General features: G+C 42.8%; 1 protein-coding gene across 1 annotated transcript; it reads right to left on the reverse strand.

The window, feature by feature from the left end:
- Positions 1 to 19,787: 19,787 nt before the first annotated feature.
- On the reverse strand, positions 19,788 to 67,018 carry mex3c (mex-3 RNA binding family member C). Its single transcript, XM_080208337.1, has 2 exons — positions 66,391 to 67,018; positions 19,788 to 26,266 (listed from the first exon to the last, which is right to left on the reverse strand). Exons 1-2 carry the CDS (start codon positions 66,836 to 66,838, stop codon positions 25,008 to 25,010), a joined length of 1,707 nt encoding a protein of 568 aa, XP_080064463.1. The 5' UTR covers positions 66,839 to 67,018; the 3' UTR covers positions 19,788 to 25,007.
- Between the last annotated feature and the right edge of the window lie 77,161 nt (positions 67,019 to 144,179).

A 144,179-nucleotide genomic window follows, 5' to 3' on the forward strand; every position in this document is an offset into this window, starting at 1 on the left:
GGAACACCCTTCCTCAGTCTGCTCTATCTAGTCCTGTTAGAATTTTAAAGTCTCTATGAGATCCCCTCTCATTCATCTAAATTCTGGCAAAAACAATCCTTACCTTGTCAATCTCTCCTCATACATCAGTCCTGCCATCCCCGGAATCAGCCTGGAGAACCTTCACTGCATTCCGAAGAGAGCATAAACATCCTAGATGACTAACTCACCATTTACTAAGTCATGGTTCCCTTCTGCACTATTTTCTCTAGGAGTAGCGGTAACAAAATTGAACCATTTTTGTTCATGTTGGTCTGCTATTCCTATAGGACTTGGGATGTAGATACTATGATTTTACAAGCTGCATAGAATGCACATAATCAGGATGCAAAAAGATAATTTCATATGCATTGTACTTGACACGTTCCTCCTCTTCTACATGATTATTTTAGTGCTTTAGTACAGAAAGACTTGGTAATGTCTTTGACCTTTGGAAGTGGCGCATGTATTTATGTGGACAAATATGCTTTGTGATTAATGTAATTAATTCATAGTGAGAGGAATTGATTATAGGATTATGACTGTTCTCCTGCAATTGTATAGGGCACACCTAGAGTATTGTATGCAGCTTTGGTGTCCTTGTCTGAGGAAGGATGTCCTTGTTATAGAGGAAGTGCAGCAAAGGTTTACCAGGCTGATTTCTGGGATGGTAATACTAATATGTGAGGAAAGATTAAGTCAGCTAGAATTATATTCATTGGAGTTTAGAAAAATGAGAGGGGAGTCTCATAGAAACGTATAAAATGCTAAAAGGCTTAGACAGGGTAGATTCAGAAAAAATGTTCCCGATGGTGGGGGAGTCCAGAACTAGGGTTCATAGTTTGAATATAAGGGGTAAACGTTTTAGAACTGAGGTAGGGAGAAATTTCTTCCTCCAGAGAGTGGTGAATCTAAGGAATTCATTACCACAGATTGAGGCCAAAATGTATGCCTCAAGAAGGAATTAGATATAGCTCTTGGGGCTAAAGGGATCAAGGGATATGGGAGATTGGGGGAATCAGGGTATTGAATTCGATGATCAGTATTGATCATAATGAATGATGGAGCAGGCTTGAAGGGCTGAAATGATTTGATTTATTATTGTCACACATATTAACATACACAGTGAAAAGTATTGTTTCTTATGTGCTATACAGACAAAACATTCCATTCATAGAGGAAAAAAGAGTGCAGAATGTAGTGTTATAGTCATAACTGGGGTGTAGAGAAAGATCAACTTAGTGCAAGCCAGGTCCATGCAAAAATCTGACCGCAGCAGAGAAGAAACTGTTCTTGAGTCAGTTGGTACGTGATCTCAGACCTTTGTATCTTTTTCCCGAAGGAAGATGGTAAAAGAGAGAATGTCTGGGGTGCATGGGGTCCTTAATTATGCTGGCTGCTTTGCTGAAGCAGTGGGAAGTGTAGACAGCGTGGATGGATGGGAGGCTGATTTGTGTGATGGATTGGGCTACATTCATAATGTTTTGTAGTTCCTTGTGGACTTGGGCAGAGCAGAAGTCATACCAAGCTGTGATACAACCAGAAAGAATGCTTTCTATGGTGCGTCTGTAAAAGTTGGTGGGAGTCTACACACCTGGTTACCGCCTCATAAAATTCAATCAAATTTGTTAGGCATGACCTCCCTCAGACGGAGCCATGCTAACTATCCCTGATCAAGCTTTGCTTCTCCAAGTGAAGATAGATGTTCTCCTTCAGAAGTTTCTCTAATAGTTTCCCAACCACTGAAGTGAGATTCACTGGTCTGTCGTTCCCTGGTTTATCTCTACAACCTTTTTTAAATAGCAGAATCACATTAGCTGTTCTCCAGTCATTTGGCACAAAGAACAAAAGCAGCCCGGGAAACAGGCCCTTTGGCCCAACGAGCCCACGCCGCCATTTTAACATTACCAGTCCCCCCTCCACCTATGACCCTTATCTATGATTATGGCATTCCACATTGAGGGAAACTAATTTAGGGACAGTTTATTACCTCCAATCAGCCTAATAGCACAGCTTTGGGATGTGGGAGGAAACCGGAGCACCCGGAGAAAACCCACACAAGCATGGGGAGAATGTGCAAACTCCCACAGACACTGGCCCAAATCCATGTGTCTGCACAGCAAACAGTGATAGTCACTGAGCTGTCATGTTGCCCAGCATCTGGTCCAATTTAAGCGCACACTAACGACATGAAGCACTAGGCTACTCTCGAACATCCAAGAGCAGCCGTAGTACGACCTATTGCGTGTATGCCCCTCGTTGGACAACAAGGCGGACCGACTTAAAACCTGTGAATGAAAAGAGAAAAACATTAGTATTATTCCACATCCTTATACATTCCCAGGGACGTCCCAATGCTAATGAACCTTATTTAAAACAATCTCCTATATCCTCCCATCTCCAACCCACTCATGTGCCTGTCTAAGTAACTCTTAAACAACTCCAGTGTGCCTGCCTCCACCACCTTGCATGGCAGAGCCTTCCATACCCCCACTACCCTCTGTGTGAAAAACCTCCCTCTAGTATCCATGTTATACCTCTCCCCCCTCACCCTAAGCCCGTGGCCCCTCGTACTGTGTATCTCTAACATAGGAAATAGCTTACCACTGTTTACTCTATACCTTTCATAATCTTACATACCTCTATTAGATCCCCCCTCAGTCGCCGTCTTTCAAGGGAAAACGGCCCCAGTTTGCTCAATCTTTCCTCATAACCCAGTCCTTCCATACCAGGCAACATCCTGGTAAACCTCCTCTGCACTCTCTCCAGAGTCTCCACGTCCTTCCGGTAGTAAGGCGACCAGAACTGGACGCAGTACTCTAAATGCGGCCTAACCAACGTTCTATACAACTGCAACATTAGACTCCAGCTCTTATACTCTATACCCCTTCCTATAAAGGCTAACATACCATAAGCTTTCTTCACAACCTTCTCCACTTGTACTGCCACCTTCAAAGACTTGTGCACTTGCACCCCCAGGTCCCGCTGCATTTCTATACTCTGTATAGGTTTACCCTTTATTATATAACTCCCCCCTACATTATTCTGGCCAAAATGCATCACCACATTTATCCGGATTAAACTCCATTTGTCATATATCTGCCCAATATACCAGCCTATCAATATCCCGTTGTATTGCCAGACACTGCTCCTCACTGCCCGCCAATCCAGCCATCTTGGTGTCATCAGCAAATTTGCTGATCACACCACTTACTCCCTCTTCCAAATCATTTATATATGCTACAAAAAGAAGAGGTCCCAGTACTGAGCCCTGCGGCACACCACTAGTGACAGACCTCCAGCTACAAAAGGACCCTTCCACTGCTACTCTGTCTCCTTTTAGCAAGCCAGTTCTCAACCCATCTAGATACCTGGCCTTGTATCCCATGAGCAACCAACCTACCATGAGGGACTTTGTCAAACACCTTACTGAAATCCATATAGACGACATCAACGGCTCGTCCTTCGTCGACCATTTTTGTCACCTCCTCAAAAAATTCTACCAGATTCGTAAGGCAAGACTTCTCCTTTATAAAGCCATGCTGCGTATCCCTAATCAGATCGCAACGCTCTAAGTGCTCATACATCCTATCCCTAAGAATCCACTCCATCAACTTGCCTACCACTGACATCAAACTCACTGGCCTATAGTTACTAGGGTTATCCCTCCTACCCTTTTTAAACAACGGCACCACGTTTGCTATCCTCCAGTCCTCTGGGACCTCACCTGTGTCCAAAGAAGAGACAAAGATTTGCATCAGAGGCCCAGCAATTTCATCTCTCGCCTCCCTAAGCAGCCTAGGCACCTATCCGGTGGCCAGAGAGTTGAAAATTTGGGTCAGAACCTCTTCAATCTCCTCCCTTGCCTCCCACAGCCAAGGGCACAATTCATCTGGACCTGAGGGTAGTTAGGATCTGAAATGGAATGCCTAAGTATGGAGGAGGCAATCTAATTTAATTGTGGCTTTCAAAAGAGAATTGGATAATTACCTGAAGATAGAAGATTTGCAGGACTATGGAGAAAAGGTAGGGTTGTGGGACCAGGTGAGTTGCTCTTATAGAGAGCTGACACTGACACAACAGGCTGAATGGCTTTGTTCTGTGCTGTAACAGAACAGTGGATTATGCTAGCAATGATTTGATATTGGAGGAGATCGGAAGGACTGGAGCTGTTTTCCTTAGACCAGAGAAGATTGAGGGGCGATATGATTGAGATGTGTAATATGAGGGGCAGAGATCGGAAGGGAAGAAACTTTTCCCCTTGGTGGAGAAATCAATGGACAGGGGGCATAGATTTAAGGTAAGGGGCAGGATTGGGTGGTATGGTAGCACAGTGGTTAGTGCTGCTGCTTCACAACTTCAGAGGCCTGGGTTCGATTCCTGGCTTGGGTCACTGTCTGTTTGGAGTTTGCACATTCTCCTTGTGTCTGCATGGGTTTCCTCTGGATGCTCTGGATTCCTCCCACAGTCCAAATATTTGCAGGTTAAGTTGATTGGCCATGCTAAAAAATTGTCCCTTAGTGTCCTGACCTGCATAGGTCAGAGCAATTAGTGGGTAAATACGTAGGGATATGGGGGGTTGGGCCTGGGTGGGATTGTAGTTAGTGCAGACTTGATGGGCCAAATGGCCTCTTTCTGCACTGTGGGGCTTCAATGGTTTAGAGGGGATGTGAGGAAAAGTGTTTTCACACAAGAAGGGTGGTGGGGGTCTGGAACTTACTACCTGAGAAGGTGGTGGAGGCAGAGACTCTCGTAACATTTAAGAAGTATTTAGATGTGCACTTGCAACACTAAGGCATTAAAGGCTATGGGCCAAGTGCTGGAAAATGGGATTAGAATAGTTCAATGGCTTGTCTTTGACCGGCGCAGACAGGATGAACCTTTTTCTGTGCTGTATATCTCTATGACTCTGAATATAGGGCATGCCAATTCTACTTCCATAGCATGACCAACTTAACTCTCTTAGCAATATTGTTATATATTTGAGTTATTGTTGTGCTGTTGCAGACCATGTGTAAGAATGTAATCATGTAATCACTCTGTGACGTTAACAGGTATTTTGCAGGCTTTGCCTTAGTTAAGATCCAGCCCTTGTGTAGAGAACAGCTCCAAACAAACTGGCTTGTTGTTTTCTACAAAACCCACATGTATCAACTTCGCATTCTTTTTGATCAACATTTAAAGCAGCATGTACAACAAGATAAAAAGAAACTTGGCTATGGGTACAAATTAAAATTAAGAAGAAAATCAAAGCTGCACTTACCTTGAACTATGATGTTTTTGAGGATCGACTGGGGGGGAAATCAACTGCAGGTCAAGGGTCACACCTGGCCCCAGTCTGATATCTGGTAAGGTAAGGGAGCAAAAAGGAAGGTTCCTACTGAGAAAGTAATCAAGGAATTCAGAAAGTTCAGACTGCAGTGCTTGCCACACGCTCGGTTGCAAAGAATGGCAGAGTGCAAAGAGTCCATGCATTCATCCATGAATCGTATTGAAAGCAAGGGTTAGTTCTTATTGTTACAGTAAACTCAATTTAAAAATACATTAATCTAGCTTAACATTGAGGGAAGCTCTGTAAGAAAGGCACTGCAAAAATCTCAGAGTCTTTGCAAAATGGCAGGTCAGTTTGGCACAATTAACCCGTTTGGTGAAAGAACAGAAAACTGGAATTCTTATGCCGAAAGGTTCCAATATTATGTTCAAGCAAACAAGATTCCTGAGGATATCACAGTCCCTGCTTTTCTCTGCACCATAAAAACCTCCGATTTACAGGTGGCCCAATGATTCGCACTACTGCCCCACAGAGCCAGGTGCCCAGGTTCGATTCCCAGCACATTCTGCCCGAGTCTGCATGGGTTCCTTCAGGTTCTCCTGTTTCCGCCCACAGTCCAAAAACATGCTGGTTGGATGCATTGGCCATGTTAAATTCTCCCTCAGTGTACCCAAACAAGCACCGGAGTGTGGCGACCAGGGGATTTTCACAGTAACTTCATTGCAGTGTTAATGTAAGTTTACTTGTGAGACTAATAAATAAAAAACTTACTCTGCAGTTTGGATCAGTCTGAGAAGCCCTGTACCAGATCCATGAAGCATTAACGGAAGTACTTGAAGAAAAGCCACTGCCTATTGCAGAACATTTCAGCTTCTATAAAATAAATCAATTAGAAGGTGAAAGCACTGCAGAGCTTGTAGCAGCTTTAATTTTGGTGAGACCTTGGATGACATACTTCGAGATTGTTCGTTTTGTGGTTTAAGAAATGAGGCTATCCAGCGGTATTTGCTAACTGAATGGAATTTGGGTCTGAAACAGCTTTGGCGAGCGGTGTTTTGATGGAGCTCGCTGCAAAGGAGGCTTCTCAACTCTCAGCAGGCACAGGGATCCATTACATGGCTTTGATTTGATTTATTGTCACATGTATTAACATATAGTGAAAAGTATTGTTTCTTGCGCGCTATATAGACAAAACATACCATTCATCGAGAAGGAAATGAAAGAGTGCAGAACGTAATGTTACATCATATCTAGGGTATACAGAAAGGTCAACTTAATGCAAGCTAGGTCCATTCAAAAATCTGACAGCAGCAGGGAAGAAACTGTTCTTGAGTCAGCTGGTACGTGATCTCAGACTTTTGTATCTTTCTCCCAAAGGAAGAAGGTGGAAGAGAGAATGTCCGGGGTGCATGGGATCCTTAATTATGCTGGCTGCTTTGCCAAGGCAGCGGGAAATGTAGACAGGGTCAGTGGATGGGAGGCTGGTTTGCATGAAGGATTAGGGTACATTTATGACTTTTTGTAGTTCCTTGCAATCTTGAGCAGAGCAGGAACCATACCAAGCTGTGATACAACCAGAAAGAATGCTTTCTATGGTGCATCTGTAAAAGTTGGTGAGAGTCATGAGGAGAGGCTGAATAAATTAGGCTTGTACTCGTTAGAGTTTAGAAGAATGAGGGGAGATCTCATTGAGATGTATAAGATGATGAATGGGATGGATAGGATAGAGGTGGAGAGACTCTTCCCGCTCAGAAAGGATAGTAGGACTAGGGGGCACAGCCTCAAGATAAAGGGGGGGGCGGTTTAGAACGGAGTTGAGGAAGAACTTCTTCACTCAAAGGGTGGTGAATCTCTGGAATTCTCTGCCCGTTGAAGTGGTGGAGGCTACCTCGCTAAATATTTTTAAGACGCGGGTTGATGGGTTTTTGATAAGAGATGGGATTAAGGGTTATGGGGAGAGGGCGGGAATGTGGAACTGAGCCACGACAGATCAGCCATGATCTTATTGAATGGCGGAGCAGGCTCGAAGGGCTAGTTGGCTTACTCCTGCTCCTATTTCTTATGTTCTTATCTTCTTATGTTGTAGCTGACATGCCAAATTTCCTTAGTCTTCTGAGAAAGTAGAGGCGTTGATGGGCTTTCTTAATTACAGTATCAGCATGGGGGGGAACTAGGACAGATTGTTGGTGCTGGACACGTAAAAACTTAAAGCTTTTGACCTTTTTTACTTCATCCCTGTTGATATAGACAAGGGCATGTTCTCCTCTACGCTTCCTGAAGTCGATGACAATCTCCTTCGTTTTGTTGCCATTCAGGGAAAGATTATTGTTGCTGCACCAGTTCACCAGATTCTATAACTCATTCCTGTACTCTGTCTCATCATTGTTTCAGATCTGACCCACTACGCTGGTGAGGTCAGTAAACTTGAAAATTGAGATGGAGGGAAATTTGGCCACACAGTCACTGTGTATAAGGAGTATAGTAGGGGCTGAGAATGCAGCCCCCTATTGATGGGGCACTGGTGTTGAGGATGATTGTAGAGGAGGTGTTTTTCCTTATCCTTACTGATTGATTGTGCTGTGTTAGAAAGTTCAGGATCCAGTGAGCGAAGTGCCAAGGCCCAGGCTACAGAGTTTGGAGATGAGTTTCATTGGAATAATGGTGCTGAAGACTGAGCTGTAGTCAAATAGGAGTCTGACTTAGGTGTCTTTGTTTTATATAAGTGTTCTACGGTGATGGTGTCTGCTGTGGACCTGTTACAGCGATAGGCAAACTAGTGGATCCAGGTAGTCCGAGAAGCTGGAATTGATTCGTGCCATGACTAACCTTTCAAAACACTTCATAATGATGGATGTCAGAGCTACTGGATGATAGTCATTAAGGCACTACGCTTGGCTTTTCTTTGATATTGGGTTGATGGTTGTCTTCTTGATGCAGAATTTTATTTACAATGTGACAGAGGAAAATAATAAAAACAATGTAGAGCGGCACATAAATCTGATGAGGAATTGAAACTAAATGTACTTCCAGTGCAAGGTGAATCATATTGGTTCTGGGTAGTTCCAAAATTAAAATGGGCAGCCTATCAGAACGAGGTCAGCATGGGGGATTCCATCTCCCTAATTCCCGAGGCCACCTCTAAACAAAAAAAAAATCACCTACCATTAAAGCCAGCAGATATCATCCTGAAGACCTACACTGAGGGAACAGTGCCTCGCAGAGGATTAAATCATAGTCAAAGTAGAGGTAAGTGGGCAAAAGGCAGAGCTTTGTTGAATATGTTGCCTGAGGACGTTTTTCAGCTCTCTTCAGCTGCTCTTGGTTAGAAGAGATAAAGTTGAATTGGAATGTTGTGAACAGGTTCTAAAACAGATCTACAGAGACATTCAGCAACGTATTTGGAGGCACTGATTTAGACAAGGGAACTAAATGCAATATCTCCAAATTTGCAGATGACACAAAGCTAAGTGGGTGGGTGAGCTGTGAGGAAGATGCAGAAATCTTCAGGTGTGACTTGGATAGGTTGAGTGTGGGCAAATTCATGGCAGATGCAGTATAATGTGGATAAATGGGAGGTTGTCCACTTCAGTAGCAAAAACAGGAAGGCACTCTGCACTCTCTCCAGGGTCTCCACGTCCTTCTGGTAGTAAGGTGACCAGAACTGGATGCAGTACTCCAAATGTGGCCTAACCAACGTTCTGTACAACTGAAGCATTAGACGCCAGCTCTTATACTCTATAACCCTTCCTATAAAAGCTAGCATTCCATAAGCTTTCTTTGCAACCTTCTCCACCTGGGTTGCCACCTTCAGAGACTTGTGCACTTGCACTCCCAAGTCCCTCTGCATTTCTATACTCTTAATTGGTCTACCTTTTATCACGTAACTCCTCCCTGCATTATTCCTTCCAAAATGCATCACCTCGCATTTGTCAGGATTAAATGGCATCTGCCATCTATCTGCCCAGCATACTAGCCTATCTATATCCTGCTGTGTCACCTGACAATTTTCCTCACTATCCGCCAATCCTGCCATCTTGGTGTCATCTGCAAATTTGCTGATCACAGCACGTACACCCTCTTCCAAGTCATTTATATATATTACGAAGAGAAAAGGTCCCAGTACTGAGCCCTGCGGTACACCACTGGTGATAGACCTCCAGCTTGAAAAGGACTACTACTCTCTGTCTCCTGTTGCCTAGCCAGTTTGCAATCCATCTGGATACCTGTCCCTGTATCCCATGTGCCTTAACCTTTTCTACCAGCCTACCATGAGGGACTTTGTCAAACGCCTTACTGAAATCCATATAGATGACATCAACGGCTCTCCCATCGTCAACCGTTTTTGTCACCTCCTCAAAAAATTCTACCAGACTTGTAAGGCAAGACCTCCCCTGAACAAAGCCATATTGTGTATCCCTAATCAGATCGCAACGCCCCAAATACTTATACATCCTATCCCTAACAATTTTCTCCAACAATTTTCCTACCACCGATGTCAAACTCACCGGCCTATAATTACCAGGATTATCCCTACTGCCCTTTTTAAACAGCTGTACCACATTAGCTATCCTCCAATCCTCTGGGACCTCACCTATGTCCAAAGATGAGACAAAGATTTGCGTCAGAGGCCCAGCAATTTCATCTTTCACCTCCCTAAGCAGCCTGGGATAAATGCCATCAGGCCCCAGAGCTTTATCAGTTTTTATGCTACCTAAAAACCCTAATACTTCCTCCCCCGTAATGGATATCTCCTTCAACTATCTACAGCTCCCGCCAAGACATTACAAGACAACAAGCCCCTCTCCTTCGTGAATACCGACGCAAAGTATTCATTCAGGATCTCCCCCATTCCCTCAGACTCAATGCATAGTTCCCCTCCTATGTCACACACAAATTAAAATCTGTATCTTTATGCAAGTCAGGAATGGTTTTGTCTGTGTGTAGGTCTAACAATAGCCATTTAATTCTGGTGTGATGCACCAGACACTGTATGGGATACCCACGATATTCTTTGGTCTACTTGAAAAGATGATTAAAAATCACAGCCAAAGATTCATTTAGAAATGTACACACTAAGAGTAAGAATAAATAACAAATTACTGATGGTACAAGTTAGAGGCTAATGAACAGTGAATTACTCAAAAATTCAAAATAGTTTAGGGGAAAAAAAAGTCCCTTGCACAATCTCACAATTTGATAATCTCCAAGGCTCTTGAAAAAAATCATGATCCATTTTAATCCCATGAGATTTGGGATACAGGATAGGATCTGTAGAGGGGGGCAGGGAGTGGCGAGAGGACATTTGCCATCATGAGGGAATCTAGTTTCAAAATAAGGGGTCTTCCATTTAAGACCAAATTGTGGAGGAATTTCTTCACTTGAGAATGCCATAAGCATAGACAAGGGTGGAGAGGGGACTTGCAATGTTGAAATGGCAGCGTGGGCTCGTTGGGCCGAAGGGCCTATTTCCTGTGCTGTGTTGTTCTTTGTCTTTGAGAGTGTTGTTAATCTTTGGAATTCTCTGCCCCAGGAAGCACTGGATGCTGGATCAGTGAATATACTCAGGACTGAGTTCTCTCCTTTCCTTCTCCATGAATGGTGTGCTTTGTCTGTACAGCATGCAAGAAACAATACTTTCCACTGTATACCAATACATTTTACTTAGTAAATCAAATTATTGATCCACAAGTGAGCCAAGGGTAATAGGGGAACATATAGGAAAGTGGAGTTAATGCCACAATCAGATCAGCTATGATGGCTCAATGGGCCGAACGTCCTGCTCCTATTTCTTATGTCTTTAAAAACAGACCCAGAATCATGATTTACAGCGTACAGGGTGGCCATTTGGCCCGTGGTGTCCATGCTGGCTCTTCAAAAGAGCAGCACAACAGTCCCGCTCTCCCTACTCCCTCCCTTTATCTCACCTGTGTTAGATCCTTTGGTGAAATTGGTTTCCCACGAACATTGTCTGCCACCAGTCCACCAGTCTTTACATTCTGAAACAGAAAATCTGCTCAAAAAACCCATCCATTCAGATAGGTTGTGTGAGCCATAAAGAAGTTAGCCAAGTATGGCCAAAACCTAACTTGGGAACGTAGCACAGATGGGAATCTCTCCGACAGGTTTTTCCTCGAGCTATAATTTAGATTAACAGCCAGACTCTGACTTAAAACTTTAAAACTGTAACAGATATTGCCAGACAATGGCACTTACCTGTCAATCAATCAGAAGTAAATCAGTGTCACCGAATCACTGGAATAGAAAGTTGATTTAACAGTTGTAACTTGTGTTGAGTCACCGGCACTCCATAAAAGTAAGGTTTAAAGTTTATTTATTAGTGTCTCAAGTAGGCTTACATTAACTCTGCAATGAAATTACTGTGAAAATCTCCTAGTCACCACACTCCGGCACCTGTTCAGGTACACCGAGGGAGAATTTAGCATGGTCAATGCACCCGACCAGCATGTCTTTGGATTGTGGGAGGAAGCCAGATTACCTGGAGGATACCCAGACATGAAGAGGATGTGCAGAATCCGCACAGACAGTGCCCCAAGCCAGGAATTGAACACCGGTCCCTGGCATTGTGAGGCAGGAGTGCAGACCACTGTGCCACCCACAATATTTTTGTCCCAAATGGGAGTAGACAGATTTTGATTTCACACAGTGATGAGGTGTGAATGTAAACTCGGGAATGTGGTGCAAGTGGGAAAGCTGTTGTTTTCAACGTTTCAGCCTCCAGAAGCTGGTGTTCAAATTTCAGTTAGATGAGCAAGGAGGTGATTGGTGAGCTTTGAAGATTTATCCCTCGAAACACAGACAGTAGTTTAAATGGATACTGGCGAGGTATTAGTGCTAAATTAAATTTATAGCTTAACGAGTTGGACTACTTTGTATAACAAGATAACCATTGAGCGATATTTTTAAACTTAAGACCTAATTAGTCACTCTATAAAGATGGTAGGACAGGTGATGTTACAACATATTAAAGCCCAGCAACCCCATCTGTGAAACAACTGCGGTGAAAGCAAATTATTGCAGATGCTAGAATCTGAAACCAAAAGAGAAAACGCTGGAAAATCTCAGCAGGTCTGGCAGCATCTGTAAGGACAGAAAAGAGATGATGTTGAGTCCAGATGTCTCTTTTGTCAAAGTTGTAATTGGTGTCTGCAGCTCAAGGTTCTTCGGCTCTGAGTTGCTGAGCTGCAGCCTAAGTTTTAGGCACTGCAATGCAGCTGGAAAGGGAAACGTTACCTGGACACTTCATTTCAGGAGACAGCCATACCCTTCTGGTGAGGTACTTCAGATTCGATTCATAATCAGGAAGGTTGTGACAATGACTGAAGTAGCTGTGGGCATCCAAAAGGTAACAAGTGGGGTGTCTATTCTTTTGCAATTGTCCAATGGATTGGAGGTGCTTGCAACCTGGTTTGGTCCTGGCATTTCCTTCTGTACTCTTCATTAAATCAGGATTGATCCCCTAGCTTGATGGTGACAGTAGAGTGGGGAAATGCAGGGCCTTGAGGTTGCAGATTGTGTTTGAGTACAATTCTGCTGCTGACACACAGCACTTCATGGATGCCTAGCCTTGAGTTGCAAGATCTATTCAAAATCTATCCCATTTAGCATGGTGCTAGTGCCACTCACAATAGAAAGTATCCTGAATGTGAAGCTGAGACTTCGTCTCCAAAAGGACTGTGCGGTGGGCACTCCTACCAATACGGTCATGCACAGATGCGTATGCAATAGGCAGATTGGTGAGGATACTGGTCTGAGGTGGTACTACCATCAGTGATGGACATTGAAGTTCCCACCCAGGAGTACCTTATGTGCCCTTGCCACCCTCAGTACTGCTGCCAAATGATGTTCAACGTACAGTACTGATTTATGGGTTGAGGGGAAACCCCAGGATTGGCAGAGTGGTGAGCTGTGATGGTACATGGTAATTAGTAGGTTTCTTTGTCCATGTCTGAACTAAATACCATAAGACTTCATGACTGCCAGAATTGATTTCCAGGACTCCCAAAGCAATTCCTTCCCAATTGTATACCATTGTGTTGCCATTTTATAATTCATGTGTCATTAACTCAATGATAAGGCACACACAAGCCTGGGTGCCAAATTGATTTTTGAAAAAATTTATTCATGGGATGCAGACATCGCTGGCTGGGCCAGCATTTACTACCCATCCCTAATTGCCCTTGAACTGAGTGGCTTTCTAGACCATTTCAGAGTCCTCACACTGTTGTGGGTCTAGGAGTCATGATATGGAGTTACCGGTGTTGAACTGGGGTGGGCACAGTAAGAAGTCTCGCAACACCAAGTCCAACAGGTTTATTTGGTAGCACAGGCTTTCAGAGGTGAGTGGCTTGATGAAGGAGCAGTACTCCAAAAGCTCGTGCTACTAAATAAACCTGTTGGACTTTAACCTGGTGTTGTGGGGCTACTTATTGGGTCTAGAGTCACACAAGTTAAACTAGGTAAGGGTGGCAGACAGTGCCGGATTTAGGCGTAAGCTAAACAAGCTACAGCTTAGGGCCTCAAAACTTCAGAAGGTTTACAATGAAGAGAACATTTAAGAGTGGATACCGGAAAAGAAAAAGAAAGCACCAGCTTGAAGAGCAACTCAAAAAATTACCAAGAGTTGACAGTACTTTACTCCAGAAACAGAAAGATTCACAAACCCAAGGTGATCAAAGTCCAAAACAACCACAGCCTAGTGCCTCTGCTACTGAGACAAGAGTCTGGAATCTCAGCTGAGGAAAACACCGGAAGTGATGCAAATGTGAGCTTTGCAGAGCCAACATCCACATTCAAACAACAAAATTCATGAAACTCAATGGATGTAGGCCAATGGGGTGTCTTAACCAAGGATGAACTCTCATACTGGATCCTTACGGGTCCTTCAGAGTGTCAACATGGAACAGCCCATTTGAAAACTCAAAGCGGTCATTCAAAAATCAAGATAGATATTGTGCAAAAGGTCCAGAAAAGTTAATGGTGAAATACACGATCAGGAATGGCTAGTGTACCCTCCAACAACTGGCTATGTTTACTGCTTTGTCTCAAAGTTCTTTCCAACATCAACTGCAGCACTAATTTCTGGTGGGTTTTCTGACTGGTGAAATCCCAGGAGAAAGGTCATTTTCACAGCTAAAGAAAATCAAAAATGAACTGAGAGCAACCATGTCTCAAGACAAACTGTCTGCACTTAGGAAGCAATAAGCTGCGTAGCATATCATTTGAGGACATAATTCATGATTTTGCTTCTGAGAAATCAAGGAAACAATTTAAGTTGAATCTGATATCAGTTTTCTGATTTTGCAAATGATTTCATTATTACTCATTAGTAAAAGTGATCCTGATTATTTTGTCAGCATTTTGTACATATGTTAATGGATCTTAAAATTATTTTAAAAATTACATTGTTTCCAGGGTATACTATATTATAATCTGAGAGATCAAACCAGCCAAATGATAAATATGTAATCAGTAAATGCATTCATTTGAAAATAGTTTATATTTTCACTTTAAATACATTACTATTAATTAAAAAGGCACAATTATGATTTCAATTTCTTCGTGGCAACCCAAGGTCCTGTTTTGGTATGCACCTTTGTGAGATCTTTTGGTGTAACTTTTTAAACAAGAGGCCTTCAAGCTTTATGTAGCTTCCGCCCTCACCAAGTCTAAATCCGGCACTGGTGGCAGATTTGCTTCTCTTAAAGGAGCCAGATGGATTTTTAATGACAATGGCTTTCTTTGAATACAAATTTTAACATAGAGCATAACAGCGCAGAACAGGCCCTTCGGCCCACGATGTTGCGCCAACCAATTAAAGCAATGACCCTCTAACCTAAACCAATCCCTTTCCATCCATAAACCTATCCACGGATCTCTTAAACGCCCCCAGACTAGGCGCATCTACAACTGCAGCAGGCAGGGCATTGCAATCCCTCACCACCCTCTGGGTAAAGAACCTACCTCTGACATCCATCCTATAACTACCACCCCTTAATTTAAAGCTATGCCCCCTCGTGCTACCTTTCTCCATCCGAGGAAAAAGGCTATCACTGTCCACCCTATCTAAACCTCTAATCAAATTGACACTATTTCTTCCCTGAATCTGACTGAGTAGGGTCCCATTCGTAGACATGCAGGGTAGAATAGGTGTAGGGCGATGCGGCGGCGCGGGCTCGTTGGGCCGAAGGGCCTGTTTCCCATGCTGGGTTGTTCTTTGTTCTTTTTATCTTGTATGCTTCAATAAGGTCCCCTCTTAGCCGCCTTCTTTCTAACAAAAACAACCCCAAATCCCTCAGTCTCTCCTCATAGGACCTTCCCTCCATACCAGGCAACATCCTGGTAAACCTCCTCTGCACCCTCTCCAATGCCTCCACATCCTTCCTATAATGTGGGGACCAGAACTGCACACAATACTCCAAGTGCGGACGCACCAGAGTTTTGTACAGTTGCAACATGACGTTGCGGCTCCTACATTCAATCCCCCTACCAATAAACGCCAAGACACCGTATGCCTTCCTAACAACCTTATCTACTTGATTCCCAACTTTCAGGGATCTATGTACACATACACCTAGATAGCTCTGTTCATCAACACTATTCAGAGTCCTACCGTTAGCCCTATACTCTACACATCTGTTATTCCTGCCAAAGTAAATTACCTCACACTTTTCCGCATTAAACTCCATCTCCCACCTCTCGGCCCAGCTCTGCAACTTGTCCAGGTCTCTCTGTAAACTATGACACCCCTCTTCACTATCCACCACTCCTCCGACTTTGGTGTCATCAGCAAATTTACTGATCCACCCAACTATACCCTCATCCAGATCATTTATAAAAATTACAAACAGCAGTGGCACCAAAACAGATCCCTGAGGCACACCATGGTGGGAGTCCAGGTCCCAAGAACATTAGCCTGGGTTTCTGGATTACCAGTCGTGACAAAACCACTCTGCCACCATCTCCCTGACCCAGAGATGTTAATCTTGGGGTGCTCCCTCTGCAGAAGAGAATGGAGACAGGCTGTGTGGCTGAGATCCCTATGGTTGTTATACTTGGTACTGCACTGTGATAATGTAGGTGCAGTCTCTGCCACAGAGCCCTCCTGCATGGATGGTGCCTCATATTTGCCAGATAATGCCTGGGCCCCCTTCTCTCACTCCTGTTCCCTATCTCAGCCCTTTCATGGCCAGTTCAATGCCTGCACCATTGTCACTGACCAATCAATGCTACATAAGCTGGCAAATCTGTCTTCTGTCAATGTGCTGCTCCCTCATCCACTTAGCATGATCCACATAAATCTCAGGTTTCCCACTCTCTCAATAGTTGACCTCGTGCTTTTATGCCTGAGATGGGGCACATATCATGAACTCAATTCTCCATCTTTTTTTGCGCACAGGCTCAGGTACTTCTGACATTTGGGCACACATCTTCCAACACTACTGTAACAGCTAAAGCCTTGCACCTCTGTTAGCTGAGTTCGTGGCCTTGCCATATTCACACTGACAGGGGAGACGATGGCCTAGTGCTATTATCACTACCCTATTAATCAAGAAACTCAGCTACATCTGGCTCTATGTTTGTCAAGGATGTGGTTAGGCTACTTCTGGAACACAAGGCAAAGAGAATGGGAACTGACCTGACAATGTCATCCAAATGGAACTGGTGGGATGGATAAAAGGAATAGATTGAAACTCAGCATCAACAGGGTTAGTACCTGATCGAAGCTATAACAGCTGAACTGTAAGTAGAAAAGAACTGCAAATGGAGAATAACTCTTCTGTTCGCTGGACAGGAAAGAAAGTACAGGTAAAAAACATTTGGGATTAATTGCTCAACAAGAAACAGGGTGGTGCATTGGAATATCAAACTACTAAAAGCTTCTGGCTAATAATCAGCTTGAGCAACAGGCTGGGTACTGTTCAAGGGGAGTCACTGTTGTTCAAGGCATGAGCAAAGTATAGAGTAACTGTAATATAGTGTACATTTCAAGGACAGGAGGTAAGATAATTTTCTGCATCCACATGGCCCAACAACTTGGAAAGACAGAAAAGATGTAGGATTACAATGATTCAGCTGAGCACAAAGAAATAGTTAAGGTTCCCTCAATTCTTTATCAAACAATAGTATGATTACTTTTGCCTCAGAGCTATGCTCCCTAGAGAAGATTGCATTTTGAATCAATTAAATTAGGAAAACATTAAAAATTACTGATCCTTGACGCTTGAACCCAAGAAAACCCAATAAGGAAAAACAGAAAATGACTCTCCAACATTCGCGATTGAATGTGTGGGAGAGATTCCTGGTCAGACATGTGACAGAAAGGACATTGGAGCGTTGATCATTATCCATACTTCCAGACTATGAGGTGCATTTAAAAGCAGATATTGCCACAGCAACTCAGAAGACACCACCACCTCCAATGTTTTTAGCTGCTGAAATTGCTACTTATGCCCATGCATGGTGTGAGATGATGCATTTTAGAGAATTAAATTTAAGTACAAATTATACTGAAAATGGCAGAATCCATAGGAACATTAACAGAGGGATCTGGACGTTCATGTCCACAGTTCCCTAAAAGTGGCAACACAGGTGGCCAAGATGATTAGGAAAGCATATGGCATGCTTGCCTTCATTAGCTGAGGCGTTAAGGACAAGAGTTGGAAAATCATGTTGTAGCTATATAAAACCTTGGTTAGGCCGCATTTGTAATAGTGTGTACAGTTCTGGTCACCACATTACCGGAAGGATGTGGAAGCTTTGGAGAGTACAAAGGCTCATCAGGATGTTGCCTGGTCTCAAGGAAGTTGGCTGTGAGGAGGTTGAATAAACTGTTTTCACTGGAAAGACGAGAGGCTGAGAGGAAATCTGATAGAGGTCTACAAAACTATGAGGGGCACAGACAGGGTGGATAGTCAGAGGCTTTTTCCCAGGTTGGAAGTGTCAATTATAAAGGGCACCCAGGTTCATAAGAACATAAGAAATAGGAGCAGGAGTAGGCCATCTAGCCCTTCGAGCCCGCCCCGCCATCCAACAAGATCATGGCTGATCTGTTGTGGCTCAGTTCCACTTTCCCGCCCTCTCCCCATAACCCTTAATCCCCTCTCTTATCAAGAACCCATCAACCCGCTTCTTAAAAATATTTAGCGAGGCAGCCTCCACCACTTCAACGGGCAGAGAATTCCAGAGATTCACCACCCTTTGAGTGAAGAAGTTCCTCCTCAACTCCGTTCTAAACCGCCTCCCCTTTATCTTGAGGCTGTGCCCCCTAGTCCTAGTGTCTTTTTTGAGCGGGAAGAGTCTCTCCACCTCTATCCTATCCATCCCATTCATCATCTTATACGTCTCAATGAGATCTCCCCTCATTCTTCTAAACTCTAACGAGTACAAGCCTAGTTTATTCAGCCTCTCCTCATAGCTCAATCCCCTCAACTCCGGTATCAGCCTAGTAAACCTCCTCTGCACTCCCTCCAGGGCCAAAATATCCTTGCGCAGGTGCGGCGCCCAAAACTGCACACAGTACTCCAGCTGCGGCCTCACCAATGCCCTATACAGCTGCAGCAAGACCTCCCTACTTTTATATTCAATCCCCCTCGCTATGAAGGCCCAAGGTGGGGCACAGAGTGGTGGGTGCCTGCAACGTGCTGCCAGAGGTAGTAATGAAAGCAGGCACATTAGCAACATTTAAGAGGCATCTGGATGGGTAAATAAAGAGGAAGAAATAGAGGGATACGAACCAAGAGCAGGTGGTTTATTTTTTAAGTTTAGTTAGGGCAACAGATGAGTGTGTATGTTGTGGGCAGAAGGAAAAACAGGATGTGGAACATAGCTGCAATATTTAGGGTGTGGGTGGTGAAAGATACATATATAGGAAGCATGCTCTCCCCCACCATCCCATCCAACATCTCTGCCATAAAACAATGCTTCTACTTTCAGGCTTTCACATACTTAAAGAACATTAGATGTACCTTTAGTTTCAAACCTACACTCCATTGCTGTAATTAAAATACATTTATTAGTCATAAGTAGGCTTACATTCACACTGAAATGAAGTTACTGTGAAAATCCCTTTTCTGTCTTTTGGTGAAGTGATACAGAAGAAGCTGACAATTGAATTAGGCCATTTAGGAATGAAATCAGGGAGCATTTCATCCCCCACAAAAAATAACGATGGAGGAAATTTGGAACCTGTCAAGAGTCCAGGTGTACTAGCTGAAATTGGAGGAGGAGGGAAACAGGTTTTTGCTAGGCAAGGGCATGCATAGCAAAAGCATATGTATGGAGTTGGCAGAGAGATCAATGATTTGACTGAATGATAACAGGCTTTAATTCGCATGCTCCCCAAGCTCTCCTGTTTTAGAATGCAGTCCAAACCACAGCTTCTGCTTGCAACCAGATACTAATTGCATGCAGTCATTGTACAGGAGCTCAAAAAAAAACCACCAGATCAAAACTATTAAATCAGACAAGTCAATTTTAATGGAAACCGTCTTTATTAAGTAACTTTTAATATCAGAAAAATAAAACTCTTATAATTCTCTTTACAGCAAATATATATCAGTGCTTTGGCCACATTAAGTTAAAGGCCCTTTATAAAATATATGGTTTTAAACTTTACTCAATAAATTGAATTTATATCCCTATCACTTCCCTACATATACATAACAAACGAGGTGTAGTAAAATTAGCAAATACTAAATTCTATTGGTATGTTTTTGCCATTCTCGGTTTGTGTTTTTAATAGAAATAGTACACGTTATTTCCTTGGCTTGTCAATCATAGTGTACAATGCAATTTAAAGGTTTATAGATACAAAATACATGCTCAGTGAACATTCGTTCATTATCTATTCCAAGATGGCAACTAGTGTTAATCTTAATACTGACATCAACTAGTCTACAAGCAAAAATTAGCAGTGAAGTTACGCATTACATCATAGATGCCATCAAGGCAATTCTCATACTGAAAAAATCTCGAAATAAAAACCTTTATTTTTGTAAACTTTGAATACGAAATGTAACTTTTCAAGTGGAAATAAAAATAAAATTGTATATCTACTAGATGAATATATTTATATTTACAAATACAGAAGTTAAACTTGCCCTTGTTGAGTGGAGAACAAAAACCATTTTTGTACTGAAATAATGCTGTTGTATGGCAGTAGGAAAAATCAAATCTACTGGACCCTCTTTTCTCCCATTTCAAACAATTTCCCCACTGCCAATTTTCTTGCTTTCCATTATCTGAAGGGATTGGCTATTTGCCAGGGTTTGGATTCACGGATGCAGATTACTTCCTGACATTTCATTCAAGCAGCCATCAATTGTGTGCAAGCCTCAACCGAGTGTTAGCAGGGTATTCAATTTCAGGAAATTGTGGTTACGTAACTGTAATCAGGTGCCAACAGTTCTGTCAAATTGGGGGGGGGGGGTTTGCCAATCTAATGTCTAATGTCTCAAATGCCACTCCCACAGTTAACTCAACACAAATATGGATCCTCCCGCTCTGTATGGCACAGAATCACTAAGACATGGAACCTCCTCATGGCTTTGTTTCATCTACATCATTAAGTACACAAGGGTCATTTATTCAAGTCAAATAAAATTTTAAGTGATTTGTTATCCACGCCTTTAATTTTCTTCTTGCTGTTACACATCTTGCTCCAGGCAGGAGGTGGGATGATCTGAGTTACAAAACTTACCCCACCCTCTACTCAAAGTGCAGTGGTACACATTACTTCATATTGAATTTAAGCTACTAGTCTGGTTGAAGAACACAAGTTCATCAAACTGATGCAGTCACTAAGTAGTCCTGGGACAAAGTTACAAGATTCTGATTAGGACCAGACTACATTATTCTCCATAAGGTTAATATTTCCAAGTTATTTTCAATCAATTTAATACCAGAAGCTGTAAGCCACCAGTCCACTTATTTGAAATTTAATTTTTTTGTCAGCTAAAAATAGCAAAGAGGACTTGCAGAGCTTGCAGTCACTTTTAATTTTAAATTTACTTTCATGGTAATCATATAGAATGATCACCCTGACAACACAATTAAAATGAGATTTGGAAATTGGAGAACAACAGCCTCGCACATTGGTTTCAGGAACAGGAATGCAAAACAAACCTCTGCTGGGGGGGAGAGTGTAAAGTGCTAACCTACATTTCACAGTTTAACAGACCAGCCCCTCCAATAAACTATATGAAATAAATCCATCATCACTTAAATCTTGTGGAGCAGATACTTCTGGTTGATTATGAACAGAGGTAAAGGCCTAAATAACCATGGAACTTCACTGAACTTGGAAACCAAGTTCTTTCTATTTTGCAGGAGGAAGAGGAAAAAATTCAAAGGCTACTAAACCTGACAAATAAAAATGTAGCTAGTGATGATCAGACTTAAGAGTCTTTTGTAAAGACAACTTACTACAGGGACAGTTTTGCAAGACATTTGGAGAATACAAGATTGGTGGGGGAGGAAGCATGCACAGTTTGATCCAAAAAGTTACCACATCATTCCTTCACTTGGAGTAACATTTATGCAAGAGATTACAGAATCTTAAATGAGTCTATATTGCAGCTGGGAAAAATTTTTTAAATGATAGAAGGGGAAAAAAAACTTAAAATGAATACATCACATCATTTATTATGTCTGCTGCAGAGTGCTCCTACCAGGGTTTAGAAAGCACATTCTCCTGGGCTGTCCCATACTATACACCAGTTGGCTGGTGTCTTGATTTTTAAAGCTATGGTGAATCTCCAAACTACCCGCTCCCAACAGCAGATAGAAGACATTTCCTTGTTGGTTTTGTAGTGGAATGGATTTCAGACACAGATGTTTGGAATCTTCCAAGGACATATTTAGAATCTAACATGAAGCACTGTGCATTTTACCTGTGCTGCCAAAGTGAAAAATCTCATTAATCATATAATCCATAGCACCACATGCAAAACCCATTTCATTTTCAAGCAAGCTAGAGAGATGACTGGTGAGTGTTTTGCTGCTGGGAAATCCACTATGAATCAGACAAGTGCCCACGTGACATTTAGCTGCCAAAGGACAAGGTGCAAAACAACCTTGCCCACAAAGCAAATAGGACGGTGACCCCCTGGTCAACCATCTGGCAGTCCACACATACTGAGAGAAAAGCAAATTTGCAGGTTTAATTAGTCTGCTTTAAACAAACTGCAGAGATTTCATCAACCAATCTATAGAAAGAATAGTGACCAAATCCATGTGATTCTCCCAATACTAATACAATTTAAAACAAAGATAATTCTTAATATTGGTCCTTCGGTGACCTCTCACCCCAAATCCAGCATCTTCATGCGTCATAATGCGCACTGAATTTAAACAACTTACTTAATTCTTGAGAATCCAACAACATGGACAATGTGGAAATCAAACTCCAAGTTATTTGATATTTTAAAGGAATCAAATGAAAAACAATGATAATGTTTTCCACAGATTACACAATAAAACCAGTACAGCCAAAATGCAATTAAAACAGAAGCGGTCCAATTAACTAATTGTTTTCCCCTCACAGCTGCTCAGTGGAGTTACCATGCAGAGAAACACTACTGCAAGTACTACTGTCAAATTAAGCAGTAGTTCCACGTAAACTAATTTGACACCCAACGTGCGTGTTTTACGTACTTCCTAAGCTACGCTCAGAGACCCGTAGGCTCAGGAGGATCAGCATACCAGTTGCCTCGAATCAGTTATCAGTGCTACAGTTTAAGGAAGGTAAACGTGACAAAAATCTTGATAATGATTAGGCGTGGGCTTTTGACAATCATGAGCCTTAAATGAGCATCACAAACCCCTAAAAACTTCAAGTTTCCTTGATAATGCAAAAATGAAAAATCTAAACTATGCTACAAGATGGACCCAGGGTTGTACAGTATAGATCAATAACTCTATAACTTGAATTGCCTTCATCCAACCAGTTAGTGGTCTTGGATGGTTCATAGTAAGACGACACCATGGTGTTCCTCAAAGAGGTTACCAATACTCGATGCTTCTGAACACCTTGTAATAAAGCAGAGAAAAAAGTGGCACTGTCACCAAAGTATGCATCAGGCTGGGTCCACAGATGAGAACAGAAAGACAAAGATAATGGGCTGAGAAAGGAAGTGGCACTGTGTATTGATCCACAAGTTAAAGGAAACAGTACAGTTAGAGGCTGAACCTGAGTCATTCCTGGACAAATGACAGAGGTTGTTGAAGGTTTCAAAGTCAGGGCACTGCAGCTACCAGAGGGGCAATAATTGGTCAAGACCCATAATTTACCATGTGTTGAAAATCACAAATGTTCCATAAGCCAGTGGTTCCCCCCCACCCCCAAGAAACTAGCCAAAAATCTCGAAGGAATCACACTCTGGAAGCACTGACAAACGACTCAAGCAGCCTGAATGGAAATTACTTATCAAAGTGGCTGCAGATGAAGGCCCCAAAAAAGGAAAGGATGATTCAAGAGTTTACTTTTCCTCCTCCTCTCCCTCTGAAAACTAAATGTCTTGTTCCCCCTCCCCAACCATATTATGGGGTATTTCTTGATTTTACCCCACCGCTAAACTCGGTTATGCATCCTACAACTGGGGTGCTTTTAGTTAAAGACATGTGGTCTTGTGTGTCTGTAACACATACAAGTACAGCACAAGGCTGTAAACTGCCTAGTCAATTTGGTTCAAAAATGTGTGATAGTCACATTTCCCATCACAAGCACAACTTGTTCAACATTTTTAAAAATGTTATGTAATAAAACAACAGGGGAGAGGGGAGGACGAGAATGAGGGGAAAAGGGTGAACCTTTCATAACTCAGTAATGAGTTAGCAGTTCTTCGTCCATAATTACAAATCTCTAGTGTAAATTTTACTCAATATTTCATGTTCATTACACTAATTCAATCCTTTCTCCTTCACTTCAACTTAAGTCTTTTTGCTTACCCTCTTTCACTGCTTGATTTAAAGCTCTGGGGTAGAGTTCCATGGGTGCCAGCATCCCTCTGGTACCTCAAATGTGGATGCTTTCTATATTCAAACCAAATTGGATTGGGGGATGTGTGTGTGTGTGTGTGTGTGTGTGTGTGTGTGTGTGTGTGTGTGTGTGTGGGGAGGGTGGGGGAGAGAAAGAGAAGGAAAAAAGAAAAAGTCAACAGGCTATTACATTGCTTGTTAGAGGTATCACAATTTCATTCAATTGCTTCCTCAAACCAAATAGTTACACATTTCCCAGCAGTAATAATTGGATAAAGTCAGATAGGGGATCAGTTTTGCTTTTGTTAGCATCTTTACTACAGGACTGCTAGAGATCAGCTAACTTGGCAGAGAATGGTAAATCAGACTTGAGGGCCTATATTCAGAACATGCATCCCTCTATATAAAAAGGGATGAGTGTGGCAAAGATTTTTTTTTAAGCAGCTCAAGGGCCACTTTCACACAGTCAATTACGTTCTCAAATCCTGCATGTATATTCTCAAATAATCTAATCCATCTTGTATTGTGATCCATGAAATGGGTCTGCCTCAGCAAAAAGATATTACCCAACTTATTTAAAATTTACAGAGAACTCTCAACCTAATCCTAAGAATCCAGCTACATAACAGTCACATTTTAGCAGTAGGAAGTTTTCAGACAAGTACCAACATACGTTCTCCCCTCTTTACTCAATTACCACCCTCCTAAGTAGTCTACTGAGTTAAGAGTAGATGCGAATGGCCTGAGTAACAGGTGTGTTGCACACTGGACACTTTGGCTCTCCCTTGTCACAGATTCGGTTGGCACACTCCATACAGAAATGATTGTGGCCACACGGCACCAGGGCTGCGATCACTTCACTTTCAAAGCAGACCACACAATCACGTTTTCCCCGGGCCATTCCAGAGCCGGATGAGTCGCTGGGTGAACCGGAAGTGGTGCTACCATTGGAAGAGGAGTAGCTTGTACCATTCGAGAAGGCCGATATGTATACTGGAAGCTCAACTTGACTTGCCATGTTCAAGGGGTCGCTGCACGGTCTTCTGGCAAGAGGGAACTCTATGTTTTCTATGAAGGTTGGTGATAGACGAGGGGTAGTTGGTTGACTATCACGGGCTATTGTGCCAGTTGTCGATTCATTACCAAAGCCAATAGGGTTTGCCTGTTCAAACGGACACCAGATTACAGATGGAGCTGTGGCTGGAAGGGGGTCAAAAGCAGGCGATTCAAACCCCTGATCTTCAGAACTCATCGTTGCAAATGATTCTCCAAACCAGAAACCACCTGCACTGAATGGGCTTGTTGGGCTGAAATCAGTCATCTGGTTACTTCCAAAGTAGGAATCAGTCGATCCACTGCCGAGGGAGCTCGAGCTATCATTTCTGTAGCTGGAGAGAAGTCTATTGCGGGCAGGAGGAATGGAATTCATTTTCCCCCATGTGGTCTCAAATCCACTGCTGTCAAAACTCACATCTGTGCCATTGGAATGAAAGTCATTTTCTTCATTGATTTCAATGTAATTGCCTGTACGAACAGCAATGTGCGCTTCTATTTCTTCCCTGGCCCGATCAACATTTTCAGGCATGCCAGTCACTTCGAACACTGGCTCTTTATCACGGCTCGGAGTGACGATGTATGTATGGGTTTGTTGCTGAATTCGCTTGATTGTGGCACCCTTGGGCCCTACCACCAGACCTACCACACGGTAGGGCACTCGTACCTGAATGGTGGTTTGCCCAGGTAGATTGGGGGTGCCAGGTACAGAGAGGCCAGCTATCCCAGGTGCTGCCCCAGGCACTGCTCCATTTTTATTTCTTGACGCTCGTATCATTGAAAAGTGTTCTGCTGCTGAAATGATCTCTCTTTTCGCCATAGCCACGTCCTCCTTCCTCCCAGTGACCACAAAAATAGGCTCCTCTCCTCTAACTGGAGTCTTGATGTACGTGTTGGTTTTTGCTCTTAGTGCCTTGATTTTGCAACCTTCAGATATTAAAAGAACGGAGGTGCAGGAAAGGGGAAGAAAAGAAAAAACATTAGTTAAACAAAACATTCAATAAAAGATAATGCTTTCTGCATTTGCAACACAAACATATCAGAATCATAATGAGCTTTCCTCAAACATTTCTGGAAAAAATTAGATTTTCTACTGGAAAAATGTAGCGCGTGCAAGATTTCAAACCAAAACATGGCACGACTCATTTTTCCCTTTAAAAAATTAATGCAACTTTCATTTCCATACAGGACATAAAGTCCATTTAACATCATACGAGAGGGTAACATTCAAGTGAGGGGAAATATAAGATTGGAAATCAGGTGTTAGTGGGGGGAGGGGGTGGAGGAAAGGTGGTAGAAAGAGGCAAGGAAATTTAAGAAATGAGTAAGTGCAGTGTTGGGACCAACAATGAAAGGGTTGAAAAGCAGATTCAATAGTAAGAGTGTATTGGATACATTCTTGTAAAAAGGAGAAATCTGCAAGTCTATGGGGAAATGCAAAGTGGGTCTAAAATGGGACATTTTTTAAAAAGGTGGCACAGACATGATGACTGAATGATCTCTTCCAGTGCTGCCCCATTCTGTAAATGGCTATTGCTTTTACATCAAGTGTGGTAATTGCCAGTAACAGACACGTCATAGCAAGATATCAGAGCAGAAAACAAATGGAGGACCAGTTGCCATTTCATCCTTCACTGCCACTAGGTTTCAAACTGATTGCCCACTTGCATCACCAAAACTGAGGCCCACAGACAAAGAGAAGGCGATTGGGTCATTTGAATATTTAAAGAAAAATGAAAGACATTTCAGAGATGGATCATCTTTAGGTTTATTTACTGGGCAGCACAGTGGCACAGTGGTTAGCACTGCTGCTTCACAGCGCCAGAAACCCGGGTTCAATTCCGGCCTTAGGTCACTGTGTGGAGTTTGCACGTTCTCTCCGTGTTTTCTCCCACACTCCAAAGATGTGGTTAGGTTAATTGGTCATGCTAAATTGCCCCTAGTGTCGGGATTGGCAGGATCATTTTTTGGGTTTACAAGAATAGGGCCTGGGTGGGATTGTAGTCAGCACATACTTGATGGGCCGAATGGCCTCCTCCTGTACTATAGGAATTCTATTAGTGTCTTAAGTAGACTTACATTAATTACCACGAAAACCCCCTAGTCGCCACACTCTGGTGCCTGTTCGAGTACCGAGGGAGAGTTTAGCACAGCCAATGCACCTAACCAGCACACATTTCAGATTTTGGGAGGAAACTGAAGCACCTGGAGAAAACTCACGCAGGTACAAGGAGAACGTACAGATTCTGCATAGATAGTGACCCAAGCTGGGGCCCCTGGTGCTGAGAGGCAGCAGTGCTAAACACTGTACAGCAAGAACAAAATATTCAGAAATCCATAGAGGGATTCAACAGGGCAGTGAGAATCCTTGATAACTTCCAAATATCCTTCTGTGGAAATTTAGATTTGCAGGAGTGACGTTCATTGGAATCTGAAAGCTTGATAGGGAGTTCTGCTGGTGCTGCTTATCGTGTACCATTGTACAGCGCTGGATTGGCCGTGCAATGGATGCACCAACATTTCCCCAATGCTTTCCATGGTTAGGAAAATCCAATCAGCATACCTCTAGGAGCATAGATCAGAAAGCAATATTCATTACCAGCCCTGGCTCAACTAAATAAAGCACTATGTGGTCTTGCGCTCTTCCACCAAAACCACTCATTATTCCAGGATGATCCTGGAATGCAAACATAACCCTGGCGTCTTTTGTCTGATTTGTCATACAAAGATAATATTTGATCAGCTGTTGACATCTGTCTCTCTTTCCTTAGCCCTCCCAGTAACCCCTCTGCACCTCCTCGGCTCTGAATTCTGAGCTCATCTGCACATAAGCCTGCTCCAAGTTCATCTTGTCCACGAGACCCATCTCTTGATCTCGACCCTATTCTCGCTAAACGACTGACCACCGAACTTGACTTTTTGCCTCTTATTGTTAGCAGTTTTCCCTTCCCGTGCTCCTCTCACCTTCAAGTGGGCTGTCATCAAAAAGAAAACCCTTGCCTTTTCCTCAAGTCCTCAAACATGTTTTCATCTTTTAAATCTTTCCCCAGAACACCATGTTTGAATCTCTCCAAATCAGGTTTCCAATCCTGCCACAGTACTGAAATCATAAGGCCGTGAACAAGATTCTGTGACTAAGCTATTACACCTCATCCTTCAACTTGTCTGCAGCCTTGGACAAGGTTGACCACACCATCTTCCTACAACACCTCTTCAGGGTTACCACTGGACTGCTCACAATGCTCCACTCTCACCTAACTGCAGCCAGAGTCATCTGCAATGACTTTTCTCCCTGCTCCCTCATCATTACACCACGTATTCTCTTAATGATCCCATTTCTTATTTATATGTTGCCCCTTGACTATCACAGAACGAACATACAACAAAGAACAGTACATCACAGGAACAGGCCCTTTGGCCCTCCAAGCCTGCACTGATCACACTGTCCTATCTAGACCAACCGCTTATATCCCTTTATTCCCTGTCTGATTGTGCATTTATCAGGTAAGTCTTAAATGTTGCTAACATGTCTGCCTCAATCACTTCACTTGGCAATGCATTTCAGGCCCTCACCACCCTTGTTTAAAAAAAAAATTGCCTTGCACATCTCCACCAAACCTTTCGCCCCATTATCTTGAACTTGTGCCTCCTTGTAATTGTCATTTCTGACTTGGGAAAAAGTTTCCAACTGTTCACCCTATCCATACCCCTCAATTTTATAAACTTCTATCAAGTCGCCCCTCAGCCTCTGTCTTTGCAGGGAGAACAATCCCAGTTCATTCAATCTTTCAATACGATTGGAGGTGGCCATTTGGCTCATGGAGCCTGCTTTGCTTTTCAATAAGGTATGACTAATCTGATTGTGGCCTCAATTCCATTTTCCTGCCAACCCCCCATACCTTTCTACCCAACTCGCTTTAAATATATTCAGTGACCTTACCTCCACTGCTCTCTGGGGAAGAGAAGTCCAGTGCTGAATGAGCAGAAATTCCTCCTTTGTAGGACCAAAATCCTCATCAGCAATCCATCTAACAAGTTTCAGCTCCTTAGCTACTGATGCCACCCTTCTTGTTAGTAAACTGTCAATATTGGTGTCATATCGAAGGTGAACTTCTGACCATGTACAGACACCAAGACCATCCATTATCTCTAATACCACCAGACTTCATCTCATCTCCTGCTGAAACCCTCATCCATGGTTTTCATTACCTGTAGACTTGACCAATCCAATGAATATTTTCTTGGCTGGTCTCCTAGTCTCAAAGTAGAGATCATTCAAATCTCTTCTGCCTGCACTCCAACTCATAGCAGGTCCCATTCATTCACCACCCTACATTCACACACTTACATCAGCCCCAGATTAAGCAATGCCTTGATTTCAAATCTCCCCATTGCCTAAGCTCTCATCTCCTTCTGTCTGTAACACCATAAGATGTAGGAGTAGAAGTAGGCCATTTGGCCCATTAAGTCTGCTACACCATTCAATGAAATCATGACTGACTAGACAATCCTCAACTCCACTTTGCTGCCTTCAGTTCCCTCACTAATCTAAAATTTCTCAGCCTTGAGCACACTGAACAACACAGCCTTCACTGCCCTCTGGATTCACTACCCTCAGAAGAAATCCTTCCTCATCACTGTATTAAATGGGTGGTCCCTTACTCTATTATGCCCTCTGATCCTAAACTCTCCAAGGGGAAACAACCTCTCAGCATCTACCCTGTCAATCCCGCTGAGAATCCTATGTCTCAATAAGGTTGTCTCTCATTCTTCTAAACTCCAATGTGTACATGGTCAACCTACTTAACCTCTTCTCATAAGAAAATGCCTTCATATCCAGGATGAATCTATTGAACCTTCTCTGAACTGCCTCCAACACCAATATATCTTTCCTTAGATAAGGGAATCAAAGCTGTTCACAGGTGTGGTCTAACTAGTGTCTTGTATAATTTTAGCAAGAATTCCCTATTTTTTTAATATTCCATTTCCTTTGAAATAAAGGCCAACATTCCATTTGCCTTCCCTATTACTTGCTGAATTTTGATTTATGCACGAGGACCCTCAAATCCCTCGGCAGCAGCTTTCTGCACTTTTTTCCCCTATTTAAATGTTCAGCTTCTTTATTATTCCTGCTGAAGTGCATAACGCAACATTTTTCTACATTATATTCCATCTGCCAAGTTTTGGCTCCTCACTTAACCTGTCTATGACTCACTGTAGCCTCTGGTTGTCTATCACCCTTCTACATTCAATGGCATTACCATTCAGAATCCCCCACTAACATCCTGGGGGATGGAATTGGACTAGCTATATAAATACTGTGGTTTGTAGAGCAGGTCAAAGGTTAAGAATCTTGCACCTAACTCATCCCGACTCCACAATCTACAAGACACAAGTCAGGAGGAGTGTAATGATATTGTGCTATTAATATATTTTATGTTTAAAGCGGAAAATTGCTTTAAGAGGTAGTGTTTTGTAAAAGCAACCAGTTTGTCTGGCAGGAAACCCTAAGCAAGCAGAATAATTACTCATTTTAGCCATGTGTTTTCTTTTCGTAGAAGGCTTAATTTTTTTGAAAAAAATTAAAGTAATAAGGTGAGTTAGGTGTACAGGGACAGAGTTGTGATACTAGCAATGGAACATGTTTGTAGGAAAATATAGTTTAATTGTAAAAACAAATGGAGCCACTTAAGGCAGAAGACTGGAGGCTCTCTGATAAGATCTCTGAAGTGCCAAGATTTTTAACAAAGGTCAAAGCAAGGATGCTGTTTTGCTTTGTATTTAAGTTTTTTTAAACCTTTGACATCCTGCCTACAGCGATCACACTATTGCATTCAGCTCATGGTTCTAAGTAATCTAGGAAACTCCTCCCAAATAGGCAGGGCCCTCAAATGTGACATTTGTGCACATCCTGATCCCAAGCACTCTTACTGTCTTCATCACAACTTATTCTGTAGGCTCAGAACTGGAGGAAGGCCAACCCAGAGCAAATAATGATAGTGGAAGTATGACTAGCCTCAGGGAAGTAGCAAACAATACTGTACCAACTTTACACTGCGCTCTCTCCCAGATGTACAAGCAGCTTCCTGTCAGTTCATTAATAGAATAAGACAACTCCCTTCAAAACACCTGTTCTGGAAAACATGAGCTGTTTGAATTGTGTGATGAAAATGTCAGTAACTTCCAGTGCTACATTAGCCCTACCTTCAAGTTTAACTGTGATTGCACTGTTTGCATTGCAAAATGGAAGTTTGGAAAAGATACAAATCACCAAATTTTCTCAATTAATACAAGTGTTGGCCACTTGCTATGCCTTATTGCTGGCCAAGGCACAAAGTGCTAACGGTAGCAAATCTGGTTGACATTCGCTATTATTCTGACCAGGAGGAAACAATGCAGTAAGAACAAAACTGTGCTTTTAAGTCTTTTTTAAAAACAGTAAATATATATCCCCTATGTATACTATATGCTGGCCAAGAGAAATCTTCAGGAAGTCACCTATTAACTTGCAGAACGTAGCTCTTGAGAAAAACATTTTCTTAAGGGCTCTTTTTAACCTTAAGTGAGGATTTTAGGAGCTTTGCCAATGGAATAAGCAATATTTTAAGTAATATTTAAATAATCTATAATATAGGCAGCATGGTGGTTAGCACTGCTGTCTCAGCGCCAGGGACTCAGGTTCGACTCCCCAGTTTGGGTCAGTGCGTGTGGAGTTTGCACATTCTCCAAGTCTGTATGGGTTTTCTCTGGGTGCTCTGGTTTCCTCCCATAGTGCTGGTTAGGAGCACTGACCTGAACAGGTGCCAGAGTGAGGTGACTGGGGGACTTCATTATAACTTCATTGTAGTATTAATGTACAAGGTCCTTACATGTGACTAATAAATAAACTTTAAAATCCAATGTGACGTTCTGAAATTTTAATAGCGAACTTTTATGAATACTATAAAAGCAGTGAGTTCATGTGGTGCAACATGCTATGACAAATAACTGATTTATCATTTAACATTCTTTCCCCATCAGCAGCTTAACTTCAGAGGCAAGTTTTAAAGGGCTGTACTTTCCCCTTCACTGAAGGAGTATTCCACGTTATCAATATGGTCAAGAGCTTCAAGTTTCAAGCTTCAAGGTGTCCAGATCACCAACATCGTGTCCTGGTCCCTCCATGCTGACATTATAGTTAAGAAAGCCCACCAATGCCTCTACTTTCTCAGAAGACTAAGGAAATTTGGTATGTCCACTATGACTCTCACCAACTTTTTACAGATGCACCATAGAAAGCATTCTCTTTGTATCACAGCTTGGTATGGCTCCTGCTCTTCCAAGACTGCAAAAAAAAGCTACAAAAGGATCGTGAATGAAGCCCCGTCAACATAATCAAGGATCCCACACACTCCGGACATGCTCTCTTCCACCTTCCGTCAGGAAAAAGATACAAAAGTCTGAGGACATGTACGAAGAAGAGCTTCTTCCCTGCTGTCAGACTTTTGAATGGACCTATCTTGTACTAAATTGATTCTTTGCTACCCTAGCTATGACTGCAACACTACATTTTGCACTCTCTCTCCTTTCCTTTATGTATGGTATGCTTTGGTCTGTAAAGCGTGCAAAAAACAATACTTTTAGAACATAGAACATTACAGCGCAGAACAGGCCCTTCGGCCCACGATGTTGCGCCGACCAGTTAAAAAACAATGACCCTCTAACCTAAACCAATCCCTTTCCATCCATAAACCTATCCACGGATCTCTTAAACGCCCCCAAACTAAGCGCATTTACAACTGCAGCAGGCAGGGCATTCCAATCCCTCACCACCCTCTGGGTAAAGAACCTACCCCTGACATCCATCCTATAACTACCCCCCCTTAATTTAAAGCCATGCCCCCTCGTGCTAGCTTTCTCTATCCGAGGAAAAAGGCTATCACTGTCCACCCTATCTAAACCTCTAATCATCTTATATGTTTCAATAAGATCCCCTCTTAGCCGCCTTCTTTCTAACAAAAACAACCCCAAATCCCTGTCTCTCCTCATAGGACCTCCCCTCCATAGCAGGCAACATCCTGGTAAACCTCCTCTGCACCCTCTCCAAAGCCTCCACATCCTTCCTATAATGTGGGGACCAGAACTGCACACAATACTCCAAGTGCGGCCACACCAGAGTTGTGTACAGTTGCAACATGACGTTGCGGCTCCCAAATTCAATCCCCCTACCAATAAACGCCAAGACACCGTATGCCTTCTTAACAACCTTATCTACTTGATTCCCAACTTTCAGGGATCTATGTACACATACACCTAGATCCCTCTGTTCATCCACACTATTCAGAGTCCTCCCATTAGCCCTATACTCAACACATCTGTTATTCCTGCCAAAGTGAATTACCTCACACTGCTCCATATTAAACTCCATCCGCCACCTCTCGGCCCAGCTCTGCAACCTGTCCAAGTCTCCCTGCAAACTATGACACCCTTCCTCACTATCTACCACACCTCCGACTTTGGTGTCATCAGCAAATTTACTAATCCACCCAACTATACCCTCATCCAGATCATTAATAAAAATTACAAACAGCAGTGGCCCCAAAACAGATCCCTGAGGCACACCACTCGTAACTGAACTCCATGACGAATACTTACCATCAACCACCACCCTCTGTCTCCTATCTGCTAGCCAATTCCTGATCCAATTACCTAGACTACCCCCAATCCCATACATCTGCATTTTCTGCAGAAGCCTTCCATGGTGAACCTTATCAAACGCCTTACTAAAATCCATATATACCACGTCAACTGCCTTACCCCCATCCACCTCTTTGGTCACTTTCTCAAAAAACTCAATAAGGTTAGTAAGGCATGACCTACCCGCTACAAAACCATGCTGACTATCTCCAATCAATTCATTACTCTCCAAATAACTATAAATCCTATCCCTAATAATTTTTTTTAAAACCTTGCCCACAACAGAAGAAAGACTCACCGGTCTATAATTCCCAGGGAAGTCTCTGTTCCCCTTCTTAAACAATGGGACAACATTCGCTATCCTCCAATCTTCTGGCACTATACCTGAGACCAACGACAACCTGAAGATCAGAGCCAGAGGCTCTGCAATCGCCTCTCTTGCCTCCCAGAGAATCCTAGGATAAATCCCGTCCGGCCCAGGGGACTTATCTATTTTCAAACCCTCAAGAATATCCAGCACATCCCCCCTATCAACTGCAATACTGTCTAGTTTACACCCCTGTAACCCAGTGTTCTCCTCAGCTACATTTATGTCCCCCTGGGTGAACACCAAAGAGAAATACTGGTTCAATGCCTCTCCAATCTCTTCCAGTTCCACACACAACTTCCCTCTGCTGTCTGTAACTGGCCCTAATCTTGCCCTAACCAACCTTCTGTTCTTAACATATCTATAGAACGCCTTAGGATTCTCCTTAATCCTATCAGCCAAAGTCTTCTCATGTCCTCTTTTAGCCCTTCTTAACTCACTCTTCAACTCCCTCCTAGCCAATCTAAAGCTTTCTAGTGCACTACCTGAGCCCTCAAGTCTCATCCGAACATAAGCCTCCTTTTTCTTTTTAACCAGCGAATCAACTTTTTTAGTGCACCACGGTTCCCTAGCTTGACCAATTCCTCCTTGCCTGACAGGGACATACCATTAAGGACTCGCAGTAGCTGCTCCTTGAAAAAACTCCACATTTCGGACGTTCTCAGTCCCTGTAGTCTCCTATATACTCCTATTTTCACTGTATACTAATACAATAACAAACAAAAAAGCAGTTTTAATGAAGATCCTAATTCAGACCAGTTGAATGACTGCATGGCCCGGTGTTCCAGTGACCAGCTGGAATCTTCAACCATCAACCTTCAAATGAGAGAAGCAGAAAAACTTACATTTTAAAATAGGTGTTGCGATGCAATAATTGAGGGATTCAATAAAATAGACCATTAAAGACAATTTTTCAAAGAAATTTCAGAGTAACAGTCAGTATTTTGTGTCAAAAATATTACTAGTTGCATTAACTCACTAATGTGAAGTAACTTCTTTTGTCAAAGGTTGATTTGTTGTTTTACAGATTCATTCATCACTTCCATCGCCTCAAACTTATTTTAAAAATGGAACACATTGTCCCTATTTGACCAATCAGAAACACTTCTGCAAGAAACTGTCAAGAAATCAGTTAGAGCACTCGTGGTTTCCTTCCACGCAGCATCAGCAGAGGGTTGAAGATATTCACACAGAAAATGAGGATATGGGTTCGATTCCCATTACAGCAGGCTAAGAAATTTGAATTCATTAAAAATCCGGAGTTAATATTGATGACCATTAAACCCACTGTTGACTGTTATTAAAACACATCTGGTTCACTAAAGGACTTTAAGGGAAGGGAATCAGTTATCCTTATCTGGTCTGGCCTACATGTGACTCCAGGCCCACAGTAATGTAGTGGTTGACTCTTAACTGCCACTCAGTTCAAGAGCAATTATGAATGGGTAACAGATGTTAACCTTGCCAGCAACGGCCACACTCCATGAAAGAAACTGATGACACCAAGATTGGGGGAACGGCAAATTGTGCGGAGGGTGTGGAGAGTCTGCAGAAGGATCTAGATAGGCTGGGTGAATGGGCCAGGAAATGGCAAATGGAATTTAATGTTGGCAAGTGTGAGGTGGTCCACTTTGGTAGGAAGAATGGTAGGAAGGACTATTACTTACGGGGCGAAAAACTGCAGCAGGCGACGGTGCAGAGAGACCTCGGGGTCCTTGTGCATGAGTCGCAAAAACCCAGCTTGCAGGTGCAGCAGGTGGTCAGGAAGGCGAATGGGATGCTGGCCTTCATAGCGAGGGGGATTGAATATAAAAGTAGGGAGGTCTTGCTGCAGCTGTATAGGGCATTGGTGAGGCCGCAGCTGGAGTACTGTGTGCAGTTTTGGGCGCCGCACCTGCGCAAAGATATTTTGGCCTTGGAGGGAGTGCAGAGGAGGTTTACTAGGCTGATACCGGAGTTGAGGGGGTTGAGCTATGAGGAGAGGCTGAATAAACTGGGCTTGTACTCGTTAGAGTTTAGAAGAATGAGGGGAGATCTCATTGAGACGTATAAGATGATGAATGGGATGGATAGGATAGAGGTGGAGAGACTCTTCCCGCTCAAAAAAGACAGTAGGACTAGGGGGCACAGCCTCAAGATAAATGGGGGGGCGGTTTAGAACGGAGTTGAGGAGGAACTTCTTCACTCAAAGGGTGGTGAATCTCTGGAATTCTCTGCCCGTTGAAGTGGTGGAGGCTGCCTCGCTAAATATTTTTAAGATGCAGGTTGATGGGTTTTTGATAAGAGAGGGGATTAAGGGTTATGGGGAGAGGGCAGGAAAGTGGAACTGAGCAGCGACAGATCAGCCATGATCTTACTGAATGACGGGGCAGGCTCGAAGGGCTAGATGGCCTACTCCTGCTCCTATTTCTTATGTTCTTATGTAAACTGAGATGAGGAGGTATTTCTTCAGCCAGCAGGTGGTGAATCTGTGGAACTGAATGCCACAGAGAATTGTGGAGGCCAGCTCATTGAATGTCTTTAAGACAGGGATAGATAGGTTCTTGATCAATAAAGGGGATCAAAGGTGACAGGGATGAGAAAAATATCAGCCATGATTGAGCACGAGAGCAGATTTTTCAGGTTAAGCAATTGAATGCTCACAAACGCAAGGGAAGAAAAAGCTTGCGACTCTGATGTCCAACATGTGGATTGTCTATGGAAATAAGGCAAACAAGTAGGGAGGTCATAGAACCTATACAAATTAAAAAGGGGAGGAGGTGCTTGCTGTCGTGAGCCAAATCAGAGTAGATAAATCCCCAGGATCAGATAGGGTATTCTCTCGGACCTTGAAGGAGACTAGTGTGAAATTGCAGGGGCCCTGGTAGATATTTAAGAAATGTTGGTATCCACGGGTGAGGTGCTGGATGATTGGTGGATAGCTCATGTTGTTCTGTTGTTTTAAAAAAGGCTCAAAAAAATTAATCCAGGAAATTATAGGCCGGTAAGTTTGACGTCAGTAGTAGGTAAATTATTGGAAGGAGTTGGATAGGGACTTACGAGGGAGAGTCAACATGGCTTTGTGCGTGGTAGGTCATGTTTAACCAATCTATTAGAGCTTTTGAGAGGTTACCAGGGAAGAGGATTAAGGGAAGGCAGTGGTGTTGGATACATGCACTTCAGTAGGGCCTTTGACAAGGTCCCACATGGGAGGTTAGTTAGGAAGGTTCAGTTGCTAGGTATGCATGGAGAGGTAGTAGATCGGCTCAAATGGAAGAAGCCAGAGAGTGGTAGCAGAGAATTGATTCTCTGAGTGGAGGCCTGTGACTAGTGGTGTGCCACAGGTATCAGTGCTGGGTCCATTGTTGTTTGTCAACTATATCAATGATCTGGATGATAATGTGGTAAATTGGATCAGCAAATTTGTTGATGATACAAAGATTGGAGGTATAGTGGACAGTGAGGAAGGTTTTCAAAACTTGCAGAGGGATTTGGACCAGGTAGAGAAATGGGCTGAAAAATGGCAGATGGAGTTTAATGCAGATAAGTGCGAGGTATTACACTTTGGAAAGACAAACCAAGGTAGAACATACAAGGTAAATAGGAGGACACTGAAGGGTGCAATAGGACAGAGGGGATCTGGGAATACAGATACATAATTCCCTAAAAGTGGCATCACAGATAGGGTCGTAAAGAGTGCTTTTGGTACACTGGCCTTTATAAATCAAAATATTGAGATTTGGAATGTTATGGTGAGGTTGTATAAGACATTAGTTAGGCTGAATTTAGAATATTGTGTGCAGTTTTGGTCACCTAATTACAGGAAGGATATTAATAAGGTTGAAAGAGTGCAGAGAAGGTTTACAAGGATGTTGCCGGAACTTGAGAAACCGAGTTACAGAGAACTGTTGAATAGGTTAGGACTTTATTCCCTGGAATGTAGAAGAATGAGGGGAGATTTGATAGAGGTGTATAAAATTATGATGGGTACAGATAGAGTGAATGCAAGCAGGCTTCTTCCAATGAGACTAGGGGAGGAAAAAAAAGGACACGGGTTAAGGGTGAGAAGTTTAAAGGGAATATTGGGCGGGGGGGGGGGGGGGGTGCAGAATAAGCTGCCAGATGAAGTGGTGAAAGCAGGCTCACTTCTAACATTTAAGAAAAACTTGGACACACACATGGATGACAGGGGTGTGGAGGGATATGGTCCTGGTGCAGGTCAGTGGGGACTAGGCAGAAAAATAGTTTGGCACAGTCAAGAAGGGCCAAAAGGCCTGTTTCTATGCTGTAATGTTCTTTCGTTCTATGTTGGAGCAGCATTTCACTGAGCTGCACATGAACAACAGAGTAAAATCAGATACTACTAGGTACTTTTTTGAGGAAGGAAAAAACGAGTGGAAAATAACTGCACAAGGTTTGATAGGTTGTCCAGTCTTACTGAACAACCTGGAACTCAAGAAACTCCCACTTAGATAGCAATTTTGGTATGAAAAAATGCCAGTCACTGCATAAGTACAGGGAACATAAAACTAAGCCTAAAAATGAATGGGAAAATTAAGATCAATTAAACTGATCCAGAGAGAGATAAAGCCCCATTATTAAGGGCACTTGAAACTTTAAAGTTGTTGATCCTGTTAATATCTTGAAATTCTTGGGTGAAGTAAAGGGTTGAGGTTAAAGTTGCAATTGCTTTTTGAAAACTTATTTAAACTTGGAGAGATTGGCCCCCTTCTGCATTCTACTATTCTATGATCTGAAAAGTTATATAACTGAAAGTACCAGAAAGGTGTTTGAAAACAGCTGGAGATAGTGGGGTAGTGATGGTGTCATTGGATTAGTAATCCAGAGGTTCAGGCTAATGCTGACGACCCATCATATAGCTGGTGGAATTTAAATTCAATTAATAAATCTGGAATTAAAGTTGCTTCACAATCACAATGATCTGTGATCATTGCAAATGCCCATTGGCAGAAGGAAATCTGCCTTACTTACCTGGTCTGATCTACATATGACCCCATTAGGGATTTTTCACCAGAAAAAGGGCAATTAGGAATGAAAGAAAACAAAAACAGGAAAGTTGTAGTGAAAAAGTATAAATTTTAAATGCCCAAGGAAGTTATAATTGAAATTTGTCAGCACAATGTGTCACTGCTTTCCAAGTGCCAGAAATGATGGTGCACATCTCAACCAGGTAATTTTTAAAGTAATCAGACAACACGCAGGAAATTTGTTGTGGTACCCTTAGGCAACAACTGCAAAATGACTAGGTGTGGTATTAGTTCTGGCTTGAATACTGAATTACAAGTCAGGTTTTAGAAAGCTCTCTTCAAATAAATGAGACAGCATCTTTGCAAATTTAATGGGTTGGTGACAAGAGAGGTTTATTCAAACCTCCAGCAGAGAATAAGCAGAACAACTTTAAAAGAACACAATGCTAAGCATGCAGCATAGATGCATAATTATTGTAATAATAAATACATGAACAAATTCTTCAAGGAGTTACAACATTGATAAATGCAGACCTACAGTTCTATTTGGACTTGAGAAGTGTTTTTGGCACAATTATGGTTTAGTGAACAAGTAGAGAGGCTTCAGTAGGATTGGAGAGCAGATTCTGGGTTGGATGCGGGGAAATTGGCTGCATTTTTGTACACAGATGGTTTTCATCATTTGTATTGTGTGCGGTTATTATTGGAGACCTCAGGGATGTGAGAATTACTCTACACAAAAATCTGAATGAAGGACTATGATTGGGGGAGGGTGGGGCCGTGGCAGGGAAGAGTTATTGTAGGAACATTTTGGATGACAAAGGTGTGCTGGTGTCAACCCTAGAGACAAATCAATCCCAACCTAGCAGCTGGTATGTGCTTAAAATAGTAGTTATGCTTCTGTAGGGCAAATGCCCAAAATCTCATCTGTGAAAACTGCTCACCATTCCAGGATCATCTTGGAATGCAAAGTAACCTCTCTCCACTTCAAAGTTTTCTTAAAATCTCCTCTCCCTGAAAGTGCAAGCAGCTCATGGATTTTGTTGTCTTGAGAATAGAAGTCAGCACTCCACCATTTAATGGGATTAGTTTACTAGCTTGATATCTGGAATGAACTGGCTATAAGGATAGGTTGAACAGATTGTATTAGTTTGCATTGGAGTTTAAGTGTAAGGGGTGACTTGATTGAAGCAAGATCTAGATCTTGACAAGTTGGACATGTTCACCTTGCAGTGTTGCAAGACTTCAACACTTTTATATTCCATCTTCCTTACAATCATGGCCAACATTCCATTTGCCTTCCTAACCACTTGCTGAACCTGCATGCCAACTGCATGATTCATGTATGAGGGCACTCAAATTCCTCAGCATTCTGCAATACCACTCCATTTTAAGTAATATTCTGCTTTTCTAATTTTTCTAAAGTTGATATTTGCACATTTTACTCCACCTGCCAAATTTTTGTCCACTCACTTAACCCACTTCTATGGCTTTCTATATCCTCACTATTTGCTTTCTCACCTACAGTATCTTTGTTATGTTAGCAAACTTGGCTGCAGAACATTTGGTCACTTCATCTAAACCATTAGTAAATGTGAGCTGTTGTCCAACAGATGCCTGTGGCACTGGTTACCAATTTGAAAGTGATTAATTTTTCCCCAAATCAGTTAGTCAATTTTTGCCAACCTGAAAATTACCCATTTTCTTGAATGTTTTCTGTTAGCCAATCTTTGATCCATGCTAACAAGAAGAATGTGGGGCTAGAGGGATGGCTTTAAATTAATGGGACATTAGTACTGGTTCTAGGGGAGCTGTACAGGCCTAATGACTTTAATTAACTTGGCAGTGGTGTGAAAATCAGAACGTAATACTAGAAAGCAAAACAAGGCATACGGAATTTGGAGGCAGACAGACAGTGTGAGACTAGGAAATAGTTAGGCATTAAGTATGGCCAGAGTAAGAGGTCAAAATTAGGATTTGTATGCATGTATGAGTGTGTGTGTGGAGTGTGGTAAATAAGATTGCTGAGCAGCATGAGGCATGTGGAAATATAGTGTGGCAAAACAAGAGACCCAACAAGAGGACTAGGTTTCCCTAGTCCTCTTTGTATTCCTGGATACAAGGAGCTCAGGAAAGATAAAGCAGGAAGAGCTGTATTGATCAAAAAATCATTACCAATGCCAGAGAGAGGATGTCCTGCATGGACAATTTGTTTAGTTAGAGCCAAGGAGCAGAGGCACCAGCATTACACTGTTGGATGCATGCTATAAGCTATCAACTGGTGCAAAATGTGCAAGGATGGTTAGGTCACTGAAAATATTCAAGATTGGGTTCAACAGCTATGATGAGATGCTGAATAGGTTTGGGTTGCTTTCCTTAGAGCAGAGAAGGCTGAGAAGGGACCTGATTGAGGTGAATAAGATAATGAGGGTGGAAGGAAAGCAACTTAATTGAAGGGTCAATAACAAGGATATATAACTTTGAAGGGCAGAAGGTTTAGAGGGGATTGCAGGAAAACTTTCACCCAGCAGGTGGGGGGAGTTTGGAATGCATTGCCTGGGAGGGTAGTGGAGGCAGGAAATCTCACAACCATTTAAAGTATGTGGATGAGCACTTGACATGTCATAACATTCAAGGCAATGGGCCAAATGGTGAAAAGTGGGATTAGTTTAGATTTAGGGCTATTTTGTCAGTGCAGTCGATGGGCTGAAGGGCCTCTTCGTACTGACTCCATGATAGATGATTTTTGAGTGACAAGGTAGTTAAGGGTTATGGGGTAGGCAGTAAAGTTGAATCAAGGGCAAAATCAGATCAGTTGCAATCTTATTGAATAATAGAACGTGATGGGCTGAATGGTCTATGATCTTAAAATTACAAAAAGGTGCAAGAATGATAAATTAGCAGGGAGCTTTAATAATAGATGGTTATAGTGATAGTCATTTTGCACCAAGTAGGAATTTCAAGTGAGAAAGGCAAGTAGGAAAATAAGTTGCAAAGAGGACATAAGGAGGTGACAAAAAGATATAGAAAGGTTGAGTGGCCCAAGATCTGGCAAATGGAGTAAAATATGGGAAAATGAATTTGTCCAATATGACATGAAGAAAATCTAAGTGGAGAGAGATTTCAAACATCTGAGATAGAGAAATCTGGGTGTCTTAGTGCACGAATTGCAAATAGTATGAAGGTACAGCAACTAATTAGGAAAGCTAATACAATGCTATTTATTCATTACAAGGGGAATACAAAAGTAGGGAGGTACAAGGCAGTAATGAGACCACCTCTAGAGTACTGTGTACAGTATTGGTCACATTATTTAAGGAACAATCTAAGTGTTTTAGAATCAGTTCAGAGAATGTTTACCAGACTAATATTGCAATGAGCGGATCTTAAGAAAGGTTGCACAGGTTAGCCCTGTACTGTGGATTTAGAAAAGTATGAACAGCTGACTTGATTGAAAAATACAAGCCCCAAGGGATGGATGTGGAAAGGACATTTCCTCTTGTGGGAGAATCTAGAACTAGGGTCTCTGTTTAAACTCTCTGAAAAAAGTCAAAATACATAGTCTTTGAATAGATCCTTGGCAAGTAAGGTTATTGGGGGGCAGGCACAATGGCTTTCCGAGGCAGTGTGGGGAACTTTAACATCTAACTCAGATTAAAGTTTGATTTAATCATAAACCTAGAAAAGCACACCCAAATACACCAACTGTATGAGAGAGAGGAAGAATTTAGATATGATTAATTCTGCAGCTGCTTACATACCAAAGCATTTTAAAGTATAGATTCAGATGTGAATATATTAAAAATGATCAACCTGAGTCAAACTGAAAGCCTCAGATTCATTTATATACACCATTAACTACAAAATAAGCAAAAGGAACAGTAACAGCAGAGAGGGCAAAAACATCAGGCGAGTTTCCAGGAGACAGGATATTTCTCCCCTATAGTAAGCCTCCACGATCCATTGAAAAGGCGATTTTAAATAAAAATTCTCAAACAGTAAGTCAGGAACATATTCAGACATTCACCGTGAAGTCAATTTCCTGATTATATATTTTGCACATTTGCCTGACATTGTTCTGCTTTTGAAAATGGCAGAAACTCACTCCAGAAGTAGAGGCTGACTACACTAATTATACATTCCTGAAATAGACAACTGTTGTTAAAGAAAATCCCTTGAATTTCTCAATGATGGATCATGGTGTTAGGAAATGATTAAACATGTAGATTTTTTTTTAAAAATGGAGAGGCAGGAACGAAAATCTCATTACAGGATAAAATCTGCAGCATGGCAGCTTTGAACAGGCTCCCAGCCCAGGCGTGTCATTCACAACACCTGTTCACTGTGCGCAACTTTGAAAAGGAAGTCAGAAATTATCTTAATAATTGGTCAAAAACTTAAAATGCTGTTTATAAAGTCAAGTGAAACCAGATGGCAAAAAGGCCTAAGTGGGCAAAATTTTAAAAAATGATTAAAAGCAGTTAAGTATCTTACAAACATACAGTAAATGCACTGCAATTGGTTATGCAGAGGGACTTGTTTATGCAAATCAAGACCTGGTCTAATGCCACGAGATGGCAAACTTGACTGTAAACCAGCTTTTAAAAAAGCTTGTTCAACCGAAGCTGCATCCATCATCACTGTACAAGTGTGCCGATATGTAGAGTGGCAAGGAGCATTAGCGCAAAGAACTCCAGAGTTCCAACACAACAAAACACTGGTCGTTGTAGGGGGATGAACACATCTAAACACATTCAAAAAAAAATTTCCAGTGGATCAATGCACCAGAATAATTTAAATTACAAATTTTACACAGCAGTACTGAATAATTACACTTATATAAGTATGGGTTGGGGAGTGAACAAAGCAGAGAAAGCTTGTCCCAGTAACTGAAGGATCGAGTACAATTCTTGGAGGTGCAGGCAGGAGAGAGAGCGAGAGTTAAAGAGAGAAAAAAAAAGAGTGAGACAGATTAGGAAAGGCAGGGCCATAAGGGGAGTTGGAAACAGGGTGTTGCTGAGCCTGGAGTCAATGTAGATGAGCACAAATGTGATGACTAAAATGGGGCAGAGTTAGGGAACCAGATAAGAAAAACATGGAATGAGGAAAAACACATGCACGGGCACACAGGGCCTTAAACAGAAAAAGATGAGATCAACTACTATAACTCAATGTGAAGTTAGGATTTTCCGCGTCTATTTAAGGTAAGCTAGATCGAGGTCCTGGGCAAAATGCTTCTTTCCATCTGTGTCAGCAGCTTCATACTTTCCAATAGTGAATCTACAAATAACACAGGAGAAAATTCGCAGGCTAAATTTAAAATTCATCATTTCTGTATAGCTGCCAGTGAAAGTAACAGATGCAGGGTAGAACTAGTCACTAGAACACTTGAGATAAACCCAAAGTCCACAACACTGGTACTTTGGGATGCTTCATTTATTTTAAATTTATGGTTACGTGTAACCATAAATAGAAGACAGATTCTCTGCAACTACAGGAATACAGAAACATTGGATTTGACCCTGCCAACAATACTGAATCCATGTTACCAATTTATGCATTCCCAAGTATCAACACTTTGTTAACCACTTAAAATACTCAGCACTTGCTCCAAAACTAGTAGTATTGTGGGGCAGAGAATACAAGATGACAGTTGCACAGACTGGCTCCACCCAAAAAACCTTTTACCATCTGACTTTCACTCCTACACAGAGCAATGGTATGCAAATATTAACCAAATCTGAGCACTCCCTTTCAGGTTTCAGTTGAAGTCTTAACAGACTAGATTTATTCAGAATATATTAATTACAGTTCAAAGGTGACAGCATGCAAAGATACCAGCCAATATCCTCAACCAGTTAAGATGAAATCTATACTGTGGTCATTGGAAATATCTATACATCACTACTGTGCCAAGGCGATGTGAAATGGTTAACCTTTGATTATTAATACCACTCTGATAGACCATTATCCAGAACATGTTAAACACTAACTGGTCACACAATCCTGTTTATCAACAGGACAGCTAGCAGTTCAGAGTGCAAACAATCCTACTTGTACAACAGTAAAAAAAGAACTAAAGATCAATGTGTTAATAGTTCAAACTTCAAAGTAAACACTAATAGCTGCACAGAATACATGGTTTTGGTGGGGGGTGGCAGGGACAAGGTGAGAGAAATCATCAGGAATACGACAATGGGTTCTGTTGGAAAAACTTTTTTCCAACCACTAACAATAAACAGGCAGATGGGAGATGTCTGGATAGTTGCTGCAATCACCTTGTGCCTTCTGGTTCTTGCACGGGGTCACAATCTTTACATCATGCATATTTTGGGGCACTATCCCCTTCCTCTATCAGGCAAATGTTTGGGCCAATGAGTTCAGGAAATAGCACTCATCTTAACTGGTTGGTTGAGGATATTGGCTGGTATCTTTGCGTGCTGAGTTTTGCCCATGACAAACAAATGAATAGCTTTGTTAAATTCAACTATGGGTTCAATAATCAGCTCTGACAGGTAGTTTTTTTTTAAATGTTTGGCGCTTCCAAAGTGCCATGTTCTGTCCAGAACATATCACTGCTCTGCCCATCTCTCTAATGTTTATTGCAGTCAGTGACAGCCTTATCTGCCATTATTTTCAATGGAGCTGGCTGACACCTGTTGCTTTTTGATCTTTTCATACATGAGAGGTGATGCAGTGGTATTGTCACTAGACTAGTAATTCAGAAACCCAGGGCAATGCTCTGGCACCTGGTTTTTGAATCCCACCACAGCAGCTGGTGAAACTTGAAATTAAAAAACACAATCTGGAATTAAAAGTCTCAATGACCATGAAATGATTGTTGTAAAAACCCATCTGGTTCAGTTGTTCTTAGGGAAGAAAATCTGCCACCCTGACCTACTTGGTGGTACGATCGTTTGAATATTGGGGCAGGCTTGAAGGGCCTGGTGGCCTACTCCTACTCCCACTCCCTATGACACCGCTCCACACCCCCCACATTTACCACTGCCAATCCATCTAACGTACACATCTTTGTGACTGTGGGAGGAAACCTCAGCACCTGGAGAAAACTCAGACATGGGGAGAACATGCAAACTCCATACAGACAGTCACCCAAGATCAGAATTGAACCCAAGCCCCTGGTGCTGTGAGGCAACAATGCTAACCACTGCACCACTTCAAATGTTGTTGGCTGTGAAAATATCACTCAGTTCAAGGGCAACAACTGTCAGTGACTCCCACATCCCCAAAATGAAATTTAAAAATGCCCCTGACATTCCATGTTGAAGGACATTTGGATGTGCTAGCAGAGCTGTAACCAGTAGTCACTGGCATACTGCCCAGTCTATTACACTTCACTTGGAGCCCAAGTCAGACTCATGCCTAAATATGTCATGGTTGTTGCAATTCAACTAGTGCCAAACAGTGCTTTGCAGTCCTTTGGCACAATGCGGGAGGAAGGGACAGTTTTTTTAAAGGTTCATTTATGGGATGTGAGTATCACTGGACAGCCCAGCATTTATTGCCCATTCCTAGTTGGCTTCGAGAAGGTGCTGAGCTGCTTCTAGAACTGCTGCAGTCAGAGGTGCAAGTACACCACAGAACTGTTAGGAAGTTCCAGAATTTTGACCCAGGAAGTGATATATTTCCAAATTGGGATGGTGTGACTTGCAGTGTGGGGGGAATCTCAAGGCGAAGTTCCTTCTTGATGCAGTTGTGGGTCTGGAAGGTGTTGCCTCAGGAACCTTGGTGAGTTTCTGAAGTGCATTCCTTGTAGAAAGATACACATGGCTATCACGATTAGTCGGTGGTGGAGGGATTGAATGTTTGTGGAAGGGATATGAAGCAAGCTGGCTGCTTGTCCTGGATTCATCCTGTAAATGAATTTTAAGTAACATTTCAATGCCAGAGCAGGTATGGCAAGACCCTCCTGCCTCAGTCATCAACAACCTGGGAAAAATAAGTGAGGACAGACTGCTTGAACTTTGCTGCTATCATGAGCTTTACGTAAAACTTTCTTTCAGAAAGAACCATGCCATGAAGAGCCCTGGAGGCGTCAGCACTAGTTGGAGCCAGACATGACCCTTTGAACAGCATTTTCAACATATGCTCTTTGATCCAGATCACTCCCTGGTCTGCATGAAGGTGAATATGCAATCCTTGAAATTTTTTTCATTCAAATCAGAAATGCCATCCTTGTATTCTCAGCCACCCAGCTACCCAAACATCATACAGATCTGTGATTCCATTGAATAGGCATGCTCCCCAACAATAGACAACATATAGGAAGCAAACATAGGCTGATTGCACAAACCAATGTCCTAATGTTGTTAGGGGTTATGGGTTTTACACAAAACAGTGTGGATTCAAACCACAACAGGTTTATTGAAAGATGTTCTCTGCACTGTACAAAAATACAAACAAACTAAAAGCAGAAGCCTTTAACACCCCAATGATAGCACCATCAAATTACATGACCTGCTCTTAAAGCAATCAACTATGTATAACATCCTCCCCTTTGACTTTGGTGGTCAGGACAACAAGTTACTACTGCTATACGCAAGATCACTAACATGCTAAACAGTATGAGAAAATGGATCAGGAGGACATCTATTCCTTTAGTTCTATACAACATTCTGGAATTTGGCTGTCTATGTACGATTTGGAACTTATTCTATAAGTAGGTACTTCCCTTGGAACTTATTCTAAATCATTCACATGGCACAGACATGATCAGGCAACTCAAATTCCACTAGATCTTCCATTGTAGTATTTACAACACTAGGGAGTAAAGAAGTTGGTACTTCTGGAGATGATTTGGAGAAATCAGTTTGAGAATACGGCAATTGGTCAGCATGGCGTTGCCAAACTAATTAATCTTTGGTTTGAATCATGCAAGAAACAGGATCAACTTCTGCAAAAAAGGTACGGCTGATACCCTGTTCTCTCACACGGCACTAACACAATCTCCTTGCTGAAATGATCATTGCTTTGCCTTCATTTCTCATCTAGCCTTTTAAGTTTCTACTACCTTTTAAGTTTCTGGAAGTAATATATTAAAAGTGGTTCCCAAATTTCTCTTCAAGAGTAGTAATGCAGGTGAATTTTAAGTAGTCACATGAATAGTGTTTCTGTAAGATGTCAAAAAGCTATTCACAAGGGTGACACGGTAGCACAGTGGTTAGCACTGCTGCTTCACAGCTCCAGGGTCCTGGGTTCGATTCCTGGCTCAGTAACTGTCTGTGTGGGTTTCCTCCCACAGTCCAAAGATGTGCGGGTCAGGTTGATTGGCCATGCTAAGAAATTGTCCCTTAGTGTCCAGGGATGCGTAGGTTAGAGGGATTAGTGGGTACAGTATGTAGGGATATGGAGGTAGGGCCTGGGTGGAATTGTGGTTGGTGCAGACTCGATGGGCCGAAGGGCCTCCTTCTGCACTGTAGGGTTCTATGATTTGATAATGAACCTTGCTCTTACGTTTCAAGGATCATATAGATCTTTCAGCTAATCTATTGGCTGATAAGGTGCAGATTTTGTATGCTGTATACTATTTACTTTGAAGTAAACCATAAGCCATCACAATCGGTTTCAGTTTACCAAATCTTGCAGAATTTGGGTCAAGCTTTTCAATGGTTTGTTCAGATGTAGTAGATCTTCTGATAACTTCTGGCCGAGTATGTACAAATATGACTAAGAGCATATAACCTTCGAACAGACCAACAAAATCTACATACAATTGTTGCCATGGCATTTTAGGCCATTCCCAAAAGTGTAAAGGAAACAACAGTGGTGTTTTTTTTATTATTTGTGCACAGGATCGACACCATCCCACTTTTTGTTCAATCTGACTATCTAGACCCAGCCACCAATATCTACCCGCCAATTCCTTCTTTAGCAGCCAGTTCCATCAACACTGATTTCTACAGCTACCATTAAAGCCAAAGCATGTTAAGTAAGCAATCTTTTGGGTAACCTCATTTTGGAGGTCACAAACAAAACAAACTCAATCTAACGATGCACTAAATGCAAGTATTATGCCAGCTTTTTAAGGTGCCACAATTGATCAAAGCTTTTACTTTTCTTCAATGGAATCTGAACTGTTCCATGACGATCAATGGCTTTGGAGAGTAATGTTCTTCAAAGGATCTTTGTTAAGTCATCACAAGTTTTGCTTCTTGACTTTGCTGGATGAACCATGCACTGGAGCATACTGAAGGTTTTACTTCCCATTGTACAGAAAAAAGCTGGTACGACCAGCTTACCTGCAATTTTATTTGTTCATAGAAAGCACTGAAAACACTTGCCATATTAACTCATTGAAAGGCCCCATGGACCCACCATTTCTTTTGTAAACACTAGCAACGCAAAACGTGGCTTTTTAAAATTTTACTGTTTTCACCATACTCACCCACCACCCCACTTTCCCCTGGGAACTATTAACTTGATGTATGTTTTTTCTCCCCCAAAATGGCCCCACTGTATGGTGAAGCATCCACTCTTTCCAAATATGCCAGATGCTGCCTGGAATCTCACCCTTCTCTGATCGGGAAAGAAAGCCCTTTTTTAAAGCTAAATGGAGAACTTGGTCTTTCTGGCACTTCAAGCTTTAATCCTGTTGTTGCTTCTCCCAGCCTTCTAATATTCAAAGTATGAGGACCCACAATGTTTTTCCTTCTACTTAGGATCTTTTCTCAATGTTCTTGATTAAACAAAATCCTGACTCTGGCCAGTTTTATTTTGTAATATCCTACATTAGGGATTGTGGGTTTTAATGAAAAAAAGGCTGTGGTTTGCACATGTAGATTCAAAGTAACACACAGGGAGATGTTCTGTGCACAGAGTACACACTGAAATTAAAAGCAGGAGTCTCTGAAACACTCCAGTGACATCACCATCAAATCACGAGACCTGCTCTTCAAGCCAACTAGTTAAATATAACAGTTTGAGGCTAACACTGATGGAACCAGTCACTAAAGTCAAGCACTATTTGATTTAATATTTTAATTTATCAATATATGTGACAACTATCGTTTCTTGCATGTTATATGGACAAAGCATTCCATTTTGCCTCACTTATCTTGGAAATGAAATCTGAGTTTTATTCTCTAAAGATGTCTGCCCATTCTAAAGTTCACATTGGCACCAGCTAAAGTTCAGTTCACTTTTGCCTCAAGACAGTAGGCGGCTTGATTTGCTATGCTGCTGGCTGACATCCAAACGTTGATGAACAATTTTCTACAACTAGACTTTGGGAAGCAATTGTTTTCAGTCTGTCATAAACTAGGTTCCCCAAGCCTTCTTCATGGTCATAAGCTGAACAGGAGAACATTCACAACTTTGCCATCCTATCTCATCCTGAAACCTCTATCGCTGAGACGAACTGCAACCACTGTCATTTCATTGCATGTCTTCCTCCCTGCCTAAACTTGCTTTTCTCATCCATAAAAGGCAATCCATGACCTTGTGGCAGTAGACTCAACTATCTCAAACATTCTTCAGATTGGCCTTCCACAAACTGGAATTAACAAAATTTGGCCTAGTTCTTAACTTGCACCAATTCCAATTCACACATCACACATGTTTGCTGATCTACTTTGAGTCCCAGTCCAGCAACAGATTTAAAAATTCAAATCTTAGTTTCCAAATTCCTCTGTGGCCTCACCTCCCTCCAACCCCAAGCAATCCTCCAATTATGGTCTCTGGCATGCCCCTGGTTTGCCCTACTCTACCACTGGCAGTGGTGCATTTAGCCATCTGGCTCTAATTTCTGGAACTGCCTCCCCAAACCCAACTAACACACCCTCTCTTTTTAAGATATACCCCCCTGCCCAACACACACACACACAAATCTGCTTCTTACATTAAAGGCACTTTGAAAATGAAAGTTGTGGATTCAAGTTCTACTCGGTAGAATTCAGCACAAAATCTAGGCCGAAACTCCAGTTCAGTACTGATGGGAGTGTTACACTGTCAAGAGTGCCATCTTTGAGCTTACACATTAAACCAGGCCACACCTGCCTTCTGTGGTGGATGTAAAATATCCATGGCACTATTTTTGAGGAGAGATGCATTTTTTTCGAGCAGTCTTTTTGACAAAACAATTAAACTAAATAAAATTAACTGAGGCCTGGTCAAAATACTCTTGAAGCTTTTAAATTTAATATAGGCTCATCATCAACATCATCTTCTCGATCTTTATGTTCGACAACCCCAGAATTATCAGCTTTATTTAACAGTCCATGAGCTTGCACCCCCAAATCCTCGGCTCCTCCATAGCACCAAAACTGCTTCCACTCATAGTAGAGCAGCTGTTCCTTTTGAAAATGCACCAACCCATTTACTGATACTAAAATGTCATCTCCCTATCAACGTACCTTTGCAGCTCTTTTCAGTGTCCTAAATAATTAGCTGCACATCCCATTTTAGTATCTACAAACTTTGACACCACTCTCTTTAGGTTGATGTTCAAATCACTGATAGCCAAACAACAGCAGTGATCCCAGAATTCAGCCCCGAACTCCTACACACTTCCAACTGCCCTGTCCAATGGCCCAATTCTGCATTCATTCTCCCTAATTCCATAACACTTCTGTTCTTCACTATTAATCTACCATGCAGTATCTAGGCAGAGGCATTCTTGAAGCCCAGATACATTCATCTACCACACTGCCCATTCCATCTACCAAGTCTAATGCGCCTTCAAAATTCTGATACCCATTCACAAATCAGTATCAGATACTTATAAGTACCTTCTCAGATAGACAGTTATTTCATTAAAGGTTTGAAATAATCTCTTCCCCACATTAAGCTAACTAGTCTGCAATTACTTGGCTTAAGTTGTCTTATCACTTCTATAAAACAATAACAATCGACCTATGAAACTTTGGGATAGGAAAGAAGAAAATAAAACTAGCCACTGTCTCCATGCCTAATTGGTATTGTGGTTGTCATTCTGGTGTGTGGATAAAAGGACTTTGGTCGAGGACCTGATCAAGTTTTGTAGTTAGATATCCTGTTGGCATGAAGGGTTCGATTTTTGTCTTCAAAAAGGATAACTGGAAATGGGAAACGTTGTGACTCAGCAGACCTGCCTTGATAGGAAGTACCTCATCAGAACCAATTTTTATTCAGCTGAAGGTGGGGGGAGCCGGACAGGGTGGGTTTCTGTGGGATGAAGTTGAGCATAACACCCTGCAAACGGATCAGAGGCAGCAGTCTGCCAAATGCTGTTTAAGAGGGCCGACTTGGTTCTCTGGGACTTTGTCCCAATTGTACGTTTATATTTTAGGCCTCTGTCCGTCATACACTCCTCATAATCAGACCCACCCTCAATGGCCCCTCATATGGGGCGGCATGATGGCACAGTGGTTGGCACTGCTGCTTCATAACACTAGGGGCCCAGGTTCAATTCTGGCCTCGAGTCATTGTCTGCGTCGAATTTGCATTCTCCCCATGTCTGCATGGGTTTCCTCTGGGGGCTCCAGTTTCCTCCCACAGTCCAAAGACGTGTGGGTTAGGTTGAATGGCCATGCTGAATTGACCCGAGTGTCGGGGGAGTAGCAGGATAAACATGGGGTTATAGGGATAAAGCCTGGGCAAGATTGTGATCTGTGCTGACTCAATGGGCTGAATGGTTTCCTGCACTATAGGGATTACGATTCAAGGAAATCTGCTTCAGCTATTCTGTATATGCTCCTCAGCATTCATTAAACCACAAGTTAGTATTTCCCAGGCCATAGCGACTTCCTTCCTCAAGATCCTGGAACCTAAGCCTTCAGATTCTGGCACTTGCTTTCGGCCAACACTTCTAAAACTTTCCTTTTTAGGCATCCTCTTTTTACTCACCTCGCTCTTAATTAACTTAACCCTCCTCCAAACCTTTACTGCCTTTCAGTGTTTCTTGAACTCATCACATAAACAGCTTTGATTTTGCCATTAACTCATTTTCTCATTCTCCTTTAGCTTCTTATTAGACTCTTCCATTTCCTTTTAGCAGATGCCCAACTTGTATTTATTCATGTTATTTTGAAATGATTAGCTTCCTTCTCTTCAAAATTGCTGCTGCACCACAGTCCCTTTATACCTATTTTGCCATACCTGACTCACGACTTTCACAAGTCTGCCATGAACAAATTGGCTATTCTAGCATTTGGATCTACGGGACCATTGTTAGCTTCTCAAGGACAATCGGGCTTGGGCAAAAAGCATCAATCTTCCAAGTAAAGAACAATGAGCCAAGATAGAATAAGTAAAAATTATACGCTATGGTCACACTTTTAAAAAATTTGGGATCAGTGCAGAGATTTATAATATCCACCTTGCTATTCTTGAATTGTTCAAGTGCATATTATTTGTAGCAATTTGCTAGGTCACTTCAAAGTTAAAAATCAACCACATTAGTGTGACCCAGGCGACATGTAAGCTAGATTGGGCAAGGACAGATTTTGTTCTGTGATTGAACTGGAGACAGTGCAGAAGAGATTTACAAGGATGTTGCCAGGACTCAAGGGACTGGGAAATTGGACCGGCCAGGACTTTTTCCTTTGGAGCATTGGACACAGAGGTAATCCTATAGAGGTGCATAAGATCAGCAGAGGCATGGATACAGCAAATGCATTCAGTCTTTTTCCCAGGGTTGGGGAAATCGAGAACTAGAGGGCATAGGTTTAAGTTAAGAGGGAAAGAATTAATGGGAACCTGAGGAGCAACTTTTTTTTTGTTTACACAGAGGGTGGTACATATGTGGAAAGAGCTACCAGAGGAAGTGGTTGAGGCAGGAACATTGACAACATTTAAAAGACATTTAGACAGATTCATGGATGGGAAAGGTTTAGAGAGATATGGACCAAATAGGGTTGTTAGGAAGGCATACGGTGTCTTGGCGTTTACTGGTAGGGGGATTGAATTTAAGAGCCGCAGCGTCATGTTGCAACTGTACAAAACTCTGGTGCGTCCGCACTTGGAGTATTGTGTGCAGCTCTGGTCCCCACATTATAGGAAGGATGTGGAGGCTTTGGAGAGGGTGCAGAGGAGGTTTATCAGGATGTTGCCTGGTATGGAGGGAAGGTCCTATGAGGAGAGACTGAGGGATTTGAGGTTGTTTTCATTAGAAAGAAGGCGGCTGCGAGAGGACCTTATTGAAACATAAGATGATCAGAGGTTTGGATAGGGTGGACAGTGATAGCCTTTTTCCTCGGATGGAGAAAGCTAGCACGAGGGGGCATAGCTTTAAATTAAGGGGTGGTAGTTATAGGATGGATGTCAGGGGTAGGTTCTTTACCCAGAGGGTGGTGAGGGATTGCAATGCCCTGCCTGCTGCAGTTGTGGATGCGCCTAGTTTGGGGGCGTTTAAGAGATCCGTGGATAGGTTTATGGATGGAAAGGGTTTGGTTTAGGTTAGAGGGTCATTGTTTTTTAACTGGTCGGCGCAACATCATGGGCCGAAGGGCCTGTTCTGCGCTGTAATGTTCTATGTTCTAAATGGGATTAGCTTAGATGGACTTTTTGGTTGGCATGGACCAGTTTGGGCTGGAGGACCTATCTCCAGGCTGTAGATTCTATAATTTATATTAATGAAATCAATGAAATTACATTCATGAATTAAAGTTCAATTTGTGATTACTGAGGCTAGGATTTAATTTTTAAAACAAAATCAAATTCAGTACTTATGGCGGTATTTGAACCAATTCTCTCAATTGCTTGCACTGAAACTACTACCCATTAATCATTAATATAGCAAAACTGACATCCAGATAAAAGTACAGAGCAATCACTAAAACCTATCCAACTGTGAAAAGACAGCAACTGAGAGTTTTGGTTAATTGTTTTTTGCCCATTTGCAACAATTTGTATATTTCAGAGGAAGCTGGGACTCAAACGTGCGATCACAAATAGAAAATGTTGAATATGTTGATATTGCATTTAGTTAATAGATTTGATGAGTTCTTGACTGAAAACATCTTATAAATCTTTAAATAATAACAACTTTTTCAACTTGAAACCTGAGTATCTAAAAAGAAAACACACCTTGACAGGCACGATTGAGTCCTAATTGTTGGCATATAAAAATCCATGCAAGTTGTTGTCAAGTACACAAAATTCTCAAGCTAGTGGGTCCTGCTGCATTAAGCATTGGGGGCAGCAGGACCATCAGCATGAGGTTCCACATTACAACTTCCAGATTTCAGCATTAGTGAGATCAGAAGCCACAGTGCCATTGCAAAAACCACATTCTCTCATTAAGCCAGGAGAACTTGCCTGGGCAATCATTTGAAACTCGGATGATTGATCAAAAGGATGGAGTTTAAGAAACATCTTAAAGAAAGTAAAGAAGTTAGGAACTTGGTCTTGGCTGCCAAAGGAAGAATTAGAAAACATGAATGAGAATTCTTAAATAGACACACTGCTCACTGATCTATGTTGATTCCCTATCCGGCAACAGGGTGATGGTTGAATGGGACTTAGTGCAAGCATTGGGGTTTCGTAAACGATTCGCAGGTATATTGGATACAATAACCGCTGAAAATTCTGACGCTTTTAAATTTACAAATTTTAGTTTGCTTTGATATTAATTTGTTAAAAACACATCTAAACTATATTTCAAAAATATACAGGAATGTTGTAAAAACTGAACAGGTCTGGCAGAATCTATGAAGAGAGAACACGAACAGAATTAATGCTGAGTCAAATATGATCCTTATTTGAAATGGACTCAAACGTTAACTCTGCTCTCTCCACAGATACTGTCAAATCTGAGTTTTTTCAATGATAACATGGATGTTGAAGATCTGAAATAAAAGTATTTTGCTTTTATCTAAATAGTAGTTTGGTAGTACAGAACTCGAGTATTGCTGTAAGAAGACATTTTTGTCAAAGCTTTTCATCTTGCACTTGCAAGAATACCAATGTCAGGGGAAACAACTTTATATTTGTATGAAAAGTGCCAATTGGTTGGAAAGTCGATTCTGGATGGTAGAGGTGTTGCCATGGAGAATGTGCCAGTTAATAGTGACTGACAGTTAACTATCAAACGTTGAAAATTTAGAAGTAATTTATTTTGTTCAGTTGAAATTGGCATAGTGTGTACACATCTGCCTAAATATCAGTCTAAATATTCTTGGTTTGCAAAAAAAAAGTGGCATTAAAAGCTGACTGAACTAGTGCAGTATCGTTTTATAGAGCTCCAAATTACAAGTTTCAATCATCGTAATTAAAGAGAAATAGCACATTTGGATTAACATTTTTTAAAAATACAGAAATATTCTCAGTTCCAAATAGTTTTGACCTTTCATTTTTTTTCCCCCAATCAATCGATATATTAGAAAGGCAACAGTACAATTCTCACCACAACTGCTCCCAAGATGGAGACAAAAGAGACAGTAGAATAAAAAGGGCAAGGAACCGCAAAAATGCACTTCAACTCAACCACACACAGCCAGATTCTGTTTGAGGGAGGTATGTTGCAAGCCAAGTTTCTCTGAATATGGTCAGCACTATAAACCACAACAGGAAGTCAGGGGGAGTGTAACAAGGTATTTTTGGGAATGGCATTTTTCATCAGTTAGGATAAGACTGTTCTCACATCTGTCTGTGGAACACTTACCACAGCAATATTTACAATTCTCCCAAACTGATGAAACATTGCAACATTGGCATTGAGGCTTTATTGTACATAGCCTACATGCTGGACCTGCATTGATTGCCAGTCTTATTCGCTACAAAAATTGCATTAAAGCAGTTGCTTGAAATGATATCCATTTGTCTGAGTCTCACTGGAGACAGGTGCTTAATAAATCCATGTACATACACAAATGCTATGATGCATTGGCAGACATCAAGGTTATCAGTAAATAAAAAAATGAATAAAGCAAACACATTATGAGGCTTATTAAGGGGAAGTTATTGTCCAGAGGAAAAAAAGACCAACTGAATTTTTTTTAATGGCCAAAACCAGCACCAAGTCACCTTAATCATCTCGATATTCTGACTAAACAGCTGACAAAAGAGGAATAACATTGGAAGCCCTCAACCTCAAAGCAGAAGCAGTGAAATAAAAGTTGCCAAAGTCGTAGAGGGCCATTGACTGTGCTCTCCCCCTTTTTTTTTTAGGAAGGGAGAGACAGTGCAAGAGGGTGTTGACTGGTGGTGATTTAACCAGAGGGTCATCACACATCAGGTGAGGGGCAAGGCCTTTATGGATAAGCTCAGCCAGTACGAGAATTGAACTCACGTCATTATCATCGCTTCGCATCACAAACTAACTGAACTAACCAGTCCTTGGAGACACAATATATGATAATCATATGGCAAAGAAACAACTTGCATTTTCATAGCACCTTTGGGTCAGAAAAATGACCCAATAGTGACTGGAGAAACTCTTCAGTGGCTTAAGCCAAAGAAAGATGTCTGTGCATATGAGAGCGCAATTATTGCATAAAGACGAAGCTATAACTGTAAGTGATCCTCAGGACAATAATCTTCAGCTGCTATCTCAATGGTCTTACTTAAAAGGTCAGGGGATAATGTACTAAGTACTTCGTATAGTTTTCAAACAATTTAATATTGTCTTTAATGCAGCAAAACATCCCTGGGCCCAAAAAGAACTACACAGACTTGAGACTCAGGAGATATTAGGCAAGATAATCAAAAGATGGATCGTGGTAGTGTTTTTGAGGATCAGAGTGTGATACAGGCTTATAGGATGGAGGAGGTAGATGTTCTGAGGGAAGACATATTAGCAATTTTGAAAAACCTGAAGGTTGATAAGTCCCCTGGGCCAGGTGGGATACATCCTAGGATACTTTGGGAAGCAAGGGATAAGATTGTGGAACCTTCAGCTTTGATCTTTGGGTCCTCACTGTCCACAGGAATTGTGCCAGAGAACTGGAGAGTGGTGAATGTTGTTACTCTCTTCAAGAAAGGAAATAGAAATGACCCTGATAATTAAAGGCCAGTTAGTCTTACTTCAGTGGTTGGTAAGTTAATGGAAAGGGTCCTGAGGGATAGGATTTATTTGGAAAGATACATCTTAATCCGGGACAGTCAGCACAATTTCATGAGGGGTCAGTCTTGCCTCACAAATTTGACTGAACTCTTTGAGGAGATAACTACATACAAAGGTAGAGCAGTTGATGTCATATACATGGATTTTTACTAAGGTGGTTGATAAGGTTCCCCATGGTAGGCTCATGAAGAAAGCAAGGAGGTGTGGGATAGAAGGGAATTTGGCCAATTGGATAAGTAACTGGCTGTCTCATAGAAGACAGAGGGTGGGAGTGGAGGGAAAATTTTCAGAGTGGAGGTCAGTTACCAGCAACATACCACAGGGATCAGTGCTGGGTCCTCTGTTATTTGTGACTTTTATCAATGACTTGGAGGAGGGGACTGAAAGGTGGGTTAGTAAATTTGCTGATGACACCAAAATTGGTGGAGTAGTGGATGAGGTGGAGGGCTCTTGTAGGCTGCAAAGAGACATTGATAGGATGCAGAGCTGGGCTGAAAAGTGGCAGTTGGAGTTTAACTCTCATTAGTGCGAGGTGATTCATTCTGGTAAGACAAACTTGAATGAGGATTACAGGGTCAACAGCAGGGTTCTGAGGAATGTGGGGTTCTTGTTCATACCCACAGATCTTGGGGTTCATATCCACAGATCTCTGAAGGTTGCCACTCAAGTGGATAGAGTCGTGAAGAAGGCTTATAGCATGTCAGCGTTTATTAACAGGGGATTTGAGTTTAAAAGTCATGGGGTTATGCTGTAACTATACAGAACCTTGGTGAGACCACATTTGGAATATTGTGTGCAGTTCTGGTCACCTCACTGTAAGAAGGATGTGGAAGCATTGGAGATTTACCAGGATGCTCCCTGGTTTGGAGGGTAGGTCTTATGAGGAAAGGTTGAGGGAGCTGGGGTTTTTCTCTTTAGAGCGGAGGATGAGGTGACTTAATAGAAATTGATAAGATGATGAGGGGGGATTGATAGAGTGGACGTGCAGAGACTATTTCCTCAGGCGGAGGTAGATGTTACTAGGGGGCATAACTATAAGGATCATAGTGGGAGATACAGGAGGGATGCCCGAGGTAGTTTCTTTACTCGGGGTGGTTGGGGTGTGGAATGCACTGCCTGCTGTGATAGCGGAGACAGACACTTTAGGAACTTTCAAGCAGTTATTGGCTAGGCACGTGGAACACACTAGAATGATAGGGAGTGGGATAGCTTGATCTTGGTTTTGGACAAAGCTCGGTACAACATCGAGGGCCTGTACTGTGCCATTCTATGTTCTATATAGTTGGTTGCAAGAAGCATCACATAATAATCACTTGTCTGACAGGCGCACTTGTAATAAAAAGTTTGATATTACCCACGTCAAAAGCATTTAATGTGATAGTGCGTTACACTTTGTACAGGATGCATTGTAGCAACTTAACAAATGTATTCGATAGTCCACAAATTCTAGTGAGAAACAAGAGCAGCATTATTATAAGCACACATCAAAGCCATGTCACTCAGCTGAACCTGGATATTCCCCTGTCCCTTCATAGTCAGTGAATCAAAACCCTGAAACCCCCTACTGTAAGGCCATTTCATCACAAGGACTGACAGTTCAAGAAGACCTGACCATTCAGAATCTAGGAACAGGTGTAAATGTAGCTTTGGGTCACTATGAGACACTGAAAAAAACTGCTAAGGAAGTGATTACCGCCAACTTCCTCCCTTTCTTTTCCAAAGTACCTCTGCAAGTTAACAAGTCACTGGCATTGCTTGTATGCACTTTCAAAGAACTCCAAAATTCTTATTTTGTGTTAAAATTGACTGATAATGCAAAGTACTGGTTTTAATTTGCTAGGTGCTGAATATAAATTCACAACTCACCCAACAACCCTCAGGCGACAGATCTAAAATTATATGCCTCACTTACCTGCTTTTCTACGTAGGAAAAACAATACTTGCAGATCACATTTCCTCCCACATCAGTACTAAATTTGCCATTTCTCCCTACCTACCAACCCAAAGAAAAGCAAGGAATAATAAACCACATTCTACAATAGGGATTAGTAATCTTCCCTTACATTTTTAGCATAACATGCTGGATATTAATAAACATTTCTTTCAGGATTTTCTTCAAAATGAGAAAATGAGGCAAATACAAAATTTAGCATCGAGTTTCTTTTCCTCTCTCAATCTCCCTTTACTTGCCATTAAAAATCTTACTAACTTCCAGCCAATCAGGTAAGCTACTGGCCAGCCACAAACAGCATTCCACTCTCATAGCAGTACAAATAATAAAAAACCGTTCGGCTGTAAATATTTAACACTTTTTGAGGTACAGCGCAACAAGGAAGAGAGCAATGGAAGATCATTTACTCCCACGCATCTTACATGGGTAAAAGCCAAATGCAGGCAACTGGGACCAGCATAGTGGTTAAAAAAAGGGCAGCGTGGACAAATTGGGCCAAAGGGCCTGTTTTTATGCTGTAAACCTCTGACTCTAATTCTTCCCTCTTAATTAAGATAGGAAAAAACAAATCCAGAAGCTCGGGTAACATTTTAAAAAAAAAGTACTTTAAAATAGCATTTAAGCAGACCGCAATTTGATTCAAATGAAAATTAATTTGCATTTACACAAACATATTCCACAATCCTAACCCCCAATGTCCCAAAACAGTGCACAGTCAAGGGGCTAATTGAAGTGTAGTTGTTTTTGAATTGTGGGAAAACACAGTAGCCAACATCATACTGAGCAAGGTCCTACAAACATCAACTAAATTAATCACCAGATAGTGATACTGGATAAGAACCAAGGCTAGCCAGGAAACTGGAAGGTCTCTCTGCTTTTCTTTTGAATAGAGCCATTGGAATCTACTGCGCCCATGAGAAGTCAGGTTAACACCTCACTTGATAACAACCAGCTAAACTGTAGTACTGGACCAAAGTGATGTCCTCAAATCTCTGAAGTAGGGCTGAAGCCAGAACTTTGCAGAAAGTGCCAGCACAGAACATAAAAACATAAGAAATAGGAGCAGGCCATCTAGTCCTTCGAGCCTGCCCCACCATTCAATAAGATCATGGCTGATCTGAAGTGGCTCAATTCCACTTTCCCGCTTTCTCCCCATAACCCTTAATCCCCTTGCCTACCAAAAACCTATCTACCCGCGTCTTAAATATATTTAGCGAGGTAGCCTCCACCACTTCAACGGGCAGAGAATTCCAGAAATTCACCACCCTTTGAGTGAAGAAGTTTCTGTTCTGTTCAATTCTGTTCTAAACTGTGCCCCCCCGCCTTATCTTGAGGCTGTGCCCTCTAGTCCTGTAATCCAGCTAAAGCTGGACTCTTTTAAGCAGTTTATAGGCAATGATAGATTCTCCCTTTGCACTAAAAGACACAATAAAGGCAACAAAATCTTTGCTGCACGTGGTATGATGCAACCAAAGTAACTAGTTTGAACATGAAGTTCAACACACTCCAGGCACTTGAGAGCAAAATTAAAGGCTACACCAGTGCTGTTCGACAGAGTGCTGCATGAGGAAGTGCTGCACTGCCAGAGGTGCAGACAAGGTATTAAAAAGAGGTTCTGTTTGTGCTTTACAGGCGAACGTAAAACTTTCCCAAAGCACTATTTCAAACATGAGCAGTGTCCTGCTTATTATTTATCTTTCAATCAACTTTAAAAAACTGCTCATGGAGTTTGCTGCGCACAAATTGGCCACCCCATTTTCTACATTGCAATTGTAAAGCATTACGAGATGACAGTAATAATGAAAGGCACTTCGGCAACTGAAACACAAATCTTTTCTAAAACTAGAGAATTGATCATTTCTTAAAACATATGTAAATAGTGCACTGTGACCTCCCCAATAAGAAGTCAGTTTCATTGACTGAAATGGAAACTTTGAGCCTCGTGGCTGACTTGAGCTGCAGGTTCTTTACTTCCATATTGATCGTTTAGACTGATTCAGTACATAAATGGAACTGAGTGGGAATACAACAATGGAATCCGGAAATATAGGGCTGCCACGTTATACTTGTAAACAGTGCAAATATTTTTCTTCTAATTGAGAAAACACATTTAAAAAAGGAAAACATGGTAGCATTATGTAGAATCAAGTTTTGGTTCTGAAGGTTGCAGAGTGCTGGAGTTAAGGAACATTTGTGGGCTTTAAAGGAGTTTTGTGTCATTGATCGCCTTTCTGTGTAGGCGTCCAACCTGCTAACTCCAGGATAAGTGGTTCTAACTTTGAGCTTGCCGGAAGCCAACAGTATTTGCTGATGACAAATAGTGGAGTAGGTTGTAATGAGGACACAAGAAATCTGCAGTGGACCTATAGGTAGATTATGTGGATGGGTAGGGATTTGGCAGATGGAGTACAGGATCATAGGATGTAGGAGCAGCAGAAGGCCGGTCAACCCTCCGAGTCTGCTCCACTATTCAATAAGATCATAGAACCAAAGAATCCCTAGTGTGTGGAAGGCGGCCATTTGGCCCAATGGGTCTGCACCAACTCAGCATCTTATAGTGCCCCACCCCCTCAACAATCCTCATAACCCCATGAATTTACCATAGCTAATTCACCTAACCTACCTACATGTCTTAGGACGATAGGGGACAATTTAGCATGGCCAATCCTCATGTCTGATCTCACTGAATTCCATTTTCCCATCAGCTCCATTAACCCAACTCCTTTGTCTACCAAAAATCTACTCGACTTTGAATAAATTCAACGACCTGGCTACTACATTCTCTGGGAAGAGAATTCTACAGGTTAACAATCAGAAAAAAAACTCCCCATCTCCATCTTAAAAAGGAAGACCTGATTCTTAACGCTGTCCCCAGCACTAATTTCTCCCAGAAGGGGAAACATCATTTCAGCACCCACCCCGTCAAGTTTCAGATGTTTCAATAAGATCACCTCTCAATCTTCTAAACTCCAATGGATATAGGCCCAGTCTGTTCAGTCTTTCATCATAAAATAAGCCCTTCATCCAAGAATAAATTGAGTGAACCGTCTCTGAACTGCTTCAAGTGAATTGTTTCTTGTATATCATACAGACCAAGCATAGAGAAGGAAACGAGACAGCACAGAATGTAGTATTACAGTCATAGCTAGGGTGTAGAGAAAGATCAACTTAACGCAAGCTAGGTCCATTCAAAAGTCTGACAGCAGCAGGGAAGAAGCTGTTCTTGGATCGGTTGGTATGTGACCTCAGACATCTGTATCTTTTACGTGATGGAAGAAGGTGGAAGAGAGAATGTCCAGGGCGCATGAGGTCCTTAGTTATGCTGGCTGCTTGGCCGAGGCAGCGGGAAGTGTAAACAGAGTCAATGGACGGGAGGCTGGTTTTGAGATCAAAACTATATACGGTACTCCAGACGTGTTATGAGAAAATTTGAACATGGTCCACTGGTTGTGGGTGGCACAGTGGTTAGCACTGCTGCCTCACAGTGACAGGGACCCAGGCTTGATCCTAGTCTTGAATGTCTGTGGGCAGTCTGCACTGCCTCCCCGTTTCTGTGTAGGTTTCCTTTGGGTGCTCCAGTTTCCTCCCACAGTCCAAAGATGTGTGTGTTATGTTGATTGGTCATGTTAAATTGCCTAGTGTCAGGTGAATTAGCAGAGCAAGTACATGGGGTTATGAGGGGCTTGGGTGGAATTGTTGTCGGTGCAGGCTCAATGAACCAAATGGCTTCCTCACGCAGTGTAGGGAATCCATGATTCACTTTGGCAGGAAGAATAGAAAAGTTAAATCGAGAAAAATGTAGGAATCCAAGGTGCAGAGGAATCCGGTTGCTCTGTTACATGAATCACAAATAGTGAGTAGGAAGACAAATGGAACATACATTGCTGTTTATTGTTAGGGGAAATCGAGAACAGAAGCAAGGAAGTCTTGTTGCAACTATATAGGGTATTGGTGAGATTACAGCCGAGTATTACGTAGCTTTGCTCACCTTGAAGAATATACTAGGTTTGGAAGCTGGTCAGAAAAGGCTCACTAGGATGAAGCAGTTGACTCATGAAGAAGCTTTGAGAAAGTTGGGCCTATACTCAGTGGAGGTGAGAAAAAGCATACAAGATCCTGAGGGGACTTGGTGGGATTGCGTGTGTGCGTGCGTGTGCACACATCAGGGGGGGGGGGGGGGGGGGGGGTAAAACTAGGGGACACAGTTTAAAATTGAAGGGTACCCCAATTTAAGACTGAGACAAAGAGAATTCGCCTCCCCCCCAACTCCCGAACAGGGTAGGCAGGGAAATGGAGTGAGGCCACAATCAGATTAGCCACAATCCTGTCAAATGGTGGTGCATGCTCAAGGGGCTGAATGGCTTACTCCTACTCCTTATTTGTATGTCTGTATGAACTTAGCATATATAGGATTGATAAAGTTTAGATTCAGCAAGTGGTTTTATTTGACATAGAACAAAATGGGCCTTCCTGACTTTGAAAGATGAATTAATTTACACACTAACTTGTCAAAAAACAGACAAAATTAATCTGACTGAAATGCTTGCTGAGGCAGCAGATATGTGAAATTAGCTAATCATAAGTCACTCATGCTGTCCAATTTAGAAAAAACGGATTTCGAATAAACAGGGCTTAAATGGCTGAATTTCACTCTTGCTAGTCAGATGTACGGTTCTCAAAAACCAAGTGGATAACTATTAGGGTTCTCAAAATGTGCTCACAGCATCTAGCATTGTTACAAGTTTGGGAGCAGATTTATCTAGAGTCATTGAGATTTACAGCATAGAAATAGACCCTTCAGCCCAACTTGTCCATGCCACCCTTCAGCCTTCTACGCTCCAGAGATAAAAGTCCCAGTCTATCCAGTCTCTCCTTATAACTCAAACAAGTCCCAGTAGCGTCCTAGTCAATCTCTTCTGCACTCTGTCAAATTCAATATCCTTTCTATAATAGGGTGACCAGAACTGTACACAGGTATTAAAGTTAAGTATTCACTGGTGTGTGCATCCTTTTCCTATGCAATTTGGGTGGTATTGACCAAATCTCTAAACCAATGCAAGTTGCACAAATTCTTACATACGGCATCAAATGTTAAAAAATCAAGCTCCCCAAATTGAGGTAAACATGCAACGGGGTGTGAGATCATATTTCATGATCAATGCAATATTGGCATAAGTTCCATAAACATTCTAGTCATCATATTTATGGCTTCAGAAAATATACATGCACACACACAACCCTTTTTATATTTTTGTTTCACCAATTGTCCAGGACAGGCCATTTTAATTAAAAATTTTCCAACAGTAGAATCAGAAAAAAAGACTTTAAAATATTTACATTACAAATATGACAGATTGGAAAACTATTTAAGCACCTGATAATATTTATTTAAAAAACAGATGCAGAATAGTAGAACAATTAAACCAATGTGAGGGAATCTGACTAGAAAATTGGAAGTATTGTGTTGGCATTCTGCTTCAAATGTATCAGAACATGTTCAGAAGTCGATGCATTAAAAAAAACACGTTTCTTCACTAAAATTCAAACTATTAATCTTGCATATGAAAGGAGCGTGGGAAAAGGGAACCAGAGATAAAAAAGGAGAAAGGACAGTAGTGAGAGAGAGAGAAAAGATTGAAGCAAACAAAGAGAGCAGGCATAATGAGAGGGGAAGAAAAGGCAGAAAACAAGATTGGGGGTGTGGGGAAGACAGAGAGAATTACTAGAGTATCCTAAAGAGTGAGGCGGTGTGGAAACAGAGTGGAGCCAAGAAGGACAAAGAGGGAAAGATAGGGGTGGGGGGCAGAGGGGGTGGGAGTGGATGGTTTGGCAGAGGGGATGGGAGTGGACAGTGGGTTGGGGGGTATTGAGTTGGGATGGGATTGGATTGGGTTGGGTTGGGTTGTGTTGAGTTAGGATTGGATTGGGGAGGGGGGTGGGGGGTTGGGAGTTGGGATTGGATTGGGGGTGGGGGGTTGGGAGTTGGGATTGGATTGGGGAGGGGGAGAGGGGGGAGTTGGGATTGGATTGGGGGGGGAGGTGGGATTGGGGGGGGGGGAGGTGGGATTGGGGGGGGGGGAGCAGACTCACCCTGCCTGCCCACGATCTCGGCGACATGCTCGGAGCTGGGAACGGGCACACACTCGGTCATGTTGACGCTCTTCTTCCGAGGCTGCTGTTGTTGCTGCTGCTGCTGCTGGAGCTGCTCGGCCTCGAACAGAGCCAGGACGGAGGAAACCAGTGGCAGCCCGCCGCCGCCGCTGCTGCCGCCGCCGGGGGAAGGGGCCGCTTCGGGCTGACTGCCGTTCACCGGGCCCTGCAGCAGGAGCGGCTGCGGCACCGACACGGGCTCTCCCCCCGCGGCCGGGGGAGGAGGTGAAGCAGAGAGAGCTTCGGCCTCCAGGCCCCGGCGATGCTGAGGCTGAGGCAGCGGTGGCTCCTCCAGGCCGAAGACGGTGAGCTGCTCCATGGCGATGTGGAGAGGCCCGGCCTCAGCATCCTCCCTGTCCATGTCTGTAAACACTGTACTACTCGGCATTGTTATTACACTAACAGCCTAGCGTTAAATATCGGTTCCTCATTAAATAATAAAGCTTCTGATTTTTTTTGTTTTTTTTAAAAAAAATATTTTTCTCTCTCTTTCTACAAAAGCGCCAGCGCCCCTGGGTTATTTTTTTCTTTTGTTCTTTCACTCCATCGTCGAAAAGAGCGACGCCGCGCCCATTACCGCCGGGTCGCTCGATCCCATTGGCTGGGACCCATCGCAAACCCCGCCCAGCATCACCAGACGCCCATCCCCATTGGCCCAGCGCACTACAAACCCCGCCCATTATCCCAGATCACCCGCCCCCATTGGCTCGGCCCATAGTTAAACCCCGGCCCTGATTACCCGGCCGACCAATCCCATTGGCTCGTCTCTTCGCCTACCCCACCTCCCCCCTAAAAGTCATTGCCGCTCCGCCGAATCCGTTTGACTTCGCCCCATAGGGAAACCCCGCCCATGATTACACCCCGCTGAATCTCATTGGCTGGAGCCCAGCTCCTCCCCGGCCCCCGCCCGCCCGCCCCTGCGCGAGGGAACGTCGCCCCGGTAATACCCGGATGCGCGGATCAGTTTGACTCTCCGCCATTCTGCACTCGCTCGTTTCCCTCGATTTCCCGGGCCCCGCCCACTCCCCCTCGCCCCGCCCAGTCCAATCCGTTCTCCCTGTGCCAACGCGGACGTGCCAAGCCCGCCCATTCCATTGGCTGACCCAGCTGTCAATCAGACCCTGTGCCTCTCCTCCCTCCCTCGGGCCCTGGGGCACGTGATGCAGTGACATCATCCAGACCGATCGCTCTGAAGCTCGACGGTGCGTTGGTGTTTTTTATTCTCAAAAGAAGTCACCGGCCGAGATCGGATGGCGGATTTTGTTGATAATTTGTTCGGCGCTGCTGTATTTAGGGGAGAGGGAATAAATAGGCCGGCTTGTGATTGGTCTGCCATGCTGAGAGGACCGGCTGCTGATTGGTGAATTGGAGAGCTGGACAGCACGTTGCCATGAGGCAAAGCCCCGCCCCTTCCGGTGGCTGCATCTTGTGAATGAAAAGGCTGCCAGGATACTCCCTCTGTGTTGATGCATCGGCAATGTCACTGAGTTTCATCTTCACACTTATGAATAGGTGTATGACAAACTGAAATTACGCTGAGGGTACCCAAATGGCTCAAATCCTAATTTGCCCTCAGTTTATTTTTAACACTGTCGTTATATTTACAGTTTACCAATTTATTATTGTTACAGATAGGGGATGAGAGTTAAACTGAAACTCACCATCCCCTTCCCTTATTCTCAGTGTTGCAGTGGTTAGCACTGCTGCCACATAGCGCTAGGGACCCAGGTTCGATTCCTGGCTTGGGTCACTGTCTCTGTGGAGTTTGCACGTTCTCCCCATGTCTGTGTGGATTTTCTCCAGTGCTCCAGTTTCATCCCACAGTCCGAAAGATGTGTGAGTTAAGAAACAAAGAAAATTACAGCACAGGAACAGGCCCTTCGGCCCTCCAAACCCATACTGACCAGGCACAGCCTCAAAATAAAGGGGGGGGGGGCAGTTTAGAACAGAGTTGAGGAGGAACTTCTTCACTCAAACGGTGGTGGATCTCTGGAATTCTCTGCCCATTGAAGGTGGAGGCTACGTTGTTGAATATGTTTAAGTCACGGGTAGATAGATTTCTGATATACAAGAGAATTAAGGGTTATGGGGAACAGGCGGGTAAGTGGAACTGATCCACATCAGATCAGCCATGATCTTATTGAATGGCAGGGCAGGCTCGAAGGGCTAGATGGCCTACTCCTGCTCCTATTTCTTAGATTCTTATGTTGTCTGACTTAACTAAACCCCCTGACCCTTCTGGGGACTGTATCCCTCTTTTAGGTGCAATGGAGCCATACTAAATTCTTCCTCAGTGTACCCAAATAGCTGCCAGAGTGTGATGACTGAATTTTTTTTTAAAAACTTCATTTGTCACAAGTGAGGCTTACATTAACACTGCAATGAAGTTACTGTGAAATTCCCCTGGTCACCACAGTCTGTTTGGGTCAATGCACCCAACGAGCATGTCTTTCAGAATGTGGGAGGAAACTGGAGCATCTGGAGGAAACCCATGCAGATACTGGGAGAATGTGCAAACTCAGCACAGACCATGGCCCAAGCTGGGAATCGAACCCACATCTCTGGCACTATGATTTTGCAGTGCTAACCACTGTGCTATTGTGCTGCCCACATAGGGATTTTTCACAGTAACTTCATTGCAGTGTTAATGTAAGCTTGCTTGTGACACTAATACACTTTATAATCAGTATATTTTCAAATGCTTAATATAACCTCCATTAGTAAAGTCTAGGATGCAGTATGGTTTATTAGCCATGTTTTTAATCTGTCCTGCTATCTTCAATGACTTATGCATCTATACACCACCTGCTCCTGCATCCCTTTAGAGTTGTGTTCTTTGTTTTTTATTATTTGTGTCCTTCCTGCCAAAATGAATCACTTCACATTTCTCTGCTGGGAACTTCATCCTCTCCATCTACTCCACCAACTTGCCTTATGTTCTTTTGAAATTCCATACTGACCTATCAGTTCACAATGCTTCCAACTTTCATATCATGCATAGTTTTTGAAGTTGTGCACTGTACATTAATATAAGTTAGGAAGAGCAAAGGTCCCATTACTACAAATCTTCCCTCCTGCCCAAAAAATCCATGAACCAGCATTCTGATTTCCTCTCACTCAGCGATTCTTTCAGTGAGGGATGTAGGCATCACTGGTAAGGCCAGTATTCATAATCAATCAATTATATAGTTACTACAGTGCAGAAGGAAGCCATTCGGCCCATCAAGTCTGCAGCAACTACAATCCCACCCAGGTCTATCCCCATAACTCCACATATTTACCTCACTAATACCCATGATATTATGGGGCAATTTACCATGGCCAATCGACCTAACCTGTACATCTTTGGACTGTGGGAGGAAACCCACACAGACATTGAGTCAAGTCGGGAATCGAACCTGGGTCCTTGGCGCTGTGAGACAGCAGTGCTGACTACTGTGTCACTGTGCTTTCACTTTGTTGTGGGTCTAGAATCACATGTAACTCTTCACTAAATTTCCTTAGTGAACCAGATGCATTTTTATGACAATCAGCAATGATTTCAAGGTCATCATTAGATTAATTACAGATTTTTAATTAAATTCAAATTTCACAACCTGCCATAATGAGATTCAAACTCAGGTCCCCAGCGCATTACTCTGTGATTCGGGATAACTAGTCCAGTGACAATACCACCACCTGACCTCTATTCCATGAACTATAACCTTGAAATCCTCATAACCCCTTATAACCCTGAAATCTACTGTGTGATATTGTATCATATGCTTTTTTGAAATCCATATTTGCCGCATGGACAGCATTGGTATTATAAATCGTCTCTTACTTCATTTCAGCAAACTGTTCAAACGTGCTTTTCCCATAACTGATCTATGCTGTCTTTCATTAATTAACCCGCATTTGTCCATGTGACTACAAATTTTGTCCTGAACTATTGTTTTTAGATGTCTGCCCACCACTGCAGTTAAACTGACTAGCCTGTAGTTGCTGGGCCAAGCGTGTAAGATTTGCAATTCTCCAGTCTTCTGAAACCACTGCTGAGTCTATAGCTGGAAAGTGATGGCTAGTGCCATTTTCACTTCCTTCAGTGTCCTTGGATCTAGCTTATCTTATTGACAGAATCCTACAGTACAGAAGGAGGCCATTTGGCCTATCGAGTCTGCACTGACCACAATCCCACCCAGGCCCTATCCCTATAACCCCATGCATTACTCTAGTAGTTCTCCTGACATTAAGGGGTAATTTAGCATGGCCAAACCACATAACCTGCACACCTTATTCTTTATCAACTTTTAAGTTCAGACAAGCTATCTAAGACCTCTTTTATATCAATTTCAAATCTAGTGTATTAATTGCTTCCTCTTTCACTGTGCTCGATAACCTCTTCTTCCTTGATAAAAGTGGATGTAAAATATTACTTTTAGCTATTTCCCCTGCTTCCATGCATAAGTTTCCATTTTGGTCTCTAATTGGCATTATTCCTCCTTTTACCACCCTTTTCTTGTTTACATGTCTGTATAACACTTTGGGATTTCCATTAGTATGAGATTGATTTGAAGAATGAGCAGCAGACTTTTGTGGGTTCAAATAAAGAACAATATTTATTTCTGCATTGACCCCGAAATTCTAATCACTAAGTTGCTCACTTACATTCAAGAAAGATACCATTAAAGCTGGTAAACGAAAGAATACTTCACAGTTCATATGTCTGGTTCAACGTTGGAGAACCGCCATTGTGTGCCTGGTAAGGAAATGAGTGTTATCCACTTGAGTTGCAATTTAGGATTATAGAGTCATAGAGGTTTACAGCATAGAAACAGGCCCTTTGGCCCAACTTGTCCATGCCCCCTTTTTTTTAAACTCCAAGCTAATCCCAGTTGCCTGCATTTGGCCCATGTCCCTCTATACTCAGCTTCTCCATGTAACTGTCTAAACACTTTTTAAAAGACAAAACTGTACCCGCCTCTATGACCACCTCTGGCAGCTTGTTCCAGACAATCACCATCCTCAAATAATTGGAGTCGAATATTAGGATTATTGCAGGATTCTGTCAAAGAAATGGCTTATCAGCAGATCATAAAGTTGGCTCCTTGTGGCTGCCTTACCAGGAAGTCAAATTTTCTATATTGGTGGAGAATAATTTATGGGTGTCATCATCACAAGATGATGTTATACAAGATGGACAGGCTCTGCAGTGAGAAGCAGGCACACCCATTTCACCGATACCTGTAAGTGAAATACCTGCCTTCCTAAGACCATTATTAAAATAGTTTTTAAAGTTTATTTGTGTCACAAATAGGCTTACATTAACACTGCAATGAAGTTACTGTAAAAATTCCCTAGTCGCTATACTGAGGGCGAATTTAGCATAGCCAATGCACCTAACCTGCATGTCTTTCAGACTGTGGGAGGAAATCGGAGTACCAACAGGAAACCCATACAGATACAGGGAGAATGTGCAAACTCCGCACAGACTGACCCAAGCTCAGGGTAGTTTCCATGATTATAAATCCATTTGTAAATAGGTCCTACAATCAGAAGAGTTTGAGAACCAATTTTCTTGACTGACCTTTCAAAAAAGTACGAGAGTGTGTTGCATCATTCATGGGTTTTTCAGATAAAATGTTATCCTTGCTACAAGGAGCAAAGCCGCAGTTTCTCTGATCTCTGATTTAACTGAAGTCCAGTATACTATTTAGAGAAGAGTAACATTCTGTCACTATTTGATTCCTCTTCCAACAAAATAAAACAACAATTAGTATTCATACAGCATCATGACTATTATAAAACTTCACAGGAGCAATAATTATCACACATACTTATTATGCAAAATTGCCTAAGTTATAAATAATGTTGTTTTGGGTAAAGAAAATGTATTCCATTATTCATTTCAATTCCTTTGTCCTTGAGTCTGCACTAATTTGGCAGCCGGCTCAAACAACTGAAAAATGTGCCCTTTAAGGTGAACTGCATTGCTATTACCACCATACAGCACAACATTCAATAGGGAAGCGAAGTTTACATATTTTCTGGTCTCGTCAGGTGAATAATGAATTAACTATATTTTGCCTTTTGTTTGTATAATATGCTAATAATTGGTCATACGATCAATACAGCATTCCACTCCATACTTAGCTATTCCTACATCTAGAAGCACAGGGTTGGATTTTTCAATAAGGACACCTCAAGGTGGAAGAAGAAATATGAAACTGGAAGAAGTGTCCATGTCCACCGTTATCAGGCTATCATTGTGGGCACACCAATTCTTTTGGCTCTGGAAGGGAAGATTAAAGGTGGCACTGATGCCCTGCACCACCATACCCCTGCCCCACATTTGGACAAATGTTGAGCACGCTTTTCCTGAAAAAAACTAAGTGCCCAATAAGCGGGGAAACAGGAGGTTTTCCCTGCCGTATTTTGGGTGAGCTTATTTGAATGGATTCATAGCACTCTGAGACCGTCAGGGGATTTATGCCAGTTACCGGGGGGGGGCGGTGGGTGGGGAGCCTAATCCCATCAAAGAGGCCAATATCACCATGCTGATGGGGCCAGTGTACATCACCATTCTTTCCAGTATACTGGGAGTTCAGTTGACAAGCGCTTTCCTGCCCAAAGGCTGGGCCTGACCCACCTTTGATCGCCAGCCTCCTCGTGGCCGGACCCAGCCTCCGATCCCTGGCCCCACATCAGTTCCCCCCAACCTCATGCAGAGTTCCCCTAATTCCCTCCCCTCTTACCTCCCCCAATCCCCATCTGGGCCTGGACCCACCCTGACCCTTTTGGCACTGCCCAATGGGCAGTAGCAGAATACCCAGTGGGCAGCAGCATGGTGCCAGGCTGGCACTGTGTGGTTGGCATTGCCCAAGGGGCATCCCTTCTGCGTCCGACCTCCCAGGGGACCTCAATGGCCTCTGGTTCCATCAGCGAGGTCATCAAGCCTGGCCCCTGTTGATGGGGACCATATGTGATCGCCGTTGACGTGGACCTCCACGGGCGAGGGCAGAAACTTTAGCGAGTGTGGACGATTGCGTCCCGGGGTCGCTAAATAGATGCAGAGCAGCTTCTGCATATGGTAATCAGCCTCGCGCTATTGCCCGGTGCGAGGCTGATTACGCTGTAAAAAAAAATGGACCGGCAAGATCGCGATTGGCCGGACGCCGGTCGCGAATCCTGATTTTTTCTCTCCCGCTTGAACTTCCCGGCCCGCTGCAAATTCCAAGGCGTCATCGATGAAAATTGATGAGCTTAATGTGGCCACGTTTCTCAACATTTAGGAAAAAATAACACCTGAAAGATTTTTTTTCTGATTTGGTCCAAGTTACATCAAGAGTAAAACGGACTAAGCAGACCAGTGAGTCCCTTTACCCTCTATCCCAGAAAGAACCAGCAACGTCAGGTTAATTGGCAGCCTCTTACATAGTGTCCAGGCACCAGACAGATTGCAACCCCTACAGCTGCCACTTCGACGACTGATCAACACGCTTGCAGATGAATGCAAAGCAGCTGTCCATAGGCCTCTCTCTTCCTTAATAACACAAAAACAAGAAGTTGCTTCTAGTGAAAGATGCACATGACTCGCCTTTTAACGTATCAGAAAGACGCAATTCACTTTTGTTTGTAGCAACTATGAATAACGGGAAGGAATTGTGAGACACCAGCACCGAACAGCACCATCTGCAGGCCTTGAGAAAGATACCTCCATCAGGTCCTCTGTGGACTCCACCTCTGAAAGTGGACAGAGGTAATGTCGTGTAAACTCTGTACTCTGGGCAGTGTATCTGGGAGGTACCCTTAGGATGCAATGGGCACCCCTCCAAACTCCATACTGGACTTTTCCCAACCCCACAACCCACTATCTACCCTCCTCTCCGACACAAGCTGACTTGATATGAGGGAGGGGAGAATTACCCCAATACAAGACCTTGCATAACTCCTTAGTGACCAGCTGCCCACCACCTCACTCATAGATGCTGAAAATGATGAGAAGCATCATAAAAGGATTTGCATTCTTTCATTGCACCTTTCCATGTACTCCTGCTCTCCCAGAGTGCCAATAAATTACATTAAAATATTGTGAACAATTCTTAAGAAGGCAAACATTGATGAGGAGAAAGCAAAATCACCTATAAAATGTATGGTGCTTTAATTAACAGTCTTCACCTGCAGGATCTGACATGTTTGTTAACTGCAATATTGTCATAACTCTGAGCCCAAATTCAAATTGAAGGGAGCCGCAACAAAAGTCAGGCTTGTGAAACTTCTAAGAGCAGGTGAAACACCAAATGAACCAATGTTCAAATGGACAAGATTCTGCATCTTCGTAAGTCAATGAAAAGATTATTTGGATGTCTTACTTAACTAATATGAATGATTATTCTGAGGGTCTCACTGAATGAAGTGAGGAGATTGGCCTGTTTTAGAAGCTTTCTGCTTCTACTCCCCACTGCTGCCTCCCCCCTCACTCTCACCACCCCCACTCAATGATTCAAATAATTTCCCTCAATTCCCCTTTATTCCTTCATTTTTATTATTCCTATAATTTTTAACCTCCCGGTGACTCCTCTGCTTTTAGAAATTGGTCCTTCCATTTCCAATCTTATGTAGTTATTACTTTATGTAATTCAATTAAATATTCACTCAGGACGTCTCAAAGATAAAATCCCAACATATCCACTCTTGAACCTTGACGGAGTTTAAACAGAAACAGGAAGATAAAAAAACAGTATTATGAAGCTTGTGGGTTCAATGAGCAACAAGAAAAAAAGCCAATAGAAAAAAAAGACAGTATTGGAAAGTATGCCTGTGTTCTAGGAAGTGTTAGAGGTTTGAAAAAAAATGCAGTATTAAAATTAATGGAGCCAGATAGAACAGGAGTGGTGAAAAGAGAAACCACTTCAGGCTTAATGGAGCACAAACTGATTGTATCAACAATGAGCTGTTTGATCTGCCAGTCAGAAAACAAAACCTTTAGCAGCTACTTGATTATCAGTTTTTTGAGTAAACAAACCTAGGCTAATCCCCACTTTGATCTGCTTTTCAGCTGTCCATCAAAGCACTTCAAAGAGCTGTCAGAAGAGTTGTGGCTCATTCAAGCTAGAAAAGGGGATCCCCAGTGAAATTGAATGCTCATAAGAACATAAGAAATAGGAGCAGGAGTAGGCCATCTAGCCCTGTAAATCAAAGCAGTTCTAAGGGGTTTCAGAGCAGCTGAGGCTTATTAGAGAAGGCAAGCGGCATGAAACTGACAGCACCTATCACTTAGAACACAGGTCTGGTAACATCTGGGGCTTCTGAAGGGCAATCCATACTGTAGAATGAAATGTGACTGTAATATTGAAGGCTTCAGGGCCTCCGATTTTAATCAGACCTGGGCACTTCTAAGATTTTATAGAACACAGACAATAATAAAGATTATTTACCAGAAAGGTGCCTGAAAGTATCATCAAAAGATTTCCATGTTTTCCACGGCAACAAGCAGAAATCCAGCTACGAGAGTTCTATTCTGTGGGAGAGCCACGGGATCAACCCCTTTCTCCCAGCCCAAACCCATTCCTCAAATCCCTAGGTTCCTTGAGGCAACCCCCACCCCTCTACAGCCTGGCAGTGGCAGAGGAGCCCACGGACATGGTTGGAGGCAGTACTTAGCTCTGTGCCCTTCCTTGGAGTCCTTAGCACTTGTCCCCAGTTATCAGGACCAGCAGAGATTTGCAAACCTCTCGCTTGTGTGAGTGGGAGCATTGCAGGAGGCTGTTAAATCAGGCTGGACCTACTAATTGTATCACAGTTTATTTAAGTCAGCTATAATTAGGTTCTCACCCGCTTTGGCCAAGAACCTGATCTGGCCAGGTGCACTGACCTGATGAAGGGGCAAAGCCCTGAAAGCTAGTAGCGTTTGCTACCAAATAAACCTGTTGGACTTGGTGTTGTGAGACTTCTTACAGGTGCAGTTGGCCAGGAGACTCGCAACGGATTTGACACCTGGTGTGAATCCTGATTGGGCTCTCAGGCCTGATTCAACAGGCCATCAGGAATCCAGGCTGAGGCTAATGGCCCCTGAGAATGGCTCCCTTCATCTCAAAACTAATGGATGTATCTCAATTAAACTTGGTACACAAATAGGGTTTGGCCCATGGAAGACCTGTTTAAATTTTGGCAAAGATATGGATCTGCCACCTAAGAGAGTACTGCATAAAATTAGAGCTCATGGTGTTGGCGGTGATATATGAGCTTGAAAAAAGAATTGGTTCACTAAAAAAGGAGTTAGAATAAATAGGTTATTTTCAGGTTGGCAAACTGTAACTAGTGAAGTGCCACAAAGATCAGTGCTGATTTCAGCTATTTACAACCTATACTAATGACTTGGATGAATGGACGGATTATATTGTAGCCAAATTTGTTGATGATATGAAAATACATTGTAAAGCATGTTTAAAGGTTATTTATTAGTCACAAATAAGGATTACATTAACATTGCAATGAAGTTATTGTGAAATTCCCCTAGTGGCCACAGTCCAGTGCCTGTTCGGGACAATGCACCTAACCAGCATGTCTTTCAGAATGTGGGAGGAAACTGGAGCACCTGGAGGAAACCCACACGGACATGGGGAAAATGCGCAAACTCCACTTAGTGACCCATGCCGGAAATGGAACCCTGGTCCTTGGTGCTGTGAAGCAGTCAACCATTGTGCTACTGTGTCACCCCAAAGAGGCAGTATTGACAAATTAATTGGATTGAATGCTGATAAATCCCCTGAACCAGATGAACAACATCTCAGAGTGTTGAAGGAAATGACAATAGAGATAATGGATGCATTTGTGATTATCTTTCAAAATTCTATAGATTCTGGAAAGGTTCCTGCGGCCTGGAAAGTAGCAAACCCACTAATCCCACTATGTAAGAACGGAGGGAGAGAGAAAACGGAGAACCAAGGAACTGTTATTTTGACATCAGTGGAAGGGAAAATGTCAGAATCTATTGTAAAGGATGTGATAACTGGACACTTAGTAAATAAAAATATGATTGGGCAGAGTTAACATGGATTTGTGAAAGGGAAGTCATATTTAACAAGCCTGTTGGTTTGAGTCTTCCTATTTATTTCTTCAGTACTACTACTTCACTCATAACAATTGCTTTCTGTTCCTCATTCTCTCTAGTCGTTTGGTTCCCTATTAATTCCTGGGAGTTTTTAAAAATATCTTCCTACACAAAGACAGCCACAAAATATTCTTTTAATTGCCAATCCTTATTATTTCCCATTATAAATTCTCCTGCCTCTGCCTGCAGTGGGCCCACGTTTGTCTTTGCTAATCTTTTCCTCTTTACATACCTCAACTATGTATTTATAGTCTTAATATATGGCTTACCAGTTTACCTTCTTATTCTATTTTCTTAGTCCTCATTTGCTGGACTCTAAAATGCTCACAATCCTCAAGCTTCCTACGTCTTTTTAAGCAACTTTATAAGCCTCTTCCTTCGTTTCATACAATCTCTAACTTCTCTTGTTAGTCATCATTGGATTACCTTTCCTGCTGGGTTTTTAATGCCACAATCCCACCATGGCAGATGGTGGAATTTGAATTCAATAAAAAAACGCTGGAATTAAGGATCTACTGATGACCATGAAACCTTTATTGATTGTCAGACAAACCCGTCTAGTTCATTAATGTCCTTTGGAGAAGGTAATCTGCTGTCTTTTCCTGGTCTGGCTTACATGTGACTCCAGAGCCACAGCATTGTGGTTGACTCTCAATTGGCCTCTGAACACGGACAACTAGGGATAGGCAATAAAGGCTGGCCCAGCTAGTGACACCCACAAATGAATAAAACAAGTTTGATGTAAATTTTAAAGTATTAAATTTTTTAATGAAAGTCATGGCGGTATGAGGGGGCTGGGGTTTATTACCAAAATTTCTCTAAATGTCAGGCTCAGACAGAAAACTGGGATGAAGCATTCCAACTCTACTGATGAGGTTTCCCTCCAGATTTTGAACTTCTTAGTCTAAACCACGGCGTGGTTTATGCTGTCACTCTGGCAGGGCGGGGACTCTTAAAGCAGACAAGAGCTATTCCTCCCAAGATTGGGACACCATTTGCAAAGGACCCTAATCAGAACAGGACTAGGAGCTCAGCTGCATGTTCATTCTGAGAGCATGGACACCAAGGTGTCACAAACCATGCAGATGTTATCTGTGAGGGTCTCCCAACTTGAAACACCAGTTTGTGTTGGTGTATAGTTTTGTTTTTGGAGTGGTGTGAGGACTCATGTGAAACACAATGAGAAGAACCTGTCCAGTCATTGTACAACAATTATTAAAGATTATTTATTAAATTAAAGACACACGAACAGGATTACCGTACATACACCTTTTATTCCATTAAGACAATTTACTAATCAAGAGTTGGCTTATAAACTCAATATTGAGTGGCTACTAACTTTTAAATCAATGTACAAATCTGCAAATCCACTTTAACATTGGCTGCAACATACCTAGGTAAACCATGACATTACCAGCAAAGGTCTGGAAAGAACAAAAAAACTCTAATGAAAATAAATTCTGCTCTTGCAGTGCAGGCTTGAGGGGTTGAACAGCCTACTCCTGTTCCTATTTCTTTCTTATGGTCTTAATCTTCACAGTCAGAGATAATTCAATGGCCACCTGTGTATAAACATATCATTGATCTACATATGAAAAGGAAAGGACTTTGAATAGTGTGGAGGAGCAGAGGGATCTAGGTGTATGTGTACATAGATCCCTGAAAGTTGGGAATCAAGTAGATAAGGTAGCTAAGAAGGCATACGGTGTCTTGGCATTTCTTGGTAGGGGGATTGAATTTAGGAGTCGCAGCGTCATGTTGCAACTGTACACAACTCTGGTGCGGCCACACTTGGAGTACTGTGTGCAGTTCTGGTCCCCACATTACAGGAAGGACGTGGAGGCTTTGGAGAGGGTGCAGAGGAGGTTTACCAGGATGTTGCCTGGTATGGAGGGGAGGTCATATGAGGAGAGACTGAGGGATTTGGGGTTGTTTTCGCTGGAAAGAAGGCGGCTAAGAGGGGATCTTATTGAAACATATAAGATGATTAGAGGTTTAGATAGGGTGGATAGTGATAGCCTTTTTCCTCGGATGGAGAATGCTAGCACGAGGGGGCATGGCTTTAAATTAAGGGGTGGTAGTTATAGGACGGATGTCAGGGGTAGGTTCTTTACCCAGAGGGTGGTGAGGGATTGGAATGCCCTGCCTGCTGCGGTTGTAAATGTGCCTAGTTTGGGGGCATTTAAGAGAGCTGTGGATAGGTTTATGGACGAAATGGGATTGGTTTAGATTAGTGGGTCAGTGTTTTCTTTTAAAAAAAAAACTGGTCAGCGCAACATCGTGGGCCGAAGGGCCTGTTCTGCGCTGTAATGTTCTATGTTCTATGTCATTTCATGGAAATGCAGTTATTCCTCCGTTGGAGTACACACCTCCATGATACCATCTATGAGGCTCTTAATGCCTCTGGCAATATATTAAACATTCTGAATAGTTTATCTTGCCATTTGTAAACATTATATTTTGTGTATTTCCATCTGTCTGCAGCTAGATAGCTACACTTTTGTCAGTTATATGGTTTGAACAGCATAATAGCTGATTGAATAATGTAAAAGTGTCATAACAACAAATGGTTCATGGGTAGCTGGTTTTTCATATCTCTTGCTAACTAAATTTCTTGAAATTGGTTATGCAGATCTTGCATTTTGTTAGGAAATCAGTAAAACCAGTGGGCAGGATTTTTACACCCATGGTGGTGTGTATGAAGATGGCAGTCACAAAAATTAATGCCATTGTTCTGGTTTGTGGTTACCTTTTTGACAGTTGGGCATTTTGTTGACGGTTTCAATTTGATTTATTATTGTTACATGTTTTGGGATGCAGTGAAAAGTATTGTTACTTAAGTGTGATGCAGCCAAGACATGCTGTTCATAGAGTACATACATGGGAAGGAAAGGAGAGGGTGCAGAAGATAGTGTTACCATCATAGCTAGGGTGCAGAGAAAGATCAGATTAATAAATGATGGGTCTATTCAAAAGTCTGATAGCAGCAAAGATGAAGCTGTTCTTGAGTCAGTTGATATGTTGGGTGGTGGGGGTTGGGGGGGAAGTGTTGGGGGGTGATTCTCCCTGCCTGCTGCGCTGCTTGGATAGCACAGTGGGCCAGGAGACATCAGTGGAGGATGTTTCATGGGCTTCTCACAGGGTGCCACAGCCTCTGCGAGTCTCCCAGGCAAAGATTTCCAGAGTTCCTGAATTCGGCACGAAGCTGATCATGATATGGAAATCGGCCTGTCACACTGGCACTGCCAAGGGGCAAACCGACAATGTCCAAGGGGCATTTTGGCAATGCCCACCAGGCATCTGGCTATGCCAAGGGGGCAGGGCCAAAGGGGGCCTCCTGGGGGTAGTCAGTGGGGCTAGGGGGACCCACTGTCACTCTGCAATTGAGATCGCAGGCACGCAGGCAGAAGGAAGGAGGATAGTGATCGAGGCTGCTGATGGGGTGGGGGGGGGGCGTCGGGTGGTCAGGGAGACTGGGACTATCGACTGGGGATGGGGGGTTTGGTGATACATCAGGGCTGGTCCGACGATGTCCCCCATTTCCAGTCCCCTCCCTATCAGCAGTGACAATCCCCCACCCACCCCAATGGGAGGCAGACACCCCCAGCAGACCCCCAGCTTGCTCCGATCGATCAAATTGCAGAGTGGCAGCGGAACCCCCACTCCCACTGATCGCTCCCTGGGCCCCGTAACCAGATGGCCCCATCCCCTTCGCATTGTCCCATGCCTGATGGGCAGTGCCAAAGTGTCACCTGGGCATGGGCACTTTGTCCCTTGGGCAGTGCCGGAACACAGGCTGGCACAGCCAGGGTGCCCATGCCCAGGGACACCAACCCCCGTCGCCCAATCCCCTGGGAGGTCCCAATTGCCCTGCCCTTCACTCCAGCATCGTCGTTCTACTGGTTCCCCGAAAGTGGGGAGCTATTCTGAATCCCCGCTGGAGCGAAATTGTACTGGTGGAGTGGGTGATGCTAGCGGGCTCTGAGACTTCAATCCCGGGCCTGATAATGTCATTTAAATAAGATTAAAAATAGATTAAAATGACTTACCTGCTATTCCCGCTGGTTTCCAGTGTGGTCTTGACTGCGCCGGATATCCGGCACTCGGAGATATGCACGAATTGGGAACGCATGCATGAATCAGCCAGTGTGCTATTCTCCATGCCTGCTATGCCAAAAAAATTAGGGCAGCAGGATGGAAGAATCGCCCCCTCTATTTCTTTCCTATACTCCATCTCGTCATTGTTTGAGATCTGACCCACTACAGTGGAGTCATCAGCAAACTTGGAGCAGAGGGTGGAAGCTGGGACCTCATCACCCACCTCATTCAGATTATTGGCCAATGGGCGAGCTTCTCGTGACCTCATCAAGGATCAGTTTGAAATTTTGGGGGGGGGTGTGTAGGGGTGGTGGTGGGTGATACAGATTACGTAATGGATCTCGGTCAGCGCTTTCCAGACTTCCTCCGGGGCTTCCGCAGTAGATCTGGCCATTTTAAATTTTAAACAAATTGATCAGATTGAACAATTCCTGATAAGCACCTATCAGCAGCAAATGAACTGAGAAGGTGGCCTCTGATTGGATGAGTTGAGGCGGCATGGTGGCATAGTGTTGCCTCACAGCGCCAGGGATCTGGGTTTGATTCCTGGCTTGGGTCACTGTCTGTGCGGAGTCTGCAGATTCTCCCCGTATCTGCGTGGGTCTCCTCCGGGTGCTCTGGTTTCCTCCCACAGTCTGAAAGGCGTACTAGTTAGGTCCATTGACCATGCTAAATTCTCCCTCAGTGCACCCGAACAGGTGCTGGAGTGTGGTGACTAGGGGATTTTCACAGTAACTTCATTGTTAATGTAAGCCTAATTGTGACACTAATAAATAAACTTAAAAACTTAAGTATTCTAATTTAAACTTACAGGCTAATTTAAAATTACAGGCCAGGGTAGCAGGGACTGGAAGAGCTTGAGTGAGGGAGTGGGGGACTTGAGAAAGGGAGCAGGGGCTGAAAGAGGCCAAGATATGGACATTCAAGAGAGGCCGGGCCATGGGCTGAATGGTCTCCTTTAGTGATACAAATATTCTGTGGTTCTGATTCTTTTGTTGTGTTCTATTTAGGAACTTACTTGAATTTTTTTTTTTAAATTTAATGTTGGCAAGTGTGAGGTTGTCCACTTTGGTAGGAATAATGGTAGGAAGGACTATTACTTACATGGCGAAAAACTGCAGCAGGCGACAGTGCAGAGGGACCTCGGGGTCCTTGTGCATGAGTCGCAAAAACCCAGCCTGCAGGTGCAGCAGGTGGTCAGGAAGGCAAATGGGATGCTGGCCTTCATAGCTAGGGGGATTGAATATAAAAGTAGGGAGGTCTTGCTGCAGCTGTATAGGGCACTGGTGAGGCCGCAGCTGGAGTACTGTGTGCAGTTTTGGTCGCCGCACTTACGCAAGGATATTTTGGTCTTGGAGGGAGTGCAGAGGAGGTTTACTAGGCTGATACCAGAGTTGAGGGGTTTGAACTATGAGGAGAGGCTGAATACATTAGGAATGTTAGAATCTGTCATTAAGCAGGAAATTGCGAGGCATCTTGAAGGGAATTGCTTGATAGGGCGGACGCAACACGGTTTCATTAAAGGGAAGTCGTGTCTGACAAATTTACTGGAGTTCTATGAGGATGTGTCTAGGGCAGTGGATAGAGGAGAGCCGGTGGATGTGGTCTTTCTGGATTTTCAGAAGGCGTTTGACAAGGTACCTCACAAGAGGTTATTGCAGAAGGTCAGGGGACATGGAGTTGGGGGTAGGGTGTTAGCGTGGATAGAGGATTGGTTGTCAAATAGGAGGCAGAGAGTGGGGGTCAATGGGTGCTATTCGGATTGGCGGATGGTGACTAGTGGGGTGCCCCAGGGGTCAGTGCTGGGGCCTCAGCTATTTACCATTTATATAGATGATCTGGAGGAGGGAACCGAGTGCAGGGTGTCGAAATTTGCTGCTGACACCAAGATTGGGGGAACGGCAAATTGTGCGGAGGGTGTGGAGAGTCTGCAGAAGGATCTAGATAGGCTGGGCGAATGGGCCAGGAAATGGCAAATGGAATTTAATGTTGGCAAGTGTGAGGTGGTCCACTTTGGTAGGACTATTACTTACGTGGCGAAAAACTGCAGCAGGCGACGGTGCAGAGGGACCTCGGGGTCCTTGTGCATGAGTCGCAAAAACCCAGCTTGCAGGTGCAGCAGGTGGTCAGGAAGGCGAATGGGATGCTGGCCTTCATAGCGAGGGGGATTGAATATAAAAGTAGGGAGGTCTTGCTGCAGCTGTATGGGGCATTGGTGAGGCCGCAGCTGGAGTACTGTGTGCAGTTTTGGGCGCCGCACCTGCGCAAGGATATTTTGGCCCTGGAGGGAGTGCAGAGGAGGTTTACTAGGCTGATACCGGAGATGAGGGGATTGAGCTATGAGGACAGGCTGAATAAACTAGGCTTGTACTCGTTAGAGTTTAGAAGAATGAGGGGAGATCTCATTGAGACGTATAAGATGATGAATGGGATGGATAGGATAGAGGTGGAGAGACTCTTCCCGCTCAAAAAAGACAGTAGGACTAGGGGGCACAGCCTCAAGATAAAGGGGAGGCGGTTTAGAACGGAGTTGAGGAGGAACTTCTTCACTCAAAGGGTGGTGAATCTCTGGAATTCTCTGCCCGTTGAAGTGGTGGAGGCTGCCTCGCTAAATATTTTTAAGAAGCGGGTTGATGGGTTTTTGATAAGAGAAGGGATTGAGGGTTATGGGGAGAGGGCGGGAAAGTGGAACTGAGCCACGACAGATCAGCCATGATCTTATTGAATGGCGGGGCAGGCTCGAAGGGCTAGATGGCCTACTCCTGCTCCTATTTCTTATGTTCTTATGTTCTTATGTTCTTATGTACTCGTTAGAGTTTAGAAGAATGAGGGGAGATCTCATTGAGACATATAAGATGATGAATGGGGTGGATAGGATAGAGGTGGAGAGGCTCTTCCCGCTCAGAAAGGACAGTAGGACTAGAGGGCACAGCCTCAAGATAAAGGAGGGGCGGTTTAGAATGGAGTTGAGGAGGAACTTCTTCACTCAAAGGGTGGTGAATCTCTGGAATTCTCTGCCCGTTGAAGTGGTGGAGGCTGCCTCGCTAAATATATTTAAGACGCGCGTTGATAGGTTTTTGATAAGCGAGGGGATTAAGGGTTATGGGGAGAGGGCGGGAATGTGGAACTGAGACACGACAGATCAGCCATGATCTTATTGAATGGCGGGGCAGGCTCGAGGGGCTAGATGGCCTACTCCTGCTCCTATTTCTTATGTTCTTAAAACAATTTCTTTCACTTTGTTTTGTCTAACTCATTTACTGCTTAATGATTAAAAAATTACTTTGTTTTTCCCATAATTTGTTCACACCTACTATTTTGTTAACTTCATTTTATAATGAAACACTTAACTCTAATAACCTCCAACTGAGCTCAATGTACTATGCACTTCATTTTTATCTTCTTGCTCACTAGCTGTGCTCTCTTGCACCATAATATATTCTGAGGGTTTCTCATGTTTTAGATTTTTTTTCTCCTGATGCCAGTCATAATGTTTTCCTACTCTAAAATAACCTTTGAACTATAAAAATGTTTGCAGTGCATTTAATAGAACACTTTATGATGGGATTACTGCACAGTTTTGTAGGTGACTGCACAGCTCACTGCTGAGAACTATAATCAGCTGGTGTGCCGTCTGGTGGTGAGACTAGGTTGCAAGAAAGCTGTTCAAAGAATTAAACAATATTTAAAGTTCATTCTTGGGATGACAGCATTGCTGTCAAGGCCAGCATTTGTTGTCCATCTCTCGGTGCCCCTGAGAAGATGATGATACATCACCTTCATGAACTGATGCTGTTCATGTGGTGTAGATACAGAGGAAAAGTGCTATTACAAAGGGAGTTTCATGATTTTGGCCCAGTGACACTAAAGGAATCGCAATATTCAAGTCAGGCTGGTGTGTGACTTGGAAGGAAACCTGCATGTGGTGATGTTTCTATGCTTCTATTGCCCTTGTTCTGGCTGGCGGAGGTTCTTAAGTTCATACGATATAGGAACAGAACGAAGCCAATGTCTGATATATTCAATCAGTTCTACCCTTGCCAATTTGATTCTTCCAATCAACGTGCATATTAAAATCACCCATGATTATTGCCATGCCTTTCTTGCAAGCCCCCAATATTTCCTGGTTTATACTATGCCCCACTGCAGAACTACTGCTTGGGGACCTATAGATTACTCCTACTAAGTAATTCTTTCTTTTGCTATTTCCTATTTCCACCCAGACTGATTCCACATCTTGTTCTCCTGTGCTATGTCATTTCTCATTACAGCACTGATCCCTTTATTCACCAGCAAAGCTATACCACCCTCTTTTTCTTTCAATCTATCTTTCCGAAATTGTGAATACCCTTGGATATTCAATTCCCAGACCTGGTTGTCTTGTAACCATGTCTCAGTAATTGCCACCAAATCATACCATTCTGTTTCTATTTGCGCCATTAGCTCATTAATTTTGTTCTGAATTCTATGTGCATTTAGATACAAGGCTTTCAAATTTGTTCTACTGGTAAATTTCCCTACTCTTTTATAATTCCTTGGTGCATAAAGACACTCACCCTTCTGAGTATTCTGTCCCTTTCTTTTATTGTCAGTTAACCATCTCCCATGTCGCTAACCTGCACTCTTACCTCCTCCTTCAATTTGGGTTTTCTAATTTCCCCTTCAGCTGAACCCTCCACCCTCTGCCCCCCACCCCATTCAGCTTAAAGCCCTAGTTATGCAATTTGCTAGGACTTTGGTCTCAGCATGATTCAGATGTAGACCATTGGATTCTTCTCCCCCAGTACTGGTGCCAATGTCCGATGAATTCAAACCCATTTCTCCCACACCAATCTTTAAGCCACAAATTTACTTGCTTAATCTTTTTGACCCTGTGCCACTGAATTCGTGGCTCAGGTAGTAATCCAGAGATTATTACTTTTTTGGTTCTCCTTTTTAATTTAGCTCCTAGCTGTTCATACTCCCTTAGCAGAACCTACTGCCCTTGTTTCATCTATGTTGTTGGTACCTACATGGACCATGACAACTGGATCTTTACCCTCCCACTCCAAGTTCCTCTGCAGCCCAGATGGGATATCCCGAACCCGAGTGCCAGGCAGGCAACACAACCCTTAGTTTCTCTCGATCCTGGTCACAGAGAACAGTGTCTATGCTCCTAAATATACTCTATTACAACTACATTTCTTTTCTCTCCCCCCACTTGAATGGCTCCTTGCACCACGGTGCTGTGGTCAATTGGCTCATCCTCTCTGCAATCCCCATTCCTGTTCATACAGGGAGCAAGAATCTCGATCTTGTTGGACTAGGGCAAGGGCTGAGTCTCCTGCAATCCTACCTCCTGGATCCCCCCTACCTGCCTCACTTGCAGCTATACCCTCTTGTCCCTGATCGCTGGCCAAATTTAAGTTAGTTAGTCTAAGGGGTGTGACTACCTCCTGAAACTCAGCATCCAGGTAACCCTCCCTCTGTCTGAAATGTTGCAGTGTCTGAAGCTCAGAATCCACCTCATCCACCCTGAGCTGGAGTTCCTTGAGCAATGAAAACTTACTACAGATGTGGTTGCTGAGAATCACAATGGGGTCACAATGAAATTGCTCTTCCCGTCATCGCGCCGGACCGTCTGAAGCTATCAAAATGTCATCTACATACTGCAAAATAGTTGTCCCTTCACATTTTATCGGCTCTATTTGGATCTATTATCTGCGCCATGTGTTTGTGAAAAATCGCTAGGCTATTGTGGAATCCGTCTGGCAGCTGAGTCCAGGCATACTGCTGGTTCCCTACTTTAAATGCAATTTTATATTGATGTTCTTCAGTTACTGGAATTGACCAAAAATCATTTGCTATGTCTAACACAGAAAATATCATCTGCTTTGTACCAATGGTGTTCAAAATGCTAGCTGGATTCGCTACAATTGGGTGCTCTCGAGTTGCATAACAATTTAAAGAGATACAGTCTATAGTTAACCTATAACTGCCATCAAGCTTTTTTACCAGTCAAATAGGTGAATTTGTTTCTGAGGTTGTTTAAATCACAATCTGCTGCTTTCCAGTTCTGCAATAATGATTTTAATTGCCTCCATTGCTTCTGGTCTAATAGGACACTGCCTGTGAGGAGGATGAGTCTGTCCAGGGATTATTATTGGAGGAATGTCTAAATAACCACAGTCTTGTTCATGTACTGCCCAAACCTGGGGGTATTGTACAGCCAAATCTCCCCGTTCTGTTCCATTTTTCCAATTAGGATGAAGGGCTGCTATTCCAGAGTTATGGCATCCCCTTCTCAGGCCCCATCAATTTTGTTTGCCTGACTTGTGCCACCTGATGAGACCTGCCTTAATGTCAATTACTGCTCCCAATTGTTCTAATGAATCTATTCCTAGTAAATTGTGGCCCAGATCCAAATCTGAATCTTCTTGTCGTCCTGCAATTTCTAACGTAGTAGGTTTGCTCAACCCTGCTCTCTTATATCCCCCTGCTACCCCTTGCACTTGTGTTGTTTGGGAAATCTCCTGCAATTTCATGGCTGTTATAGATATAGATGCCCAGTGTTCAACATAGTACAAGGTACTCCTAATATCGCTTCCATATACATTGGGGCGTCCTGTTCTGCAGTATTGAGTGGGGCTAGTGGTCACTTCTGATTCAAAAGCTCCTGCAACTCCTCTGCTGTTATTTGTATTGCTGGCATTGGCACCTGCTGCACCATTGTGGATTATTGAGTTTGTATTTTGGAAGGTGATCCCATCTGATTCGGGCCTTGGCCTTCCATGACTCCCCCTCTCTCCCAACAATTTTCCCTAGTGTGACCCTTCTTATTACAGTTCTGACACTGGAACATGTAACTCTGGCCCTGTACTGCTGGTTTGTCTTGGCAATCTCTCACGATATGCCTCTCTTTCCACACATGTAACATACTCCCTTGACTCTAGTCACAGACTTCTCAGAATGTCTCTGCTGCAATTGTGGCTTATCAGTTTGTAGCGAGGTCATTTTAGGATTCTCCTGATAATCATTTTTCGCTCTCAGAGCCGAATTCATGATTTCCTGACAAGTATTTCCTACTGGAAGACCCATCTCAATAATTCGAGTTAGACCTGGGTTAAATCCATCCATTACTAGATTTAGACTATAAGACATAGGAGCAAAATTAGGCCACTTGGCTCATAAAGTCTGCTCACCATTCAATCATGGCTGATATTTTTCTTATCCCTATTCTCCTGCCTTTTCCCCATAACCCCTGATCCCCTTATTAATCAAGAACCTATCTAGCTCTGTCTTAAAGACACTCAGTGACCTGGCCTCCACAGTCTTCTGTGGCAAAGAGATTCATCTCTGGCTGAAGAAATTCCCCCCTCATCTCTGTTTTAAAGGATTGTCCCTTTAGCCTGAGGTTGTGCCTTCTGGTTCTAGTTTTTCCTACTCGTGGAAACATTTGGGTGGCATGGTAGCACAGTGGTTAGCACTGCTGCTTCACAGCTCCAAGGACCTGAATTTGATTCCTGGCTTGGGTCACTGTCTGTGTGGAGTTTGCATATTCTCCTCGTGCCTGCGTGGGTTTCCTCTGGGTGCTCTGGTTTCCTCCCACAGTCCAAAGATGTGCGGGTTAGGTTGATTGGTCATGCTAAATTGCCCCTTAGTGTCCTGAGAGGTGTAGGTTAGAAGGATTAGTGGATAAATATGTAGGAAATGGGGGTAGAACATAAGAACATAAGAAATAGGAGCAGGAGTAGGCCATCTAGCCCTTCGAGCCTGCCCCGCCATTCAATAAGATCATGGCTGATCTGTCGTGGCTCAGTTCCACTTTCCCGCCCTCTCCCCATAACCCTTAATCCCCTCTCTTATCAAGAACCCATCAACCCGCTTCTTAAAAATATTTAGCGAGGCAGCCTCCACCACTTCAACGGGCAGAGAATTCCAGAGATTCACCACCCTTTGAGTGAAGAAGTTCCTCCTCAACTCCGTTCTAAACCGCCTCCCCTTTATCTTGAGGCTGTGCCCCCTAGTCCTACTGTCTTTTTTGAGCGGGAAGAGTCTCTCCACCTCTATCCTATCCATCCCATTCATCATCTTATACGTCTCAATGAGATCTCCCCTCATTCTTCTAAACTCTAACGAGTACAAGCCTAGTTTATTCAGCCTCTCCTCATAGCTCAATCCCCTCAACTCCAGTATCAGCCTAGTAAACCTCCTCTGCACTCCCTCCAGGGCCAAAATATCCTTGCGCAGGTGCGGCGCCCAAAACTGCACACAGTACTCCAGCTGCGGCCTCACCAATGCCCTATACAGCTGCAGCAAGACCTCCCTACTTTTATATTCAATCCCCCTCGCTATGAAGGCCAGCATCCCATTCGCCTTCCTGACCACCTGCTGCACCTGCAAGCTGGGTTTTTGCGACTCATGCACAAGGACCCCGAGGTCCCTCTGCACCGTCGCCTGCTGCAGTTTTTCGCCACGTAAGTAATAGTCCTTCCTACCATTCTTCCTACCAAAGTGGACCACCTCACACTTGCCAACATTAAATTCCATTTGCCATTTCCTGGCCCATTCGCCCAGCCTATCTAGATCCTTCTGCAGACTCTCCACACCCTCCGCACAATTTGCCTTTCCCCCAATCTTGGTGTCATCAGCAAATTTCGACACCCTACACTCGGTTCCCTCCTCCAGATCATCTATGTAAATGGTAAATAGCTGAGGCCCCAGCACCGACCCCTGGGGCACCCCACTGGTCACCAACCGCCAATCCGAATAGCACCCATTGACCCCCACTCTCTGCCTCCTATTTGACAACCAATCCTCTATCCACGCTAACACCCTACCCCCAACTCCATGTCCCCTGACCTTCTGCAATAACCTCTTGTGAGGTACCTTGTCAAACGCCTTCTGAAAATCCAGAAAGACCACATCCACCGGCTCTCCTCTATCCACTGCCCTAGACACATCCTCATAGAACTCCAGTAAATTTGTCAGACACGACTTCCCTTTAATGAAACCGTGTTGCGTCCGCCCTATCAAGCAATTCCCTTCAAGATGCCTCGCAATTTCCTGCTTAGGGCCTGGGTGAGATTGTGGTCGGTGCAGACTTGATGGGCCAAATGGCCTGCTGCATTGTAGGGTTTCTATGATCCTCTCCACATCCACTCTATTCAGGTCTCGCTGTATCTTGTAAGTTTCAACAAGATCCCCCCTATCCTTCTAAACTCCAACAAGTACAGACCCAGAGTCATTAACCGTTCCTCAAACGACAAGCTCTTCATTCCAGGGATCATTCTTGTGAACCTCCTCTGGACCCTTTCCAAGGCCAGCACATCCTTCCTTAGATATGGGGCCCAAAACTGCTCACAGTACTCCAAATGGAACCTCAGATGTACATCTCTGCTCTTGTATTCTAACCCTCGCGACATTTAAAAACATTTCATCATCTTTCGTTGGATCCTGCACTCCACCACCATCCACATAATCTCTGAACTTTCGTTCCCCGTATTCCTCAGCTGTTTCTTTTGGACCCTGCTTGATCAGGGTTACCCTGGCCCAATTAGCATGACCTCCGCCTACAGCATCTCTTATCTCCCGTTTGAATCTCTCATACTTCAGTTGGTTATTGCGACCTGGGCAGTTATCCAGTCTCTCCCTCTCAAGGCATCAGGTAACATTTGCCACACTGGTCTGGCTAACTTCCTTGTAAGAAGTCTCACAACGCCAGGTTAACCTGGTGTTGTGAGACTTCTTACTGTGCCCAACGCTGGCATCTCCACATCATAACTTCCCTTTAACCAGTGCTCTGATGACATCCAATGTTAAATTATGAACCTCCTTCAATTCATCCATATTTTCCCAAAAGGCTGAATTCTGATAGTTGCGGCGTAAAGAGCCCAGTCTGTCTAGAAACATCTGTTTCTCAGCTGCTGTCAGTGGCACCTCTTGAGTAGCTGCAACTCGTTTCTGCCCCCCGGTGGGAATTTTAGTTATGGTTTGAAGTGGGCCGACCAGTATGTCTGGAATTATTGTACTGTCGGAAGGGGGAATCACAGCCATCCGTCGCTGCTTCCCCCTCTGAGGAACTCTCTATGTCTGTATCATCTGGGAGTGGGGGATATAACTGTTGTTTTACTATCCTCCCTACGGGTGTACTTTTGGTCTCTATCTGCGCTGCTTTTCCTGCTGCTATCTGCTTATCACCAGCCTTTTCCTGGAGGGGATTTCTGACGAGAGCTGCTCATATAACAGCTGCCATCTCTGCCTTGTTTTTCCTCTGCCCTTTCCACCATGCTTTTTGTTTTGCTGCAGATGCTGATAGGTCATAACTCTTCTCAATCATTTTCTTTATTAATTTCCCATGGTCTGTTGCCACTACCTGTATCAAACTATGCTCTGTTCCCCACTCCAAATCCTTCCCATCAAAATTGCCCGCTGCCATTGTTCTTTCACCAGCTGCTGCCTGTTTTGCTACAAGAGACCACGGGAGGGCGCTCTGACACTCTCTCCTCTGTCCTCTCTGCAGGCTGACTCCCCGCCCATTTTTTTGATTTGATTTAATTTATTATTGTCACATGTATTAACATACAGTGAGAAGTATTGTTTCTTGCGAGCTATACAGACCAAGCATACCGTTCATAGAGAAGGAAATGAGAGATTGCAGAATGTAATGTTACAGTCATAGCTAGGATGTAGAGAAAGTTCAACTTAATGCAAGGCAGGTCCATTCAAAAGTCTGACAGCAGCAGGGAAGAAGCTGTTCTTGAGTCGGTTGGCACGTGACCTCAGACTTCTGCATTTTTTTCCTGATGGAAGAAGGTGGAAGAGAGAATGTCCGGGGTGCATGGGGTCCTTAATTATTCTGGCTGCTTTGCCAAGGCAGTGGGAAGTGTAGACACAGTCAGTGGATGGGAGGCTGGTTTGCATGATGGATTGGGCTATATTCACAACCTTTTGTAGTTTCTTGCAGTCTTGGGCAGAGCAGGAGCCATATCAAGCTGTGATGCAACCAGAAAGAATGCTTTCTATGGTGCATCTGTAAAAGTTGGTGAGAGTTATAGCTGACATGCCAAATTTCCTTAGTCTTCTGAGAAAGTAGAGGCATTGGTGGGCTTTAACTATAATGTCAGCATGGGGGGAACCAGGACAGTTTGTTAGTGATCTGCACACCTAAACACTTGAAGCTCTCAACCTTTTCTACTTCGTCCCCGTTAATGTAGACAGGGACCTGTTCTCCTTTAGGCTTCTGAAATTGATGACAATTTCCTTCATTTTGTTGACATTGAGGGAGAGATTGTTGTCACTGTTCCAGTTCATCAGATTCTCTTTCTCATCTGGTCATTGTCTGAGATCTGACCCACTACGGTGGTGTCGTCAGCAAACTTGAAAATCGAACAAGAGGGGAATTTGGCTACACAGTCATAGGTGTATGAGCAGTGTGGTAGGGAGCTGAGAACACAGCCTTGTGGGACATCGGTGTTGAGGATGATTTAACTCTACACTGTCTCTGTCTCTGTCTCTCTCTCTCTCTCTGTTTTTCTCTCTGTATCTCTCTCTCTCTTTCTGGGTCTTTCTCTCTCTCTCTGGGTCGTGCTCTCCCTGTCTCCCTCTCTGTTAACCCCTTGAGCCCGGTCCCAAGCCCACCCGGGATTCACTCTTCTGCCAACACGGACCCCCCCCCCCCCCTCCCCCCCCCCCCAGCCCCAGGGACTTCTCACTTTCTTCTGTATTTGTAACTTCAGTGTTGTGCCAACTTTTTGTTCGCGTCTCATCACCTGACATGGTGATGCTCCCTTTTTTTTGGAGACTCGTCACCCAATAGTGCGGCTCCCCATGGGCATGGCTCTCTCTCTCTGGCTCTGCTGCCGGTCTGATCCAGGTCTCTTTCAGCCCCGATCCTCCATATTAAGCACCTCAAACTCCTCATGCCTCTTTCGACTCTTCAGTAACACTGTGCCCCACAACACCTTGCAGTGATTCAGATGAATCAATTTACAATCCTGTCAGCCTGTAAGGGGCTCCTCCAACTAATTAGGGTGGTCAGTATAAAAACAAAACATACTCACCCTCACTTAGGGGTCTTGTCCTGTTGCCTGAAGACAGTGACGTCACCCTGCTCACAGCACCAAATTGTAGACGGGGCTATGTATTTGTTCAGTCTTAAGCTAAATAAAAAGACTCAAAATGCAGTGCACTGATGTTGAAGACATAACCAAATGAGCGAATGATATGAGGAGGCTCTGCACTCAAGGTAAAGAATGCGGGCAGCCAGATATCAGTCAGAAGAACAATGCTTTTTTGAAGGCAATTATACATTCCCAAAATCATATTGCCCACCTTTCCGGTGAGCAGTATCCAGTAAACATTAATACAAGTCAGTCAATAATCATCCTGTCATTAACTCAGCCAATAACAATACACATCACGACCTAATGGGATTTCATTTGTTATTAATTTACAGATGTTACCTCCCTTCTGTTGCCCAGCAATATGGGACGTTGGACAGTGAAATGATTCCCACCAAATTGAACCCACGTGACTCTTGTCTGACCGTGAGAAACTCTTCATGTCTGCTCACCACCTGCGTTATCTCTCGGAGTTGTATAACCCTATTCATAAGACTCTCATTGGTAGCCATCTTGTTTCTGAACACTGCTGAGAGCATTACTGCTTTCTGTGAATCTATTGTTCCTCATTTCTCCCATCAGCCCCTGCTGTATTAGAACAAAGAACAAAGAACAGTACAGCACAGGAAACAGGCCCTTCGGCCCCCCAAGCCTGTGTCGCTCATTGGTCCAACTAGACCATTTGTTTGTATCCCTCCATTCCCAGTCTGCTCATGTGACTATCCAGGTAAGTCTTAAACAATGCCAGCATGTCTGCCTCCACCACCCTACTTGGCAGTGCATTCCAGGCTCCCACCACCCTCTGTGTAAAATATGTCCCTCTGATATCTGAGTTAAACCTTGCCCCTCTCACCTTGAGCCCGTGACCCCTTGTGATCGTCACCTCTGACCTGGGAAAAAGCTTCTCACTGCTCACCCCATCTATGCCCTTCATAATTTTGTACACCTCTATTTTGTCACGGACTGAAGTTTCACAAAATGTAACCAAAAGCAAAACACATCCATCTTGTAAATTCAAAATACATGTTTTAAATGAGAAATATTTGTTAGTCACTTAGAGCTGTCCTCTATGGCAACAGCCTACTCCAAGATCATTCATTCTAAAGTTAGTGTTAATTTAGTGTACCCAAGTCTATAGTTGTGTTTATTAGCCTATTCTAGCCCCCTGCATCAGCATCTATGTGTGCAAATTTGTGAAAGATTTCCCTCATTGTACTTGGCGCGACTAGATCCCTTTCTAATGTCTAATAGGATCAACTTTCCATCCAGAGTTCTATTTTCTATAGTGTTTTCATTAATACCATGATTTATTTTTCATCCTTAATCAGTGATCTGAAATTACACTGCGTGATGGCATTTACATGCATTTCTGTGAAATTCCCCAATGCAATATTTTGTTTAAAATATTGTAGTTTAAGGATTAATGCCTTCATTTAAATAGAAGGCTGAGGAACTTACCCAAAAATATGAATGCATTTACATACTATTGTGCAATTTCATCCTGTGTTTTCTTTCTAGTTGCTTTCCTTAATGTTCTCTTATATGATCATTCTTGTCAATAGCTTTCTTCAACCTTCTGCTGACTACCCAAAGTGTGAAGAAACTGTCCTTCCAGTCTTCTTCTATCTGAACATCAGGCAGCTGCCTAATGAGGACTGACCTCATTATTATACTTTATTTCCAGGGGCTGGGTGGTTATCCTCTTGTCAGTCACTTGCATGAATAGCTCCAGACAATGGCTGCAGGACTGATATTTGACATAGAATCCCTACAGTGCAGGAGAAGGCCATTTGGCCCATCGAGCCTGTATCGACAATAATCCCACCCAGGCCCTATCTGTTGTAACCGATATGTATTAACCTTGCTAGACCCCCTGACATTTAGGGGCAATTTAGCGTAACCAATCCACCTAGCCTGCAGATGTTTGGTGTGTAGGAGGAAACCGGAGCACTCGGAGCAAATCCATGCAGAGAATGTGCAAACTCCACACAGACAGTGATCTGAGGCTGGAATTGTAATCGGGTCCCTGGCGCTGTGAGGCAGCAACACTAACCACTGTGCCACTATGCTGCTTCAAGTACTTGGGAGAGAGTGGGGAAGTGGTAGTGGGGCAGCAGAATGCCTTTCCCTTGTTAATTATTTTAGATTGAGGTCATCTTCTAGCTTGCCTCATGCTGGAATTCATTTGTTAGCCTTTAATTCTCACCTGTATCGGTGAGAGGGTAGAAAATGTCATCTTGGGAGTTATGGAGAAGAGTTGCTGCCTGGGCAGAGCCACTATTAAGAGCCTCATTTGTTATTGGCACAGGAAGTCTCTCCATGAGGCTTTCCTCGCAGACTTCAGTGAGTCAGAGGCAGGAAGGTGGCAAGATCCCTGCACCCTGTAAGCTGATTAAATGCTCTTCCATCTCAGGGATGGGCATTAAAATCTGTCCAATGTTTTCAGCTTAAACATGCAAAGCAACTTAGTTGGTATCTATTATTAATAACGTGTAATTTACTATTGCAAAAGCAATGCCACTATCATGCTACTACAACCTGTTGTCCAGGCCTCAACTGCGGGTTTAAAAGCCCGCTCTCCAGCTCTGAATCATTGTGCTGCTGTCTCAATGGATGGGGTCTCACCTGATCCCTGAGGTTTGTTGAAACCTTGGACAAGATGGTCACGTGATTTTGAGGTCACCCCAACAATCATTGATAGCGAAGAATGTGCTGAACTTATGGGGAAGCTCCATTGAAGACTCTGTTGTTCTGCAGCTGTTCGCGCGTGGTGTCCATTTATAAGGCATCTTTGAGTTCCTGGATTCTGCAAGAGGTCAGCACCTCTATTGCCATGATGCCTATGTCTTCTTCATGATTGGCCTGGTCTATTGTGGGTAAAAAGGTTCTGTAAAGGGTAACAGCCATATGCAGTTCCTTATCACATTTGTAGCCGGCACTGAGGTTGTAGCATTGTAGCTATAACATCATGCACTGCAATTGTGCAGATACAGTGTGAGGAAGTTTTTCTAAGCTGGTTATAAGTGGCTGATGATCAGCTTCAACAGTTGCAGTACGTTTGTGTATGAAGTTATGAAATTTCTGACATGCGAAGACTAAAGCAGGAGTGCCCTTTCAATTTATGTGTAACAAGTCTCAGTGCCAGTGAGGGTCCTTGAAGCAAAGGCTATTGGTCAGCCATTCTGGATGTAGACTGCACAAGTCTGTGTTGGAAGGCAATTGTTGGTATAAGTACAGGTGTTTGAACATCAAATTATTGTAGCAGCGGTGGCGCTGTGAGTGCCTGTTTGAGTTTGTTGAAGATTGCTGTGCAGTGCTCTTGCCAACACTGTTCAACATCCGGGTGCAGTGGCTGATGAAGAGGTGCAGTGACCTCACTATAACAAGAAATCATAGAATCATAGAACGCTACAGTGGAGGAGCCCATTGGGTCTGCACTAACAACAATCCCACCCAACCCCTATCCCATAAATATATTTGAACATATTTACCCTGCTAATCCCTCTAACCTACACATCTGAGAACATTAAGGTTCAATTTAGCATGGCCAATCAACCTAACCTGCACATCTTTGGACTGTGTGAGGAAACCAGAGCACCTGGAGGAAACCCACGCAGTCACAGGGAGAACATGCAAACTCCACGCAGTGATCCAAGCTGGGAATCGAACCCGGGTCCCTGGCACTGTGAGGCAGCAGTGCTAACCACTGTGCTGCCGTGCCACCCAATGAAATTAACTGAAAGATAATTTATCATACCAAGGAAGCACTGTAAAGCATTTTATCCCACAGGAATGGCCATCTATCATATAACCATTGCCATGTCTGGATCTGGCGTTACACCATCAGCTGTGAGTAGACGACTCACATAAGGTTCCTAAATCTGCATTTCATTAGGTGTTGCTTCAGTCTCAATAGCTCGGATTCTGTTGAGGGTAAGCGAAGGCATGCATCATATTCTTGTATGGAATGGATCTCATCGACAATGATTCCGGAGGGTTGGCCTGCAACCGTTGCTCCATGCACTGCTGAAAGATCTATAACAATAGGATATACGAAGAAAACTATATCTCTGGCTAGCTCCTCAATGAGGGTGTCAAGCGCATATTTCTTTGTTAAAATTTTCATGGTTGTTTTTAAAGATTCTATTAATTCACCTGCTCTTTGGTTTGTTGAATTAAACTCATATCTATCAAGGATTATATTTCTTACCAGAGGCCAGACATCCTCAAACCTTTGTAGAATTACTATTCAGTTCTCTTTCTCCTCCTCCATTTGGAAAACAGACAACTTAAATTCCTCCAGGCCTGCTAAGTTTAGTAAGGTGTAAGCTTGTATCTTTTCTGACCTATCAGAACTGCAGTAAATAGGCTACTCCTTCTCAAACTTTACCCAACTGTCTGCAAGGTTTTCATTAAAGACACACCCACGCTATAGATAAGAAAGACCATCAATGCCTCTACTTCCTCAGGAGGCTAGGGAAATTTGGCATGTCTGCTTTAACTCTCAACAACGCAGCACAGAAAGCATCCTTTCTGTGTGTTTCACAGCTTGGTATGGCTTCTACTCTGACCAAGACCACAAGAAAGTACGAAAGGACAAAAATATAACCTAGTCCATCATACAAACCAACCTCCCATCCATTGACTCTGTTTACACTTCCCGCTGCCCCGGAAAAGCAACCAGCATAATCAAGGACCCCACACACTCTGGATGCACACTCGACCACCTTCTTCCGTCAGGAAAAAGATACAAAAGTCTGAGGTCACGTACCAATAGACTCAAGAACAGCTTCTTCCCTGTTGGCAGCAGACTTTTGAATAGACCTGTCTTATATTAAGTTAATATTTCTCTTTAAAGTTTATTTATTAGTCACAAGCAAGGCTTACATTAACACTGCAATGAAGTTACTATGAAATTCCCCTAATCGCCACACTCCTGTGCTTGTTTGCGTCAATGCACCTAATCAGCACGTCTTTCAGACTCTCTACACTCTTGTTATGACTGTAACACTACATTCTGCACTCTCTTCTTTCCTTCTTTATGAATGGCATGCTTTGTCTGTATAGTGCGCAAGAAACGACACTTCCCACTGCATATTAATGCATGTGACAATAATAAATCAAATCAAATCAAAATGGGACAATGCGGCAAAGTCCTTGCACCAAACTGCCAACTCCTAACACCATGTAGAAGTGCTGGGGTTCCCAAACGCTGACAACATGTACTTGTAACAAGGGATAGTTTATTCACTAGCTGAGCAGCTACATGGTTGTACTCTGCCTGTGCTCCCAGGGAGAGCTCCCATGATCCCATGGGACCCTTCTTGTAGCTATGTCATCACATGACCACTGGGTCTACATCGAGCTGCTTGAGTGTTGTGAGCTGCACTCATCCAGGCAAAAGGTGAATATTCTATCCTGCTCATGACTTGTGCCTTGTAGATGGTAACAGGTGGTTAGGCACCCAGCACAGAATTTCCAAACACTTACCTGGTCTTCTTGTGCAGTACTTATGCGATGGTGCATTTAGGCTTCTGGTTAATGATGGTCCCTAGAATGTTCATGGGGGTGGATTCAGTGTGGTAATCCCATTGAATGTCAGCTGGTGATAGCCAGTTTGGAGATGGTCATTGCCTGCATTTGCAGCAATGTTACTTACCACTTAGCGACCCAAGCCTGAATAATGCAGAAACAGAAAATACTGGAAAATCTCAGCAGGTCTGAAGCCTCGATTTTGAGTTTGGATGATTTTTTGTCAAAGCTGAATACAAAGAAAATAGGATGAGATTCATACTGTAAGGATGGGAGGGAGCCCACCAAGATAACAGCCTGTGAAGAGATCAGAACGTGTAAATGACAGAACAAAGGTAAGCTGAGTGAAAAAGGGTGACCTAGGAGATGTAACTGAAATTTTCAGGCATTTTTGTTTCAGATTCCAGCACCTTCAGTAATTTGCTTCCACCTGAATGTTGAATTGCAGGCAGGGGGAATTCATTATCTGTGGTATTGCAAATGGAACTGAACACAAAAGTCCCTGATTCTGACTGTATATTGGAGTAAAGGTCATCGATAAACAGCTGAAGATGGTTTGACTTGGGACACTGTCCTGGGGAAATCTTGCAGCAATGTCTGGGGGTTGAGATGATTGAGCTCCAAAAACCATAATTATCTTCTGTTGATGCTAAGTATGACTTCAGCCTGTGAAACATTTTCTCTGTTATCGCGATTGACTTCAATTTCACTAGAACTCTTTGATGACGCGCTCAGTCAAATGTTGCCTTGATGTCAAGGGCAGCCACTCTCACCTCTCCTCTGGAATTCAGCTCATTGGTCCATGTTTGGGCCAAGGCTATAAGGAGATCTGAACCCAAGTGGTCCTGGCAGGACCCAAACTGAGTGTCAGTGAGCGGATTATTGGTGACATTACCTGAGACATTTAGCTGTGACGTATGATTCCATGAGTATAGCAATATCAAGCTGTTGGTTGACTAGTCTTTGACCGATTCTCCAAATTTTGACACAAGTTCCCAGATATTAGCCTGCAGAATTTTAGGGTCACCAGACTGAGAGTGCCTTGAGTTTATTAGGCACTGTGGATGGGGGTTTCCTCTCGAGGCTATGTATTTGCTCAGACCCAAAATGTAGTGTACTGATTTTGAAGACATGACTATATTTAACCAAATGATCAAATAGAAGAATGACATGAGGAAGCCCTGCACTTAAGATAAAGAATTTGGCAGTCTGAAGAAAAATGCCCCTGTGAAGGCAATTATACATTCCCAAAATCATATTGCCTACCTTTCTGGTGGGCATCATCCAGTAAACATTAATACAAATCAGTCAATAGCCATCCTGTCATTAACTCAGCCAATAACAATACACATTATGACCTAATGGGATTTTATTTGTTATTAAATTACAGATGTTACCTCCCTTCTGTTGCCCAGCAATATGGGACGCTGGATAGTGAAATGGGAGAATGATTCCCACTGAATTAAATTCATGTGACTCTTGTCCGACTCCTGAGAAATTCTTCATGTCTGCTCGCCACCTGTGTTATCTCTCTCAGTTGTATAACCCTATTCATAAGACTCGCATTGGTAGTCATCTTGTTACCGACCACTGCTGATCGCATTACTGCTTTCAGTGAATCTATTGGTCCCCCCCTCTCCCATCAGTCCCTGCTGTATTTTGCCACTGACTGAAGTTTCACAAAATGTAGTCAAAAGCAAAACACACCCATCTTGTAAATTCAAAATACATGTTTTAAATGAGAAATATTTGTTACTCGTATAGAGCTGTCTTCTATGGCAACAGCCCTGGCTGCTTATGTTCCTATAATCTAAGATCATTCATTCTAAAGTTAGTGTCGTGCTAGTGTTCCTAAATCTATGGTTGTGTGTTTATTAACCTAATTAGCCCCCTACGTCAGTCCCCCCTTTTGGACCTTAGCTAAGGGCCAACTAAGGCCACTAAATTGATGTATCTAAGTAACTAATCTTAGTTCTTACTAAGTATTTTGCGTTTTGAATTTCTCCTCTTCCTTATCCTACCTGTTGTCACTGATGCTGTTCATCCTGTGGACTGAGAGAGTTGAGCACTTACATATTTGATCAGGTGTACAATGACTACTAACACTAGGATCACAATGAAAATAATATAATCCCTTCCAGGGTTGATGTTCCCGGAGAGCCTGTCCAGCCTGAGAGCCAACCACCCAAGGTAAATGGTTCGGGGTCTTTGAGTTTCTCCACCTCCTTCTTGGTGTGTGCCAACAGATTAGTTATGTTTACTGAACTGTCTGGTATGTGAGTGCAGCACGCTGATCCAATTACTGCACATGTTCCTCCCTTGCTGCCAAAACGCAATCCAATGCCATTATAGTTTCTCTGTACGCATGGCAACCATCTCACAATTGATCATCGCAAGGGCAGCTTCTGTACTTGTTCCCAATGGTGCACACAATTATCTCTCGCATTGTTCTAATCACTCCGTACTGGGTAAACATTATACCGAAAACCGTTCCCCTTTTATCATAGCTCGCTAACGTCTTGGCAGACGTGGGAGTTTATACATGTGTGGGAGTTTCTTTAGGGTAACAAGATCCCTTCCATCCAACAAGAAGCCAAGCATAGGCTCTATATCCATGAATCCAGTGTACCATTTTTAAGTTAGATGTTATGGTTCACTGAAGCAATATGATACATTACATGACTGGTCATTACTGGGTAGGTTCAAGCATAGCATATTCCTTGGGCTTACTGTATAATCACTTTCGCTTATACCTCAGTTTTTCACAAAACGTCCCAACTTTTCTGTGAAAGATTTCTCTTGTATGTGCTACTTTAAATCTAGATAAGGAACTAATCCTATTAAATTATAAATAAGTGTGTACCTCTGCTACAGTTAGCCTTCTTGCACAGGCCTCACTGTTGTGAAACTACTCCCTTACCTCCTAACTTAAAAATCCTAATATGTAATGTCCTCGTGTATGTGCTAAATATAAGTATTAACCTGTGTTTCTTGAGGAAGATGTTGAATGATCTTAGATGCTGGTCCCAGTTGAGCCAATATCTGCATATTCAATATTAGAAAAAATGGAAACACATGCATTCATGATAACAATTGCCATAATTCTCACTTTACACAAGTTTTGATTGTGAGTCAATGTTAAACGAGCAAAATTCAATTATGTCTCATATTATAATCACAGCATATTTGATGTGGTCTTCTTGTTAACAATGTTGGGTGTAGTCCCGTTGTCCTGCCGCTGGGACATGGACCTAGGCTTGGTTTGTCTTTTTTCAAGAGCTCGCTCAACTCTATAAAACATAAGTCTGATGCCTCGCAGCATTAAGATGGTTCCTTATCAATTCAATCAGTCCTATCTCTTTCCCCCTAATACCCCCTTGTGAAATGGGTTTTCTGATCTGGATCTAACTGAAGAGGCATATCCCACCTCATTTACTAATATCAAAGCCACTGTTTTGACTAGCAGCTCTGCATGGGAATGCCTCTACCCACTGAGTAAACTGATCAATAATTACCAGGTAACAGATCTCCCCTTTCACTCTGGGTAAAGGATCTGTAAAATCCATTTGTAACTTTTCCCATGGTCCTTTAAGCCGTGGCTGATTACTTTGCAGGGACAATCTGGTTCCACTAAGGTGCACTGCAGGCACCTTTGACAAGATTGTAAATGGTGTTGCTGCTGTATGTGCTAGTCCATGATATGCCTTCAGTAAAGTCTGTTGTATTACTTCTGGGGATATTCTGTCTTCCCTTCTCCATATGCTGTCTTGATCTCTCTGTCCTCCATGTTTTTCCCATTCCTGTTTCTCGTCCTCTGACGCCTGTTCCTGTATCTGTTTCACATCAATGTGTGTGACTTCCCTGGCTTGTGCTGCTGCCACACTTGCTGTTTGGATTCCTGCCAGATTCTGTTCTAACAGGTGTTTAGCTGCCTTATCTGCTCCACTGTTTTCTTCTTGGGCCTGTTTAGAAATCCTCTTACGGGTCTGTACTTTTATTACTGCAGCTTCTAAGGGGCTGTGAGCTGCCTGAAGTCAATTCCTGATTAGATGTTCATGCTGGATATGTCCCTCACTTGATGTTATGAATCCCCTTCTTTCCCAAGCTGTCATATAATCATGGACTACACCAAAGGTGTATCGGCTGTCTGTGAACACAATTACTTGTTCTCTTTTATCCCTTTCTAAAGCACTGGTCAAAGTTAACAACACTGCTGCTCGTGCTGAATTGCTCCCTGGGATTTGTTTCCCTGCAGTCACTGTTTCTTCGTCTTTCATCACCGCCCATGCCATGTAGGGCTGGCCATTGACATTCTTCCTGGCTCCATTTGCATACAGATTAATCATTCCCTTCCTGGTGAGTGGTACCTCTGCTGACCCTTTGCTCTCTCCTTCTATCACTTCCACAATACATTCATCCTCTCTTTTTTGCACTATTAATCCTCCTGCAGGATTTTCTCTTACATCTTTGCCGATCTCTAAATGTTTGACTCCTGGCAAAAGATTTGCCTCCCACTTTGAACATCTTCCATCAGAAACTCCTTCTAACCTCTCTGCTTCTCAAAGCTGAACGATTGTGTGTGGGCTGTGGAGAATTATTTTTCCCATCAAGGTAAGTGGCATGGACACTCTCACAGCCCAGGAGGCACATGCTAAAGCCCTTACACACTGATGCATTCCCCTGGCTACTGAATCTATCTATCCCCATGCCGTTGGGTTACTACTACAGCTTGCGCTCTGTCACTCTCCTGACAAAAAATGTGAAATAGCATGGTAAGATCTGGTAGGCCCAGGGCTGGGGTCCTTGCCATGGCTTGTTTTAAATCTGAAAGAGGTTGTGCTTCCGTGTCTCCCCATACTACTTCCTCACTACTAGCCTGTCCTCCCTTAATCAGGTCCTGTAAAGGTTTGACAAATACAACATAATCCTCCACAAAATTCCTGCAATAGTTAAAAGGCTCCAATATTTGTCTTACCCCTTCCTGGTGAGAAATCTTTGCACATAAAATATGATCTTTTTGCGGTCTTCTGGAATTCCTCTTTTCCTTACCTTACCAACTTCTCCAACATAATAACATCTTTGAAACAGAAATCAAACTTTTCAATTTGATTCTGGGCAGTAACTTATTTTGGTTGCTCGATCATCTTCTTAAATGGAACGATGGAGATTGAGGGACGACCTGACAGAAGTCTACAAGATTATGAGAGGCATGGACAGAATGGATAGTCAGAAGCTTTTTCCCAGGGTGGAAGAGTCAATTACTCGGGGGCATAGGTTTAAGGTGTGAGGGGCAAGTTCTAAAGGAGGTGTACGAGGCAGATTGTTTACACAGAAGGTGGTGGGTGCCTGGAACTCACTGCTGGGGCGCAGTATAATTTCTGAACTGAACGTAATCACTTCAAATCACCAAACGTACTCCTGAAACAGAGATTAATCCCTATCTTTCTATTGTTGAGATTAATCCAAAACAAGATTTATCATAATCACTTTTAAATATCCCAATTCTTAACCATACCTGCTTAAGACGGTCACTCTCTTCACCTTCTTACAGCTTTTCAGATGCAACATTTTGCCACTTTTAAATGAATGCGGACACAAAAAGCCCAAATCTCTGTCAGATTGTTATCCTCTTTTTTAAAGAATGACCTTGGCCATTGATCACCCCTGCAGAAATCAAGGAATTCAAGACTTTAGTATCTTTCTTTGATTTTTAAAATGTTTGCTTTGGTCTTAATTCTGCTGTCACCTGCAATTCCCAAGCATCCACACGAGGGTGCTCTTGCTCTCACCCACGGCCTGCCTCCCGCTCTCCAAACCAGATCCCTCTCTGCTCTTATTTTTTCTAACCCCTTACTTCCCTCTCTGAGAATTTCTCATTGGGTTTTTGTCTCTCTATTAACTCTAGCTTTCTCTCCTCTGTCTTCTCATAAGAACATAAGAACTAGGAGCAGGAGTAGGTCATCTGGCCCCTCGAGCCTGCTCCACCATTCAATACGATCATGGCTGATTTTTTTTGAGGACTCAGTTCCACTTACCCGCCACTCACCATAACCCTTAATTCCTTTACTGTTCAAAATTTATCTATCCTTGCCTTAAAAACATTCAATGAGGTAGCCTCAACTGCTTCACTGGGCAGGGAATTCCACAGATTCACAACCCATTGTGTGAAGAAGTTCCTCCTCAACTCAGTCCTAAATCTGCTCCCCATTATTTTGAGGCCATGCCCCCTAATTCTCGTTTCACCCGCCAGTGGAAACAACTTCCCTGTTTCTACCTTATCTATTCCCTTCATAATCTTATATGTTTCTATAAGATCTCCTCTCATTCTTCTGAATTGCAATGAACATAGCCCCAGTCCACTCTGTCTCTCCTCATAAGCCAACGCTCTAAACTCCAGAGCCAACTTAGTGAATCTCCTCTGCCAGTATATCCTTTCTCAAGTAAGGAGACCAAAACTGTACACAGTGCTCTAGCACCTTATACAGCTACAACATAATCTTGCTGTTTTTAAACTCCATCCCTCTAGCAATGAAGGACAAAATTCCATTTGCCTTCTTAATTACCTGCTGCACCTGCAAACCAACTCCTTGTGATTCTTACACAAGGACACTCAGGTCCCTCTCCACAGCAGCATGCTGCAATTTTTTACCATTTAAATAATAGTCCATTTTGCTATTATTCCTACCAAAATGGATGACATCATATTTACCAACATTGTACTCCATCTGCCAGACCCTCATCCACTCACTTAGACTATTTATATCCCTTTGCAGATTTCCAGCATCCTCTGCACACTTTGCTTCGCCACTCATCTTAGTGTCATCTGCAAATTTTGACATACTACACTTGGTCCCCAACTCCAAATCATATATGTAAATCGTAAACAATTGTGGTCCCAACACTAATCACTGAGGCACGCCACTAGTCACTGATTGCCAACGAAAAAAACAGCCATTTACCCCCAGTCTTTGCTTTCTGTTAGTTAACCAATCCTCTATCCATGCTAACACATTAGCTGTAACACCATGCGCCTTTATCTTATGCAGCAATCTTTGGTGCGGCACCTTGTTAAATGTCTTCTGGAAATCCAGATACAACACATCCACAGGTTCCCCATTGTCCTCTGCACATGTAATGCTCTGAAAGAATTGCACCAAATTAATCAAACATGACCTGCCCTTCGTGAACCCATGCTGCGTCTTACCAATGGGATGATTTACAACCCAACGCCTTGCTATTTTTTTCAAGTATTTTCCCTACTACAGAAGTTAAGCTAACTGGCCTATAGTTACCTGCCTGCTGTCTATCTCCTTTTTTAAACAGTGGCATCACATTTGCTGTTTTCCAATCTGCAGGAACCACCCCAGAGTCCAGCGAATTTTGTTAAATTACCACTAGTGCATTGGCTATTTCGCCTGCCATCTCCTAGTACCCTGGGATGCATTCCATCAGGACCAGGAGACTTGTTTACCTTTAGCCCCCATTAGCTTGCCCAACACTACCTGTTTCATGATAATGATAGTTTTTAGGTCCTCACCTGCCATAGCCTTCCTGTCATCAATTTTTGGCATGTTATTTTTATCTTCCACTGTGAAGACTGACACAAAATTCCCATTCAATGCCTCAGCCATTTTCTCATTTCCAGTTATTACATCCCCCTTCTCATGCTCTGAAGGACCAATGTTTACTTTAGCCACTCTTTTTCATTTTATATATTTGTAGAAACTTTTGCTATCTTTTTATATTTTCAGCTAGTTTACTCTCATAATCCATCTTACTTTTCTTTATAGCTTTTTTTGTGGTTTTTTGTTGACCTTTAAAGATTTCCCAATCCTTTAGATTCCCACGAATCTTTGCCACTTTGTATGCATTTTTTTCAATTTGATATCCTCCTTTATTTCCTTAGATATCATGGCTGATTATCTTCTACAGTTTTTCTTTGTCACTGGCATATACTTTTGCTGAGCACTGTGAAAAATCGGTATGAAAGTCCTCTACTGTTCCTCAATTGCTCACCATAAAGTTTTTGCTCCCAGTCCACTTTAGCCAATGCCTCCCTCAGCCCTTTGTAGTCACCTCAGTTTAAGCAGTCTGTTTGACTGTCTCTCCCTCTCTGTCTCTCTCTATCTCCACATTTACCCCTTGAGTTCCACTCTAAGCCCACCTGAAACTCTCACTACTCTCCCTCCCCCTTGGGGACTTCTCGCTTTCTTTTTTATTCCTGAACACTCCTTAGTGCAACCTCACTGTTGTGCCATTTTTTTGTTTGAGTCTTGCCACCTGATGGTGCTGCTCCCAGTGGGGGTGGCCCTCTCTGGCTCTGCTCCTGGATCGATCCAGGGTCTTTTTCACCCCCTTTCCTCCTTATTAAGTGCCCCAAACTCCTCACATCTTCTCCGACTCTTCAGTAACACTGTGCCCCACAACCCCTCGCAATGATTCAGATTGGTCAACTTATGGTCCCGATGGCCTGACAGGGGCTCCTCTAACTAATTGGGGTGGTCAATATAAAAACGTACTCTCCCCCACTTAGGAGTCCTGTCCTGCCGCCTGAAGCCATTGACATCATCTTGCTCGCAGCACCAAATTGTAGATGGGGGTTTCCTCTCGAGACTATGTATTTGCTCAGACTTTTGTTGAATACAAAGACTCAAAATGCAATGCACTGATGAAGATGTGACAATATTTAACCAAATGAACGGATGGTAGAATGATATGAGGAAGCCCTGCTCAGGATAAAGAATGCAGGCAGCCGGATATCAGTCTGGAAAACAATGCCCCTTTGAAGGTAATTTACACATTTACCAAATCACATTACCCAGCTTTCCAGTGAGCATTATCTAGTAAACATCAATACAAATTGGTCGAAAGTCATCCTGTCATTAACCCCAGCCAATTACAATACACGTCATGACCTAATGGCATTTCATTTGTTATTATATTACCGACTTCTATTTCCCAGCAATTTGGGACGTTGGACAGTGAAATAATTCCCACTGAATTGAACCCATGTGACTCTCATCCGACCCTGAGAAACTCTTCATGTCTGCTCACCACCTGCGTTATCTCTCGGAGTTAAATAACCCTATTCATAAGACTCTCATTGGTAGCCATCTTGTTTCTGAGCACTGCTGAGAGCATTACTGCTTTTTGTGAATCTATTGTTCCTCATTTTTCCCATCAGCCCCTGCTGTATTTTGCCATTGACTGAAGTTTCACAAAATGTAACCAAAAGCAAAACACATTCATCTTGTAAATTCAAAATGCATGTTTTAAATGAGAAATATTTGTTAATCATTCACAGCTGTCTTCTATGGCAACACCCTGGCTGGCTTACGTTCCCATAATCCAAAACTATTCATTCTAAAGTTAGCATTGTGTTAGTGTTCCTAAATCTATAGTTGTGTGTGTGTATTAGCCTAATTAGTCCATGTGCCTAGGTTCATCTGATTTTAATTCTTGTTCTACTTTTTGTTAGAGGTTGATACAACTGACTGCCTTGCTAGCCCATTTCAGAGGACAGATGAGAGTCAACCCCTGTCTGGAGTAATAGGCCAGGATGGCAGATTTTAACTTTACAAATATTGACTGGAAAAGCTATTGTTTGAGTACTTTAGATGGGTCACTTTTTGTCCAATGTGTGCAGGAGGGTTTCCTGACACAGTATGTAGATAGGCCAACAAGAGGCGAGGCCACATTGGATTTGGTATTGGGTAATGAACCAGGCCAGGTGTTAGATTTGGAGGTAGGCGAACACTTTGGTGATAATGACCACAATTTGGTTCAAAAACTTTCTATAAGTATGTCAGGAATAAAAGAATGACTAGGGTAAGATTAGAGCCAGTCAAGAACAGTAGTGGGAAGTTGTGTGTGGAGTCTGAACAGATAGGAGAGGCACTAAATGAATATTTTTCGTCAGTATTCACACAGGAAAAAGACAATGTTGTTGAGGAGAATACTGAGATAGAGGCTATTAGACTTGGCGAGGATAAAGGTTCATAAGGAGGAGGTGTTTGCAATTCTGGAAAGCATGAAAACAGATAAGTCCCCTGGGCCAGATGGGATTTACCCTAGGATTCTCTGGGAGGCTAGAGAGGAGATTGCAGAGCCTTTGGCTTTGAACTTTATGTCATCATTGTCTACAGGAATAGTGTCAGAAGACTGGAGGATAGCAAATGTCCCCTTGTTCAAGAAGGGGTGTAGAGACAACACTGGTAATTATATACCAGTGAGCCTTACTTCTGTTGGGGCAAAGTTTTGGAAAAGATTATAAGAGATAGGATTTATATTCATCTAGAAAGAAATAATTTGATTAGGGATAGTCAACACGGTTTTGTGAAGGGTAGGCTGTGCCTCACAAACCTTATTGAGTTCTTTAAGAAGGTGACCAAAGAGGCGGATAAGGGTAAAGCAGTTGATCTGGTGTATATGGATTTCAGTAAAGCATTTGATAAGGTTCCCCATGGTAAGCTATTGCAGAAGATATGGAGGCATGGGATTGAGGGTGATTTAGTGGTTTGGATCAGAAATTGTCTATCTGGAAGAAGACAGAGGGTGGTGGTTGATGGGAAATGTTCCTCCTAGAGTTCAGTTACTAGTGGTGTACCGCAGTGATCTGTTTTGGGGCCACTGCTGTTTGTCATTTTTATTAATGACCTGGATGAGGGCGTAGAAAAATGGGTTAGTAAATTTGTGGATGACGTTAAAGTCAGTGGACTTGTGGACAGTGCGGAAGGATGTTGTAGTTTACATAGAGACATAGATAAGCTGCAGAGCTGGGCCAAGAGTTGGCAAATGGAGTTTAATGCAGAAAAGTGTGAAGTGATTCACTTTGGAAGGAGTAACAGGAATACAGAATACTGGGCTAATGGTAAGATACTTGGTAGTGTGGATGAGAAGAGAGATCTTGGTGTCCATGTGCATAGACTCCTGAAAGTTGGCACTCAGGTTGGTAGAGTTGTTAAGAAGGCTTACGGTGTGTTAGCTTTTATTGGAAAAGGGATTGAGTTTCAGAGCCATGAGGTCATGTTGCAGCTGTACAAAACTCTGGTGCGGCTGCAGTTGGAGTATTGTGTACAGTTCTGGTCGCCACATTATAGGAAGGATGTGGAAGCATTGGAAAGGGTGCAGAGGAGGTTTACCAGGATATTGCCTGGTATGGTGGGAAGATCTTATGAGGAAGGGCTGAGGAACTTGAGGCTGTTTTCATTAGAAAGGTTAAGAGGTGATTTAATAGAGGCATATAAGATGATCAGAGGACTAGGTAGGGTGGACAGTGAAAGCCTTTTTCCTTGGATGGAGATGGCTAGCACAAGGGGACATAGTTTTAAATTGAAACTATGTTAAGGGGTAATAGATATAGGACAGATATCAGAGATACTCAGAGAGTAGTAAGGGTGTGGAATGCCCTGCCTGCAGCAATAGTGGACCTGCCAACATTAAGGGCATTTAAATGGTCATTGGATAAACATATGGATGACATTGGAATAGTGTAGGTTAGATGGGCTTTAGATAGGTCGGCACAATATCGAGGGCCAAAGGGCCTGTACTGCACCGTAATGTTCTACATTCTATGTCCTATTGTTGGGGACCAGCTGTGATTCTCACCGGAGAGAACCTCTCCCAGTGAGGTCACCTAGACAAGGGAATCCGGACGATAGTGTGCTGGGCTCACTAAATTAATGCAAATGTGATTTCAACAGAGAACAAACAACAAAAGAAGAAAATTACAGCACAAGAACAGGCCCTTTGGCCCTCCAAGCCTGCACCAGAATTGAACACTACATTCCAAGTGCAGCCTCACTCAGGCTCTATAAAGCTGCAACATGACTTGAGAACATTTTTAAACTCAGTGCCCTGGCCAATGAAGGTAAGCTTGTGTATGCCTTCTTCAGTATGATTTAAATAAATTATACAGCCTCACACTGAAAATGGGCACGAGGCTGAGCTCACCCATTATCCAGCGCTGGTAAGATCGTGAGAGGTGAGAAATTGGGTGCAAATTTGATTTCTTGGGTCTTGCACGATCTTACCGGCTCATCCTACCTATTGGTTGGCAGGACGCAATGGTAAGATTGCCAGTACTTTGAGGAGATGAACATTGCTATCAGCAGAATCATTAAATCACGACATCTTTACTGGGGAATTTCAAGAGTGGGTGATCCTGTCATGGATATCAAGGTCTGGAAAGATACATGAGAAGAGACAGAGATTACTTCTGCTACAGTGACAACGACAAACATTTTTCAGAATGGATGAAAAAATTGAAGGTATGTTTGTTAAGGTTTCTGATGACACAAAGATAGGTAGAAAAGTAAATGGTGAAGTGGACATCAGGAGGGTACAAGGAGACCTAGGTTAAGTGAATGGGCAAAGATGTGGAAAATAGAGCTTAATGTAAAATTGCCCATTCTGGTGGGAAGAATGAAAAAGAAGCAAATTATTTAAACAGTGAGAAGTTACAGAGCTCTGAGATGCAGAAGGATCTGGGTGTCTTAGTGCATGAATCAAAAAAGGTACAACAAATAATTAGAAAAGCTAATAGCATGTTATTCTCTATTGCAAGATTGATCCAAATGTAGGGAGGTTAGGTTTCAGTTTTTCAGTACATCAAGAATACTATGTTGATAATGATATTTAAGCAAGGGTATAAATGCGTTAGAAGCAGTTCAGAGAAGGTTTACTAAACTAATGTGAGAAATGGTCAGGTTATCTTATGAGGAAAGATTGTATAAGCTAGGCTTACATCCACTGGAGTTGACTGAGACATTCGATCCTGAGGGATCTTGACAGAGTGCATGTGGAGATGGATTTTTCTTGTAGGAGAATCTAAAACTAGGGGTCACTGTTTAAAAATAAACAGTCGCTCATTTAAGACAGAGATGAGGAAAATCTTTTTTCTCTTTGAGGCTCGTGAGTCTTTGGAACTCCCTTTCTCAAAAGGCAGTGGAAGCAGGGGGTTTTCAAGATAGAACTGTATAAAATACTGGTTAACAAGGGACTGACAGATTATGGGGGAAGTTATAGTCAGATCAGCCATGAGCTCAACACCTAGAAACTTGAGGCTCCCAACATGTATTTTGGAAGGTCCAATATGCATTTTGGAAGAACCCTTGGGAGTATTGACAGGAAGAGAAATCTGGGCGTACATGTCCACCGATTACTGGAAGTGGCAATGTGGGTGGAGCTCTTTCCTAGAGTGGAAAAGTCAAGTAGTAGGAGATATAGCTTTAAGGTACATGGGGAAAAGTTTAGAGGGGATGTGTGAGGGGATGGTGGATGTCTGGAATGCACTGGTTACCTATCCTTACTGATTGTGGTCTGTGGGTTAGGAAGTCAAAGATCCAGTCACAGTGAGAGGAGCAGAGCCCTATGCCCATGGAGTTTGGAGATGAGTTTTGTCGGAATAATGGTATTGAAGGCTGAGCTATAATCAATAACTAGGAGTCTAATTTAAGGGTGTTTGTTAACCAGATGTTCCTGGGTTGAGTATAGTTTTTTTTCTCCTTCAATCTCATCTATTGCATTTGCTGCTCCCAATGCGGTCTACTCTACGTTGGAGAGACCAAACGCAGACTGTGTGACCTCTTTGCTGAACATCTTTTGTAGTCAAGCAGGCATACTTGCCTTCATTGTCAGGGCATTGAGTATAAAACGCTGCAGTTATACAGAATCTTAGTTAGGCCTCATTTAGAATATTGTGTACAATTTTGGCTACACATGACCTGAAAGATGCTTTGGAGAGGGTACAGAAGAAATTTACCAAGATGTTGCCTGGTCTGGAGGATATTAGCTATGAGGAGAGGATGGATAAACTCGGTTTGTTCTGACTGGAACGACAGAGGTTGAGGGGTGACCTGATAGAGATTTACAAAATTATGAGTAGCATGGACAGAATGGTTAGTCAGATGCTCTTTCCTAGAGTGGAAAAGTCAAGTACTAGGGGACATAGCTTTAAGGTACATGGGGAAAAGTTTAGAGGGGATATGTGAGACAAATCTTTTACACAGAGGATGGTGGATGCCTGGAATGCACTGTCCGGAGAAGTGGTGGGGAGCAGGTATGATAGTGGTGTTTAAGGGACAACTAGACAAATGCATGAATAGGATAGGAAAACAAGAATACGGACTCCATAAGTGCATACGGTTTTAGTTTAGGCAGGCATCATGATCGGTGCAGGCTTCAAGGGCCAAAGGGCCTGTTCCAGTGCCGTACTTTTCTTTGATCTTTGTACGTTTCCTGAAGTTGATGACTAGCTTCTTCATTTTACTGTTATTGAGAAAGAGATTATTGTCGTTGCACTATTTCACTACATTTTCTATCTCCTTCCTGTACTCGGTCTCATCATTGTTCGAGATTCAACCCATTACAGTGGTATCATCAGCAAACTTGAAAATGGAGTTGGAGTGGAACTTGGCTATGCAGTTATAGGTGTATAAGGAGCTGAAGACACAGCTGTGTGGGGCACCGGTGTTGAGGATAATTGTGGAGGAGGTGTCGTTACCTATCCTTACTGATTGTGGTCTATGGGTTAGGAAGTCAAAGATCCAGTCACAGTGGGAGGAGCAGACCCCCACACACATGGAGTTTGGAGATGAGTTTTGTTGGAATAATGGTATTGAAGGCTGAGCTGTAATCAATAACTAGGAGTCTAATGTAAGGGTGCTTGTCAACTAGGTGTTCCTGGGTTGAGTATAGTTTTTTTCTCCTTCAATCTCGTCTATTGCATTGGCTGCTCCCAATGCAGTCTACTCTATGTTGGAGAGACCAAACGCAGACTGTGTGACCTCTTTGCTGAACACCTTTGGTTCGTCCACAAGCAGGATCCAGACCTTCCCGTTGCTTGCCACTTCAATGCATCACCCTGCACCCTTGATCACGTGTCCGTTCTTACAGACTTCCAAACTGAACGTTGAGTGCGCCAACTTCAGAGCATGAACTCTCCCCATTTCCATTTATTTTATTTTATTTTGTTTCTTCTTATCATCCAGGTTATGTTATTGGCTATGCTATATTAGGCATTGCCTGACTGATGCCAGTGTTGTAGCTGTACTGGAATAGCTTGGCTGGGGATAGGACAAATTCTGGAGCACAGTGCAGCAGTTTATTTCCTCGATAGGCATTTGATTTGAACTCAGACCACAATACATTTTTGTTTCCTATTTAATCCATTGAACATTTCTGCAGCTGTGGAATAAGACTAGTGTAAGAGTGATTGGCTTTTACTTCACTGATTTTATGGAATGTCATTAAAATGCGAAACTTGTAAAAAGACACAAATACATCAAAATTATGACCAGGAGTGGTAGGAAGGAGTAATCAATAATTACATTTGTATAGCTTGCCAGACGTCTGCTTCTTTCATGAATTTTGCTGCAGGAGGTTGTCAGTTTGCTGCAGAATAATTGACTTCAACAGCCCTCATAAATTTCAATGCTTTATTTTGACTATGTTTCCTAAGAGTGTTTTTTATTCCTGTGGAGATTTGTATTTTTGTGGAGAGTAAAAATATACCATTTGGTTCAGGTTCATGTTTCTTTCGAAATTTATGAGTCAAATGGAAGGCTTTTCCTCAAATATTATAATGGAAATCAGGTATTATTCTTGATGTAGTTTTGTGTTGTTGGCCATAAATTATCACCTGGAAAATATGTTTCATTTGTTGAAAACATGAGATCAAACAGATCACATATTCAGAGAGATTATTGGTAGAAGTTTAGGGTTTTAGATGATAACAGGATCTGTACAATACTGAAAGGTTACAGAGTTGTAGAATCCCTACAGCGCAGAAGAAAGCCATTCAACCCACTGAGCCTGGATCGACAACAATCCCACCCAGGTCCTATCCCCGTAACTCCACGTGTTTACCCTGCTAGTCCCCCTGACTCTAAGGGACAATTTGCCATGACCAGTCAACCTAACCTGCTCATCTTTGGACAATGGGAGGAAACTGGAGCACCACGCAGACACGGGGAGAACATGCAAACTCCACACAGACAGTTGTCCAAGTCCAGGACTGATCCCAGTTCCCTGGTGCTGTGAGTTAGCCAGCAGTGCCAACCACTGTGCCAGTCTGCTGCCCCGTAGGAAACAGTAAGGGCTTGTCCGGGGTTTGAACCCTGGGACCTCTCACCAATTTGCTAACTGCAACACCCAAAGTGAGAACTATATCCCTAGACTGATGAGCTGGGGTTATGGGATAGAACTCACTATATATGGGATAAAGTTAATGAGACATTTGGGCAAAGCTAAACAATCAGAGAAGTTACAGCAGTAAGGTGCTATCTCACCATGCCTGTGCCAGTGCTGTTAAACTCTTCAAAATGAGCAATGGTTAGTCCTCAGTCAAGAATAGTGTCTTATTCCGGGTAGCGCACTTTAAGAAGGATGTCCCAGCCTTGTAGACAGTTCACATAAAAAAATTATTACAATGGTACCATGAATTACCAAGTTCAGTTACAAGTTTAAGGTAATTGAGAAAATAATCAGAAAGTATTATGGGGACATTAAGGTGTTGAGGGGCACAAGCCCAAGATAAAGGGGCAAAGGTACAGTGGAGCTGTGGGGGGGGGAAGTTTTTTACACAGAGGGCAGTGGGGGCCTGGAATGCACTGCCAAGTGAGATGGTTGAGGCAGTTATGTTAGTCACGTTTAATAGGCATATGAACAAACAGGGAATAGAGGAAAACAAGCGGTTGGTTAGATAAGTAAACGTGATCGGCACGGGCTTGGAGGGCTGAAGGGCCTGTTCCTGTGCTGTACTGTTCTTTGTTCTTTATATATGGGAATTTTTTCACAAAGTGATTATTGTGATTTGGAAAGCGCTGCCTAAGTAACTGATGGAAGCGGAATCAATCAGAAATTCAAAAAAGAAATTGAATTTATTCTTGAAAAGGGAAAATTTGGAAGATTATGGGGAAGGAATAGGAGAAAAAGAACTAATTGGATGACTCTTTCAAGCAGTTAGGGCAGGCATGATGGGTTGAATGGCTTCCATCAAGGATTCATTAACTGTGATTTTTGAATGCAGATAGGCACTGGAGAGCAGTAACACCACTTACAGCTTCAGGAGCTACTGCGGTAATCTGATGCACGGGCTGCATGAAAAAATTAACAAATATCTTATGAAATATAAAAAATAGAAGCAGGAGTAGGCCATTCAGCCCTTCAGCTGCTGCACTGGCTCCAAACGAGCATCATGGCCTAGTGCCATTACCCTGTCTTTTCCTTGTGCTCCTGCACAATGTTTCTATTCAAAGAATCATCTAATGCTCTCTTGAATACCTCAGTTGAAGTTGGCTCCAACACACTCCCATTCAATAAGGTAATATATGATTTGATTTTGGCCTCAACTCCACTTTCCCATCCATTGACTCTGTCTACACTTCCCGCTGCCTCGCCAAAGCAGCCAGCATATCTAAGGACCCCGTGCACCCGGACGTTCTCTCTTCCACCTTCTTCCTTTGGGAAAAAGATACCAAAATCTGAGGTCACGTACCAACCGACTCAAGAACAGATTCTTCCCTACTGCTGTCAGACTTTTGAATGGACTTAGCTCATATTAAGCTATGACTGTAACACTACATTCTGCACCCTCACGTTTCCTTCTCTATGAACAATATACTTTGTCTGTATAGTGTGCAAGAAACAATACTTTTCACTGTATGCTAATACATGTGACAATAATAAATCAAATCAAATCAAAAACCAAATTCTCAGTCTTGAATAGGTTCAATGACTCAGTCTCTGCACCTCTTGCAATAGAAAATTCAAATAATCCACGATCCTTTGAAAATAATTATAAGATCAGAGGAACAGAAGCAGGAAACGCCATTCGGCCCTCTGGGTCTGCTCTGCCAGTCAATTGGATCATGTCTGATCTGATTGTTGTTTTAATTAATTTTCCTGTCTGCCCCCCATAACCGTTAACTTCCCTGTCAAGCAAAGATATGTTTGCAATTCAGCCTTAAATGTGTTCAATGGTCCAACTTCCACTGCTCTCTGTGGAAAAGAATTCCAAAAACTAATCATCCTCCGAATGAAGAAATGTTACAGAGTCACAGAATTGTTATGGCACAGAAGGCGGCCATTTAGCCAATCGTGTCTGCAATGGCTCCAGACGAGCATCATGCCCTAGTGCCATTACCCTGTCTTTACCTTGTACTCCTGCACATTGTCTCTAATCAAAGAATCATCTGATGCTCTCTTGAATGTCTCAGTTGAAGTTATCTCCAACACACTTCCAGGCAGTACATTCCAGATTGAATCCCTCACTGTGTGAAAAAGTTTTTTCCTCATATTTACTTCTTTGGAAATCACCTTAAATCTGTACCCGCTTGCTCTTGATCCTTTTATGAATGGAATGGTTTCTCCCTACCTACTCTGTCCAGGCCCCTCATTATTTTGAACATCTCTATCAAATCTCCTCTTAGTTGCCTTCTCTCCATCTCGACAGAAAGATGTGCTGGTTAGGTGTATTGGCCATGCTAATTTCTCCCTCAGTGTATCCAAACTGGTGCTGAAGTGTGGCGACAGGGGGATTTTTACAGTAACTTCATTGCAGTGTTAATGCAAGCCTACCTGTGACTCTATATAGATGATCTGGAGGAGGGAACCGAGTGCAGGGTGTCGAAATTTGCTGATGACACCAAGATTGGGGGAAAGGCAAATTGTGCGGAGGGTGTGGAGAGTCTGCAGAAGGATCTAGATAGGCTGGGCGAATGGGCCAGGAAATGGCAAATGGAATTTAATGTTGGCAAGTGTGAGGTGGTCCACTTTGGTAGGAAGAATGGTAGGAAGGACTATTACTTACGTGGCGAAAAACTGCAGCAGGCGACGGTGCAGAGGGACCTCGGGGTCCTTGTGCATGAGTCGCAAAAACCCAGCTTGCAGGTGCAGCAGGTGGTCAGGAAGGCAAATGGGATGCTGGCCTTCATAGCGAGGGGGATTGAATATAAAAGTAGGGAGGTCTTGCTGCAGCTGTATAGGGCATTGGTGAGGCCGCAGCTGGAGTACTGTGTGCAGTTTTGGGCGCCGCACCTGCGCAAGGATATTTTGGCCCTGGAGGGAGTGCAGAGGAGGTTTACTAGGCTGATACCGGAGTTGAGGGGATTGAGCTATGAGGAGAGGCTGAATAAACTAGGCTTGTACTCGTTAGAGTTTAGAAGAATGAGGGGAGATCTCATTGAGACGTATAAGATGATGAATGGGATGGATAGGATAGAGGTGGAGAGACTCTTCCCGCTGAAAAAAGACAGTAGGACTAGGGGGCACAGCCTCAAGATAAAGGGGAGGCGGTTTAGAACGGAGTTGAGGAGGAACTTCTTCACTCAAAGGGTGGTGAATCTCTGGAATTCTCTGCCCGTTGAAGTGGTGGAGGCTGCCTCGCTAAATATTTTTAAGAAGCGGGTTGATGGGTTCTTGATAAGAGAGGGGATTAAGGGTTATGGGGAGAGGGCGGGAAAGTGGAACTGAGCCACAACAGATCAGCCATGATCTTATTGAATGGCGGGGCAGGCTCGAAGGGCTAGATGGCCTACTCCTGCTCCTATTTCTTATGTTCTTATGTTCTTATGTTCTAATAAATAAACTTAAAAAAAAACAGTCCCAACATCTCCAGTCTATCCTCATGCATGAAGTTTCTCATTGCTGGAACCATTCTTGTAAACAATTTCTCAAAAATTGAAACATAGAAACATAGAAACTAGAAGCAGGAGTGATCCATTTGGCCCTTCAAACCTGCTCTGCCATTCATTATGATCATGGCTGATCATCAATTTCAATGACCTGATCCCCCCTTTCTTCCATATCCATTGATCCCTTTAGCCCCGTCTAATTTCTTCTTGAAATCAGACAATGTTTTGGCCTCAACTAACAGTAAAAATGTATTTATTCATCACAAGTAAGGCTTACATTAACACTGCAATGAAATTACTGTGAAATTCCCTAAGTCGCCACATTCGGCATCTGTTTGGGTCAATGTACTTAACCAGCATGTTTTTTGGAGGAAACCCATGTAGACACAGGGAGAACATGCAAACTCCATACAGACAGTGACCCAAGCCAGGAATTGAATCCAGGTCCCTGGTGCTGTGAGGTAATAGTGGTAACTGTTGTGCCACCTTGCCACACACTACTTTCTGTGTTAGTGAATTCCACACATTCACCACCCTCTGGGTGAAGAGATTTCTCCTCACCTCAATTATAAAAGGTTTATCCTTATCCTCAAACTATGACCCCCCTAGCTCTGGACTCCCCCACTATCGGGAACATTTTTTCTGAATCTACTCTGTCTAACACTGTTAGAAATTTACAAGTTTCTATGAGATCCCATCTCACTTTTCTAAACTCCAGTGTATTTAATCCTAACTGACTTAATCTCTCCTCATATGACATAACCTGTCATCCCACAATTCAGCCTGGTAAACCTTCACTCTACTTCCGCTACAGCAAGACATCCTTCCTCAGATAAGGGCACCAAACTGCTCACAATACTCCAGTTGTGGTCTCACCAATGCCCTATGCAATTGCAGTAAAACATCTCTATCCCTATACTCAAATCTTCTCTCTATGAAGGCCAATGTACCAATTGCTTTCTTTACTGCCTGTTGTACCTGCATACTTACTTTCAGTGGCTGATGCACGAAGACACCAAGGTCTCATTGATTATCCACCTCTCTCAATTTACACCTGTTTAAGCAATAATCTGTCTTCCTATTATTGCTACAGAAGTGGATAATCTCATATTTATCTGCATTATGCTGCATATGTGCTCAGCCTGTCCAAATTATACCAAAACATTTCTGCATCCTCCTGACAGCGCACTCTCCCACCCAACTTTTTATCATCTGCAAATTTGAAGATAATATATTTAGTTCCTTAGAGCCTGTGGCTCCAGGATCGGACTATTCTGCTACTGCAGAACTCACTTTCACAGAGTAGAAGCAAGTCATCCTCAACCCTAAGGGACTGCCAAAGAAGATCAAGAAGTCAATTGGCCAGATGGGTAGGAAGGGGACAAGGGAATATAGTTCCTACAGTTTATATAAGCTCCATTCTATTCAGTATGTAAAAAACCCAACAAGGGAGGATTTGCCTCTGGAACTAGTAATTGCATATGAGTGAAAGCAGATAAAGAAGTAGAAATCAGGGGACTTCTAGTCAAAAGTGATGATAAAATACTATGGACAAAGAACAAGGAAAAATACAGCACAGGGACAGGCCCTTTGGCCTTTCAAGCCTGTGCTGATCATGATGCCTGCCTAAACTAAAACCATATCCCTCCATCCCCATCCTATTCATGTATTTGTCTAGTTGTTCCCTAAATGCCACTATCGTACCTGCTCCCACCACCTCCCCAGGCAGCACATTCCAAACATTCACTATCCTCCGTATGAAAAACTTGCCTCATGCATCTCCTCTAAATATTTTCCCACGCACCTTAAACCTACATCCCCTAGTACTTGACTTTTCTACCCTACAATCTTGTAAACCTCTATCAGGTCACTCCTCAACCTCTGGCGTTCCAGTGAGAACAAACCAAATTTATCCAACCTCTTCTCATAAATAATACCCTCCAGACCAGGCAACATCCTGGTAAATCTCTTCTGTGCCCCCTCCAAAGCATCCATATTCTTCTGGTAGTGTGGCGACCAAAGTTGTATACAATATTCTAAAGTGGCCTAATTAAGGTTCTATATAGCATGACCCGCCAATTTTTATATTCAGTGCCCCAACCGATGAAGGAAAGCACGCTGTATGCTTTCTTGACTGTCTTATCCATCTGCATTGCCACTTTCAGTAATCAATAGACATGTGCACCCATATCTGTTTGCCTGTCAATACTATTGTTTTACTATCTACGGTATAATTCCTACATGCATTAGACTTTCCAAAATGCATTATCTCACACTTGTCTGGATTAAACTCCATTTGCCATTTCTCCACCCAAATCTCCAACCGTTCCATATCTTGCTGGATCCTCTGACAATCCTCTTCACTATCTGCAACTCCACCAATTTTTGTGTTGTCTGCGGACTTAGTAATCGTTTTCCTCCAAATCATTTATATATAATACGAAGAACAAAGGTCCCAGAACTGATCCCTGTGAAACACCGCTAGTCACAGACTTCCACTCAGAAAAGCATCCCTCTACTGCTACCCTTTGTCTTCTGTGACCAAGCCAGATCTGTATCTATCTTGTCAGCTCTCCTCTGATCCTGTGTGACTTCACCTTTCATACAGTCTATCATGAGGTACCTTGTAAAGTCCACGTACACAACATCCACTGCCTTTCCTTCATCTATCATCTTCATTACTTCCTCAAAAATGCATTCAAGTTAGTGAGGCACGACCTCCCATTTACAAAGCCATACTGTCTATCATTAATAAGTAAGTTATTTCCAAATGTGAATAAATCCTGACCCTAAGAATCTTTTCCAATAATTTCCCTACCACTCTTCAAGGCTCACTGGACTATATTTCCTGGATTATCTCTGCTGCCCTTCTTAAACAATGCAACAACATTGGCTTATCTCCAGTCTTCTGGAGCTTCTGGAGTTCCGATGCGCCACAGCGAAAAACCGCACCGATCTCCTCAGAAGGCAAACACAGGACACAGTGGACAGAGTACCCTTCGTCGTCCAGTACTTCCCCGGAGCGGAGAAGCTACGACATCTTCTCCGGAGTCTTCAACATATCATTGATGAAGACGAACATCTCGCCAGGGCTATCCCCACACCCCCACTTCTTGCTTTCAGACAACCACACAACCTCAAACAGACCATTGTTCGCAGCAAACTACCCAGCCTTCAGGAGAACAGTGACCACAATACCACACAGCCCTGCCACAGCAACCTCTGCAAGACATGCCGGATCATCGACATGGATACCATCATCACACGTGAGAATACCATCCACCAGGTACATGGTAAATACTCTTGCAACTCGGCCAACATTGTCTACCTGATACGTTGCAAGAAAGGATGTCCCGAAGCATGGTACATTGGGGAGACCATGCAGACGCTACGACAACGGATGAATGAACATCGCTCGACAGTCACCAGGCAAGACTGTTCCCTTCCTGTTGGCGAACACTTCAGTGGTCACGGGCATTCAGCCTCTGACCTTCGGGTAAGCATTCTCCAAGGTGGCCTTCACGACACACGACAGCGCAGAGTCGCTGAACAGAGACTGATAGCCAAGTTCCGCACACATGAGGACGGTCTCAACAGGGATCTTGGGTTCATGTCGCACTATCTGTAACCCCCGTGACTTGCCTGGGTTTGCAAAACCTCACTTACTGTACTGTCTGGAGACAATACACATCTCTTTAAACTGTGATCAGTGCTCCTTCCACTCACATTATCAGCCACTTCAGGTCTTGAATAGCAGGTTAGGTGTAAGGATTCACATTCTAATCAGTAATCTCTAAACTGTCTGTGCTTTATATGCTCTGTCTGAGGCCAGAACTCTCCATTCACCTGACGAAGGGGCTAACCCCGAAAGCTTGTGAGTATATTATCAAATAAATAGGTTGGACTAAAACCTGGTGTTGTCAGACTTTTTACTGGCTTTACCTGTAGCCAGTGAGGATGCAAAGATTTTTGTCAAAGTCCCAGCAATTTCTGTCCTTGCCTCCCTCGGTATTCTGGAGTAGATCCCATCAGGCTCTGGGGACTTATCTACTTTAATGCTTTTTAAGACACATATCCCCCTTTTTGATATTGACGCAACCCAGAATATCTACACACCCTAAAGTTAAAGTTCATTTATTAGTCACAAGTAAGACTTACATTAACATTGCGATGAAGTTACTGTGAAACTCCCCTAGTCGCCACACTCCGGCGCTTGTTCGGGTCACTGCACCTAACCAGCACATCTTTCAGACTGTGGAAGGAAACTGGAGCATCTGGAGGAAACCCACACAGAAACAGGGAGAATGTGCAAACTTCACACAGACAGTGACCCAAGCTGGGAACTGAACTGGGGTCCCTGGCGCTGCGAGGCAGCAGTGCTAACCACTGTGCTCCCGTGCCGCCCCTACCCTAGGCTCCTCATCTATCAAGTCCCTCTCTTTGATGAATACTGAGGCAAAGTATTCATTTAGTGTCTCGCTCATTATCCTCTGGTTCCATGCACAGATTCCCTCTACTATCCTCGGGTGGACCAACCCTTTCCCTGGCTACCTTCTTGCTCTTTACATACATATATAAAATGCCCATAGGATTTTCCTTAATTCTGTTTGCCAAAGACTTTTCATGACTCCTTTTAGCCCTCCTAACTCCTTCCTTAAGTTCCTTCCTATATTCTTTATATTCTTCAAGGACTTCGTCTGTCCTAAGACTTTAAGATAATAATTGAGAAGGATGTAATCATGATGAAAAACACAGTAAAAGATTTGAGAAAGAATGATGCTGATGGGCTGAGTGTTGAAATTGGGGAAGTGAAAAGGAAAAAATATTGGCAGTGGCAAGCAGCATGGAAAATATTCAAAACAAAATGTTCAACAGTGTCCAGGAAAAAAATAATAAAAATAATGAAGCAATGAGATATTATCAAGGAACATAAAACAAAAGAGTAAAATATTCTACAGACACATAAATAAAAAAGCAAAGTTGGGATGGGACTAGAGTTATGAAAAATTGTAATTCCCCCTTAAAATGTCTGTGGAATAATCTATAACTGCTTCTAAAATAGTTGAAAAGGACCTTTAGGAATTTGCATCAAATTTTTCTGAGATTGATTTGTTACTTTTCCTCACAAAACTTCTCCGTGTTCCACTTTCTGTCTCTGCTTTCTCTTTGCGTCTGCATATATGTGCTGATCAGCTTTTACCCTTCAGCTACTCTGTCTGTTACTCTCCTTTGTGTCTTCTGCTCCCTTTTATGTCTGCCAGCCATTCAGCTTCTTTATTAACTACCTTCCTGCTGGTATGTTTCCAGACCCAGGGTCACCAAGTGACATGGACCAGTATTTCATATTATCCAAGAAGATTACAAATAATTATTCTATTCCACAGACATTTTAAAGAAACTACAATTTTTTTTATGACTATTCCCATCCCAACTTGGCTTTTTTTTTATGTGTCTGTAAAATATTTTATTATTTTGTTTTATGTTCCTTGACAATTTCTCATTGCTTCATTTTTAATTTTTTTTTCCCTGTTTGGGAGGAAAGGAGGCAGGAGCTCTTGGAGGTGCTATGTGAGCTGGCTGAAAAAGTCTACAATCTGGAAAGCTATATGAAGCACTAAACAACTGCATGTTTCCTATGGGCAGCACAGTGGTTAGCACTGCTGCCTCACAACTCCAGGGACCTGGGTTCGATTCCTGACTTGGTCACTGCCTGTGTGGAGTTTGCATGTTCTCCCTGTCTCTGCATGGGTTTCCTCTGGGTGTTCTGGTTGCCTCCCGTAATCCAAACGTGTGCTGGTTAGGTTGATTGGTTATGCTAAATTGCCTTTTAGTGTCCTGGGATGTATATGTTAGCGGGACAAATGTGTGGTGTTGCAGGAATAGTGCCTAGGTGGGATTATTGTCAGTGCAGAGTCAATGGGCAAATAGCCTCCTCCTGCGCTGTTGGGATTCTATGAAGTGTCCAGGTCATCATTAACCAGGATGTTGTTGGTTGGAAAGGAATTCTGGAAAACGTGTGCTCAAAGGGAGAGAAGATTTGTAGAACTATGCTGATGATAATAGTAGTACTCTGAAATGTGAAGGTGGAAGATGTTGGCATATAGAACATGGGAACATGTAAAGGAAAACAATATTGACAATGACAAACAGAGGTATAGAACAGCATGGAAAATATTGAAAACAATGTTCAACATTGAAAATAATCATAAATAAATTAAGCAATGAGAAATTATTGAGGAATATAAAACAACATAGTATTTTACAGACACCCATGTTCTACCCAGTGTGAGTAAAGACCAGCATTATTGTGGGACAATGTAGCATACATCTGGGGTGAATGATGTGGGCCCATGTGGTTGTGTAAGATGGATCTTTGGTGTATTGATTATTTAAAAAAGTGTAATTTATCTTTTTGTTTGGAATGTCATTTGCCTGTTAATCTCATGTTGGTTACGTTGGTTCTGATTCATCTTAAAGTAAACATGACAAAAAGTGAAATCTTTTTGGTAATTTTAACATTCAGGAATCATTTACTGGAGGAAATAATTATCATAAAATCATACAGTGTAGAAAGAGGCCATTCAGCCCATCAGGTCTGCACCAACCACAATCCCACCCAGGCCCTATCACCATAACCCCATGCATTTCCTCTAGCTAGTCCCCCTGACACTAGGGGGCAATTTAGCACGGCCAATCCACCTAACTTGCACATCTTTGGACTGGGAGGAAATCGGAACACCCGGAGGAAACCCACGCAGACATGGGAGAACGTGCAGACTCCACACAGTGACCCAAGCTGGCAATTGAACCTGGGTCCCTGCTGCCATGAGGCAGCAGTGCTAACCACTGTGCCACCAGGCCACCCTTTTGGATTTACTTATGATATTGCTACACACAAAAGCAAGATGGAGTCATCTCTATAGAAGTTGATTTAAAGGAAAAAAGTGTACACCCAGCAAGCAACAAGTGCAATAAGAGAACTATGTAACTGTCTTGAAATGATTTAAAGTGACCACAAGATGGCAATGTTGCAAGAAAATACTGATAGTTTGTAATAATATTGGAACAAAGAAGTAAATTAACCCTGAATTTTGATGTATCTCTCCATTAATCTTCCATAACTGAATCACAATCTATATTTCAAAAAGCTCAACTTCGGGAAAAGTCATAGTTACCCTGTCATTAAAAAAATGATCAAGAGCAAAACAGCCCAAAACTTCCATTCTCTAGGTTGTCAGAGATGTGAGAATTGTAAATTTCCAATGGGCTGGTTCTCTGCTGTTAGGGACCCTTCAAAAATGTCTCATATCCTGAGTTTAGTTTACAATCTGGTTCAACAACTTTGTATCTTCACAACTGACCCCACCTTCCCCGAGTAATCACCTCTGATCACCTGATGAGCCCACGACCATCCCTGTCCACCCCCCTGACTGATCCTGACTTCCCCCTGACCATACAACAGCCCCCAAACCTCACCCAACTACCCCACTACCAGATTGATTACCCTATCGATCACCTAACTTCCCTCATGTAACCAACCCCAAACACCAGACTAACTCTCCCCAGTTGCCTCACTCCCAATTTGATCCAAGTTCTTTGACTACCCTTACACCCCCTGAACAGACTACCCACCACAACTGCATACCCACTCACTTGCCTACCCCTTACCCACCTACCCATCCTAGCCACCTATCCAACTACCCAGTCATTCACTTACCAACTCACCCACCTTCACATTCACTCAATTACACAGCCGCCTACCTACATGATTACCTACTCACCCACCTCATCCATCTAGTCAATTGCCCATCTACCCGGCTACCCACTCACATCTCCACTGACCCACCAAACCAACTTGCTGACCTACCCATCTGCCCATTCACTCCATTTCATTAAAAGACTGGACATTTAAATATCTGCCAGATATAGCAGCTTCTGCAGTAATAAGGGGGGATGTCTTCTCCTTCCCCACAATTCTATTCACTGGAGTTAGACGGGAGAAGCTGTGATGCTCATCTCTGTGTACTCCAGGATCAGAAGATCCCACAAGAAGTGGGCAGTATGATGGCCAGGGCAGCACAATGGCACAGTGGTTAGCATTGCTGCCTCACAGCGCCAAGGACATGGGTTCAATTCCTGGCTTGGTGCCTCTTCATGGTTAAAGAAATGCATTCCACGTGATGTGCGGCATAATCCCTCGTCAGTCTATTTTCCTTCCTCCTGTCACCCAGATGTACTGTTCAAACCTAACAAACAATGATTAAACAATGAGTTGAACCTTGGAGACCATGTTGAACTTCAAGAAAAGTTTTTATTCCATGCGCATGAGGAAGAGATGGACTCGGGCCTGAAATCTCAGGTTGCCCGTGAGTTCTCTCTGCCCATTGTAGATTCGTACAGTCTATTACACTTTTTCAAGTTGCAAAAGTTTATATTATCATATTAATTCCTCAAGGTGGATATAAAATGGTTCTCCTAATCTCATTATGCAAACCGTATTGTTCAATATAACTCCGTTAATCAGTTCTCTGGACATATCCGTTTATCTGATTATAATGTCAAAGCGTTGTGTTTGCCCAACTGATCTACAGTGATGTCTTAATTGCTCCCCCTCTCTGCTAGGTGATCGTGTTTTCCAGAAGACTATACCCTCTGTAGACTCTATGGAACCTGGCTGTCTTAATGCCGATCCTCCCATTGTTGTGATAACTTGGAAAGATCTCCTGCATTCATACTATTGTTAGAAGTTGATAACATGCATTAATCGTTATCTGTCGGCAGAGCAGGCCTCTAGCTGTCTGTATTAACCCTTTTCTTCCCTCTGGTGAGCTCTCTAGGCTTGCTTTATGTAACTGCATGAAATCAACCAAAATATAAACAGTCACATAACTTGAAATATAAAAGACCCAATCCCTGATATTCTCCTGCAACATTAATCTTGGCTTTTCTAGGTGAGAATCGCTACTTGTGAACTTCGATAATGGTAAGTAATTTAGTTGATTCTTCAGCATTACAATCAAATGCTGCTGTGATCTCAAGACTTACACGAAATTGTTTGAAAAATAACTTAGATATAGTACAGGAAGGTTCTGGCAAATGTTTTTCTTAACCCCATAAATAAGTACAAGTAGTCTTAAAAATAAAAGTTAGAATGTAACTTTTCATAATGCTGTCCATCTGTTTTGAATGTGAGGGCGTTATGGTGAAGGTCAAAAATGTGCATAATTTAATTCTTGGAAGTCTCTTGACCCATTTTCTTTTCATTTAATCATAAATTTTCTAATTCTTCATTTCCTGTGTTACAAATAGAATATTTACAATCATCAGTGGCAAGAAATTTACATATATATACATGCATAATGCTGATTTGTGATGCAATGGACAAAATACAGGTTAAAACATAGAAACATAGAAAATAGGTGCAGGATAGGCCATTTGGCCCTTTGAGCTGGCATCACTATTAAATATGACCATGGCTGATCATGCATTTTCAGTGTCCCACTTCCATTTTCTCTCCATTCACCTTGATCCCTTTAGCCAGAAGGGTCCAGCTCCCTCTTGAACATATCTAATGAACAGAATTCCACAGGTTTACAACCCTGAGTTCTTCCTCATCTCGGTTCTGAATGGCTTACCTCTTATTCTTAGACTGTGACCCTTAGTTCTGCACTTCCCCAACATCGGGAACATTCTTCCCACATCCTGCCTGTGCAGTCCCATCAGGATTTCATTTGTTTCTATGAGATCCCCTCTCATTCTTCTAAATTCCAGTAAGTACAAGCCCAGCTGATCCAGTCTCACTTCAAATATCAATCCTGCCATTCCAGGAATCAGTCTGATGAACCTTTGCTGGACTCCCTCATTAGCAAGAATGTCCTTCCTCAGACTAACAGACCAAAACTGTACACAATACTCAAGGTGTGGCCTCACCCTGTATAACTGCAGCAAAAAATCCATACTCCTATACTCATAGCCTCTGGTTATGAAGGTCAGCATGCCATTAGCTTTCCTTACTGCCTCCTGTACCTGCATGCGACAGTTCCACCATAACACCCAGGTCACGTTGCACTTCCTCTTTTCCCAAACTGCCACCATCCAGAGAATAATCTTCCTTCCTGTTTTTGCCACCAAAGGGGATAACCTCACATTTATCCTCATTATATTGCATTTGCCAAGTACTTAGCCACTCAACCAGCTTGTCCAAGTAACCCTGCAGCTTCTTAGCATCCTCCTCACAGAATACACAGCCACCCAGCTTAGTGTCATCTGCAATTTTTTTTACTCTTTTGTGGGACATGGATGTCGCTGGCTGGCCAGCATTTATTGCCCATACCTTGTTGCCCTTGTTCAGAGGGTAGTTGAGAGTCAACCACATTGCTGTGGGCCTGGAGTCACATGTAGGCCAGATCAGGTAAGGACAGCAGATTTTCTTCCCAAAAGGACATTAGTGAACCAGATGGGTTTTTCCAACAATCAACAATGGTTTCATGGTCATAGTAGATTCTTAATTCCAGATATTTTTTACTGAATTCAAACTCCACCGTCTGCCGTGACAGGATTCGAACCAAGATACTCAGAACATTAGCTGAGTTTCTGGATTAATAGTTTAGCGATAATACCATTAGACCATTACTTCTCTGAAATTTGGAGATATTGCATTCAATTCCTTCGTCCAAATCATTCATGTATATTGTGAATAGCTGGGGTCCCATTTTTGGTTGGAAATAAAATAATGAAGTTGGTATAAATTGTGGATGAGAAAGCAACAACATAGGAAATCATGCCATGAAATTGATGCTGGTCAATGAAGCTATCAATTAACCTTGGTGTTCAGCAGATGTTCATAAAGTGCTCAAACTACATTCTATTAGTTTATAATAACATTAGAACTCCTGATTAAATGGGAATTTTAAAACTCACTTCCAACTATCTATAATCCTATATTTATTTGGGAAGCAATCACAGGCCGGAGGTTAGACAGGCTTTGCCTCAGAATGGTTTTCTTTGGGGAAAAGGGTACACTGAGTTATTCTATCCCTTAAAGAAACATGACAAAACACACACAAAGAACTGTGCTATGATTTATTACTACTGTTTCATTTGTAAGCAAGTCTCACGACTAAACCCATAAGGTAGTTAACATTGAAAGGGATATTTTGTCTGAATGGAGTTGGGCAAAATGTAATTATTGAATGCGGCAGAAATTCCAAGAAACTGGCAATGCGATGGGGGCTGTCAGCTCCAGTAAGATCAGCCTTGGAGGCTAAAGTCTTGTGTCTAAGACACCCTAATGTGACCATCCAATACGAAGAACATTTGAGATCCACAGCATAATCTGTGTCTACTGATCAGTCGGGCCCCAAAACTAATTTTAAAATAAGATGTCTCGAAATTATGTGACTGAAACATTTGAACAATTTAAACAGAAATGATAGACCCCCTTGCCACCATTGTTCGGCTTTCTTAGGTTTCCATTCATAGCGTAGAATCCTATTAGTGGTCACCACACAGACAAAAACACACTTCCCTGGCATTCCTACACTATGAAATAATGCAATCAACTGACCTCGTAATTATTGAGTTTGGTTTTCTTATTCCTTTCTAAGATCAAGGGCTTAAACAGTGTAACCTTGCAGAATCTGTGTAGGGCCTCATTATGAGTCTGATAGTGGATGCATGTATGGTTTAGATAAGATTCATGTTGATCTCTGTTTCTATGCTCTTGAGCTAGTACCCTTTGCTAAGGTTAGCTTACTTGTCAGTCTCTACTACAACAGAGATGATGCCCGCTATAAAGATCAAATATCAATATAAAGAAAAAAGTAGTTGCTGGAATATTTTGACTAAAATTGTTGTAAGTGTTTGAACAGTGCAGGTTTCCTACTGAAACTTCTATTGACTAATGTTTACGAGTAGTATTGGAAAAAAATTACAATGTGCAAATTTGTAATGTGAGTATTTTTTTAATGTTCAGTCTGACTAGTACGCAAACCAGACATCCTGATGGTACAATATCCTTTAAAGTAAATTATAGCAGAATATTTGAATCACTCCACACCACCTTGTATTTTACAAATGTATATTTGCATTGACTAACCTCAGCTACACATTGCACATTAAACAAAAGCAGTATTACAATTTAGTTTTGTCCCCCCTCCATGTCGACACTATAGTTAGGAAACCCACCAACGCCTTTACTTTCTCAGAAGACGAAGGAAATTTGGCATGTCAGCTACGATTCTCACCAGTTTTTACAGTTGCACAATAGAAAGCATTCTTCTTCCCAGCTGCCATCAGACTTTTGAATGGACTTACCTTATATTAAGTTGATCTTTCTCTACTCCCTTGCTATGATTGTAACACTACATTCTGCACCCTCTCCTTTCCTTGTCTATGAATGTTATGCTTTTTGTAGCACACAAGAAATAATACTTTTCACTGTATACTTGAGAAAAATATGCCCTGTCTACATCAACAGGGACAAAGTAGAAAGGGTCAATAGCTTCAAGTTTTGAGGTGTCCAGATTACCAACAACCTGTCCTGGTACTCCCACGACAACACTGTAGTTAAGAAAGCCCACCAATGCCTCTACTTTCTCAGAAGACTAAGGAAATTTGGTATGCCAGCTACAACTCTCACCAACTTTTACAGGTGCACCATAGAAAGCATTCTTTCTGGTTGTATACAGCTTGATGTGACTCCTGCTCTGCCCAAGACTGCAAGAAACTACAAAAAGTCATGAATGTAGCCCAATCCATCACGCAAACGGCCTCCCATCCATTCACTCTATCTACATTTCCCACTGCCTCGGCAAAGCAGCCAACATAATTAAGGGCCCCACACAACATTCTCTCTTTGACCTTTATCTTTCAGGAAAAAGATACAGAAGTCTGAGGTCACGTACCACCTGACTCAAGAACAGCTTCTTCCCTGCTGCCAACAGACTTTTGAATGGACCCACCTTGCCCTAAGTTGATCTTTCTCTACACCCTACATGTGATGGTAACACTAAATTCTGCATCTTCTGTTTCCTTCTCTATGAATGGTATGTTTTGTCTGTATTGTGTGCAAGAAACAATACTTTTCACTGTATGTTAAATCATGTGACAATAATAAATCAAATCAAATATAAAACCTTTGGGGAAAATAAGAAAAGTAAGACGATTTTCTTTGGGAAGCGGTATTGAACAAATTGCTGGAATTGTGAGCTGACTAATGCCTGTCCTGATGGCCTTCATCCTAGGGTCTTAAAAAAAGTGGCTAGTGAGATGATGCATTCATTTTCATTTTCCACAATTCTCTAGATTCGGGCAAGGCTCCATTAGATTGGAAAATAGCATATATAACTCCTCCATTCAGAGAGAGAGGGAGACAGAAAGCCTGAAACTACAGGTCGTTCTACCTGACATCTGTCACAGGGAAAATGTTTGAAGAAGCTATTGTTAAAGATGTTATGGCCGGGTCCTTAGAAAAACTCAAGGCAATCAAACAGAACCAACATGGTTTTGTAAAGGAAGAGGTCTGGAATGCATTGCCTTAGAGGGTGGTCAAGGTGGTCATCCTTTAAAACATGCCTGGATGAGCCCTTGGTATGTCATAACATGTGCTGGTAAATGGGATTAGGTGTTGGCCAGGTGTTTCTCACATGTTGGTATAGATTCAATGGGCCAAAGGGCCTCTTTTGCACTGTGTGATTTTAAGCCACATGTTGTGGATAAAGGGGAGCTGGTGGATGTACTGTACATAGATGTACATAAAAATAAAGATTTCCAGTTGGCATTTATTAAGGTGCTACATCAAAGGTTATTGTGCAAAATAAAAGTTTGTGGTGTAGGAGGTAACGTATTGGCATGGACAATTGGGATGCCGCAGGAATCAGTGCAGGGGCTGGACTTTTTACTACTTATGAAAATACCTTGGATGAAGTGACTGAAGATATGTTGCTAAATTTACTAATGACAGAAAGTTAGGTAGGAAAGTAAGTTGTGAAGAAGACATAGAAAGATTACAAAGGGATATAGGTAGGTTAATTGAATGGGAAAAGATTTGGCAAATGGAGTATAATGTGAGAAAATGTGAAACATAGAAACATAGAAGATGGGAACAGGAAGAGGCCATTTGGCCCTTCAAGCCTGCCCTGCCATTCATTAAGATCATGGCTGATCATCCAACTTAATAACTTAATCCTGCTTTGTCCCCAAAAACTTCGATTCCATTCGCCCCAAGTGCTATATCCAGCTGCCTCTTGTATATATTAAATGTTTTAGCATCAACTACTTCCTGTGATAATAAATTCCACAGGCTCACCACTCTTTGGGTGAAGAAATGTCACCTCACCCCCATCCCCCGTCCTAAACATCTACCTTGAATCCTCAGACTGTGACCCCTGGTTCTGAACTCCTCCCATTGGGAATATCTTCCCTGCACCTACCCTGTCTAGTCCTGTTCAAACTTTATAAGTCTCTATGAGATTTCCCCCCCTCCCCCATTTGTCTGAACTCCAGCGAAAACAATCCTGAGTCCATCTCTCCTCATGTATCAGTCCCGCCATCCCCGGAATCAGCCTGATAAACTGCTGCTAGACCAAAACTGCACACAATACTCTAGGTGCAGCCTCACCAATGAGCTACATCCCTGCTCCTGTACTCAAAATCTCTCACAATGAAGGCCAACATGCCATTTGCCTTCCTTACCATCTGTTGGACCTGCATGCTTACCTTCAGCGACTGGTGCTTAAGGAAACCCAGGCCCCGCTGCACACTCCCCTCTCCCAATTTACAGCCATTCAGATAGTAATCCGCCTTTTTGTTTTTGCTTCCAAAGTAAATTACCTTACGTTTATCCAAATTATACTGCATCTGCCATTGATTAACCCACTCGCCCAACCTGTCCAGATCATTCTGAAGGATCTCTGCATCCTCATCACAGTTCACCCTCCCATCCAACTTGGTATCATCTGCAAACTTTGAGATGTTATATTTTGTTCGCTCATCCAAATCATTAATATATATTCTGAATGGCTGGGGTCCCAGCATCAATCCCTGTGGCATCCCACTAGTTACTGCCTGCCAATTTGAAAAGCACCCATTAATTCCTACTCTTTGTCTCCTCTCTGCCATCCAATTTTCTATCCGTCTCAATACACTTCCCCCAATCCCATGCTCTTTATTCTTGCATGATGATCTCTTATGCGGGAAATTATCCATTTTGGCAGGAAGAACGAAAAAGAAGCATATTATACAAATGGTGAGAGATTGTAGACTTCTGTGATGCAGAGGGATTCTGGTGTCCTAATGCATGAATGAAGAAAGGCAAGCATACAGTAGTACAGAAAGTAATTAGGAAAGCTAGTGGAATGTTATTGTTAATTGTGAAGAGAATTGAATACAAAATAGGGAGATTATGTTCTGTTGTACAGAAAGCACTGGTGAGACCACATCTGTATTAGTTTCCTTATTTAAGGAAAGATGCAAATATGTTGGAAGCAGTTCAGAGAATGTTTACTGGATAAATATTGGGAATGGGTGGGTTGTCTTATGAGGAAAGGTCTGTAGGCTAGGTTTGTATCTGCTGGAGTCAGAGGTGCCTTGATTGAAACATATAAGATGCTGAGGGATTTGACAGGGTTGATGTGAAGAGGATGTTTCCTTTTCTGGGAGAATCTAGAACTGAAGTGTTAAAAATAATTTAAGGCAGTGATGAGAAGTCTTTTTTTCTCTCAGAGGGTTGCGAGTCTTTGGAATTCTTTTCTCAAAAGATGGTAGAATCTGAGTGTTTAAATATTTTTAAGGCAGAGCCACATAGATTCTTGATAAACTTGGAGATGAAAGATTATCAGGTGTAGGTGGAAATGTGGGGTTACAATCAGATCAGCCATGATGTTATTGAATGATGGAGTATGCTTGAGGGCCGAGAGGTCTACTCCTGCTCTTAATTTGGGTGTTCATATGAGTGATATCTTGATGTGGCCACAGTGATCTCAAGAATCTAAACAAAAGGCAATGTTTGTATTTCAAAATTAAAGTCTGGAGAAGAGCACAACTAGGAATATGAAGTAGAGTGAGGTAATGGAATTGCAAGTGTAGCCAAAGGCTATTTTAGTGTACAATGATAAAAGGACCAGAAAGACCTTTCAATTGAAATGGCCAATGTGTACATGTTGGTCTGTGATGTGTAAGCTGTGAAGCATTACTCATTTATCTCGTTGTGTGTGTTCAGTGTGTAGTCAATATCACCTAATCAACAAATATCCATAATTTATTTTTTGATTTGCTTCATTAATAACTTCTTAAATTTTCATATCAAACTGGAAATTGAACAATTGTCATTTTAGCTATTAAAGTCAGTGTAAAGCACTCCCAGGTCATGTAGCACCCTAATGTGGAATAAAGCTCCCTCAACTCTGTTCCAGCATCAGTGTGTCAACTCCAATCTGAGGATAATCTCCCCTACTGTGCCAGTGTTGCATTTTGTCTATTTATCACATTAACACTGAGATCGATGTTGTTAACTGTTCCCAAAACTAGAGAGAGATTTGTAAAATATCTCATGCTCTTTAGGAACTCCATTTAGCCTGCCAAAATTAATTCAAACTGACCTGTTCGGGCAAAAAGATAGAGAAGAGCTGAGTTACCGCTCCCCTGCTGCAAGTTCGAAGGCGAGAGTAGCATGTTAAGTCCAACCAGTGACCTGCACGGCACCTACCTGCCTGTCCTTGCCTCCGATTTTACCAACAGCAGGGGTGGTGTCAGGGAGGCATTTGTCCATGGGCCAATTGAGAAACAGAGTTAATGTTGTGAGTCCGTATGACCCTTCTTCTGATACTTCAGGGAAATTCTCCCATCACGACCCACATATCTTCCGGTGGGTCCGGTCGGGAGAATCTCATGTCGGCCATTCCACGGGATTTGAACATCTGTTCCCAATGCATGCGCGTCTCCCAGAGCCAGGGAATAGGCACAATACATTGGAAACCGGCAGGAAGAGAGCAGGTAATTTAAATCTGTTTTTAATGTATTTTTAATCTATTTTAAATGTCATCATTGGGCCTGACATGGAACTTGCCGGGCCCGATAGCATCTCCCATTCCATCAGGAGTACTTCACCCTGGCAGGGTTTAGAGTAGCTCCCCACTTTTGGGGAACTAGCAGAAGACCCTGCCGATGTGAAGGGGGGAGCAATCAGAGTCCCATCAAGAGGTCGGGCGGTGGAGGTGGTGCTACCTCCCTGGCATGGGCATCCTGGCAGTGCCAGCCTGTGCCACCAGGGGCACCTTAGCACTGCCCATCAGCCATTGGGCAATGCCAAGGGAGCAGGGCCTATTTTGGGCAGGGCCTTGAGATGATTGGTGAGGGTTGGGGGGGGGGGTCTCACTGTCACTCTGCATGGAGATCAGTCTAGGCTGGTGGGAGGCCAACAATTGGGGCAGGCTGGTGGGGTGGAGGGTGGTCTGCGGTCTGCTATGATGTGGGGGGGAGGGGTAGGGCTGGACATCAGGGTGCTCTGGAGTGGAAGGGGGGCCGGGGCAGGCCCGGGAATTGTCTTGGGGCTGTGATCGGGCCGTGGAGGCAGGGGGGGTGGTGCTGCAGGGGCAGCCCTGCAGAGATCCCTGACTGGCCAATGATCGAGCTGACCAGCAAACGGGGAGACTGATAGGTCAGGGTCATAGTGCATGTGCAGAGTCCTGGAATTGTCAGACTCCAGTGCGAATAGCGTTCCCCCCTCCCCCACCCGGGTTTTTAATGGGATTCCTGATTGTGACCTCTGGGTGTCAAGTTGCACTGAAAAAACAGTCGTGACCTAGAACAGTTTTTTCACCAGTTCAGCACTTTTGGGACAATCGCCCCGAACCGTCAGTCCAGAGCTGTTCTTTATAGCCTGCCATGAGGATGTCCTAACTGGAATTAATTTGACGTCTCATTGGCTGGTTTCACATATTAAGCATCTTAAAAGGGAAATGTTAGTGAAACAGAAAGATATTGACATAAAATGGCTGCCAATGGCTGCCAACAGAGTAGCAGTACATTTCATGGAGACATAAAGGCTATGGAGGTGCCAACAGCCAGGGATTTCACCGGCTGTGAGAAAAGCCTACTTCCTAACTCATCCAAATGGAATAATTAACTATTCAGGAGTTACTTGCTGGGATATTACAAAGTAATTACTCCGGCTATCACAATGGCGAAGAGGACCTTTGCCAGAAATGAGCTGATCAACTTCCTTTTAGAATGTAGAACCAACATGGTGAGAGGTTGTGTGATAGCACCTTTTGTGTGGATGCTTGAATTTGGGATTTGCTGTTGAAGCGGATGGCTGCCTTTCGCCCTCTCTACAATATTTGAACAAAGCTTCAAACCTGCTTTCTTCAGTTAAAAGTCTGCCTACATTCATATAGCAGACTCTCAGTTAAGGCCACTGAATTTCTACAACAATGTTTCCAAAAGAGGGACATAACAGCCACAACTTTAATTAATGACCTCAGCTGAACAGCCAATGCCTCCAGTACAATCAGTGGATCTTTTCCTTTTTGTTTTAATTTGCACTTTAACTTGGCCGAGTTTAACATCAGCACTGTGGCACAGTGGTTAGCATTGCTGCCCTATAGCACCAGTGACCCGGGTTCAATTCCGGCCTTGGGTCACTGTCTGTGTGGAGTTTGCACAGTCTCCTCATGTCAGCATGGGTTTTCTCCGGGTGCTCTGGTTTCCTTCCACAGTCCAAACATGTGCAGGTTAGGCGGATTGGCCATGCTAAATTGCCCCTTAGTGCCAGGAAGACTAGCTAGAGTAAACGTATGGGGTTATGGGGATAGCGCCTGGGTGGGATTGTGGTCAGTGCAGACACAATGGGCCGAATGGCCTCCTTCTCCACCGCAGGATTCTATGATTCTGTGATCTCAGTGTCTGTAAAGTTAAACTTGATTTGGTTTGATTTATTATTGTCACATGTATTTCATGCTTTTGCCTACCGTCATCAATTGTGGTCTGTGTGTTAGCAAGTCTAGAAAGTTGCATTTTTATGTATGTCTCTGGTTTGAGTGTGTGTTTGCACACGTTAATGGGAAGTAGGACATTTTGGAACATTTTTATCATTTTAAAGTATCTTTACCTGGGTAGGGTGATGTCTTTACACATTTAATTCAAAAGTACTTGTCTGGCTTAATGATTACAAACTGCAAGTAGTCAAGTTCACACTGAATTGGCAATAGAGCATCATTTTAAAATTTAAAACTTTGGCTATAATGTAGTGGAAAAAGAAGAAAACCAGTCTATCCAGAAACAAATTCTCTTTGCCTCTGTCTTAAAATAGTGACCCCTTATTTTTAAACCTGGGGATTTGTCAGCCTGCATCTCCAATAATTTGCTTAATACCACTTCTCTGGTGATTGTAATTGTCCTGCGTTCCTCCCTCTCTTCCACTTCCTGACTTTTAGCTACTTCTGGGGTGTTACTTGTATCCTCTATAGTGAAGACTGATGCAAAATGTCTGTTCAATTCATCCACTATCTCCTTACTTTTCACCATCAATTCCCCAGACACATTTTTTTGCAGGATCAACGCTCACTTTGTTAATCCTTTTCTTTTTAAAGTATCTATAGAAACTCATACTATTCATTTTTATATTTCTTGTTAACTTCCTGTCAAATTCTAATTTTTCTCTCCTTATTAATCTTGTTGTCATTCTTTTCTGTTCTTTATTTAGCAACAAATACATGAGAATCATATGTACCTAACCTTGATAAGTAAAATAAATCATTTAACTATCTACGTGACTAAAGAGATGTGGTAATTTAAAGTCTTTGATTAAAATGTTGAACAAAAATCTCAGTGGATTTCTTTTCCATTTTTACTGTGTTTTTGGGATAAATTTCCTGGTCTTGCCTGCCACAGGAACTGTTGTGAGTGGGTGGGACAGACAAATTGACAGGACCATTTAGAGGCCTGTTGACCTCGGACTGGAGTTTCTGGTCTTGGAGCAGGTGCGACTGGACAGTCCCGCCTGGGGAGTGTTTTTCTTCAACTCTAAAATAGATGAAGGAGAAGTAAACCTTTCTTCAAAGGTTTTTCTTCACTATTAATTGAATAAAATGAAAAGATATCCCAACTTGCCTTTGTGGGCGGAGCTACAGAAAAACATGCAAAAGCAGCTACAGTGACACTTATTCCAGGAAAGCCAAAGGGGTATTCTCAGGTTGTCCACAAAATGCCCCAGTTTGAATTGAGATGCAGCTGATTTACCATCTAAATTCAAAATCATTAAACAATTTACAGAGTTATGGCTTCTTGATTCAGGTGTGTCTGCACTAGGCAAGCAAACCCTCAAAATTCACCTAGAAATTTGGAACGGTGGTCCAAACAGGCTGAATATGACAGGGCTATTAGAAGAAGAAGTAAAGGATCCCCAAAAGATATGCACCACATTGAAAGAGTGATTCAGAATCAGGCTAAATTTACATATTCACCTACTACAGTTCATGTCATTTCAACAACAGCCAACAGAATCCATGGGCCACTTTGTCAGCAGGTGCAGAGTAAAGAGCACGTACTGTTGGTGATCGCATCCAGATCCATGCAAACATCCCAGAAAGATCTGCTACACAAGTTAAGAACATATAGCATTGGAGAGCTACTCAAGGATCATAGAATCATAGAATCCCTACAGTGCAGAAGGAGGCCATTCACCCCATCAAGCCTGCGCTGACAACAATCCCACACAGGCCATATCCACGTAACCCTACGTATTTACCCTGCTAATCCCCCTGACACTATGGGGCAATTTTGCACGGCTAATCAACCCAGCCCACACATCAAGCATGGAGGTAAGTACGTGGTGAACTGTGGAAGTTGATCAAGGCCCTCAGTGCAATCCCACTTGTTGACACACTCACTAGGACTTCCAAGTCTAGCAAGATTGTGAAAAGTATGATCTTCTGAATGGATTGAGAGCATGCTCAGTTTAATGAATTCTGCAAAGCTTGAGACAGAAAAGCTATTAGTAGCAGCAAGTGCACTATAGTGAAAGCTGATGTAGCTACAAAAAGCCAAGCACTGGTCCAAATAAACCATACACAATGGGTATCTTCAAGCAATGAGAATGACTGTCCAGTATCACATCAGAAAATATATATATAAGGTGATTGAGAAACCAGAAAATTCCAATGATGCACATGACTATTTCTTGGAAAACAGATGCTATCATAGTGTCCAAAGTAGATGACCTCAGAATGTTGGCAACTATTACTATCTCTGTGAATTCTAAAAGACATGCACATGTGGAAGGACATGGTGAAACCTATTGCTGTACAACTGTTCACTAATTCCATGTGCAAGATCCAGGGTTGCAAATGCAATCAGTTCCCCTAGGTTCCATAGATGTTCCATACCATGGAAACTAAACGCCCAGTGATTGCAAGTCTACTGACCTGTTGTGACCTGATACTAGTAACAATCCATGAAATATGTGGGACATCTCAAGGGACTTCAACCGCAGAAACCATTCCTATCACCTCTGTTCATGATCTCACATTGAAATATCCAGAATGTTTCCACAAAACCAACAGTTCCAAGGAGCTGCAACATCAGGGCCAGGCCATTCAGGAGCAATATTAGAAAGCACTTCTACACATAAAGTGTGGTAGAGGTTTAGAACTCTTTTACACAAGTGGCAATTGGTGCTAGATCAATTGCTATCTTTAAGTCTGAGATAGATTTTTTTTTGTTAAAACAAAATTATGAAGGGATTTGGGCTGAAGGGAGGCAAATGGAATTAGACCACAGATCAACCATGATCTCAATAAATAGTGGAATAATCTCGATGGGATGAGTGGCCTACTCCTGTTCCTATGTTCTTATTATACTTGATGTGAAAATGCCAGTGATGGACTGGCATGGACGCAGCAAGAAGTCTCACAACACCAGGTTAAAGTCCAACAGGTTTACTTGGTATCACGAGCTTTCGGAGAACTGCTTCTTCATCAAGTGAGTGGAGAGTTAGGTTCACAAGCAGGACATATATAGATACAGACTCAATTGCAAGATAATAGTTGGAATGCAAGTCTTTACAGGTAATCAAATCTTTACAGGTACAGACAATGCGAGTGGAGTGAGGGATAATGACAGGTTAAAGAGGTCATTTGCCATTATCTATTACACTTGTAGGAGAATGTAAGTCCATCTATTGATTCACTGTAAGTGCAGCATTCACATACAAGATAAATTGAAAGGCAAACTTGGCAAAATGGATAAAGACAGAATCATTTGAAGAGTATAAAAGCACACAGATTGGTACAACTCATTCACATGTGTCACAAAGAAAGACAGTTTATTGAAAATATGCCCCAATCCACAACCTTTAAATGCAGCTTATAAAATTTTATCCTTACAAAATATCCACATTAGAAGAGTTGGATCTGAGATTTGCAAATGCAATTTTCTTCTCAAAACTTGATGCTGAGCATGGTTGCTGGTTAAAAGCAAAATACTCCGGATGCTGGAATCTGAAATAAAAACAGAAAATGCTGGAAAATCTCAGCAGGTCTGACAGCATCTGTGGAGAGAGAATAGAGCCAATGTTTGGAGTCTGAATGACCTTTTGTCAGAGCTGGTTACTGGTTAGTAGATCGCATGGCAATGTCCCCAAAGAATTTACTACATTTCATGTCCCATTTGAACAATTAAAGATTTCAATGGCTTCCATTTGGGCTGTTTGTTAACCAGGATCTCTTTCAAGTTTACATTGACTATACCATGGATGATATAGCTGTTGTAGGAACTACAAAGCAAGAACGTGACCATAATCTGCACTTAGTGATGCAAGCAGCATGTACTGAAGGACTGGTGTTTGAAAGTCTGAAATGCAACATTCAGTCTGCAGCAGGTCAATTCCTTCGGTCCTATTTATTTTGGTGGGCTGATATATGTAAAGTTTAAAGTTTATTTATTAGTCACAAGTAGGCTTCACTGCAATGAGGTTACTGTGAAAATCCCTGAGTCACCACACTCCAACACCTGTTCGGGTACACTGAGAGAGAATTTAGCACGGCCAATGCACCTAACTAGCATGTCCTTGGACTGTGGGAGGAAACCGGAGCACCTGAAGAAAGCCCACACAGACACGAGGAGAACATGCAGATTCTATACAGACAGTGACCCAAACTGGGAATCAAACCTGGGTCCTGGAACTGTGAGGTAGCACTGCTAACCACTGTGCCAGTGTGCCACCCCAATTCAAGTCCCAATATGTCCCAATCCAATAAAATAGAAAATGTTCAGGCCATGCCAACTCCTCAAGATGAGGATTATCTTTGACAATTATCTCGGCAATAAATGACTCATTGAAAGGTCTGTGAGCATGGACACCCACTAAACACTTGAGAAGGATTAGGACTGGTGCATTCAGGAGTAAGTGAATTTTTTAATGCGTGTTGAGTGATAATTATTCAAATACACTCCCCTGTCCATGAAAAGTTATGATGTAGAGTTGCCGACTTTGGACTAGGGTGGGCACAGTAAGTAGTCTCATACACCAGGTTAAAGTCCAACAGGTTTATTTGGTAGCATAGGCTTTCGGAGCGCTGCTCCTTCATCAGGTGAGTGATGTAAAAGTGATAGTAAAGTGAAAAAAGAAATACCTTAAAGGAAGTAGAGAGATTCAGAGAGAGTTCCACAACATATTGTTACAGCCCGAGGGGTTTCTATTGCTGAAGGGTCTTAGACAGTGAGCTTCCCTTACTGTGCCTCTGTGGCATCTATCACAAGCCTTAATGCATCCCTCAGCACATTGTCCTAGGCTTTGGAATGTGTCAGTCAGGGACAACTCCTTGTATGGAAGACCAACAGGTTTTGGGTGGAAGAAAGATCGTCTTTCACCAAATTAATGATCCTCCAGCAACAGCTGCTGTTTGTCTCAGTTTGTCCCTGGGATCAGCCCATAGAGCACAGAGTCCTATGTTATAGAGCTAAGTGGGATGAACCTCACTAAAAACCATCTCATCCCTCCCCAGATCTTCTTTGCAAAGGTACATTCCACAAGGAGGTGGAAAATGGTCTCTTCCCCACCATAGTCAACTCAAGAGCAACATGTGGATGGAGTGAGACTTGGGGCATGTCAGAAGGATCTGATGGGAAGGCTTTTCTCACCACCAGCCAGGCTAGGTCTTGTTTGGAAGTTCTGGTGATGAGGCATTCTGCCAAACTGACACTTTGTTCAGAGAACCATTCAACAGGATCCATCATCTGCTTTTTTCCTTACAGCCTCTCGGATATTCTGTGCAGATCATTGTCTAATAGACTTGTGGTCAAAAGCGTTTCTCTGGATAAATCTTTCCATGAAGGACAGATGGTACAACATGGTCCAACTACTTGGAGTGTTCTGTGGCAGTGTGGCCAGACCTATCCTTCACAAGACTGATCATTGTCTAATAGACTTGTGGTCAAAAGCGTTTCTCTGGATAAATCTTTCCATGAAGGACAGATGGTACAACATGGTCCAACTACTTGGAGTGTTCCGTGGCAGTGTGGCCAGACCTATCCTTCACAACACTGATTGAGTCAGAGCATACAGTGACACTTGGGATGGGATTTTCCAGCCACGCTCACCCCACACTTGGAAAATTCTATCCAAGGTCAACGGCCTTTTGCATGGTCCATGTCCTGCCAGCTAGGATTCCTGTGGCAGGCAGGACAGGAAAATTCTGGTGTTTCTGTACCAAGGACCTATGCACAGCTTGATGAAGCCACACACAAAGATGGCCATTAGGATTAGAGTGATGTTTGGCATACTTATTTCCCCTTTATCTAGAGGTTTGTACATAGTGTCCCTGCGAACGCAGTCCATTCTTGACCTCCAGATGAAGGTGGAAAATGACTCCAATTATTGCCACATTGTAGGATTGAAGAATGGGCCAGACCTATGCTGTGTACAGTAACATTGAAAACACCTCGCATTTGATAACCAGGCTCTTGCCTGCAATGGTGAGGGTGCATTGCTCCCACATACCCAGTTTTCATTTCATTGTACCTATTCATTCCTCTAGTTTCTAATGCATGCTCTGGTCCCTCTACAGCACCTTCAGACTATCTGATCTGATGTTGAAGGGGACAAGGGATCGTCAGCCCAGTTCCCAAAGAACATGGCCCCGCTCTTGCCATGATTTATCTTGCCACCTGAGGCCAGTTCAAACTGGTACTGAAGTTGATCAGCTTGCACACTGACTAAGCGGAAGTCGATGACATCCATGTGCAGGGAGGCTTTGATTTGAGAGCCTCGACTGA

Source organism: Carcharhinus amblyrhynchos, chromosome 1 (assembly GCF_965287045.1).
Source record: "Carcharhinus amblyrhynchos chromosome 1, sCarAmb.v2.hapA, whole genome shotgun sequence".
Taxonomy (NCBI): domain Eukaryota; kingdom Metazoa; phylum Chordata; class Chondrichthyes; order Carcharhiniformes; family Carcharhinidae; genus Carcharhinus; species Carcharhinus amblyrhynchos.

What these genes read in the sequence shown, in the direction of transcription:
- mex3c (XM_080208337.1), bottom strand. Translation starts at nt 66,838, where the DNA reads ATGCCGAGTAGTACAGTGTTTACAGACATGGACAGGGAGGATGCTGAG. An exon ending in CGAGATCGTGGGCAGGCAGG is followed by an intron (nt 26,267 to 66,390) that starts GTGAGTCTGCTC and finishes TAATATCTGAAG; the next exon opens with GTTGCAAAATCAAGGCACTA.